At 38.2% G+C, this 139,079-nt stretch overlaps 1 protein-coding gene across 1 annotated transcript; it reads right to left on the reverse strand.

Annotated features, from left to right (window-relative positions):
• Positions 1-14,451: 14,451 nt before the first annotated feature.
• On the reverse strand, positions 14,452-109,348 carry LOC149157651 (uncharacterized). Its single transcript, XM_089433753.1, has 4 exons — positions 109,077-109,348; positions 106,390-108,995; positions 98,257-98,372; positions 14,452-14,703 (listed from the first exon to the last, which is right to left on the reverse strand). Exons 1-4 carry the CDS (start codon positions 109,346-109,348, stop codon positions 14,452-14,454), a joined length of 3,246 nt encoding a protein of 1,081 aa, XP_089289879.1.
• Between the last annotated feature and the right edge of the window lie 29,731 nt (positions 109,349-139,079).

Genomic DNA, 139,079 nt, shown 5'->3' on the forward strand with positions numbered 1-139,079 from the left:
GTTATTAACCAAAAAACACAATGAAAACTACAATACCCAATTTCAATTTCTGAAATCCATGTTGAAGTGCTCTGTACACCAACCTTGCTTCAAACATAAAATTTCCACATTCATTATAAAATTAAGAATTCTATGAAACTTACCTGAAATCCTGGGTGGTGGGAAAGACCTTAGTCTCGCGAGTCCTTCGTCGAGGATTGTTGGCTTTCGGAAAAGAGAGGCATATCACAGGGATGATTGTTGGCTTTCCGAAAAGAGAGGCATATCACAAGACCCAAGCCCAAATCTAACCTTATAGTACTGCCTCCCTCCTTGGATGTGCCTCTGCTCTTTTTCGGATCCAAAAGCAGAGCCACACCTAGCTTATAAAGACCCAGTACCTGGTTACCACTCCGTTAGCACTCAACGCAGGCAAGAGCATCAGTTGTCATATGATCGAGCTTAGGGAGGGGGCACATTATCTGATCTGAATCAGAGCCCATCGAAACCATGAGGTGTTGGCCCTCTATAGTATATACAAGTATATATGTATAGAATATGATTTAATTTTGAGTTCGGCAAGGTTGGGGTTTAAACATGGTTCTGTAGTTTGTGTTTATTAGGCACACATGTTCTTACCATGGCTGGAAATTTCCACATCAATCTTCACATCAGCGGCATGAAGATAAAAATCCATCAATTTAATTCACCTCTATGCTATGAAGAGAAAGTAAAACCTACTTATAAAGGCCTCAGAAACTTGATTAGGGGAAAAATTACTGCAAGATAACAACAAAATGAATTCTAAAGGTCCACCTGATAAAGAATTGGATTGAGGACCCACAATTCCCATCTTGAGGAGCATATAGAAAAGGCAGATCCTCCTGCTTCTACTTCTCCCTCCCTGTTTATACATGTAGATGCATTTTCCTGAATGTGTTATAACCAAAATAAGGGCACCCAATTGCAACAATGGTGCCGTTGATGCTTAAACTGGTGCTTTGAGCTCTCTACTTGGAACTGAGCGACGAGGTGATGGCTTTGGATATATCGGCTCCAGAACTGGATACAGAACTACAATTTCATTTGTTGTTTTGTGGAAATCAGTAAGAAACACTCCTAACACTAACATCAGTACTCACATACAATGAAAAAGGAGTCCATAGATTGGATCTATTTCTAAATATATGAAAATCAGTAATCGCGTATTATAATATAAGATCGCTACTCCAGTACTGGCAGAAAAGCGGTGTTACTGGCAGGAATGCAGTGTTTATACTGACCTGGTGTCAACCCACCCAGTAGGAGGAGGGAAGGAGGTTGCTCAATATGCCACTACCATATCTCAAAGCATGACATAGAAAAACTGTTTGATAATGATGAATTTGTTAGTTGTGCTCTATCTAGTGCAGTTGCATACCTGCCTACTTCGCCTATCTATCCACTTGTACTTAGTTTCTTCTTCTGCGGTAGCCTGCTCTTCGATATATCTTTTTCCGCAGGGTGGCGGAGCTGACTCACTTCATACACATAATAGTTAGTTGATTCGCCTCATAAAGAAGTCAATAGTTAGCAAGCCAGACTTGGTAGCGAAGTGGGAATGAAAGAAAAGGCGAGTTAACATGGTTTCTGTAGAACCGAGAAAGGAACCAGGAGAAACACATCAAGTCCATGTTATATTTTTATGAGAAACAAGTCAATTCACATGATTAACAACTTATATATGGCAAGAAGAAGACCCAACCTACATTTGAACTACAACCTTTTTCTATGCACTCTCGCTCTACTAGGATTTTATTAAAAATTTACCAGCTTGCATTCCATTGCATTGTTATGAATCTAAGCAATTCGGTTTCCACTGAGCTTTAGTGCGTGTATAATACTTAAGACAGAGTACTACGTTGAAAAGACCAGAGCAGAAACATGTGAATGTTCAAAGGTGACTAAGGCACTTACCTGTTGGGCCTCTACAAATTGTAGCCTTAAAATTGCATAGGTGTCTCGAATGTTTGCCTCCCGTCGTGATACGTGCCAGCCAAAAATATGCATGTAACCATTCACGTTGTGGCTTGGCCAAGTGGCGAAAATATGTTGAGCTGAATGCTAATATTAAAAAAATTAAAAACAAAACAAAAAGTGTGCAGGGACTTACGCTACGGTAGTTGCCCCTGTTAATATGGGAATACATTAATATCATTTTTTTTAATGAAGTAAGTGAAGAAATAAAGTTGAATAACATGGCATGCAAAAGTGCTTCGAGGATGACATATCTTACCCCTTCATTTTCAACATGCTTGGCCCCTTTTCAGTGGATTTCATGTTCTCCAAACTCGTTCATCACTTTTATGGGTCCTAAGACAATTAGACTGCTTTTCTTTTTATTCATAAATTTAAAACACTTCTTATCATTTTTTAATCTCCACATCCTCAAAATCAAACAAGTACATTAAATTTCCTTTTAAATGGTTACATCTAATGATCATGGTGCCACTCCGATCCTAGTAAGTTTTAAGACTTTGACTACTTCACATCATAAATAGAACTTCTTAATCCCTTTGTTCATTATATTCATTATGTTCTTATGTTAGAATAAGATTACTTAACCTTTAATTAAAATTTGAACTAGGTATACTATTTAGGATTTTCCATTTACAAAGATTATAAAATATAGAGAACAAGTTTTTTGACAATGTCTAAAAAGAGTACAGATAAATACGTTAAAATAGTAAAAAAATTTGAAAGCCACTGATAGACAATTTAAATTATCTTCTTAAATTTTTTTGGATAAATTATGTTTTAAAAAAATTCAAAAAATTATTTCTATTTCATTAATTAATAAAGAAGGAGAAATAAATAATGTATTTTCAATGTAGTATACAACGAAGATTTTCTATATTCAAGTTTTTAACAGAAACATTATATATATATATATTTTAAGTTTGGTGGGACTACATCTTCATCATGTCCAATATATCATCACATTATATATATATATATATTTTTAAGTTTGGTGGGACTACATTTTCATCATGTCCAATATATCATCCTGATTGGGGTGGGGAATTGAACCAGTGACTTCACATCAAAGAGTGCCTTAACAAAGCACTCGATCACCGTCTATTCAAGACCCCATGGACAATATATATTTAAATTTTTAATATAAATGCATCATCTTTAATAAATATTTTTCTATTATCATATCTATCCCTAAGTTGTTTGATTCTAAGGCATTAGTTTGGATTTTTTTTTTTAAACAAAGTGACTATTAATATTATTTTTATCCATTCACATTCATCAATTACATCAACAACTTCAAAATCCCAGTAGAGCCATAACTTAGTTTTCCCAGTCCTGTAGGCCTTCTTTTTTACAATATTACATTAAAAATGTCCATAAATTCTACAAAATTGCCCCAAAAATTGTTCATATCTACATAGCGTGCTATATTATTGCCTAATTTTCCCCAGAAGAGCCAAGTTCTAAATTGTTCTTAGGTGTCACCTGCTGATCAGGTGCTCAAAATTAGGCTAAAAAATAGGCTCAAAAATCAAAGTGTCACAATATTGATAAAATTAGCTTCAGATCTAAGATCTCTTCATTTTGATTCCAATGGTGTGAACGACACTCAAATTCGATCTTGTATGCAGAATTTATAGCAAGTCAAAGTTTAGGTGTAACTTGCTCACATGGTAGGATTGGATGATGTGGCAAGGTCCTTCAGCGAATGAGGAGGCGCCAAGTGGCAAGCTACCATTGACCCCCACATGTCGCAAATCACAATCGCAGGCAGGTCGGCGTTAGAAATCGGCCCTCAAGTAGGGAAGGGTGCAATGCAATAAGGTAGGCGGGAAGGTTTTCAAGAAATGGCTGGAGGCACAATGCGATGGATCACAATCGTAGATCGAAGAAGGGTGAGCATTACAGAATCGGCCCTCGATAGGTACTGAGTCGCGATGTGATCTGGCAATCGTGAATCACAGCACGCTGCAAAGTCCTACACATACAAGGCCTGAGGTTATCCGCCGATTGCGAAATTGGAAAGGATCCTGGATGCGAAACGACTTTAGGTGCTAGTTAATACTCTCGTCGGGTCCGCCACATCGCAATCGCACATTGCCCACCTTGTTCACAAACCATAAGCCCGCAAAACTCCGGTGATTGTGATTTGTGATAAGATAGTCGATGCCGACAGATTAAGGTCCACCGCGCGGCAAAATTATCACTCGGTTTGCAGATTTTTAGAGCGAAATTGTGGGTTCCTGTTGGATGTGGAGCAATTTGTGGAACAAATAGTGGGAAAACTAGGAGAAGTCATAACTTCTTCAGTTTTCCACCAAATTGGATGAAAAAGGAGGCTAGATAGCCATTTTTTAGTATTCTGAACTGATTGGAGCAGGTTTCAGAAGCATTTGAGCATTGTAAACACATATTTTTACACTTTTGAGCATAATAGAGAGGCCCAAGCCATTGGAAGTTGGACCAAGGAGACGTAACCCAGGAGGGGTGAACTCCTTTATCATGTGCTTGTTGTAATGTGTTTTTGATGATGTTCTATACATTTTTATGTCACTGTTCAATTTCTCGTTTATGTTAAATTGCTCATAAAATTAACATAAAACTTTTCATTTTACTTGTAAAAATTGATGAATCTTTAAGCACAATGAAAGCATTATTTTATAATCTGAGGAAGATCTTAGCACTACAAACTAATATTCTAAATCAGATCAATTTGGTACTAGAGTGACTAGGTTTTGCTTTGTGAAAGAAGGATTTAATTGTTTTCAAGTTTATGTCATGCTTACAAGGTTAAAACTCAAAAGAGGTGAAGGAAAGCTGGTTGGAAGCCTTGAAGTTGGGTCAAGGGGAAGAAGAGCAAGGTTGCCACAATCTCCAACACTAGTTTAGCCTCAAGTTGCAGTTGAGACTCTAGAGATCATGTCTCATGAAGGAGAACCTATGAACATGACAGAATATGAGAAGACCTTCTGAAAGGCTTTCTTTGATATGACGAAGATGGTGAAGGTCCTCTATGAAGAGAGGAATAGCAGGTTGCAAGCAGAAAGTTCCAAACCTCCCAAAGGAGAAAGCCCTTTAGGAGGAGGTAATGGGAATGGAGACAAACCTCCACCCTCTCCACCATCTTTTTCATCTTCTTCTTCACAAGCATATTCACACTCTTCCACTAATACAACCCTTACTCATACTCATCATCATTCTTCAAAAGGAACTGGTAAATCACCTTTTTTAAAACTTGATGTTAAATTCGAGTTGCCCATGTATAATGGTGAAGTGAATGCAAAGAAGCTTGATAATTGGATTCGTCAGTTGGAGGTCTATTGCAGGATTCAAAACCTTCAAGAGGATGACATAAAGATTCAATTAACTTCCTTGAGAATGGAGGGTGCAACACTATTATGGTGGGAATCAAAGACCTAAGAGGAGATTAAAAAACTCGGTAAGATATCTATTTCTTGGAATGATTTCATTGCTGCAATAAAAAGACAATTCTACCCTCTAACTTATATGAAAAAATGCATCATCAATTGGTAGAACTTTAGACAGCTTAAAGGTCAAAATGTGCAAGATTACACCCAATAATTCAGAAAAAGGTCTTTGATGTTAGGTGTAGATCTACAATCACAAGACACATTGTTGAAATACATAGGGGGTTTACACAGTTACCTTACTCATACTATCTTAATGTTTAATCCCAATACTCTAGGTGATGTGTGTTTGCAAGCCACTCATCTTAAGGCAAGAGGGAAAAACAACCCAGAAGAAGGTAGTAAAAAGTCGTTTAAGGTAAAGAGAAAGAAAAGGGTTTTAAGGGAAAGAAAAATGCATCCATTAAAAAGGAAGGAGAGAAAATAATCTGTAAACATTGTTCCAGAGAGGGTCACGATGAAGCTCACTGTTGGAAGCTTCATCCCGAAATGAAACCAAAGAAATTAAACAAAAAAAGGAAAAGAAAAGACAACTGCAATCACTCAAGAAGAAGATTTGGGATTCGAATCGGGTGATGAAACAAAAATCATAGCCATGGGGTTTCAAGGAAAGGAATCCATTTCCAGCACTAGTTCTTCAAACTCACATAATGAAACTCCAAATGAAAAGAGGAGAATAGAAATGCTTCACATAAGGGTGATATCGAAACATAACAAGATTTATACGCTGTTTGGTAGCGGCTCTCAAGCTAATCTTATCTCAAAAAACATTGTCAAGAGTTTAAATCTAGAAACTGTTCCACATCATAAATTGTATCTACTTGGATGGGTATGTGACAATGCACAATTGTAGGTTAAGAGAAAGTGTAAACTGAAATTCGCAATCACTGCAAAATTCAGAGATGAAGTGGAGCTTGACGTTGTGCCGTTAGATATCTGTGGCATGGTTTTGGGCAGCCCATACCTTTATGACAAAAAAAGTATTTTCCATCGACATGAAAATAAATACCATTTATTCAAAAATGGAGTAGAATATATTGTGAGATCTCACAACAAGAAAACAAATATTTTGCTTGTTAATGTGGGGCAGATGAAAAGACTAGTGAATTTGAGCAAGAATTTTATGCTTCTCATGATCAAACCCGAGAAGGATATTGATTATGAAGCATTTGATGGTTGTAATTCGAATTTGAAAACTGATTTGGTTGACGCTGTTAACCAATCTGATCAAATTTTTTAGGAATCAAAGGGATTACTTCCAAAGAGGGGAATCCAACTCGAGTTATAGTTGCAACAAAAGTGTATTCTTCCTAACATTGGCATGTACAGGATGTCAGTGATGGAAAGCACAAAAATTAAGATGCAAATCCAGGGATTGTTGAATAAAATGATCATTCAACCTACTCCTTTACCGTGTGGTGCACCTCTTGTTTTGGCACCCGAGAAGAATGGTAAGCATTTCCTTGAATGGGATTCAAGAAGTGGTTTTCATCAAAGTAGAGTTGTTGAAGGAGATATAGGGAAGACAACATTCAAAACCAGGCAAGGTTTGTTTGAATGGATTGTTATGCTTTTCGGTCTTTGCTATGCTCCTACTACTTTTACGCATATGAAGAAATATGTGTTAAAGCCATTTCAAGACATGATAGTCTACTCAGATGACATTTTCATTTTTAGAAAACTTCATTATGAACATGTCATGTATGAGTAAAAAAGACTTGATGTCGTAAGTCAAGAAAATTTGTTTATGAAGATGTCAAAGTATATGTTGGATAAAACTTCTTTGATGTAGTTGAGCTGTGAAATTGGTTCTTCCAAGCGTTTTCAGGTTCCCAAGGGCTTTTTGGCAGCCTACGTGGGATGTGGAGAAGGTGAGATGAAGCTAGACCTCTCCAAGATTGAAGCTGTAACAGTATCTGGTGATATTGACTCCCTTCCTGTAGACACAGGTGAAATAATCATACATCCCCGTTAAGCCGTAGATGCCTTTGCTCTGCTTGCAATTTACGAAGGCATGCTCAAGATAGTCATTTGGATAAGAGGTTTTTTGGGAGCAGCTCAATGTTGGAGGATAAATTTTGTTAATTTTTCTATTGTAGTTCATTTTCGTTCGTTGGCAGTTGTGCAAAAGGTCTTCCGATGAGGAGGCAAACAACGAGAGGCATTTGATGCTTTCAAACAAAAGATCAGTATAGCTCCAATACTTTTTTTTCCAGACTTGAGACAATCATTTAAGTTTCAGGTTGTTGCATGTGGCTATGCCATGGGCACAATATTTATACAATGTGGTAAGCCCATTTCTTTTCATTCGTAAATTTTCAATGATAAAGTGTTTAAGTTGCAATGACAAAGGCACTTCCATTGGATGGGTTTTCTTCTACTATTCCACTCAGTCAAAAGGTATAAGAAAGGTATAAGTGACAAGTTTGTTGATGTACTTTCTAAGCCTATAGTTTGTATAACTACTTTCCTCAAGCATCATTTTGTTTTACATGAAAGTTATGTTTAGAAAAATACATACTTTCAAGATGTATATTCAAGCTTGAGTCAAAGGAATCAAGTGGAGGAATTTGTTTACCATTTGCATCATAATGTATTGTATCATCTTGGTAAGAAGGATGTTGCTACTGATAGTAACATGGACAAGGCCAAAGAGTTCATTGAACGACTCCAAATGGTACATCAAACAGTGCAAGAACAACTTGAAAAGGCATGACAAGAATCGTGGAGATCACAAGTTCCAATTTAGTGATCAATGGATTGAGATTGGAAAGGTGAGGGAACTATACCCTCACCTGCTGGTCAATTGAAAGTGATCTTTTGGGGTCCAAAAGGCTTCCAGTGGGGAGGAGTGATCAGGTGCTCAAAATTAGGCTCAAAAATCAAAGTGTTAGAATCTTGATAAAATTAGCTTTAGATTGAAGAGCTCGTCACTCTGATTCCAATGGTGTGAACGAAACTCAAATCCGAGCTCATATGCAGAAGTGATAGCAAGTCAAAGTTTAGGTTTGACTTGCTCGCATGGTAGGATTGGATGATGTGGCAAGGTCCTTCAACGGATGAGGAGGCGCCAAGTGGCAAGCTGCCATTGGCCCCCGCATGTCGCAAATCTCAATTGTAGGCAGGTTGGCGTTAGAAATCAGCCCCTGAGCAAGGAAGGGTGCGATGAGATAAGGCAGGCGGGGAGGTTTCAAGAAACGACTGGAGGCGCGATGTGATGGGTTGCAATCGTAGATCGACGAAGGGTTAGCGTTACAGAATCGGCCCTCAGCAGGTACCGGGTTGTGATGCGATCTCGAAATCGTGAATCGCAACACGCTACAAAATCCCGCATATACAAGACCCAGGATATCTGCTGATTGCGAAATGCGAAAGGATCCTAGATGCGAAGTGACTTTAGGTGCCAGTTAATACTCCTGTCGGGTCTGCCACATCGCAATAACACATTTCTTGCCTTGTTCATAGACCATAAGCCCACAAAACTCCACCGATTACGATTTATGATAAGATAGTCGGTGCCAGCAGATTAAGGCACACCGCGCAGCAAAATTCTCCTTTGGTTAGCGGATTTTTGGAGCAAAATTGTGGGTTCCTGTCAGATGTGGAGCAATTTGTGGAATGAATAGTGGGAAAACTAGCAGAAGTCATAACTTCTTCAGTTTTCCACCAAATTGGATGCAAAAAGAGTCTAGATAGCCATTTTTGAGTATTCTGAACTGATTGGAGCAGGTTTCAGAAGCATTTGAGCATTGTAAACATAGATTTTTATACTTTTGAGCATAATAGAGAGACCCAAGCCATTGGAAGCTGGACCAAGGAGACATAGCCTAGGAGGGGTGAACTCCTTTATCATGTGCCTGTTGTAATGTGTTTTTGAGGATGTTTTGTACATCTTTATGCTGCTGTTTAGTTTCTGGTTTATGTTAAATTTCTCATAAAATGAACATAAAAACTTTTCATTTTACTTGCAAAAATTGATGAATCCTTAAGCACAATGAAAGATTTTGTTTATAATCCGAGGAAGATCTTAGCACTGTAAACTAATATTCTAAATCAGATCACCTTCTTACCTCGAGATGCTACATTATCTCCCTCCACATATGTGTCTGCCATATCCTACAAAGATAGAGTGGGTTCCAGGGAGCCTTGATTTTATTCATCCTATGAGCTCCAAGTTGTCTCCCTCTACCGAGTCCTTAGGCACAAAATTTAAGTCTCCATGTGAGTGAGCTTGCGTTCCATTCGAGCATGTCCCTCTCTTTCTCTAGGAAATCCAAACTCCTGCCCAATAGCTCATACATTCTAATTAAATTCTTGAAGAGATTCCCTATGACTTTCTTCCAATGTTTGAAATATATGGAGCATTGTGATTCTCCATCACCGTCAAAGGCCAATTATCTAGAGGAGGATTCCAACCAAGAAACAACCAAATATGCCCGTAATCTTCAACTCTTCCCTTATTTATCGGCTCCCACTCATCTCAGGATGTATTCTCTCCTGTTGCTAGTATTAAATTCTCCTGCAATTGAACCATCATAACGTAATCTCTGTTCCTGGAGTCAATCCTCGCGCATAGGGGACACATGGTGGAATTAAATAGACTCTCTTCAGATGCTACCAGTTCCCACATATTTTGCGGATAAGAAGACCTATGTGTATTTAAAACAGGCCGCCCTTCTTCACAATAACTCTAGGTGTGAAGCCCATCGTGCATGGAATGTAATGTGGGTTGTATATGTTAGGCTCCCATCTTTCCTTTCCCATCATCCATTCTGTGATGGTGTGATTCCAACCGTCGTATGTTATTTATTATCCTTAATTTCGCTTACATAAGGATAAATTCATTCGATCTCTAAGATATTTTCATTTAATACATTTGATTATGGGATTGGTGCGATTGGTTTCACTTCATCCTGGAGCATAATAACTCCTTGTTCTAATTGGGAACCCTGATTGGCTAGGGAATTCACTTCTTCATTGAGGGATCTGAGGATGTGATGAAGTATGAGTTCCTCAAATCTTAATGCCAACAATGCTATTCTACAAACGGTTGGAGGGAAACATGATGAATTTCTTGTTATCACCTTGGAGACTTGTCTTATTACCAACATTGAATCTCCTAGGATCCTGAATTTCTTGATTCCTTTGTCTTTGGCAAGGTCGAGACCTTTCCAAATCACCCATAAATCAACTTGATTATTTGTTTCCATTCATAGGCCCCAGGCGTAGATGTATTCATTTTTTCTTTGGGGAAATGGATAACCCCTCTCGCTCCTGCCGCCCCTATTAGTTTGTATGATTACTTATAAATTGTAGAAATTAGGTTGTAGATTTGCAACTGCTCATGAATTTTTAATCAAAATCACAAGACACAAACCTACTCTAATGCTCTGCGGACATTAATTCACAATTTAGAACAAAATTCTCAGACGTGTAATAAGAAATCACAGACATGAAATAGTATTTTTCTCGAGTAAAGAAAATTGCTAAAAACCCCAATGCCTGCTTGCATTAATTAAATGAATAGAGACGTATTAGAATTGCTTCGCTCAACTGAGCACACCTTGCAAGTGCGTAACCTATATCTTTTCTCACTAAAGGCCTTTGACCCAAAATTAGTCAAATTTTACTTCTTCTTAAACCCCTTATTTGCTTGTGCAATTCTTAAGGAAATAGGACCCTATTAATTAGGAATTTCCTCCAAAATTCTTGCGCAATTCCTTAGGGTTGATCACTTGACATCATGTAACACCTATACACTCAACTAGTTTACAACTGTTGGCTAACTGCCTTGGAAACTCCATCACAACTGGGAAACTCATATTCTTTGCATGCATAAGCTAATTATTAGCTAATTGATCAGTTAACTATATGAGCTTTGAGTTAAACTGATGTCCCAGTACTTAGCTGACCACCAAATAGTTCTATTAACAATTAGGACTAGTTTAACTGATTACAAATGAAATTAACTCAATCTAGGCTCCTGAAATTTAGGAATCACCACATACAACTGAACTTCATGCCCTTAACTTGAATCAACTGACTAAGCACCTATTTTTAGGAATCAAAAAAAGAAAAATAAACTTCAACTCATTAACTGGAATTGAGTGTTATTAACTGAGTGACAAGAGCCATGTCACCTTAGTTAACTCCTCCAAGTTGTCTGCTGATGTGGAATTTCAAATTTCCTCAATTTAATTAAGGCAAAATAAAAAATGAGAATTTCTTGCTGCATTTTCAACACAAATTATCTTATCTTTTTTTTGTAAGTCTAACAATTCTATTGATTCATAAAAAATGAATTACATCACATCACAATACATCAATCTTCCCTTAATCATGTAGTACAACATTACATTTTCCCTTCTTGGACTTAGGCTCCAGTATTATAATTTGGCTTGTCTTTCTTTCCTTTCCTCCTCCAAACATCTATCCAACCCAAGGGATTGTTTGAGACAACCACTTCCTTTCCTTGAGATGTTTCCATTTCCAAGTGCTCTGGCATATTTGTTGGCTCCTTGTCACTATCTAAATGGTCTAATTCATGGGTACATTTTTTCCCACTCTTTGCAGATGCCAAAATTATGGCTAAATTTTGTGTTGTACTAATTGATGGGTAAGCTTCTACCCATGATGGTTGAGATGGAATATTATGAGTCTGAGCTTGGTCTACAGGAGCAGTGTCGACATTAGGAGTCTTCTGATTTTGAGAATTACCTGAATTGTGAGCAAAAAATGGACTTAGAACCATTGGGTCCTTTTGGATCTTGCCATCCACGATTTTTCAACTTGGCTTTAGGGTGCAAAGAGGTGCCTTGTAAATTATATTATCATGATACGAGGTTATCTTCAAAGTTTTAAATAAAAGCATTTCATTTTAGTTTATATATATTTAACTTTTCAATATAAAAATATTATTTGTAATACATATTCTTTTAATATGAATATCTATTTAGAAGTTATTTGATTTTAGGACATTAGTTTAAATGATAACTTATAAATTTCCCCATTGGGGGTGGCTATCGTGAACAAGTGGATCAACTGACAAGCTTATAAAATGATGTGCCCTTTGTATTTCATGCTCCACATGTGGGCGGTGTGGTGTTGCATGGTTGAGTGTCCTCAGGAGGTATAACCGATGATAAGGGCTATTAAATTCCCCTTGTTGGGTGAGGAGGAATGTTGGATCATCCACTACATGGTGCAGGTCATTAAATTTGTAATCATGCGCGTGTTTTGTCTCAGATCTAAAGGGTGATGTTTCAATGAGGAGTTACCCTTCTCCATCTTTGTCTATTTTTAACCTCAACCCATTAGTGTGTCTTGTACTTTAGTCCTTCCATTTTAGGTTTGTATTGTGGCGTTTGAATGGTGATTTGGATGGTAATGATGTAGTTTCTGATCTTTTGTTCCTATTCTTATGCTTATCCAGGTGTCTGGGACTCATTGAGTCTTTGGATCCATGTTCTTCCTCCTATACATTCACAATAAACATTTGGGGTCGAAATTAGAATTGTTGGTCACCTTTTCAGATTCTTCATTGTTCTCAGGTCGTTATTGTGAATGTTCATTTGTCTTGGTTAGTGTTCTTGTTGTATACATGGTGTGTACCGGGGATCCTTCTGAGAAAACATGCCTAGTTCGCTAATTTTGGACAAGTGGAGGCCTATGATGTGACATTATGTTAGACACTTGGAGATCCTGATGTAATATTATTTTATATAGTAATATAATTGTTTCCAATGTACAAAAAAATGATTACTTATAAATTATATTATCATGATGCAAATTGTAGGATATCTGATGTTTAATAGATGTCATTCCGTATTATTATTTATTTATAAATTGTTTAATATTAAAGTATTATTTTAAATAGTCAAGTCCCACTAGCACACCTAGTTGAGGATGGACCTCGTTAGCAAGGCGACCCAGGATCAAACCTCATGGGGGGTGGTTGTACCTTGTGTTAGAAGGAGGAGACATGCTTAAAAATCTAGTCAATTAAGGGCTGGTGTGGCCCAAACTGAGTGCGATTCCCAAGTGACTTTGAAAACTTAGGTGCCCCCGGGTTACGGCTCCTCAAGCCATAAGTCAAGCCAGGAAGATCATATACAACTTGAAGTATTATTTTAAATAATACTTCAAGCCAAAAAAAAGAGTATTATTTTAAATAATTAGTTATAAATTACATTATCATAAAGTTAAATGGTATAATATTAAAGCATTATTTTTAATGATTAGCTATAAATTATATTATCATGATATGAGTTGAGTTATCAAATTGTACTCTATTTTTTATAGATTAAAAATCCCTTAACTTGAAAATTTTCTCATAAGCTTTTAAAATATTATTAATTTTTTATACGTATGATCATGGTATATTTTTATATTATTAATAATTTTTTAAAGAAATTTTAACTATTTAAATTAAAATAAATATAATAATAATGATATATTTTTAAGATTACACATTCAATGAAATAAATATAATAATAATGATATATTTTTAAAGAGATATGTTCAATTATTTAACTATTAAAGTTCACAAAAACATACATACGTTATCCATATGAATTTTTATTAAATATTTATAATTTTTCTTTTTTTCTTTTATTTTTAAGTAAGAGATAATTGTATTATATTATAGAAATCATAATATTACATTTTGCATCCAATGTGCATGGTTGATCAAATTGTAGGCCTCACCACTGGCAGTAAAGTGCTTTTCTAGGCTTTCTGTAGTGATTTACAATGTTATACATGCTAGTCTTAGATAGACTAACACTAACCGATTCCGAAACAAAATAAATGTCTACAAGCCCCACATCATAAACAACTTTAGTGACAAAATTGGTGACTATAAGCCTTTCCTCCAGGTTGTCATGACTATTACAAGTAGTTTGGCCTTTAACACCTTAGACAAAAATGAAAAAGTAACTAGTGCATAGGGTGTGAAGCCAATAATACATGCACACAAACCACATAAGACATAACAGGCATAAAGGTCCTCTTCCAGCATGATGGGCGTCTATGGAGTGCACCCTGCAAGAGCGCCCTCACTGGTCGGTTGGCTTGCCGAGGCACCACCCGATTCTCTTTTAATGCTTGGTGTGATCTCTCTCCCTGCCTGAGAAGTCACCATTTGACGCTTGAGCAGAGCAAAGTGCAGGGAGTTCTTGGTAACAAATCTCATATGGTGGAAAATTTCGACATAAACAATGAACTTGTCTTTCAGTTTATCCAACTTTTCCTCCATGCGTTTGTTGGCTTGGATGTTTTCCTGCAGAGCCAAGCCCATAATTGTCTTTAGATCCCATGAAAGCTCTATAATTATGTTGTACAAGTTTTCTCTGGATCTTATGAGCCCTGAGTCAAGGATCCACTCAAACTATGATTCAATTTCCTTAGTGTTGGTCCTTCTTTTAATGTTTCTGGATTGATTTCCCAGCTCGACGATTCGCTCTCTGGTCTCTTGGGGGACAATGTTGTGGTAGTTTAGGGCGACTTTCCTAGTAGTTGACTTAGCTCTAGTCCTAAGATGTAGGTTGGTGTGGCTCAAACTGTCCATGTTCCAACCTCTGCACTGGTTGGTGGATGGGATATTTCCAAAAAGAGGGGCATGGGCCATATTAAAAGCGGGGAGTGGTTCTGCTATTAATAAGATAATGTAGAGGGTGGTAGCCAGAGGTGCGAGAATGGCAGGGACAAAGAGCTTGAGAGCGGGGGGTGTAGGAATGATGGTGGAGAGCATCAGGAAAGGGGTATCCATAGGGCGATTGTGAGATGAGGTTGCTGAGGAGAATGATAGTGGTAATAAATCCATGAAATCTTTCTTGATCTATGTAATCAATTCCCGTGGAGGATTGAGATAGTTTATTAGTACTTGGGTTGAGAAGGCGGCGACTGCTACCCTGAAACATCATTGCGATCAAGGAATCTTATGAAAATTATGGGATTTGATGCTTGGAGTGGAGCACATCACATGGATTTAGGGGGTTTGTATGAGTTGAATAAGAGGAATCTGCAAGCCTGTGGAGGTCTCATTAATATTGCAACCCTCAATGTCTTTGGTGTTGATTGCAACATAATCATGGGAGAGGGTTCCTTCCCCAATATCCCTCCATGCATGGGAGTGTAACGTATCCCTGCTTGTTGTTCCTTCAATGGCGAGCTGATCTGCCACGATATTAGCTTTCCTTTGGACCGCTTGAAAGTGGATCCCACTTAAGTCATTTATGTGTTGTTGGATGCGGTGAAGTGCTTTGGTCTACCTCTAGTTGTCAGTTACTTTGCTGACTGTGGATCCATACTGGAGATTTCGGGGAGCTTGGGTAGCCATCATGGAGTCTCCTTCCACGATTAGTGGAATGAAATTTTGTTCTTTTTCTATAGCCAGTCCATGCTCCATGGCTTGGAGTTCAACTGCGTTATTTGTAGCTATTCCTAATTTTCCATGATAGATCCATAGAATTTCCCCTTTATGATTTATTAACACTCCACCAAAGTCTGTTGTGTATGGGTTTTATTTAGAGGCCCCGTCATAATTCAGTTTGAACACGTTGCTTTCCAGTGGAGGCCATGCATCTGGAATTTCAGGAGAGGGTGGCAGGGGAATGGGAATGATAGTGGAGATGTTTTCAAGGTCCAGAAGTTGCAAGATATGAAGGTCGAGAACATAGGGAGGGCCTTGCACAGTGGGGATCTATGAAATGGATACAATTTTTAGAATTATTTGCTTGATCATGTTAATAAGGTTGTCCCCAAAGTTCTTCACATTTTTTGAATATTCTTGCTTTTTCTCTTTCCATGTAACCCAAAAAATGGATCCTAATAGGAGGTTCTAGGCCCAATCGACAACCGGGTGAGGGGAAATGTTAGTTCACCAATTTTCCAAGGTAATATGAATCGAGGCCCTATCCTTGTTGATCATCCTAAATATTTCTGCTCCACATTCCCAGAGCTTGGTGGTGTAATCGCAGGTATTCAAAAGGTGATTGATAGACTATTCCTGCGTTTCACACAAACATCATTTGGATGGTCTTGTGAAACCTCTTCACTAGAGATTGTCCCACGTGAGGATTTTGCTGTGCAGAACGAGCTAAAGGAAGAGGGTGATTTTGGGCCATTGTTCTATTCCCCATAGAGTGTTCCATCTTATATTTTGTTGCATTTTTTCATGATTCACAATGTAGCCATAAGCCTCCTTGAGGTTGAAGAGACCTGCTGAGTTTTTCCCTACCTCAGTTTATCCTCCTTGTGATCCACTTGGATTTGATGCTCCTTAAGGAGATCATAAAAATAATTCCAGATCACATTTTTAGGAAAGGGCAACCATTCCTGCCTGCTCAGCCATTCTTTCCATCAACTTCCAAGAGTGATAGGTTTCTAGTATTGTGCTACATGAATTTTTCCTTTTTCTTGCATAGACCTTTGGAGATAAGCGTGATGTTCATCATCGAGGGTTGGAAGCTACTACCAAGCATCCTCCCAAAATAATGCATTTTTCCCATTGTGCATCTCCCAAAAGATGTGCTTTTGAATTACTTCTTTTTTTCTCCATGCATAGTTCCATATGACTCGGCCCAGGGCCTAGCTTGAGATCATGATGAGATATTTGTACCTGTGATTGGGAGCGTATTTCGATTTCGATGGTTGGGCCTAAGGGGTGTTGGGATTATCTAGTCATCTCCACCAAGTTTTCGCCCCCCAGGGCTTTCCCTACGAGATAAGGATCCCTAAGGCCAAGCCCACCTACATTTTTTGGCTTGCATATATGATACCATCCACTTAAGGCCCAATTTTTTTGAGCCCTTCCAGAGAAAGCTCCTTTGAATGCTGTGGATGACGTTTGTAAAAGATTTTGAGGTTGTAAGAGCAAAGAAAAGGTAGAGTGTCATGGCTTGTAGAACATACTTGACCCGAATGAGACGACCTACTAGGTTGAGAGATCAGAATGTGCAACTACTTAGTTTTTTGTGCAACCTATTGAGGAGGTCCTCCCAGGTAGATTTCCCTAAGGTTTTGTCTGTTAAGGGAACCCCCAAGTATTTCGAGGGTAGGGAGAAGATTTGAAATACCAAGATCCTTATGATGTTTCTTTGGATGGGTAGTAGGGTATTGAAGAATATTTTTTTGTTTGTTTTTTTTTAACGGTATTGAAGAAGATTTTTTTTGCTTTTGTTTTTTTGTTTTTTGTTTTGTTTTGTTTTGTTTTTCTGTTTGTTTGTTTTGTTTGTTTGTTTGTTTGTTTTTGTTTGTTTGTTTGTTTTTTCTTTTTCTGATGGTCAATCAAGGTTCCATCACTTCAAAGAATAGGTTTAGAATTCTTTTTAAGGCTTCAACTTCATCTGCCGTTGGAATGCCCATAAGAAGGGTGTCATCAATGAATTGCTGGTGGGTAGAGGCAGGGGATGAGGCATGTTACTTGAGACCAGTAAGGCTATGATTAACATTGGTAGCTTGAATAGATCATCCTAGTCCTTTCACGATAAAAACAAAGAGGAAGGGGAACAGAGGATCACCCTGCCAGATTCTTCTTGTGGGGACAAAGGGTTGGGTGGGGGATACATTGAGAAGAATGGAGCAGAAGGCGCCTGAAACTAGGGCCATAGTCCATTCAACACAATCCTAGTGAAATTCAAAGGCCTTGAGGACCTCCGGCATATATTCCCAACTTATTTTGTTGAAATCTTTTGACATGTGAAGTTGCATCAACATTCCCTAGTTTTTGAGGGATTGGAGTGAGTGTATAGTTTCATGAGAGAGAATGATGTTGTCAAGGATTTGCCTCCGCTCAACATACCCTACTTGATTGGTCAATATCAAGAGTGGTAGTAGTGACATGAGCCTGTTAGCTAACACCTTCGAGATGATTTTATGGATGACATTACAAAGGGCTATAGGTCTGAAGCGATCCGGAGAATCAATTCCTTCCTTACAAATTAGAGTGAGGAAGGTTGTATTAAAAGCTCCCAACATAGTTTTGTTTACCCTCGAGTCTTCCACTATTGCGTGGACCTCTTCTTTTATGAATGACCAACATATTTTAGAGAAGTTGATGGTAAATCCATCAGGACTGGGAGCTTTGCCCGATGGCATGGCTATCACTGCATATACAACTTCTTGCATAGAAAACTCTTTCAGAACATCGTATTATGATCCTGATTCAGTATGGCGGGGATGTTGCTGGTGATTTCTCTGATAGCCTGGGATCTATCTATATGGGGATACTCCAGGAGATTGTTGTAGAAGCTATTCAATTCCTCTGAAATATCCTCATGAGTGTTATCCATTCCCCCATCTACTTTCTCAAGATGATAATTCTGTTGGTTTTTCTATGTTGGATCATGGAGTGATGAAAGAAATTTGTGTTTCTTTCCCCACACTTGATCCATTGTACTTTGGATTTTTGCTGCCACAACTTTTCTTCCTACTTGGTTCTTTCCTCCCACCTATTTTTGCAAATATTTTTCCTCCTCCTTCATTTGATTAGTGATGCCTTGATGGATGATTTTTTGTTGTAGATCCTCCATTCTCTTCTCCAACTCCTTTTTGTCCTTAATGATGTTGTTGAAGACTTCCTGTTCCATTGTTTAATTTTGTTCTTTACATGCTTTAACTTTTGTTGGAATTGGTACATTTGGGTACCTTTCTAAGGAGGAGAGCTTGACCACCAGTTTTTCATGTTGTTATGGAATTCGGGATGATCCAACCAAAAATCTTCAAACCTAAAGGGTCAATTCCTAGGGGCTGCCGAGATATGAAGTTTTAGGGGTTGGGACAGTGGTTTGATCCCAATTGAGGGAGGATTCAACACTCTGTTTCCCAGGAGGAAAAGAAGGTAGATTCAGAGACAAGGAATTTGTCGAGTCGAGAGGCTATCTATCTATCCCCTCCTCGTCTGTTATACCATGTGTAAGTTCCATTAACCGCTTGCATATCCACAAGTCCCATCCTATCTATGGCTTCTTGAAAGGTCTCTGCATCCCTGTCTAATTTTCTAAGTCCCCCTTTCTTTTCCGAAAGGTTGAGGATCATATTAAAATATCCTCTAATGGTTTTGTAGGGATGAGGTATGTCCTTAATAATTCCCATTAAGTAATTCAACATCTGGATCCTTTCTTCAACTCTATGAGGTCCATAGATGTTGGTAACACATATTATTTTAGAGGTTCCTATGATTTTCAGGACTACTGTAATAGAGTTTTTTGTTGCTATTCAGGAGATTAATTCGTAAAGAAAATCCTTCCATAGGATCAAATTCTCTCTTACTGTGCCCTGTGCTGCATTGACTAAGTAAATGTAGCTTTTGTAAAAATGTTTTTGTAAAGCTAACAAATCTTCCATAGCGAGCTTTGTTTCCTAGAGGAGTACTATTTCTGGCTCGTTTGTCATTATCCTTGATTTTAGGAGTCTTTTTCTTTGCAGGACTGTTTAAGCCTCTGATGTTCCATGAGATGCAATTCATTGAGAAATATTTGGGGTTAGGGTGAGGGCTCTTACCTTTCCCTCATTGATTAATCTGGCGCCCAATTCCTATAGGAGTTGGCTTGTTGTTTTCTTTCCTCGCTTCTGTCCTAGTCCCTTGGGGTTGTACTGATAAGCTATAATGTTGGACAAGGTTACCTTGTTGACATGATCTTCTGATTATCTCCTCATTGTGGTCTATTTTATCTCTTCTTGAATTATATATGATCCTTTTATTTTTTGAATGTATTCTTCTAGGATTACTACTAGACCTCATTTTTCCCACACTTCTGCTATCGTGTTGAGATCTGCTCCTCCTAAAGCCTCTTATATAACTTGTTCCTCTTCCGAATCTTCTTTATTTTCCTTGTCCATATCCGCATCTTCTAAGTGCAACCCGATCTTGTTGAGGCTCTGACTAGGAGTGCTCTCCCAGTTCTGTTCTTGGAGATTGGGTTGCTGGTTCATCATTTCGCCTTCCTCCAGAGTGATTTCTTCTGTGTTTTTTTCTTCTTGTTCCTCTTGCATAACTTTGAACTTGTTTTTGATTGGAGGAGGCCCTTGACCATTTTTTCATTGATTTATTTTGTTATTCTAGCTTCTAGTTGCTGCCTTTGTGAAGCCTTGTTCATCAATTTTTTTTTGAGCGTGAGCATTTTCCATTTGGGAGACATTGTAGGGGCAACCTATGAAGAGGTGTCCATGCCCATGACACTTTCTACACCTGAATGGGATGTGTTCATAGTCTATATTTTGAAGCCATACCTCATCCCTGAACACCAAATTTATAGCCTCCAGAAGTGCACTCGAGACATCTAGATAGACGTAAATGCGAGCATATGAGACATAATGGTTGGCTCTCGTGCCCTATGAAATTTTGATATACTCTCCTATTTTGTCATTGTTTCCTTTAAAAACTAAGGTGCCTAGTAATCCATGGGCAAAGAGTGGAGCCTGACCTAAATAGGTACCCTGGTGAAGTCCTCTTTTTCTAGTGTGAAATTTTCTTTCCAATATCGCATGTATAGTCCTGCAGAGTTGAGGAAGTAAGGGCCTCCCTAAAAAATGTGATCTTGATCCTCTAGGAGATCAAAGATTACTGTAAATAATCCTTTAGATCCCAACTGAAGCCTAATCTCCCCCTTTGGGCGCCATTTGGTTTGTATCCACCAATTTAAGGTTTTTTTAAGGGACAAATGCCCATAAATTTGCAGATGATGGCATGTTCTTGCATGAAATCTCTGTATGCCACTACATCAGGGTCTTGTATTTCCAAAACTGGGATTTTCTTCGTTTTTGGCTTACAGTTGTTGCTCCACTAAGTCTAAGTCTGAGCTTTCTCTCTTGCGGTTGCTTGTTATGAGCCCCCAACGACTGTCTTTTGTGCACTGGTCTTTTGGTCCAAGTTATTTCCCGCCCCTCCCTCTCCAAGCTGATTGACAATTGACTTTTTGGAGGATTTGTATGCGTTGTAGGTCGTAATATTTGTGAAGAAAGAGGTTTCGGGTTCCTTACCCTTACCCGTGACTGCATCTCAGAAGGAGGGGGTCTTTAAGCCCCCTCGACTCTGCCATTATAGCGCGCAAAACAGAAAATTTTAGAAACCCTAGCAGAACACAACTTCACTCCAACAACCCCTCTTTATAATTATTCTTACAATCTATTACTTATATTTGATTATAAGTATGGTTTATAATATTCAAATTCTCTTAATATTACATATAATGTTACCTTTCTAAATAATGATTAATAAATATAAGTAGTATTTCTAATAGATATTAGAAAGGGTGAAATATTAGCTATATGATCATTTGACTTTATTAGATTTGTGAGGGAAAATTTGTTTTGTTTCCTCAAGTGAAAATATAAGTTATTCATACAATGTGACACGACTTTTTCAAAGAATTATTATCAAAAACTCCATTGAACGCCATATCATTTACGTATCAAACAAGGGCTACATAGTAGCTAATGCCCACCATTTAGTTTAAATGCAACTAAATTAAATTAAAAATTATTAAACTCAAGTTAATGTTAACCTTTAGAATTGGGTCAAGAATTTTCACAGTGGAAAATCCAATTGCAAATTGCTTTTAAAATCTATCCAAAAAAGGAAGTGAAGAAGAGTATGGCATGCCAAAAATAATGTAATCATAGAGTAGAAGACAATAGAAGAAATCATTCAAATGGAATGTCAATACATAAAGTACTATAAATTGAGTTAAGAGATTGAAAAATTCAATTTTATAAAGTGAGTTAAGAGATTGAAAAATTCAATTTTTTTCATTTTACCATAAGATATAGTTTTGCCTCAATTTATATTTTTTCAAAATTCCAATAATATTGGTTTTTGTTTTTCTACAAGATATAGTTGTTGCCTTGATTTATATTTTTTTGAAAATTCCAAAAATATTAGTTATTTTAAAGATAGGTCAAAACATTTTATAATAGTGTTATAATGAAAATTATGATAAATAAATGAAATTGTCCACTATTTAACTTGTATTTATAACATTAAAACTCCATTAAATTTTCTCATAAACCCAGAAGACACGGGTACTTAGAAAATTGGTAGAAACAAACACCTCTCTCCAAAGTATGGTTAATAGTTATAAAGTTTTGAAGAAATAATTAATAATTTAGTTAATAAACTTTAGTTTAGTTAATTAATAGATCCAACCTTTAAAGAAGCAACATCCCAAGAATAATGAGAAGAAACCTCCATCCAAAAGGTTAAAAGAGACCAACAAATTCAAAAAGTTATATAATGGTATCTCTACTAACACAGAAACATTAAATCATGGCATTAATAGCAGTAAAGGTTTAAACACCATTATAACTTTCTTGTAAACTAATATCCAAAAAACTTTTATTTTGCTTTAATGTTATAAATAATATTGAAATTGAAAAAATTATAAAACATGTTAAAAGTTATCGAACTTTGATGAGAGTTGCCGAGGATGCTCGCGCATAGCCCTAGCTGCTGCAACACTCAGAGCCGTAGCCCTTGCTGCTCCTTAGCGGCCTGCTGCTGCTGAGGTTCAAATCCAGATCACGGAAGGAGAGATTGTAAGCTAGCACCTTCTACTGCAAGCACGCAACCATATGTAGCTGCCCTCAATGGCCTACTGCTGCTGAGGTTAGAGAAATATGGATCCATTAGAGAACGAAGATCATCACACAGATCACCAGCAAGAATCGGAAGTAACAACCAAAGCCTTCGCCTCCCTCATTTCTGCAATGGGTCCGGCAAAGAATTGACCAGCAGTCTCAAAGTTTGTTAAAATAATGGAAGAAGTACCAGAGATATCACTTCCTCCTGCTCTCCTACGAAAAGCAGAAGTATCCCTGGCAGAATGAGGATTAGTAGGGTAGTTTACCAAGTTGTGGCTATCACCCAAGACTGTCCAAAAATGGGTAGAAAGAAACTGGTCGGCTTCAATAAATAGAAAAATTCCGATCAGGTTCTGCAGTAGAGGGTATTACACCTTTTGTTTCGAGACCAAGGAGAACTAAGACTTCATATTCAGGAATGGGCCGTATTTTATGGATACAAGGGGGTTGTATCTGAACAGATGGATGCTGAACTTTGATCCAGAAATGGATGTCCCAAGCGCTGTACCTGTATGGATTAGATTGCCGCATCTTCCTCTCCACTGCTGGGGAGACGAATCAGTTAAATCCATATGAAATGCAGTTGGGAAATACATAGACAGATGCGAGCCGAAGGAAAATATGCATGCATGCGCCCGAATATGTGTTGAAGTGGATTTAGGGAGAGGACTCCCAGAAGCTATCAAGATCAAAGTGGACCAGTGGACGCATATAAAACAACTGGACTACGAATAGATTCCCTTCAAATGCAAGGTATGTCATGAATATGGTAATTTTTCAAATAGATGTAAAAAAAGAAAAGAAAATGAAAGTGAAAAACCAGAGGAACTGGAAAATAAATGGGAGTAGGTCAATCGAAAGAAGACATTTAATAAAAAACCAATCTAGCCTTCTTCGCAGCCCACAACATCCAATGAAGCCCTACCATCCTCGCCAAATGCATACCTCGCCACTGCAAATCCTTTCGATCCATTGGATCCTTCTGCTCCCCCATCCCCTGGACCTAAATCTAGATCTAGAACCCCTCACTCTCCCAACCCATCTCAATTTCCTTACTCCCCCAGAGTCTCAAACTCCCACCTCTCTATGCCTCCCTCAGTAGATAGAATCTTAACTAGAAAGCAAGCAAAGGAAGCATTCCCAAACATTGAAAACCAAAAAAAAGTGGGAAGAAAGACAAATAAAGAACTAAGGGATGACGCTGCAGCAAAAGAAATGGCTTTAAGAATGCAACAACCTATGGATACTTTCCTAGGGAAAAGCACAGGGAACATTGAGAAAACCATCAAAAGGGGAAATGAACTATGTACCACCCAACAGGTAAATAATGATAATAGTCTCCTGGAATTGTAGAGGAATGGGGACATCTTTTAAAGAAAATGCAACAAGAGATATATTAGCAAATGAAAACCCAGATATTTTAATGATCCAGGAGACAAAAGCAAGCAACCAAGACACTGAAAATCTTAAAAAAAAATCCAGAAAATATGAAGGGGAAGCTATCCAGGCAACAGGAGCTTTAGGGGGTATATGCACAATTTGGAAAAAAGGAATATGGGAATTAATTCAAAAGAAAATAGATCAGCATTGGATAATAACGAACCTCAGGCAAATCAACACAAAAGAGAGATACAGGGTCATAAATATATATGCCCCCAACCACTATAAGGATAAAGAACAGTGTTGGGCCACATTGAAGGAAGTGTTAAAAGAAACACAAGCTAGGAAAGTGATTTTAGGAGGAGATTTAAATATGGTAAGAAGTATTGAAGATGAATTTGGATGAATTTATCAAGCGGATCCCTTCAGGAATTCTTTAGAAGAAATAATTGAGCAGTACAGCCTTTTGGACATTCCCCCAAATAATGGGAAATACACCTGGAACGATAAGAGAGTGGGTAAAAGCAATATCAAAGAAAGGTTGGATAGAATTTTAATCCAAGAAAGTATAGCAGCAGTATACAGCTCTATCAAATCAAAAATCATTCACACCACTGCATTGGATCATAAACCAGTAGTAATAATATTGGGCAAAATGGAAAAACAAGGCCCTCTCCCTTTCAGATACAGCTCAACTTGGGACAACAACACAAAAATCAGCGAGATAATCAAAAAAGTATGAGAACCAAGAATATCAGGCTCACCACATTACATTTGCGAGACAAAATTAAAAAATGTAAGAGCCAAGTTAAAGGAATGGGCAAGATTAAATGAAATAAAAAAACAAAAGAAAAGAAAAAAGAGCTACAACAGAAAATGGACAGCATGCAAGTGGAAAAAGAGGGCAAAGAAGAAAGCAAGCATGATTACTTGAAGAGAAAGAAATCTTTTGGGAAATATACAGGGAAAACAGGAAAGAAGAAGAAGAGGCCAGACTGAAATCCAGAAGCCCATGGCTCAAGGCAGGAGACAAGAACACTTCTTTTTTCCATAACACTATGAAAATCAAAAGAGCAAGAAACCAGATAGAAAAGATACAAGTGGAAAATCAAGAAGTTAAAGGAGCGGAAGAAATAAAAAAAGCAGCTTACAAGCACTTCAAAAATCTACTTTCAGCCACAAAAGAAATGGCTGAGTATGAAGAAATTTTGCAGCACACAAAAAGGAAAAGAAAAAAAGAAAAAAATGTAGATATGTGCAAAGATCCCATAGAGGAAGAGATAGTGGAGGCCATATGGAGCCTGCACCCGGATAAAGCACCAGGGCTAGACGGATTCACCATAGCTTTCTTCAGAAATCACTGGTATACAATCAGAAAGGACTTCCTAAGAATGGTGAAGAATGTTAAAAAAAGAAAGATGGGAAGCCACACAAAATCCTCCTATCTGGCCCTAGTCCCAAAAGAGACAAATCCCACCACCTTCAATAGGTTCAGGCCTATTTCTCTCTGCAATTCCTCTTATAAGATAATAACAAAAATAGTGGCAAATAGAATCAAGAAAGTGTTGCCCCTAATCATATCAAAAAACCAAGGAGGGTTTGTTCCAAACAGACAAATCATAGACAATGTCATAATTGTTCAGGAAGCTGTCCACTCCAGTATTCAAAAGCAAGAAAAAGGTATGATAATCAAATTAGACATGGAAAATGCTTTTGATAGAGTCAGCCACCCATATCTAATGGCTGTCCTTCAGAAACTTGGCTTCTCTAAAGAAATAACAGAAGTGATACAGGAATGCATCTCTACCCCATGGATAGCTCCACTCATAAATGGAAGACCCAGTGATTTCTTCCAAAGCACTAGAGGTCTTAGGCAAGGCTGCCCTCTCTCCCCTTTTCTCTACATAATAATGGCAGAAACCTTAAGCAGAGCATTGGAGGCCCAGAGAAAAGAAAGAACTATAACAGGGCTAAGAATAGCAAAAGGAATAAAAACCATAAACCATTCCTTGTTTGCAGATGATACTTTGTTGTTGGGAGAAGCATCAACAATAATAGCCAGAAGATTAAAAAAAACTCTTAATGAATTTCTACAGGTGTCAGGTGGGCTATTAAACAACACAAAATTCAAGATCTATGGGTGAAATATTCCGCCTAGAACTATGCAAAGGATCTCCCAAATCATGGAAATCCCAGCACAAGAAAATTGGAACCACTTCTTCTACTTGGGACTTCCAATCTCAAAAGGGAGCATGAAAGCAGAAATATGGACAAAACAGATTGAAAAAATGCAAACTAAGATAAAGAATTGGGGAATGATGTGGCTAAACATGGCTGGAAGGGTGATATTAATCAAAGCTCTCCTTGCTGCATTACCGATTTATCAATACGCTATAATCATGGCACCAGCAAGCGCCCACAAACAGATGGAATTAATCTTAAGAAGCTTTCTATGGCAAGGTGGGAAGCAAGAAAATAAAAAGTTTAGTTTGGTCAGGTGGGAACAAGTAGTGCTCCCTTATGAACAAGGAGGACTATCTGTTCGACTACTTGGGCTCATGAATGCAGCTCTGGGAATGAAAATAGTGTGGAGACTCATTACAGGTAAAGAGAGTTGGTGGAAAAAAATCCTCATTAACAAATACATGGATGGATACAAGGAGAAATTGCTAAATGGAAATATCCCAATCAGACAAAGTACCCAGGTATGGAAGCTAGTCAAAAAAGTAATCCCATTAATGAGCAGCCACATCTCAAAAATTCCAGGTAACGGAAAAACAATATCGATTTGGGAGGATAGAATCATGGGAAAAGACCAAATACAAAATTATTCGAAAATTGAAGGTATTCAAGAATGGATGAAAGGAAAAGATTCAACACTCTACATTCAATCTCGTTGTGGAATCAAAAGGAATGGCAGGAGTGGAAAATCCCAGCCATACCAGCAATCCTGGAAGGACAATGGACCAAAATCAGGCAACATTTAAAAGGGGCAGCTCCAATCCACTATGATGAGGAAGACACCTATCTTTGGGATCCAAGCAATGGGCAATACACAGTCAAATCTGGATATAAAATCCTTCAAGATCAGACTGATCAACAGGAATGGGACTCCTGGAAAATAGCTTGGAAATCCGAAAGTTTGCCAAAGATAAAAATTTTCATATGGACTCTTTTAAAAGGGAAGATTTTGACCAGTGAAAATTTAAAAAAAAGGGGCTTCCAAGGGCCATCACGATGTCCTTTATGTCAGCAGGTGGAAGAAAACATTCAACACTTATTCCAAGAGTGCAAATTCTCAAGAGAGTGCTGAGTAGCTTATGAAGCCACTAGAAATTAACATAAACTTTGAAAAACCATTGCCGGAATTTCTCAGAACACTTGAGAAAGCATACCCTTATGCAACAAAGAAGAAAGCCACAATTCTAAGAATATGGAAATGTATCCCAACAGTGCTATGTTGGCAAATTTGGCTGACTCGAAATAAGTGCATTTTCAAAAACCAAAATCCAAGAATTGGGAAAACATTATCAAAAACCTGGGGACTAACTTCTGAAATTCTCAACGAAAAAGGAACTGCACCAACGAACTACAATATTCTCCAACAAGAAGAAAGGGTTTGGCTCAGCAAAGCCATAATAAACAACAAGGGCCAAAAAGGACAGAGAAAAGAAAACTCAAAAAAAAAAATAGAAATTAAGAATGACTGAAGAGGAACTTGAAAGCTGGAAAAAACTTCAAAACAAACATTGAATGCATTTTGATGGAGCCTTGAAGAATAACTCGAGAAAGGTAGGAGCTGGTGGAATAATTCATGATCCAAAAGGGAAAGAAATAGTCACCTATGAATGGGGACTGGGACAAATGTCAAATAACAAGGCGAAAGCTTACAGTTTGCTGATGGGGACAAGAATGATTAAAAAAAGAGAAATCAAAAATCCAATAATTATAGGAGACTCAGCCATCATAATCGAGGCAATGTTTCGAAACAAGAACCCAAGCAATGAGTTTATGAGTAGAATCATCAAAAGAATCAGAAGGAACTTAGCAGGCTCTGGCAATGTAACCTTCAAACATGTATTGAGGATACATAATCAACAGGCTGACCACCATACAAATCAAGCTGTGGAAAAAGAGGAAGAGTTAGTGAGAATTAAGATGAATACTATCACACTGTGCCATAACTTTCAACTAAAAATGATAAGCCTAAAGTTCTGGAAAATCAAGGGACAAAGCAGGTGGAATAAAGGAAAAAATCAAAATTTGGAAAGCACAACACATCAAAGGAACCATAGCCAAAGCGAAAATAAAAAAAGCACGAGCAATCAATGGAAAAATCACGGTAACAGGGATCCTCACATGAATAATGTCAGAGAAGGCAACCCTGATCACAAGACTCACGAGATAAAAATCAAATGCACTGGAGAAAATCATGGCAGAAAATCCAGGAAGGACGATTGCACTCAAGTGGCAGCCTCCAATTGCAGATCCAGGGAAAATAGAATGGGCTATAAGAGAAATGGTAAGTTAACATCCAGTAAGCATGACTATGTTCACAGAGAGTCTATTGTCGAGCGCAGAGATAGTTCCCCCTATTTCAGTCCCCTCCCTCTTCTCATTACATCCATAGATTGTCGCTCTCAGAACCTTGCGAACTCCAGTTCTGAGCTCTCTGTCTTACCTCAGCTCGCCCAGCTTTCCTTCACCGCAGTAAATCCAGACTACTTCATTGATCTCCGTTTCTTATCCTCTCCTCCATTTTTGCAGACCCTCTCTCAGTCTCATAGTCATCTTAGGCACACCGCTTGTCTTTAGCCCCCTGTCTCCAATTTGTCATCATCCGAAGCAAGTCACCCGCTGTCGTTTACCAGCCTTGTTTCATTCGTAGGCTCCCACCCAGGCCCAAAGTCTCTTAGGCCGCTGCTAATACTCAAAAAAGCCAGGACATCGCTCAACAAAGCAGGGCTGCTCAGGCTCAAAGGACAACAATCAGCAGTAGAAAGAAAGCTATCATAGATAAAACAAGAATCAGGGAGACTAGTAAAACAAGAGGAATGAGCAATCAGATGGAGCTCAACCCCATTGAAAAGGCAGCTAGGAACGACTCATTCCCAGCATGCAAGGGAAACAAGATCATGATACAATGGCTGCAACCTCCAAAGTGAAATGCGAATGGAATACAGTTTTCAAAAGCGAAGTATGGCAGTTCAAAAAGAGGAGATTATGGCTCTAAAATCTAAGTGCAAGCACCTAGAGGAAGCAGTGGACTACTACAAAAGCAAAGCCACAAGCAGTGAAGGGGAGAACTCGGTCAATAACAACAACATGCATCAAGCAGGCCAGGGCTACTCAGTTTATAAACCATAAATCTCAGTGAATGCATGTTATGTAAATTTGCTTTCTTAGTTGGTCAATATGTTAGGCAGTGCCTTAGAATAGCTTAAAAAACCTCTGAAGTTTTGATACTAAGCACAGGAGAAATGTTTGCACGCCTATCTTATTGCTTAGTCTATTATCTTAGCATAGCGAAATGTAATAGAAGCTTGCTCCACGACTTATTTTGGTAATATATCAACTAACCAAACTTGTTAAAAAAAAAATTATAATATTGAAATCAATACATATATTAGAACCAAGAAAATCAAAAAATATGATTTTTATTATGAAAAACATTATATTAAAAAAAATCAAAATCAATTAAACTTTTTTAATGAAATGTATTGTGATAAACTTTCACAACATCGGGATTGTACGACGAATAAACCGACTAAACCATCTATGTGGTCTACGATGGCGGCTCTTTCTGGCAAACATGGAAAACAGATTTAATCAATCATATTATTTCATGGGAGGAAATTTAAGAGAAAAACCAAATCTAAAATCTCTGTTTTTTTTTTTTCCTTTTGATAAAATGCTGGCCAGGAAAGTCTGAAACTTGAAAAACTTGAAAATTGATTAAATTTAGTTGGTCTTGCTTCACTTTATTCTTTATATGTGCAGCTGGGGTGTCTCAGGATATTAAAGCTTAGAATACAAAATCTTTCTTAATTAAGTTGTACAATAAATTATTAAATATGGATATGACATGCCATATATATTTTATTTAGAAACACGAGGCATCCCGTTATAAAAACTTCCAAATCAGAACCAATAACATTACAAATAAATATTAATTAAAAAATTACAATAAATAAAAAAATCATAAAGCTTTATTATATAAAATTGAAAATTATTTAAAAGATCTGACTAAATAATACATGATCAGCAAAAAAACTCATTGCGTTATACCTGCTACGGCAGGCATAATAATAATTAAAGGAAGACATGCAAATATTCCTTAAAAATTAACATAATGGTATTGATAGATTTCATTTCTATTTTTACCTAAAGGAGCAATTCATTTTCAATGAAAAATCAAAATGTTGATTTTAATTTCATTTAAAAAAATATATATATATATATATATAATAATTCGATCCAAATAAATATTGAAATAAGTATTTAAATAATTAATATAATTGGGTTTGTAGCATTTTAAAAGTTGTTAAACATTTTATATCATACTACTTAAGATAACAAAGAAACTTAATGTATAATAATTATTTACTTTTAAATATTTTATTATGACTGATAAAATTTACAAAATTGCTCATAACATTAATTAATATTCATAATTTTATAATAAATCCAATAATTAATATTTATAATTTTATAATAAATCCAAAAAATTATCTTAAATGATCACAAAAATAAGTTGACATGGTACATGATGGTGATTTTACATGACTATTCCTTAGTTAACCTCTTAACAAAAGTAACTAAATGGACACAAAATAATTATGAAATGGACTCAAAGGAATTATAAAAAGAAACTTTAAACGATATTTACAAAAGCTTTTTGAATTTTCATACTTTTCTAATTATTTTTTTACAAAGTATAATAATTTATTTATCATATGTAGTAAATTTGCATTAAGTATTATTTTTGTTATATATTTATCTATCTATATATAAGTATAGTTTAATTTATAGGCGAAATGACAATTTTCAAGATTAATTTTATTCAAAATTTGTTAGAGATTTTTAAAAATTTGATTCTATGTTGTTTAATTTGTTGAATTCTAGTAGACATGGTTTTTCATGGTGCTGAGTCCATTTATGTATTAAAAAGTATATTTTAAGCATTAAAAAATCACATTCTTGCGTGAAATTGAATCACTAGATTCATGTGAAAAATGCTATTTCGTCTATAATTTAGACTAGGCCTATATATGTGTGTATGTGTGTATATATATAAAATGAGTAATGTTTAGATTAAATCCACGCTCGGTCGTGGCAAGAACCTGAGTGAATTATATTACAGAGTGATATCGAGGCATCACAGTGGCCATGAGAGAGCTTTCGAAGCCAACCCAAGCAAAGTAAAAATATATACTATAAGACAATACCCTTATTCCTCTAGTAATATATAGACGACACAATTGATGCAAAATAAAGATACATTGAAAACCAAACATCTAAACTGTTTAATCAGTGGGTGAAGCCAACTGATTTAGGTTTATGTCCCTGCAAAGCTTAGTGGGTGGATTGTCAACCTTGGAAACTTGCAATTGGAGGTCCACCACAATGTTCTAGAGTGCCTCCACTTCATCCTCAAGCTGAGAAATCTTTTGCCACTGGCTCCCTATGTTGCCAAGGTGGAACTATCAGCGAGGGTTTGCTGATGAAGCAAAATTTGGAGGTCATAAACATCATCTCTTAATTCTGCAAGTTATTTGTAGCATTGTTCACATGAGGGAGCCATGGCTTTGAGGCTGGAGAGATTACTTGTAGAGGCACTGTGCTTACCAAGCTTTCGAGCCACTCTCCTGGAGCATTGGTGCCGGCGGCCCCAAAATCCAAACTCCATAATTGAGTCAAAGAACCAACCATAAATGCACAGGATAAAGCAACAAGAGTCAGAGAAGTCACAAACATTCTGATGCTCGGAAAATTCCACAGAGAAGGAGGTGACACAACGAATTTTGAGAATGGAAATTGCTAAGTGCATAAACTGAGGACTTAGAATATAATAGGGAGGCTTACCCTTTCCTAGACGAAATTTCCTCCTGTAGAATTGCGCGGACCCTTGAACGAAGACTGCTAAGAGGAGCCAAGTAGCCCGACTCCAAACGTCCGATGGCTTGAGGCCAAAAACAAACTAAAGAACCAATGCATTGAGCGGCAAGCCGAGCACTAATTTATGCCCATCCAAATCCTTGGAGCTTGTACGAAATTCCAAAGCTGCAACTACTTTGCCTAGATCCCAAGGTTTCTCCATCATCAATCTATTGCGTGAGATGACTTCTTCCTCAAATGAACTATTAATATAGTGAATTCCCTATCTAATCCTTGGCATGGGAATTAAATACAACATACTGATTAATGGTTATCGAAGCATTTTCAGTCGATCCTACACTATTGTAACCTTAAACACCTTAATAGTATTTACTACCCACACACACTCCTTCATGCAATGTTGAACCATTGCCACATTCCACGAATTGCCGAGGTACGAACAAATGGAAGAAATGATGGGAAGGAGAGGGGAAAGGGGGATGGGGAAGAAGGGGGAGGGGCCAGGAAATAAGGACGAGGGGGGTGGCAAAAGGGGGGTTTAAATTTTTTTTTTTTTAATATTTAATAATTATGATTAAATTATTTATTATATATATATATATATATATATATATTTTTTTTTTTTTTGACATAAACTTAAAATTAAAATATTTATTTTTTATTTTTATTTTTTTTGAAAATGTATTTTATCTACATATTTTATTATTATTATATATAAATTTAAAGGGCTACACCATGCATAGTGAGTGGAAGTTTTAAGAATGACAATTCCTTTAAGACTTTTTAAAGAAATATGTTTAAACGATATTTTATGTTAAGTTTGAAATACTTATTTTTTTTTAATTATGTTTGAAAAAAATTATTAATATTAGTGCAATTATATGAATTAAATGGATACTAAATGTTGATAAACATCAATCCATAATAAATGTCAAAACATTTTATTTCATAGTACATCTCAGATTGTTAAAATTAAAAAAAATCATAAGAGTTAACTAAATTATAGTTCTATTTAAAATAATAATAATAATTATTAATGATAAAAAGAATTAATATGTAAGTTAAACAAATATACATTTTTAGAAAACATGTAACTATTATTAAGCATGAAAATTCACCCGTGGAGGTACTTAATCTATAAATAGGCTTTATTACAATACCAATGCTCAAAAAACCATAACTCACTTCATATGACACTTGTGCATTTTTTTTTAATTAATAAATTTAATTAAAAAGGAAAAAATGTATAATTACTTTGGAAATAAATCTCAGTATTTGATTTATATATACTGCTAAGAATATTTTATGAAGATTAAATCCTTATTATTCCTCTAATAATTATTAATAATTAAATTAAAATTTTGGAAAACTTATACCAAAATAAATATACCTACAAACATAATCATATTATTCTTTATTAATTATTATTACAATATAAATTATATAGAAACATCTAAATTGGTCTACTATACTTTTTACATAAGATTTTGCAACAATATACCTCTATAAACAGAATTATCTTATTCTTTATTAATTATTATTACAATATAAATTATATAGAAACATTGAAATTGGTCTACCATACTTTTTACATTATCTTATTCTTTATTAATTATTATTACAATATAAATGATATAGAAACATCTAAGTTGGTCTACCATACTTTTTACATAAGGTTTTGCAACAATATACCTAAAAGCACAAAGGATAGTATAGAAAGAAATCATATGAAGGATTAACCAATCCCAAAGTAGAGAACCTAATAGAAAATGAAAAATTTATTATTTAGAATGTGCAACATTTCTTACAAATACTAGCTAAAAGGTTAGTGCTAAAAGTAAACCAACCTAGATCCATCTTAAATTTGGATCTTCCAAGTGATGAGAGGGATCACGTATGGAGTTAAGATGCATCTAAGATAGTACTCTTGCATTCCATAATGGATTTCCTCAAGCCTTTAAATAGGCTTCATCATAACAAATACCATGGGAAAAAATATGGGTTGTCAAAACCCGGAGCCCAAAAACTGTCAACGGTAAGTTACTAAGTTTATTATTTTATTTCATTTTATTTTTATTTTACTGAGTTAAAATGTATAAATAACATAACATAAGATAACAAGACATTAAAACTTTTCTTTCATAATAGGCTAGAAATTACCTCTCAACGCAATAACATATTTCTTGCTATTATCATAATAGAGCTAATAAAATCCTATCGGGGTAGCTGAATTGGTGTTTTCCATGTTATAAAATATGTGAAAACAATGAGATTCAAGATTCAAATCACCCAAGGGTGAATCCAACAAATAAAAAATCGAGCTAATAAGATTAATGAGAGGTAGATACATTCTAGAAAAGTGTTATGGTTTCCTAGTATGAAAATAAATGGGGAAGATTCATTGGACAAGGAAATTCATTTATTAAAACAAGCTCCAACATTCATGCGGAATGCATAAAAGATAGAAAATACGTCTATGTGGAAGTGCTAGTCACTACACATGCTTACTGCTTGACATGCTATCTTTCACCTAATAGAGCATATGCCAAGGTTACACAATTGATTTGGAGCATATTATGACACAACATAAATGAAAAATGATTCAATATCGTGAATTGTAATATGAATTGCATCCCTAAATAGTAAGGAGGCTTATAGACTACATATATTAAAGAATAAAGTGTAATTCTTTATTCTCAATGGATCACTAATTCCATTGAGGATAATTAACATTGAGATCTTGTTTTCTCCAACTAAAACCTCATGGGAACTGCCTCCCTCCACCACTTCCCAAGGGTATCTAGATGGAGGGTGGCTCAACTACCAACCACAATAGTTGTTGGTAACTCCAGAGGACTCGATTGGAATTAAACTTATCACATATGGTATCCTCATCACAACATGCCTTGGTGGATGGTTCAATCAACTGAGCTAACCTTTGGGGATTATTTTCTAAGGAAAATTTCACAAGATATAGCCTCTTCCTTGAAATCTCTAAATGGAGGGTGGCTCAATACTTATATATCGAGGGACTCAACTATGTTTGAACCTAAATTATGTCCTCCCTATCACCAATATGCTTTGGATTTTGGAGATTCTTATTAAAACTACTAATGTAAAAGGAACCCCACATGGTAGTCCTAGATGTAAAGATAAATTCCTTAAACTGCTAATAATTTAGGTTGCTATCAGATGATGAATTATTTCATGTTTTAGAGTGCCATATGGAAGGCATGGATGAGTTGTGAATTTGAGAATGAATGGGGATGGATTTCGATCCAACTATGCCACTTAATGACTTATTGATTTGGTGAAAATTGCTTTTAATTTAAGAAGGCATCATGTTAGGATCCATCCATTAAGATAATTTCCCAAAACACTAAAGAAAAATGGATTTTAATATCTATAAATTTATTGGAGATATCTTGATATTAAGTTTCCACTAATAAATATAAACAAACAAAAACAAAATTAGTTTGAGATAATCTTAATTTCAAGTATGGATCCTCCTACAAATACAATGTTGGAAATATTTTTGGTAAAAATAGGACATTACTTTTAGGAAATACAACTCATAAACATCTTATTGCTAGATGATCAAGCTAGTTTGCAAATAAATTGAATTTTTTTTGACACAGTTTCCTACTCGCTTAAAAAGCTTTACTGTAATTTAATAGCATATGGAAGTAAAGAGTTAATTCTATAGAGGACTTCTTTGCTTGGTCTCTACTTTTTTAAGGGTTGGATTTAAGATATAGGCTAAATAAAATTTTCGTAATCCACTTAACATGGCCATTCCATGATATGAAGGAACCCATTATCTACCTATTGTCATGCCATTAAAAGTCCCAAACACTAAGGAATCCAAAAAATCCAACATTGAATCATTGGTTAGAGGCCATCCTAGGGGATGATCATTGTTTTTGTTATGATATAAGACATGCATTGAAATGTTTGAGAGTTGATATTGGTTATCGAAAGAATGTAATAGTGTCATACATAATTTTTATTTTTCCTCAAAACAATTCTTTTTCATTGGTTATTTTTTTTGTCTATAATTGTGTAACATAGATTCAAAGGTAGGTTGTGAAAGTAATAATGGAATTAAGTAACCCTACACTTTATCATCCATTAGGGAAACATGCCATGTATGAACAACATGACATCACATGAGGGGGTTAAACAAAAGTCCAAGTTTCCGTTATCCTTGACATAAATAATTTGAGATGATTGCACATTATGTTGTGTCCAAGAAATGTGATGAGTGAGTCAAGAAAACTACCCTACAAAGACAACCACCCCAAAATCCTTTCCATCTTGGTTTCAAGCTACCAAAACTAAAAGGTTGAGATGCATGTTAAAAACCCTTGATCGTCGAAGCACCCCTAAAGAGTCCATTGAGTTAAGAAGACCATGACTAGGATTGATTCAAAAGTGGTTTTAACTATAGTGGAGAATGAGCATTGATAATTGTTTCTTTCATAATACTTAGTGGTGATATGCATCCAATGCATGGAAATTAATCTACAATTCACTCTTTTATGTGGAAATTTTGGAAATTTATGTTAAGAAATCTATACATGAAGGGAATTTTATTAATTGAGCACAGTTGACCATGAAGTTAGTGTGGGCATTATCTATATGGTTCCATTTTTTGTTGTAAAAGTAGTCATCTACATGATATAAAATTCTTTTGATATCATTCAAAGTTACTTTGCAATTAAAAGGAAATTATAATGAGTAAATGATATTTTGACGTTCAAGCAATAAAAATTAAATGTTCAGTAGTTTCCATGAAAACAAAATAATGAAATCAAAACATGTATTTGTGTTGAAAATAGCAAAAAGAAAATCCTAATTTAATTTGTCCTTGAATTAAATTGGGAATTAATTTGTAATTCTATTCTCATAGCAGCTTGTAGCAGTTAACTAAGTTAAGTTGACTTACTTGTCTCAGTAAATTCGAGCTGGAAGTCTATCTAGAGTCATGTAGAGTGATCGCTAAATTTTAGGGGCCCAGGTTGAGTTCTTATTGAGTTGTAATTATTTAATTTAGTTTAACTGAGTTAAATTCAGTTAAACTAGTTCTAACTGTTGGAGGAACTAGTGAGTGGTTAAGTGAATTAATATAGATTTAATTCACATGCAATGATCAATCAAATAACTAATAATTCACTCAAAATAGCTCATGCATGTCAGTTCATAGGAAAACCTACTTGAGATTAGAGTTCATGGACAATGTGCTATTAGTTGTAAATTCATCTAAATTAAACAGGTGATGCATGAAATCAAAGGAAGACCTATGGATGGATTGTGCAATTATGAGTGAGGAATTTCCCATTTAAATATGGGCTAATTCCCTTGGAAACTGCACAATGAAGTAGCAGCTTGGTAGATAACAGATTTGGCTAAGTATTGGCTTGAGCTAGTTTGTGAAATATTGAGATAGTTTGTACTTGTGCAGAGATTGTTTGGGTTGAACAAGCATTGTATTTTCTTCTTAGATCTTCTAGTTAATGCAATATATAGATATCAGGTTTTTAGCTATTTCTTTCCCCAGAAAAATATTATGTTATGTGCGATTAAAATTCTTCCTTTTCTGCTTCATGATTTCAACAGTCAATTTTTGTTTCCGTTGATGAGTAGAGTAGATTCAAGTATTTTGTTTTAGAATATTACATAAGCAGTTTGAATCTACAGTTTGAATCTACATGGTATCAATGCTGAAATCACTATAGAAGAGGAGAATACAAGTTTGTTGTCAAGGTGAAATCAAATTTGCAGTTTCATACTTCAGAGTTAGCAGGATGTCGTTCTATAGTTTGAGACTTGAGTATGCCCTGGAGGGAAGCTCAAATTACATAGCTTGGAAGTACAGGATGGAGGCAGTGTTGGAAGACAACGAGTTGAAGGAATTCATAGATCGTGATATCTTGAAGCCTCAAGCATCTCATGCTAAAGATCTAGCTGAATGGATAAAGTGTGTGGCAAAGGCGAGAAGATTATACTATAAGGAGTTAGAGGTCATATTGTCTTGAATCTCCACTGTAAGGAAAATCCATTTGCAATGTGGCATGCATTGACAAACCTGTTTCAAAATATCAGTGGCCATAGGAAGCTGGAACTGAAGGAAAAGTTCAGAAAGATCAAGATGGAGAAGGGCGACTCAATTCTGAAGTACTTGACCAAGTTCACCCAATGTTTGGATGAGCTTGGAAGTGTCAGGGTTACTGTTGCAGAAGATGATCTGGTGAGACTAGAACTTTTACAATTTCCCAAGTGCTGGCACAACTACCAAGACTCAGTTAATGGGAGGGAGAAGCTACCAGAGTGGGAGCGATTGTGGTCCGACTTGATACATGAAGGGATTTAGAGGAACACCAGAGACGAATCCTCATCAAAGCATGATGATGAGGAGAAAGGTGCCTTAGATGGGAAGGTGAAGAAAGGGAAGGGGAAGTCATCCCATTCCAAATCAGATTCCAGTTAAGGTGACAAGAAGAAGGAAATGTTGAAAATCAGGTGTTTTCATTGACACAAGCTGGGACACTATGCCACAAAGTGTCCGCATAAGAAGGCCAGTAAGAATCCCTCAGGAGGAGCGACAGATGAAGCTCTTGCTTTGCAATTTGAACTAGATTTCACCCTCATTGCTTGCATGGTATCATCGGTGATGGGTAGTGTATGGTACCTAGACAGTGGAGCTTCATTCCACATGACCGACAACAAAGAACTCTTCGATGACTTGGAGGAGAAGGATCTCCAGATGCATATCGACATGGGTGATGATGGTAGGTATAGCACAACTGAAATTGGTACTGTTACCTTTTAGAGGGAGTGTGGTTCTCCCCTCACATTGAGAGATGTCATGTATGTTCCGGGTTTGACGATGAACTTGGTTTCTGTTGCCATGTTGGAGGATCGAGGCTATGATGTGATATTTAGTAAGGGAAAGGATTTCCTTCGTCACATAGCCACAGGATACATGAAGCAGATAGGGGTTCGAGTGAAAAAACTCTACAAATTGGAGGTAGAAGATCACATTTCTTTGAGTACTAAAGCATAGAAGGTGTAGAGCTGAGACATTGGTGAGTTGTGGCATAAAATATATGGTCACTTTCACCACGGGGCTTTAAAGTTCATGCAAAAAAATTCTACATGACTTCTCAAGGGTACACTAGAGTATAGAGACACATGCAAAGGGTGTACATTGGGGAAGTACACTAAAGCTTCCTTTCATGACAAAGACAATTGAGAGCAAGTGATTCTTGATCAAGTTCACTCAGATGTGTGTGGACCATTCTCGACAACATCCATGACCAAGCACATGTATTATGTAATATTTGTTTATGATTTTTCTCGTAAGTGTTGAATTTTCTTCATGCAGAAGAAATATCAGACGTTCACTAAGTTTTGTGAATTTAAAGCACTTGTCAAGAAAGATACTGGAAATAAAGTTAAAGCTCTAAGAAGCGATAATAATGGAGAATATGTGTCGAATGAATTCAAGAAATTTTGTGCTTCAAAAGGCATTCGACTGGAGTTGATAGCACCTCATAACCCATAGCAAAATGGGGTGGCTGAAAGGAAGAACAAAAGTATTGTGGCAGTAGCACAGGCGACGTTACATGATTAGGGCCTACCATTAAACTTGTGGGCTGAAGCATGCAACACAACTGTTTATTTGTAGAACAAAATCCCTCATCGAATTCTCGGGATGAGTACACTAGAAGAGGATTTTTCAAGGAAGAAACTAGATGTGGCACACTTTAGGATCTTTGGTCATTCTATTGCCATGATACCAAAGATGCACGGAAAAATCTAGAGCCAACAACTGAGTTGGGAATATTTGTGGGGTACGCTGATACACCTCACAACTATCGGGTGTACCTGCCAACCAATAGGATGAAAATAATTCACAGAGATGTGAAGTTCGATGAAGAGAAGGCCATGAGATGTTCCCTTGAGAGGGAGCTTCAACTACATGCGGTTGAGGAGATTTTAGCTCCAAAGGAGGAACCTCAGGATGATGTGGAGTGGCCAGATGCAGAAGAGCAGGGAGTGGAAACACGCACTCATGCAGAGACTTCGAGATATGGGAGAAAACACACCAGAGAGGTTGACAGGTTATTACATGATGCTAGAGAGAATGTGGGAGCACCCACATCACAACATAGGAAGAGGAGGTCATCAGAGAGGTATATTGGCTACATGGATCTGATGAGTGAGAGTGTAGAGATTGAGCCATCCTCATTTGAGGAAGAAGTGCAACAACCAATGTGGGTTGATGCCATGGTTGAGGAGTATGACTCCATTATCAGAAACAGTGTTTGGGAAGTTCTCCCAAGACTAGCAAACAAGTCAATGGTGAGTTCCATGTGGCTTTACAAGGTAAAGCAAGCAGTTGATGGGAGTGTGGAGAAACATAAGGCTAGATTTGTGGCTAGAGGGTTCTCTCAGGTGGAGGGAATTGATTATGATGAGACTTTTTCTCCTATAGCAAGGTACTCATCAATTAGATCCATCCTAGCACTTTAAGCACAAATGGTGTTAGGTCCCTATAATACTAGTGTAATCCCTTATTATTATTAGTACAATCCCCTTATTATATTGTTGTGCCCATGTAGTCCCCATATTGTTATTATTTTGCCCCATAGGAACCCACTATTGTTATTATTGTGCCCTTACATTATTATTGTTATGTCGGTTCAGATTATATTATGACCCCTTAGACTCCTATATATAGAAAGGAGGCCTTGTCATTTGTATCATCTAAGAATTTTTCATTTGCGTAATGTAAAGGAGGTTTCCCCCTCGAAGAGGCTTATTTCTACGGGGTTCATCTATCTTTTCTATATTTTTGTGAGCTAGTTTCATAACATTTGGTATCAGAGCTTTGGATTCTAGGGTTTTCGCTGATCTAAACAGGTCATCGTGGAATTTTCGCTATAACGTTTTTTCAGTGATGTTTCAAAAGCTAAAAAAAAAACCCATTTGAGTCAAAATCGCACTGAAGCTCGCGTCTGAATTTTAGATCTTGTCTCGCTATAGTTTTAGAGATATGTTCTGAGGAAGTTAGGTTTTTTGCAAGCGCCAGAATTCCATCTCAAACAGGTCATTGTGGAATTTTCAATATAATTATTTTTCTACAAATATTTAGACTCTGAAATTAAAACCCATTTGAGCCGAAAACTTGTTGAAGTTTGGGCCTGAATTTTAGGTCTTGTTTTCTATATTTGCGGAGATATAATTCAAGAAATTTAGGGTTTCTGCAGGCTCCCGAATTACATCCCAAACATGTGACCTTGGGAAAATCGTCATAACTTTCTGTCTGAGCATCAGATTGCAGTTTTGTAAGAAGTTATAGAAAGAGGACATCCTGTAGATTTCTGTGTATCAATTTTAGGTCCGTAGGTAGAAACAGTGACACGTGGCACTTTGTACAAGTTCTCTCTTTTGAAAAGGTATATAAACAGGTTATCTTGGGAGTTTGTACATAAATATTTCTTCGAGAATCCAATTTCGATCAAGCGGGTGGCATTGGAAAGAGGACGTAGAGGGCTACCGCAGGTTGTAATTTTAAAACTTAAAGATCCGAACGTATAGGGTTACAGTCGTTTCAAGATCGAGCTCCTAAAACCAAGAAAAGGCGAGATGATGAAGTTTGATGGCAAGGATTCGGTAAATTGGATACTACAGATGGAGAAATATTTTGATCTAGATGGTGTACACTATTACAAAAGGTACATATTGCATCTAATTATTTAGAACCGAATCAATTTTTATGGTATAAAGGGCTTTGTTCTCGTAAACCACTTGTCACGTGGTCAATTTTCACGGAGGAAATGATAGCACATTATGAGGATACAAAGAGCAACACCTTCTTTAGCCAATTGATAAATATCAAACAAAAGGGTTCAATGGCAGAGCACATTGAGGACTTCCAAAAATTGAATATAAGGGTAAATGATATTCCAGAGAAGAAAATGGTTGATGTCTTCATAGGGACTTTAAAGGATAACATTCAACACGAGGTTCGTCTTTGGGAACCTGATTCATTGGAGAACGCATTCAGGTTGGCAAGAAAAATTGAAAGCAAAATTATGGAAACAAGGAATCCAGCCACTCATGACTATAATTATGGAAGTGTTTTTTCTCCTAGTCTTCCATAGCCTACAAGGTTTATACCACAACAATTGGAAGAAAAAAGAGAAAAAGGGTTTTGTTACAATTGTGATAGCAAATACACTAAAGGTCATAAGTGTGCTAAGAAGAAATTATTTTACATAGATTATGAAGAGGAGGAAGAAAAGGATCAAGAAACATCAAAAGAAGAGGATATACACCAGGAACCAACCCCAGAGAAAGAAGAAATGAATCTGACCATATCTTGTAAAGCATTAGAAAGAACTACCACTCCTCAAACTCTCAAGATAGAAGGACATATCAAGAAGAAAAAGGTTCAAGAAGTGAAAGATAACATTGAGAAAGAGGAAATGAATCTGACCATATCTTGTAATGCATTGGATGGAATTACCACTCCTCAAACTATCAATATAGAAGGACATATCAAGAAGAAAAATGTTCAAGAAGTGAAAGATCAAATCGAGCATCAAGAAATGAATCCGACCATATCTTGTAATGCATTGGAAGAAATTACCACTCCTCAAACTATCAATATAGAAGGAAATATCAAGAAGAAAAAGGTAATAGTGTTGATTGATTCGGGTAGTGCCCATAATTTTATTCATTGTAAGATAGCCAAGGAATTGAATTGCTTCCTATATCTAGCACCAGAGTGTCAAGTGATGGTTGCAAGTGGAGGAACCATAAATTTCTTTGGAAAGTGCCATAATATCAAGCCATCCATGGGAGAATATGTATTGAATATCCCAGTACTTTCCATTCCAATGGTGGTGCTGATGTTTTACTAGGAGTCCAATGGATACAATCTTTGGGCACGATAGATTTTAATTTTCAAGAACTTTTCTTGAAATTTTTTTGGGAAGGAAAGGAAGTTGAAGTGAGGGGTATCAAAGGGAAACCGGGAAAGATAATCAACTCTAACAGCATGAAAAAGCTTCTAAATAAAGAACAACGGGGCATAATTGCACAATTATGTTCACTAGAGGATCCCACATCAAAACCATGTATTTCTCCAGATCTCCAAAACATTTTGGACAATCATTCCAAGGTATTTGAGACTCCCAAAGGCCTCCCACCTATTTGTGATCTTGATCATGCTATTCAATTGATTCTAGGAAGTTTTCCTCCAAACATCAGGCCTTACAGATATCCCTATGCCCAAAGGAGTGGGAACTCATTCAAAAGTTGCAGAAGATCCCAGTTCAAACAATATTGAGAGAACTTGACAAGGAAGGAAAAATCATATTGGAACATGAAGCAGTCACAGAACTGAGAAATCGACAGCTATGAAATAGATCAATTTCAAAGTATCTCATCAAGTGGAAGAACTTACCCATTGAAGATTCCACATGGGAGGACAAGAGTTTATACAGAAGCATCAAGAACTACTCAAGCGTTGAGGACTACACTTTTTGAAGGAGAGGGGCATGTTAGGTCCCTATAATACTAGTGTAATCCCTTATTGTTATTAGTACAACCCCTTTATTATATTGTTGTGCCCATGTGGTCCCCATATTGTTATTATTGTGCCCCATAGAAGTCCACTATTGTTATTATTGTGCCCTTACATTATTATTATTATGTCGGCTATGATTGTATTGTGACCCCTTAGACTCCTATATATAGAAAGGAGGTCTTGTCATTTGTATCTTCTAAGAATTGTTCATTTGTGTAATGTAAAGGAGGTTTCCCCCTTGAAGAGGCTTATTTCTAAGGCGTTCATCTATATTTTTTATCTTTTTGTGAGCTGGTTTCATAAAAAATGGGATGAAAAGATACATCATATGGATGTAAAGAAAAAAATCCTCAACGTCATGATTGAGAAAGAGGTGTATATTGAGCAACCAAAAGGATTTGAGACCTTCAATAGAGAGTCACATATGTGCAGACTCAAGCAGGCGTTGTATGGACTGAAGCAAGCACCCCGTGCTTGGTACACCAGGATTGACAACTATTTCACCGGGTTGGGCTTCACCAAAATTGAAGTAGATGAAAACATTTACCATATTGTGGTTGAAGGTAAATTGTTGATTATTGTATATATGTCGATGATTTGATTCTGACAGGTGATGAGAAGCTAGTCAAGTCTTTCAAAGAGGATCTTGCAAGAGAGTTTGAGATGAAGGACTTGGGGCTCATGCATTACTTTCTTGGTATGGAAGTATGGAAATGAGATGAGGAACTATTTGTCTCTCAGGGTAAGTATGCCAATGAGATATTGAATAAGTTCCACATGGAGAGAAGCAAACTCATGGAGACTCCTCTAGCTAGTAACTGGAGGAAGGAGGATGCTACTTCAGGTGAAGTAGTGGAGGCTACTATTTAAGGACATCTTGTAGGTTCACTTATGTATTTGGTGAACACACTACCAAACATGTGTTTTGTAGTCAACCAGCTTAGTCAAGCCATGGTTAAGCCGACCAAACTATATTGGAGGGTAGTTAAACATGTGTTTAGATACCTCAAAGGCACCACTCAGTTTGGTCTTTGGTGTAGACAAATAAAGGAAGTGAAGCTTCAAGGCTTCACAGAAGGATATTCGGCAGGGAGTCCATCCCACCAGAAGAGCACATCAGGGGGAATATTCAGTATTGGGTCAACGACATTTTCTTGGTACAATAGGAAGCAAAGATCAGTCGCACTCAATTCAGCATAAGCAGAGTATATGGCTGCTATTCAAGCATCTTGTGAGGCTATCTAGATGAGAAATATTCTTGTTGGTTTGTTTGTTCAGTAGATGGATCCAATAGTGATTTACTGTGATAATCAGAGTTGTATCAAACTCTACGAGAATCCAGTTTTTCATGATTGGTCCAAGCATATTGACATCTGGTATCACCTTCTACGAGATTGTGTACATAGGAGAATCATGTTGTTGGAGTACATTCCTACAGAGGAGCAGGATGCATATATTTTGACAAAGGCATTGTCAAGATGCAAATTCGAGTTTCACAGAGGCGGGATCAAGGTAGCAGATAATCCCTTTCTGGTCGAGAGGGAGTGTTAAAAATAACAACAAGAAAATCCTAATTTAATTTGTACTTGAAGTAAATTGTAATTCTATTCTCATAACATCTTGTAGCAGTTAACTAAGTTAAGTTGAATTAGTTGGCTCAATAAATTCGAGTTGGAAGTCTATATAGAGCCATGTAGAGTGATCCCTAAATTTTAGGGGCCCAGGTTGAGTTCTTATTGAGTTGTAATTATTTAATTCAGTTTAACTGAGTTAAATTATGTAAACTAGTTCTAACTGTTGAAGGAACTAGAGAGTGGTCAAGTGAATCAAATTGGATTTAATTCACATGAAGCGATCAATCAGATAACTAATAATTCACTCAAAATAGCTCATGCATGTAAGTTTAGTTGAAGACCTAGTTTAGATTAGAGTTCAGGGAAAATGTACTATCAGTTGTAAATTCATTTAAATTAAATAGTTGATGCATGCAATCAGAGGAAGGCCTATGGATGGATTGTGCAATTATGAGTGAGAAATTTCCCAATTAAATGCGGGCTAATTCCCTTGGAAACTACACAATGAAGTAGGAGCTTGGCAGGCAACAAACTTGGCTAAGGATTGGCTTGAGCTGGTTTGTGAAGCAATGAAATAGTTTTTACTTATGCAGAGATTGTTCGAGTTTAACAGGCATTATATTTTCTTCTTAGATATTCTAGTTAATGCAATATATAGATAGCAGGGTTTTTAGCTATTGCTTTCCGCAAAAAAATATTATGTTATGTGTGATTGAAATTATTCCTTTTTTGCTTCATGATTTCATCAATCAATTTTTATTTCCGCTAATGAGTAGAGTAGATTCAAGTCTTTTGTTTTAGCATATTACATAAGCAGTTTGAATCTACAGTAAAAATCTACAATCTGAAAAGTATTGCAAATTTATAGAAATGAAAGAAGAAAAACAATATAAATTCCAACAAAATGCATTTACAAAAACCATATAAAATCTCATTTTCCCTTTATTGAAACATACATAAAGGGTTTTTTTGTTGAAATAAAGGGATCTAACCCTATATCAAGTAAACCTAAATTGACAACCATAAGTTTAAATTGAATAGTTCAGAGCTTCAAAGATCAAAACATATATTTTGATGTTAGTTTAGTCTATTTGCCTTAGATTAAGGTTATGCTACTATACCTAACAAACAAATTTCATGTATTATCAAAATCCACCCACCAAAAATTGAGATTGTTACCATTCATGAAGTCTTGTACCTATATTGAATACTTTTTTCAACAAGTTGTTTGTTGGAGATGTGGATTTTAAAGGTGATTTTCAGATTTTTTATGCATATTCTCTTATTAAGGATCACACTTTGAGACACTACTAAATATTTTGATGCATTTTGGCACATGTGGCAAATTTCCACTTTTTGGATCCCTCTATGGCATATTTCCATGCATATTTGATTATTGAGAGTGCATTTCACACATCCAAGGGTACAATGGCATATTAGAGGAATTTCCACATCATGTAGAGAGATGGAGAGTTTGAGTTCACTTCATGGATTGATCACACTTCTCTTCTTTAGAAAGAGAAACCTAGGTTATGATGCAATTATTTATTGATTGCATATCTTGAAACTGGAGGATGCTCTGTCTCTTAGAAACAATTCAAGGGTGCACCACTTTTGAGGACTTCCTTTGGTGATAATTATTTAGTTATGATACACATGGATCTAGGTGGGAATCCTACCTTTGAATGGTATTTATCACAACCATTACCCACTTTTGTGAAAATATACCAAGAATGCAGTACTCTTGGACCATTTTGAAGGATGAGTTGGTCATATATATTCTTAAATCAAGGTCAAAGCACATATTTGATGAAGCACCCTATCGCTACGGGAAACATTTGACATTACTATTCCAAGGAGAAATAACTACATTCCTTGGAGAGCACTCCTTTTTGTTGGACCAAATATCACAATGAGAGAGGGGGGTGAATTAGTGAGAGATCAAGTTTACATTTTCACAACTTTTCTTAATCAACTGATCATGTAGTAATGAATCATAACCATAAGAATCATGTCATTAACTAGAACAATGCATCATCAAACTACTATTATATCAATAACACATCAACAAGCCATCACATCACAAAGAGGCACAAGCTTTTTATGTGGAAACCTATATGGGAGAAAACCACAAATTTTCTTCTTCATTATCCTCAATTTATTTTCATAGATTCGTAGGCTCTGACCTAATGGAGGAAACTACCCCAAAAATATGAAAGATTCCTCTTGTAGTAGGCTACAACCTAATTGAGGCACCAACCTCGAAAAAATGCAAACAACTGCTCATTGTAGGCTACAACTTGATTGAAACACTAACCTTGATGATGAGCCGGCTACAACTTGCTCTAGGCCCCAACCTCGGTGATGAGTGGTCTCCAACTACTCTAGGCTCTAATTGGATTGAGGCTCCAACCTCGATGGAGGAACCCACCTCCTTCTTCAACTCCTTGTGGACCTCTATTTCATACCATTTTTAAACTAGATCAAATATCATCATAAATATTTATTTGTTCATAAATATAGATAATCACAACATATAATCACTATTTCAACCATTGTAACCGGTTCATGCTGTCACCATCATCTCAACTTGCATACACAGTCATTGTTATCATTGCCACTGCAACTTGCAAATACTATCTCTGCAAAAATCACTGTGACATCTTGAAAATATTGCTATCACTGCAAATAAAATCATATCAATCTTTGTCACTGACTATCATGTTGAACTCCATATTATATTCCAACTCATTCATCAATATGGTCACTCAAACTTCTTCTTGGAACTAGTTTTACATTTATTTCCAAAAACAATACAATTGGCTCATAAACCCTTAAAACATATAAAAAGAGATTATGATCAGAAAATATATGTAGCCATGCTTTCCAAGCCTTTAAAACCATCCACCATTAATCCCTGATCATCATGCTTCTTCTGAAACTTAATTTAGACCAATATTGGTCCCAACAACTCATAAAACCACCCAAATTGGGCATACCCCAACATTGGTGCTACAAAATTCCAATCAGATAGTTGCTAATGATGTGACAAAATGCATACATATATAAAAATAAAATTACAATGACAGTCTGTTAACTTATAGAGGTTGAACTCAAGACTGCATCAATATCAAATCAACCCACTACCAATCATGCTATTCAATTCCACTTGTAATGGCATCCAACTGAGTTTCATATAATGTGAATAGTGTGGCTTTAATTTAATGTGGGGTAGGATCATAACCTATTCACATGTGATTTGATTTGACCATATACGTCATTTTTGTTACACCTCAACCATGGATTACTTCACCAAATTTGGTGATAGGATCCAGTTCAATGCTTTGGTTATTATATCTCCATGTATCACATGTTCGATCCATGCCATTCAACACTGGTCAATCCACGCCTCGCCCATGCTCTCATGATAATCAACTTAGCGGTTATAGAGCAACAATCCATACAAATCAACTATCCATATTACGAATTAAAACCCTGCATGAACGAACCATAACCATAATGAGAACTGTGCAAACAAGATCAATGTTTTGGATTTCGAGACTAGACCCTTTGTTTGACCAAATCAGAATGTATTTCACTGGAGATTTCAATGTGTGTTTCCTTTGATCAAAGGACATATTTATACTTATGTTGATGGCCTAGTGTTTTAATAGAGTCGACATCTAATGTGACTTTTCCAGAATTTATAAATGGTTTTACAAATGTTCGAACTAATCCATATGACCATAGCTAACAATTTCATATTACAATGCCCTATTGAGATTCATAAATTTGGCCCTATTCAACCACGTGACCACCCCATGTGACCTTGTCTTCAGGGTCACTGGTTGTTTTCTTGATGATATCATCATGATGTCATCGAGTGACATGGCAGTCTATGATGGGAACCATGTGCCACCCTTTTTTAGCTCTTTCATCAGTCATAATGTGATAAATAAGCTTACCACATGGTGACCTTTTGTTGTGCCATGCTATACTTTCCACCACATCAAACTTTTGATTGATTTCCATGTGTTTGGTGTTGGCCAAACTATTTTTCTTTTCAATAAGAATAAATTAACCATGCTCACACATAAATTGTCAACCAAGGTAGGTCTGTTATTTCAAGGCTATCGTGAAAAGTATATGCAAGACTAATGTATAACTAGATCTAGTGACATTAACCCTTAAAACATTGCTACAATAATCACTCTCAACACTCAAAAATCATCACTATCACACTCACACAAATCACTCAATCACTCAGTCACTCAGTCACTGCTTGCAAAGAAAATAACACTCTTCCACTCAAATCTCAATTTAATAAAAGATACACTCAATCAAGCTGAAAAACACTCTATAAAATTCACACAACAACACATTAATAAAATATCCAAACTGTAATAGTAAATAAATAGAAAGCACACATGAATACGAGTGGAATAGTCCATGACTTAAACTATTACACGATTAACTGAAACACTATCTTGTGATTCAATAAATCAGTAACTGTAACACTTCTAAAGATCAATAACAATGAGATAAATACATATCAAAGTTGAGAGAAATTACACATACACCTATATTACCTTGTTAACTGAGCAATCCTTTCCAAAGAAGAAGGTCCTTCCTCCTTAGCAGGGTGTTGGTACACACAACTCACAAGTTAATCAGTAAAGAAGGAAAATTCCAAAAATCATCAAAATTGCATTGATATATAGAAAGGACCGTGTTTACACAGTTATCCAAAAACACAGTTCTGACGCCACCCCCACGAGGCAAAGGGCATCCTATTTTATAAATTATGTACATCTATCTTTGAAATGTAATCAATCATGAAAATATCTCAATTCTATGATTATCCAAATTGAGAAACATATTACAATAATTTTCTATGAATGCAAGACATTGTAACAATCTTTCTAAAATACAAAAGACCAATAACTAGAAGTTGAAACTCTTTCGATCATCCTGAATATACTGGCAATAAATAAATCACTTTTCTGGCACAATGGGAAATACTAACTCTACTGAGTGACAACACCTTCCCTGTAACGACCCCTTGTCATTTTTGTTAATAAGATTGACTAAAAAGATCGATCTCGCATAAAAATAAAAGCAAAGCTAATAAAGTATGGTGACATAGAAAATAACCATACATTGGTTGGAGGATGATACATAAAATAGTAGGGTATATATTTTAAGGTAAAAAAGATAGGAAAATTTGGAAAAATAGGTACAAAAAGGTGCCAATTCCATGTCCCAACATCTCCCCCCAGCTAAAGCAATTTCATGTCCTTATGCAAACCTCCTTTAGTTGGATTTTGATGTGTGCTGTGAATGCAATTAGGATAAGTTACATTGCTACTATATCATCTATGGGGGCCTTATAACCATGAGAAAGAAACAAATCCAATCACCATCCTACATCTGATGAATCAAATTGATATGAATGCCGATACTGAGATAGAGGAAACCAAATCAATGGAAACTTGAATCTGAGTCCCAACCAACTAGACCCACATTTTCTAACACAGTCTAAGTATAGAGGGATCCTAGAAAGTGTATGCACAAAATTTTAAAAACAATATGGGTCTTACAAAAAATATTTTTCGGCGAAGGTCACATGAGACATCATTTGTCGACGCGTTTCGAGCCAACCAGTGTGGTTCATCGCCAGGACAAGTTGAAGAACCAGATCCAGCCTAGCAGTTTAAATAGGCAGAGCAAAGCCCCCAGCGGTTAAAAAGACTAACAGCTACTTTTGACTAGGAATCCTAAAAAATGCTACCCGGGGGGACCAGCCCTTTAAATAAATTAATAATGTGATAAAAATATTAAAAATAATAATTAAAAATATATAATAGTTAGTTCAATTATAACCAAAAAATAATTTATGTTAATAGTTAGTTAAAGACAAATAAATAAAATCATATCTAAGGGGAAAAATTACCCTAGAGGGGGACAGTCCCTCAAAAAAAATAAAAAATAAAAAATAAAAAATAAAAAATAAAAAATAAAAAATAAAAAATAAAAATAAATAAATAATTATGTTCAATTAGTAAAAATAATTTATAAAAATAGTTAGTTAGAGATAAATAATTAAAAAATTATATCTAAGGGAAAAAATATTTTTCATAGAGGGACCAATCCCTTAGAAAAATAAAAAAATTAAGTGAAAACTTTTTTATTAATGAAACTTATATGATAATAGTTTGTAGTGAAAAACTTTTTTATTAATGAAACTTAGCATTTTGTCATAGGATTCCCATCTTAACATGCTCCCTTCAAGTGCATCCTTCCTCATCAACTCAATACTTCTAGAAAAACGTTCCAGGACTTTGTTCCTTAATTCCATCATTTGGTTCCTCACCTCAGACGACTGCAAAATTTTATTGAATTCCCTCAATATCACATCAACAGATCCTAGTTCATTTCAAACATATAGTGAGGTGGTTTTAATATTTGTTGTTACAGTGTCCTGAGATGCCTTCCAACTAACCTTGTTCTGCATAAATGAAGTGAAAGCCCTCAATTGAATCTCCCATACATAAGGTGTGAAATTAAACTTCTTCTCCTCAAAACAAACATATTCATACATGTATAATTCACACAACAAATTTTGCTGCAAAAAAATAGCCTGCTGAAATGTTTCTAGGAAAGTTCGGGGGTCAGTCATTTTGTTTAGCCATTTCTCCTTAACGACTGTCAATTTGAAAAGAAAAAGTTTCTCATCTAGAAATAGAGGGTAAAAGGGAGAGGGGTTTTGAAACTTAATAAACTCAATGCCAGATCATACATCTATTCTTTATTCTTCTACAATGCTTGAAACTTATCCTCTATCTGCAATTTTCTTTCTTCCTTTTTCCTTCATCTTCTTTTCTTCTCGTCGTCTGGCATACTAAGTCCTCCGTCTAGGAATTATTAATATCAGAAACAATTTTCTTATGTTCATTCAGAGGGATTTCATCCTCCTATAATGAAACTACCAATCACCTCCTTTTACTTAATTCATCAAGCAAAAAGGCTGAATTTGTTGCCTCAGTTACTACCATAGTTTCTATTGTTGTTATAGTGGTGATTCCAGTAGATTCTTGCAAATATATTTTCTCCTCCATTTCTTCTCTTTTTTCTTCTGGCTATACTACCTCAACCACTGGTTCTTCTACAGTAGTAGTGTCATAAGTAGGTTCTTGTGTATCAACACTCTTATATTCATTGAGCTACTTTGTTTCAACTGTTGGTTCTTGTAAAAAGACAATGTCAACAATAGGTTCTTGTGATGCAACCAATTCATCCTCCTCTATCTGCTTTATTTCAATTGCTGGTTCTTGTGTAATAACAATACCAATAGGTTCTTGTGGTGCAACCAATTCATCCTCCTCCATTTGCTCTATTTTGACTACTAGTTCTTGTGTTGTAGTATCAATAGGTTCTTATGGTGCAGATGAGGATTCTACATCCTCCCTATCAATTTCAACTTGTATTCCAACTAAAACAGTCATCAGTTTTCCAACTTCCTCAAGAAGCTCCCTACATATTATACACATGGGTTTTTCATATGTACTGGTTTTAGAGACTTTGTCTGCCATTTCTACCACCTCAACTAGGGTTTATAACCCTATCTATTTCTTATATTGAATTTTCTATTCGAGAATTTCAAGCTGAATTTTTAACTCTTCATTCTCTTTTCTCATATAATCAAGTTGTTGAGACAAAGGATTAGTTTCAAACTTACCAGGTGGAAGAGTATCTTCTTGGTTTTACTCGATTTCTTCTTCTTTATTTTCACTTGCTTGTCTTTCTAACCACTTCACTTCTTTTGTAGCAGCATGAGTTTTAGATGATGGAGCATCTGGTAGTGGAACAATAACTCGTACCATCTTTGAGAATTTTCCACCTAGAGGTTTTTGCAACGACCTCTTCCTCAATCTTCTTCGCGGGGTTGCTCCTGTTCTTCCTCTATAGGACATCCTCTGTGAAATATTTTAGATTGCCCACTATCAATCTCCACTAATGTATCAGAATACACTCCTTTCTCAACATGGGATTCTTTGACCCTTGAATCGACAAGAGGTGTTCCCATAGGGGCTTCTTCCTAAAGTCTTTCTGCAGGTTTTTCAGCTAGAGAAACACTTCTTCTACTTGGTCTTGCTTCTTCTAGTTCAACTCCTTCTTACTCTTCAGGCTCACTTTATTATACTTCATCTTGGACTAGTACTCTTGCACCAACCAAACCCCATCCATGTTCCCCCTTGCATTTGCAATGGATCTATTATAATGAACTTGATTAAAGAATGATTAGTCAAACAAGTTTCAGGATGCTTGACATGATGAATAACATCAACCATATGCTATAGTGATGTTAAAAGAAAGTAAGGCATATTGATAAGTTTCTTATTTCGTAAAGGTGGGTAGTATATGAAATTGGTAGTTAAATACAACTCCAAAACAACCTTCATAAGTTACAAAATTCTAAATGAAATAGTCCACTTCTTCCAAAGGGTTTTGAAGAGAGGTCATGTCCATGCCTCTTCCTTTATACTTTATTTCTTACCCCTCCTACAAAATTGTGGCTTTAGCTGATGGAACTACAAACTTTCTACTGAACCAACGGAATCCCTCCCGAGGTAGGGTTGTCACCTTGGAAACCACTTCTTTTGTAACAATAATTTTCCATCCTCTTACCACCGAACCCTGCTCATTCAAATTCTAGGAAAATTTAAGGGCAATTTGGTCATAAAACCCTTGAAATATGTTAAAATATGCTAGCCATCCTACATTCTGAAATATCATGTAGGCTCTTGGATGGTTTCTCAAATCCTTGGTTGAATCTAGTTCAAATTCTAACTGTTTCTCCACCCATAGCTAAAAAAGTTGCAGACATAACACTTTCCGTTTCATAAAACTGTTGCAGGTTCAAAAATCCTTCATGCAAATGCTTATCGAGCAAAAAATTTAGGTTTGTTGGAATTGACAATGTTAATTATGGAGAGTTTTGATTAGTGCGAAGTGTTAGTCATTTCATGCCATAATTGGAAATCAATTCAAATAATTCGGGGGGAATTGTCAATAGTTATATCAAATTTTCACTGGGAAATAGTGGCGAGATAAGTAAATGCAAGTCTGATTAACAATATGCCAAATCAGAAGATGAATATATATTGTACAATAATTAGTACGATTCACAACCCCCTCCCCCCCCCCCCCCCTCAACACAACTTTAATATGATGGTCGTCCTCACCCTTTCTAACAGAATGATTATGTCACACTCAATATCAACAATGCAAGTAAATGATTAGAGGTTGTACCTGTGATAGAATTACTGGTAATGTTTACGTGGTGAATGTAATAGTGGTGTTGACTCATCTAAAGATGCGTAGAAAAAGTTTCATGGAAAAATGTCCTCAGATGAAGTATGATGCGACTATAGTGGTACAAATTAGGAGTCATGTGTCAACAAGAATTAGATGTATCAACATAAATCCATGAACGGAAAACACAATACAAGAGTAGTATGTACACGCAGTATATATTTAGTAACAACTTGTGATAACTAGCAGGTGCAAACACACGATCTGGAGTAGAAAAATATTGTGATGAGTAATAAGTATAGGTAAATTTGGTCTTTAGCAGAAAAATACTTGTAGTGGTCGGCATGTACGTTGAATCATATTAGTAGTAGTATTCTTTTCTCTGTATCAACAAAATTTAGCAACAATAAACCAATTATAGGTGAAACAAAAAAATACCAAATAATTGTAACTACAAAAGTAAGGATGTGTTTATGCCAGCGAGCTAGCTTTCAGCCACCACTTTTTGTCTAACCATGCCCCAAAATGGATTTTCATCATTAGACATTTTTATTTATTTATTATTTTACTTTTTTTTTTTAACTTTTTTTTTTTTGAAAGAAAAATAAAATCAAATAGTTGGTAGCATAGGGAGGTCTCCATTTTCTCCAACAATTTTGAGATCCAAATTTGAGACAATGTTAATGAATGAATCCTTAAAAGTTGGTTTGTGGTACAATTGAAGACGATGTCCATTGACAAGCAGAGATGTTTGCGACTCGTCAATGATTGTCAATCTTGTAGTCCCATTGTCAAAAAATACATCTACTTTGTAAGGACCTAGCCACTTTATACAAAGCTTCCCTTTGAAATCATTAAATCTTGAATCATACAACAAAGCCCAATTTCCTTTTTTAAACACTTTTTTCTTAATAAATTTATCATGCCACTTGGCACACTGTTATTGAATAATATCAGTGCATTGCACAACAACCAAACACATTTCTCCTAATTAATTCATTTGTTCGAATCAATGCTTCTATGTTGTCGTTCGATAAAAATTTACCTCTAAAGTAGTTATGAGATTATTTCAAATTCAATGGGAAAGACAATATTCTTACCATATACAAGTTCATAGGGAGAAAATCCTGTGGTATTTCACCAAGTGGTCCTATAATCTCATAACACATCTGAGAGTCTTTCATCCCAGTCTTGACAATGGCCCACCACAGTCTTTGTAAGAATTGACTCAAATAAGTTATTACTACTCTCCACTCTCCCATTGTCTTGTGGATGGTAAGGAGGAGTAACTTGGAGATGAATGTTGTATTTCTTGACAAGGTCCTATATCACATGGGAAGTAAATTGTTCTCCTCCATCTGTAACTATTTCCTTGTGTACACCATACTGAACAAATATACCCTCAAATAGAAAATATGGAACACTTCGTTTGGCGGCTCTGGTTAGTGCTTTGGCCTCGACCCATTTGGTGACATAATCTTTGGAGACCAAAATGTAGAACTTCTACTGAGATGTGGGATTAATTGGTCCCAAAAAATATAAAGCCCATCATTCAAGAGGTTATACCACTAACTGAGGTTGTAATGACATTTCATCTAATTGGATGGGTTGGACCATCCTCTCGCAGCTATCACATCCCTGTACATACTTCCTGACATCTTGGAATATAGTTGGACAAAAATATCCTATTTGAAACATTTTATGACATATCCTCCTATCTGCATAGTGGCCTCCACAAGGCTCATCATGGAAAGCCTTAAGGATGCCATGGATCTCATCTTCTCTTACACATCATCTAATTTGATGATCTGGACCAATGTGAAAGAGGTATACATCCACCCAAAAGTATTGATAACTTTATTGAATGATCTTTCATTTTTCCCTCTGAGAAAGACGTTTCAAAAGTTTTCCTACAACATGGTAATTGGAAATATGCATACCTAGGTGAGTAAGTAGAAACTACAAAGAGATATTCATCTATAAAGCAATATTCTATAGGCAAATCATCACTATTGTTAGGCAATCTTCTCTCACACGTCATCTAATTTGATGATCTGTACCAATGTGAAAGAGGTATACATCTACCCAAAAGTACTGAGAACTTTATTGAATGATATTTCACTTTTCCCTCCGAGAAAGATGGTTCAAAAGTTTTCCTACAACATGGTAATTAAAAATATGCATACCTAGGTGAGTAAGTAGAAACTACAAAGAGATATCCCTTCCAAGCTTATCTACAATAGCAATGTCAAACTCTTGTAGTAAAAACAACCATCTAGTGATCCTGGCATCAGTGACTGATTTATTCGTTAAAACCCTGATAGAAAAATGATCAATATGCAAAAAAGTTTGATAACCAGTAATATAGTGCCTAAACTTGTTGATGGCATGAATAAAATCAAGAAATTCCTTTTCGGTTACTATGTAATTTAATTACGCAGGGGTCAAATTCTTGTTGATATAATAGATGGCATAAGGTTTAATATCTTCTTGCTATCCCAACACAACTCTAATGGTTGTATCAGAAGCATCTATCATCCAATTGGGTCCTTTTAATATAGGAGCTATTGTTACACAACTTTTAAGCTTTGCAAACACATTCTTACACTTTTTGGTCCATATAAACTCTCTGTCTTCTACCAATAGGGAAAATAATGGAGAAGAAATTTCAATTTTTTTTTTTTTTTTTTTTTAAAATTTCTATAAAACATATATAGTAACCTACATGCCCTTGTGTCTTAGGAGTAGGGATATTTTGAATTACCCCAATCTTTACTAGATCTACTTATATACCTGTAGAAGAAAGATAGTGTCCAAGTATAATTCCTTCGTTTATCATCATGTGACACTTTTCACCGCAGAGAGAGATATGGGCATGTATACAAAGTTCAAGTAATTTTACAAGGTTGTTTCTTAATTTTTCATCAAACTCATCACCATAAGGTGTAAAATCATCCATAAAAATTTCCAAACAGTATTTAACCAAATCAATGGAAATTCCTATCACAACACGTTGAAAAGTTGAAGGTGCATTACATAGTCCAAAAGGAAGGACCCTACAAGCAAATGTACCTTAAGGGAATGTGAAGATAACATTATCTTGATCCTTAGGAGCAACCTAAATTTTCTTTATAGCCACCAAAGTTTTTGAGGAATAGGAATTTTTTTTTCTAGATTGGGTGTCAAGGACCTAGTCAATTAAAGGTAGTGGGAAATGGTTATTTTGGATGGATTTGTTAAGATCCCTGTAATCGACACAGATTATCCACTTACCATTATTTTTTAGAACAATAAAAAGTGGAGATACCCATTGACTATCAGAAATTGGATATATAAAATTTACATTTAAGAGTTTTTGAAGCTCCTCCTTGATAACATCCCTCATGGAAGGATTCATTCTTCAGTGGGGATGTCATAAAGGCTAGGATCCTTCCTTCAAATAAATGTGATGAGTACATAGACCTGGATGGACACCCTTCATGTCTTTATAGTCCCAAGAAAAGGCTTCTTTATACTTTCTCAACAATTATATTGGTTTTTCTGTTTGTGTAGGGGATACATTAAGATTATTGTTCAAGGTTTTTCCAGGTTCTATCTCAACTAGAATACTCTTAAGACTAGAGGTAGTAGGTATCTCTCGTAGAGTAGGATCATCAACTATGTCTTCCTCATCATATTTTTCTATTATAAAACTCAACAATTAAGACACTGGAGGTGTAATAATAGAGGGGCCATTAATAAAACTATTAATGGCATCATCCTCAGTCTCATTTTTTAAATATAAAGCTTTCCTAATAGTGAGAATTTGACGTGTGTCATTTTCCTCTGGTTTGTATTCAGGCCATAAAGGATTCTCACATTTTACACCTAGTTTAGCTGAGGGATAAAAAATGATATTCTTGGTGGTGTTCCCATTAGATGGGGTCATAAACCCAAATTTTCAACTAATAAAATCATGTGCAGTAGACATCCAGGGATGACCTCCCAAGCAATTTTTAGGTTGTAATACTACAAAATCTACTAGGTACTCCTAGGAATAAACCAAAATGACAATGTCTTCTAATATCCCTTTAGGAAAAAATTTAGATCTATCAGCCATTTATAATATAGTAAGGGTTAGCCTTAAGTTGGTGAACCCAAATAGTTCAAAAGTATCGCTGGTCATTATATTAATTGTAGCTCCTAAATCTACCAGGGTATTTGGGATAATCATTCTTTAGTGTGGATAATCACTATTGGTTTCCTAGTTCTTCATACTTAGTAGGTGGAACTTCCCCTAACATTAATGGTGACAATTTTCCTACCACATGTACAGTAGGAGGATCTCTAAGTCTTCTTCCAGGTTTCTTTACACATAACTTTCTAACCGTTTTTGCATAAATTGGAACATACTGGATGGTTTGGAGTAATGGGATATGAACATATATATTTTTCAATTATTTCAAAAATTCTAATTCTAGTTGAGGGTTAGTTTTATATGGTTAATCTTTTAGGATATGGAGGATGTACAATAGTCTCAATATTGATAATAGAATTGGCTATTACAATCCCTTCTACATTACTATCAATAATTTTTTACAAGGCTCAATTGTTATAGTAGTATCAACAGTGATAGAAGTATCAATTTTTTTATAAGATTCAACTGTTACAAGAACTAGGACATTAGTTTTTACAGTTGTTCCAGGTGTTACAGTGATGTCGGTGCTAGTTGATTCAGCATGTTGACTACCAAGTGACTCTTGAATCAGATTCCCCCTCCATAAATTATCTTCTTAATCTTTTATAATGAATTAGGGAAATATGAAGTTCACTATTCTCCTTGATCTTAATAATAATTCATTACATTATGTGGATGAGATACAATAAGTGAGGAGAACTAATGCTTCAATATATTGCACCGCCTTAATATTAGGGTTAAGGTTAGGCTACCCACTAGTACATTAGAGGGAAGTTGTATCTGTTGTTGTTACATTGGAAATGCAACATGTGGTTGATTAGCAAAGATAAATCCTTGCCATGCTTGGGGCCATGGAGGAGATTTATTTGGAATAGAAGGCCATGGAGGCCATCGAATTGGATACTGAAAAAGAGAGCAATTAAGGGGCTTCCATGGTGCTGGAGGGTATTGCATTTGCTAATGAATTTGATGAGAATCATACAAATTAGACCATGAATTAAAAGAGGAAAAATGATTCTGAATCATACCAAGTGGTCAAGGTTGCCATGGTTTCTTGGAACCAATGAAGTGTGTCATTTCAACTTCCTGCCTTGATTCCTTGTAGACTGATTTTAGTCCTGGAAATCATGGGCACTTCTCTGTAGAATGTTCCCATTCAAAAATGTTACTAGGACCTATATTGTTAAGTGGGCACTCCCTAAGAGAGTGATTCTTTCTGCACTTTGGGAAAAATATAGATAATGATTGTTCTACTTCATTGTGATTTTTTCTTGCTTGCAACATATCAAACTGAGAAGTCAGAAAACTCATAATATCAGTTTTAAAATACTCCAACAGGTTCCCAATCTCTGCCCTTGTTACTCCACCATTAGCTTCCTCTGTACTTTGGCAGAGGCATATCTTTCCAAGGCCTTACTTTTTGTTGTTCCTCTAGAACTTCTCAAGCAAAAATCAACAATTTCATTATAGGATTCTTTAGAGATATCTCCTTTTCCCATAATATTAAGAAGATCTAGGTAGTCCTCCATTCCTCTGATTAAAATGCTCTTTAGAATTTCCTTATGTTCTTATTATGCTTGGACCTTCGCAAATTATAATGGAGATGTTCTATAAAATCTTCCACACTTTCATCGTCTTATTGGGACATTCTAAATAATTCTTCTCTTTAATCCCTTGTTCTATAATAATCTTGATACTTATCCAAGAAAAAAATTCTTCATATCATCCCATGAAGAAATAGATGAACCTCCCAATACCATGAACCACCTCAATGCTTCTCCTTTTAGGATAGCAGGGAATAATTTTAAATTTTGGGCATTGGAGGTATAATCGTAACTTCTCCATAGGACATCAAGTTCAAAAAGGAATGTATTTGGATATTCATTAACGGTACCTTGGAAAAATTGAAGGGGCGATAAAGGAACATTTTTCATTGGATACTACCCCTGTACATCTCCAATGGGAAGCTCAAATTTAGTAATTATTTCCTCTGCCATCTTCTCCTCCCTCAAGGTTTTAAATTCAAGGACAATAAGTAGTTACCTTCTCAATTGAAAATAATCCCCCACCGGATTCTCAGTTTGCTTAGGTTGTTTAAACTGTATAGGTTGTTCATATTGTTTAAGCTATCTCACAATACCTCTTGCAACAAAATGTTCAGTGGGTTGTTTCACAACACTCCCTGCAAGGTTGTTTCACAACATTCCCTGCAATAGGTTGTTTCACAACATTCCCTGCAATAGGTTGTTTCACAAAAATACCTAAAACATAATGATCAACCGGTTGTTTCACAACACTTCCTGATTTGGATTGGATCATTATATTGTTTTTCATCCATCTCGATGCATTCAGAGCGGAAAAAGTGGAGGAATAATCTCATGGGACCATTTTTATTGGAGGGATCCAGTTTGGTGAAACAAGGTCTGAAACCTTCTACGAGCGTTTTGAGGCATCAAACGACATTTTTGGGGGGGGGGGGGGAGGTAAAATTTTTATACTTTAGCGTAGGAAATTTTCATGTAATTCTACACACAAATATATTTCTAGTGGCGCAAGAGGTGCATCAATCAAATTCCATATGCAAAAGTTATGCCACTTAGAAGTTGACTTTCTTGTTTTCACACCTATAATTTTGGAGGATGTCACATCAACCCACATTATTCATGGAAAATGGGCTAGCCACATGTTTTTTTATGTAAAAGACTCTAGAAGAGTCTATATTGTAACTCTAGTTAAAAGTTGGTGTAGTCAAACTTAACCACTAGTAGGCTATCAAGTTGTGTTATAATCGGGCTACTAGGAGGAAGAGGCATTCCATTCTTTGGAGAGCATTTTGTTCCATAGTTGAGAAAATATAGCCAGGAGAGATAGGAGGTAGAGTACACAGAGAGGATATATGCATTATAGTAGCCCATAGGCCACAAACATTACTTTTTTGTATCTATAACCTTATTTTCCAAATAGAGAGAGAGCGAAGCGACCTCACCTTCTAGTTGGGTTTTCTCCCGAAAGGGTTTGCCATAGCATATATTTTGTCTTATGTGTGTGTGTGATCTTATTTTATCGTTCTCTACTTTTCTACATAATTTCCATTCGCATGCATGCACTAATTACAATTAAATTTATAGATCTTGAAGTTTAATAAAATTGTAATAATGTAAGATTTCAGAATTTAAATATATTTTATATCAGATTTGTTGTGATGAACTGTCCAGTGGAATATCCATGAAAATTTACGGATAATTTGGTATCAAAGTAGGTTTCTTTGGGTATTTTGTTGAGATTGCAGGGATCTAGATAAGCGGGGTCGAAAATCGCAATGTAAACCTCCACATGCCAACCCTGAATATCAAGCTAGGGATATTTGGAGAAGATGGGGGTTTGAATGCAGAGGAAAAATCAGAACAAGGATCAAAAGATCAGGGAAAAATGACCCTTCACATATTGGCCCTCCTCCAATTTTAGATTCTGTTGCTGTGACCGATCCTGTCAATCTCTGATCTCCAAACCCCAACGATCCTCCTCAAATGGCCCTCCAAGTGATCTCCTACTTCTCCTGACCAGATCTAGCTCTACAATTCCTTCCTCTGACTCCCACATGAGCCTAGTGATGGCTCTCTACGTAGGCCCAGGTGACTGTAAATCGGTCTGCTCCAATGCAACAACTCCTGCTCCAAAACTCTCCCGGAAGGTTGATCGTCCACTGTAGCTTCAATGCCCAAACTCCCCTGGTAGTTGCTGCCCGGATGATTCCATAAGAAACACTTGCGTGTTCCCCTTGTGCATCCTCTAGAAACACGCACTGGCTGGAACAAATGTTGAATGATATGATTCTGAAACTTCATTGACTCTCCTCCAAGGTAGTATGAGTTTCCTTCCTACGGTGGCACTCAAAGTCCATCGAAGCAAGGGTTGATATCTCCACTCGGAGACACTTGTGTGCTAAACAACACAGTAACCTAGCTAAGCAGCTCGAGCAACTAAGGTTGAGCTAAATATGTCAAAAGATAAGATGCTAAAATGAGGAGATTTTCCTTCCTTATATAGATTCTGGAGCACTTTTCCCTCCATTTTCCCTCCATCGTGGATCCCTCACTTAACCATCAATTTCCCCTCCATGCAAATAGAACTAGGGAATGCGTATTCTCCTAGTGTGGGTGGCCCCCACGTAAAAATTAACCACATCGAAATAACTTCTACTAAGTCTAGCCTCCTAATAAAATCGAATGGGCCCCATCACCTCCAAAATTGGCCCCAAAATGTAGAAATTAATCCTATTCCAAAATAATTTAGGAAGGGACATTACAGTCCTCCCCTCCCAAATTTTTCTTGTCCCCAAGCAAATTCAGTGCTAGATGCTCAAGTATGCGCTCGCCCTCCCAAGTAAAATCCTCATCCGGCAAGCTCCTCCAATGCACCAAAAATCGCTTGTCCTCAAGCAATGCCTAGGCAAGCATCCTCTCTAGCCGCTGCTCCCCACTATCACTGCAAAATGTGCCAGGGTCCCAGATGTGCCACTGGATCATGCCTAACCTCTGCACTGTCCTAATATGAAAGAATCCTTCAATACCAGGATCCCAGGCCATCCTGTCCAACATGAAGCTCCCCTCGCTCCACTCATTATCCTTCTCGATGCAAGTACCAGAAGTCCCCTACTCCATCAGTGACTCGCTAAAGCCCAATGGAAGATCTGTATGATATCTCTTTGTAGTATCCAATGCATCCCTAAAGGTTATTGAGCTGTGACGAGCTGTGATGCCCCAGTTCCCTACTAGTCAGTAGTCCCAGAGTGGTTCCACAATGCTGATGTTGCGCCTACTCTGACTATGACATACTCCCCATCGTGCGTAGACAATATCCTCCCCTCCTGAGTGTTAGTTGCGAAAAATATATGAGAATCAAGCTCATCCTACCTAGGCATCTACATGATGCCAATATCTACCCCTCCACTACTAATCTCAACTCTGAGCCATAACAAGACAAGTCTGCCTCGCAATGCAGTGGAGCTTTCACTGATCCCCCATGTGTCAAACCCAAATTGAACTGGATCATCCTCTTCCATGACTCCGCTCATCACAAAGTGGAGTGATCTACCCACTAACTAGATCCTCAGATTCCCCAAACATATAGGGAGCTCATAACTCCCACTCCTCACAGGATGTCGCTGCATAACATCGTTACCAGCTAGAACCCACCTGGTCCTCATCTTCGATCCCTGTATGTATTCCCTGGGTGGACCCCAAGTATAAGGAGTAGGTATCATGCCTGTGAACCTGCCCTGCTCCTGCCAGACCACATAGTGAAATCCGCTATCCCAACTCCTGATGATACACCTCCACACTGCTCAGAGTCTAGGTATCCTTCTGTAGACAAAGTCTACCATCCAACGTCCCTCAAGTGTGAGCTCAGGGGTGGAATATATGCTACCTCAACAATCAACCACACCATCCCTAAGCCTGTATCCGATAGCTCATGCACCTAAGAGTCTCCTCCCGGCTGATGGCGCGCGATGTCTCATCCAACTATCTTGGGTGAGCCTCCCATACCCTGCTTCCTGAATGGAGAGTGTAAAGGGGAAAAAACCAAAAATTACATGACTGTAAGCAATAACGGAGGATGATGGGCGGGTATGTCCCAAATGATATGATCAAAATTCTGCCGGAATGCCCAAGAGTGATCCTACAGATGACACCCTCTCCGCCTTGGATCTATTGATAACTCCCTCAAAGCCCTGTCTCCACTAAGCATGGTGTCCCTAGATGCTCAACAATGTCCTCATTGATTCTAGGTGAGATGCATCCAACGGTACACTTAATGCACCTATCCATATGCCTCCTTCGAGGTAACGCTCCAAGAGCCGGATGTGCCACACCATGCATCACTGCACACGACCAAGCAACACCGCATTCCTCGACATGCCACTGTATGCCGCAACATGTCCATGTACACCACTGGATACCCCCGCTATGCCTATGCCATCTTGTACCGTCTTATGTCCCACCTGTGTCACTGCACTAGTCACTCCTCGCATGTACTCAATGCGATGTGAGGCACTCACCCATTGTTTCTGGAAAAACTAGTGTCTTGTCGAACGACTAGCCCTCTAGGTTTGGTAGCTACCCTAGAAACAACAGTTTAAAGCAATTCAACGATTTCTTCTATGTGCAACAGATAAGAGAAAGATGATGGAACCAACCTGGAACTTCCGCTTAATCCCTTGCTTGATATCTCTCCCCCTTGACAGAGCTTGTAACTCATCCCCGTACTTAACCCGCTTGGAGAGTACCTGCAGAAACACAGTAACAAATAACCATCAAAGAATCTTGATCTATTACAACATAAACATTATAGAATTAGATATATAATGAACAAATGATAACATTCACAATTGCACAATCATATGGAATAAAACGTGAAGAACTTTATTAAATAGAAGGGAAAATTACAACCTAGTTTTCTGATCCAGCATCATCCTCCCAACTTCAATCCCTCTTCACCTCATGAAATAGAAAGATCACACCAACAATACAATGCTCTTTTCCTTAAATACAAACTATCAGCACTTCCTTGCAATTCACAATATTCTAGCCTCTAGATCTCTTAGATGAGGGATCCATTTATAGATGTGTGCAAGGGTGTGAGTCATCTTTGGGGTTTTGATTAGTGTCATTCTACTTGTTACAATTGGTTCCAATTGGAGGTTTCTTGGATCTCTTACTCATCCCTGGGCGAATTCAAAGAGGCAAGTGTCATAGGAGAAGTTTCTAGAAGATTCCATGAGCAACCACCTAGAAAACTGTCTCGGACATTTGTCCATCCTCACCCATCGCACCCTATAGAAGGCCTAATCAATATGCATCACACCTGAGCAGTGTACCACTCAATATGCATGGCACCTGGCCAGTGTAGCAGTCAGTATGGTTCAGTGTAGGCCATTTCTGGATGGTTTCTCAGGTGGAAATTTTGGGGAATGATGTAATCAGATGACTATGTTCTTTTAGGGTATAAAACAAATCTTTTAGGGGTTGATGAGACCTAGTTTATTGACATATAAGTTTGGGGTTGATGTGCCCAAATATTTCTATAACAGTTGCCCCCTAAAGCATGAAGTCGTAAATCTTGATGTCGGGTGAAATGCTTTATCATGAGGATCCGAGGTTTCGAACTGGAAGGTGACCTACATAAGTTACAATACAATACATCATCATAATATAATTTTCATGATCTAGCTGAGGTAGGCATTCCCATGCTCAGCTTTATAAATTCATTTCATGTACATAGATCAGATAGTCGTTTGTAGATGTAGACTAGTGATTCTTCAGATTTAGAGTCATCATCCGTGGTTTGGATGACCATCTGTGCAGCGCCTTTGTAATTTGATATTATCGCAGCCCAGATGGATGAAACTAGATCTGGGGTCTTCAAACTTGTTCAATCTTTGCCCGATGTACATGTCAGTCCATGTGAAGAGATGTTCTGAAGTCGAACATGGAAAGACATCGCCTGATTACCAGCCAATAATGTGAGCTGTTAACAGGCGCAAGAGGAATCAACGATAATGATAATGACCCTCAAGGTACTACAGTACAATTCATGTGGTGTGAATATATGATCTGATGTCGAACACCATGCAAAATGTTTCAGTCGAAGGCCATTGATGTCAGCCTGTCGCCGGAAGTGAGAAACTTTCCATTGAGGCATGCAAGCTTCAAAGCACTGAAAGGGGTGTTTCTAAGTCAACTTCTTGGATAATGAGTTGATGTCGATAAGAAGTTACTCATCATAGAAGGGCCTTGTTGTATCCCACATCTACGGCATGAAACGAAGAAAATGATTTCTGGAGGTGAAAACGATCTGACGACACAAGGTTCAGGAATGGCGGTCATGAAAAAATGAAGGTTGGAGGTATTGTAGTGGATGAGACATTAACTGGATGGTGGTTTCTCAACTAAATGACTTCTCTTGAACATGTCAGCGAAACTGAGATGGATTGGTAGTGTTAACCCCAAAAGATGGATGGTGTGAAAGATTAATGGTGAGATGACCAGTGAATGGAATAACCCAACCCGACTCAATAATGGTGGTGGAGTGAAAGTGTCATGTTCAAGAGCGACCTGCTACCATAAGTTCTTCAAGTTTTTCCCTTTTTCCCTAGTCATTGCTAACCAGTACCTCTTTATTTTTGTCAAGCTTGAGGAGGATAGCATATGCTTGTTCTATAATTTGCCTTTCGGGCAACCCTGTCGCTATGTTTTAACGAGTCTAGCGATAGTGAAACTCGGTCTTGTCTAGAATGGACAAGTTTGTCGCTATTGTTTTAACGAGTTTAATGAAAAGGATAACTCGGTCCTTTTCATGTTTAGAGAGTTTGAAAAGGGGCGAAAAGAAAACTCTAGAAGTTCTTTTTCGTAAAATAATCCCTTAGTTCCGAAAAAGGATAAAATAATACAAAAGGGATGACTTTTCTGATCACTTTAACGAGCCGAAAAAAACAAGTGCTCGAACTTTTTCGTAAGATAATCCCTCAGGTTTGAAAAAGGATAAAATCATATAGGAGGGATGACATTTCCAAGCACTTTAACGAGTTGGAAAGGCCAATTGCTCGACAATATTTTCATATTTAACGAGTCTGAAAAGGGTTTAAAGGAGACTCGATTTTTGAGGAACGAGTGGTGTCTAAGATAGCAACTGGTTCCGGTGAATTTGGAACTTCTCAAAACATGGTGAATTCTGTGAAGAGGCTGGCTAATAAGACCACTCATCGCAACTGTTCCTCAAAATGGGTAAAACAACCAAGTGAGAGCGAATGATTGGCCAAAGGGATGGAGGTGATGAGAGGAACACGACCAAGGCTCAAAAGGCTGATAGAATGGCAATCACAAAGGTTATTTAGTTATAGGTGGGTTCATTTTTTGACAAGCTTGAACCATGGGGGAATTGTGCTTGGATTCGGTTTCATTTTTAGACATGCTTGAAACGAACGAACTATGCTTGCAGTCAATTTCATTTTTACACAAGCTCGAAATGACAAAATTATGCTTGAAGTCAATTTATTTTTACACAAGCTCGAAATGACAAAATTATGCTTGAAGTCAATTTCATTTTTACACAAGCTCGAAATGACAAAATTATGCTTGAAAGCAGTTTTTTATTTTTTATATAAGCTCGAAATGACAAAACTAAAAATTGAAAAAAATGGCAAAACTAAAAATTGAAAATGGTTTGCATGCCCCCAGCATGATGAAAAGGAGAGTCTCCTGTAACCAGATGGAATCACTGTGGTGAAGCAGGACGGCTTTGTCCAGAATAGAAAAAGGTGAGTGGTGCAGCAGACCAATCACATAACCTACAAGGAAACTTATCTTTACAGCTAGGTGCGTCCAGAATAGACAAGGGTGCATGCCCCTAAGCTTCATTACATCCATTATACTACTCATGGCAATTAGGTGGATGGAATGAAGGTTCAAGTGATACCATTGATGCAAAAGGACCATTTAGGTATGATGATTGACTTGAAGCTATGCTTGGACCGGGAAATGAAAGCTGGTCAATGGTGACAATTTTGCTTTCATGTGGGAAACACATCACTCGGAAGAGTGTTGAAACAATAGCTTCCATGTTATAAACATAGTCACGTCCAAGGAGTAAATTGTAATCTAATAGTCCTGGGACTACCATCACGTTCAAATGAACGATTTTCCTTCCCAAAGTGATCGGTAACTTAGGAAGGGTCCCTAACGATTGACTGGTTCTTTTGTTAAAGCCTAATAGATTCTGTGTAACAGGCATAAGCGATCGCGAACCAAGCGCTTTTCAAGAAGTTAAGGAAAGGATACTTACTGATGCACCTTCATCTATGATAGTGCCAGACACGGTCATTTTATAAATTTGTACTATGATCTGGAAAGGTACATAAGAAGTAAGGCGAGGTCTTTCTAGTCGATTCCAATCAAAGGAAGTGACTAGACTACTTGGAGGGGGTACCGAATAAACGGGTGAATTAACCCCTTGAGTTACAAGAACTGGGGGGTTTTCCTTCTGTTGTGAAGGAACTGGCGGATTGCCCCAAAGTTCGTTAGAATCCGAAGTAACATAAAGAATTTGAACGGTATCATTCCCACTCTCTTCGGGAAGGGTACGATCATCTGAAGGTAAAATTGGGTCAACTGTCATCTCGACCTATTGACTTTGGTCGGGTATAGACTCCTAAGATTCACTTTCAGAGAGAGTGGTTTCGACCGACGGTTGATTTAAGTCAGTCAGTTTTTCAACTACTAAAGGATTTGGGGAGAGTTTCCTGTAGCCAGATGGAAGTTGCTGTGGTGAAGCAGGACGGTTATCCAACACTCTTTTGGCTTCATCCAAAAAGGGACAAAGGTGAAGGGCATGGTTCTCTTCACATAACCTACATGGAAACCTAACCTTTCTCGTCTATCCATGAACTTTACTATCACTAATTGAAGGTATGTTGTCAACATGATCTCCAGAAGTTGATGAGACATGATGTTGTGAATGGGGAGACCATTCTTTAAAGATCCGAGGAAAGCAAGGACAGTCTCGAGAAAAATGGTCACCTGCACAAATTATGCATGGAAATTTGGCTTTGGGAAGTTTAATGTGTGGATTTTCACTAGATGATGCATTTAGAGCAATGGTTGCTTGGTTGCCCTCTTGCTGAATTGGCTTCTTCTTCTTCTCCTTCCCTTTCTTCTTCTTCTCAGCCACCTGGTTATTAGCATCACTACTTTCACCAAGTGAAGAGGAAGAAGGGGAGGGAGAAACAAACGAACAAGAAGGCGAAGGGTCAACTTTAGTGTCAACTGGAGGTTTATTTGATTATGGAGGAATCACGGCATTTTGAACCACAGAGGTTGAAAACAGCCATATCGGCAGGCCAATGGTAATTCCCGGAAGGGACAATGTAGCCATATACGGAGCACCAATATTTCCCCAAGAAGAAAAAGGACTAGGATTCCCTTCGAAAGGGATTCCTTGATTAGTGGACTCCGGATTTGTCTCCATATATCTCAACCTAAGATCAACTACGAAATAGGGATGTTATTCCAAATTCAATTAATTTTAATGACGCTTTGACACAACTTTTCTTTTTCAGTTTTTAAGAGTCGATAAAAAGCTAAAGATGACTCTAGTCTCCTTCGATTTTTAATGAGCCTTAAGCGAGAAGTGCTTAGATGTACCTTTTCTTTTAAAGAGTCGAAAAGGAATGAAAGTGACTACTCTAGAAAATCTAGACAGAGGGATTACCAAACCAATCGCAAAACTGCAAAATACACCTTGGTGATAAATTAAAGAGAAATTACCAAGGACTTATGTATGGCAGTCAATCTTCCCGAATGATGTGTTCAGTGCATTGTGATCAATAAGGTGAAAGACTCAGCTTCCTATGGTTAAATGATATAAGCCTATTGTGGTCTCCCAATATATACGCAATGGTACAGGGAGCACAAGTTCGTGCTAGCACTTGTCGTATCAAGGAGAAGGAATCACCCAACCTTCAATGAAAACGATAGTTACTAGTTTTAGTGATGCCGAAACATGTCTCTAGCCTAGACCTCTATATGTGTTGTGTTAAGTTCCAAAGCATTGTTAGGTTCATTGAAATTTATTTTAAAGTTGATCTTGTTTAAAGTTTGCCTTTCAATGGTTCACCGTGTGATGAAGATTTTGAAATTCCTAAAATGCAATCTACAATGATAAACAATCTTTATTTATTTTGAGCAATGAAAATCATAGCTACTAGGGAAAGAAGATTACAATGATAAAATGCAATCTACAATGATAAACAATCTTTATTTATTTTGAGCAATGAAAATCCTAGCTACTAGGGAAAGAAGATTACAATTCTTTCAAACAAAGAGCAAAGAGCACACACTAGTGCATTTTCCTAAATCATTTTTTTCACACAAACTAAATGTAAATGCAAATGCATGTATTTGTTTTTCGTTCTCCTTAATGTAAAAAATGCCAAAAATGAAAACTAAATGTAGCAAAGATTTGAAATATTTCTTTCAAAATGACATTTTCGACAATTTCTTCTTCATAAGAGAAAGGAAGACTAAATGAAACTTTTCAATTTTAAATAAAAAATGCTTTTGAAACTTCGAATATAAACAAATCAAACCAAATACATGACGAAAAGTTCAATCGACTATCCAGGGAAGGAAGAATCCACGACACTTCTCTTTTCGACACAAAACGACAATTACGACACTTTTTGTACCAAAGCGACAAATCGATTTAATTAAATTTTCGACAAAGGATTGTAAATGATGAACAAATACATAAACATTCACTAATCCTAAACTAATGGAGGCTGATCTATGTGATGCAAGTAGGCTTCAGTAAGGAGGCACTATTCATAAGCAGCAAAACAACTAAACAAAACTGAAAACAAGGTAAAAAACCCCCAATTTCTAGAATGGAAATAGGTTTAGTTAGTCATCGCACCTAGTCTTCACAAAAACAGGGATGCATCGCACTTTACACACTCAGGAGGTGCGATGCATGCTGGGTTACAGTGACAGACAGTGCGATGGGCCAGGGAGCGCAACTGAAATGGGTTTTGGCTCAAATGTGCAATTGTTTTCAGTGGGTTAAGATGAGCTTTGATGGAAAGTAAAGAGCAAAGTATTAAGGAATGTCTTGAGAGGTTACTGAGCTACCAAAAGGGAATCTAGAATGCTTGTAAGTCAAATGTTTAATTCATAAACTAAACCAGAAATTGACTGAAGCAGCATTCATCTACTATGCAATTGCAGAGCAAGAGAAGTTCGAAGGATACCTAACTAACTTCAGGCTTTGTCTATAGTTTATAAAACAAACAATAACAACAAACAAACATCTATTCGTTCCCCAACGGAGTCGCCAATTTGTTTATGGGAAAACTAGTGTCTTGTCGAATGACTAGCCCTCTAGGTTTGGTAGCTGCCCTAGAAACAACAGTTTAAAGAAATTCAACGATTTCTTCTATGTGTAACAGAAAAGAGAAAGACGATGGAACCAACCTGGAACTTCCGCTTAATCCCTTGCTTGATCTCTCTCCTCCTTGATAGAGCTTGTAACTCCTCCCCGTACTTAACCCGCTTGGAGAGTACCTACAGAAATATAGTAACAAAGAACCATCAAAGCATCTTGATCTATTACAACATAAACATTACAGAATCAAATATATAATGAACAAATGATAACATTCACAAATGATAACATTCACAATTGCACAATCATATGGAAGAAAACTTGAAGAACTTTATTAAATAGAAGGGAGAATTACAACCTAGTTGCCTGATCCAGCATCATCCTCCCAGCTTCAATCCCTCTTCACCTCATGAAATAGAAATATCACACCAACAATACAATGCTTTTTTCCTTAAATACAAACTATCAACACTTCCTTGCAATTCACAATATTCCAGCCTCTAGATCTCTTAGATGAGGGATCCATTTATAGATGTGTGCAAGGGTGTGAGTCATCTCTAGGGTTTTGATTAGTGTCATTCCACTTGTTACAATTGGTTCCACTTGGATATTTCTTGGATCTCTTACTCATCCTTGGGCGAATTCAGAGAGGCAAGTGTCATAGGAGAAGTTTCTAGAAGATTCCATGAGCAACCACCTAGCAAACTGTCTCGGACATTTGTCCATCCTCGCCCATCACACCCTATAGAAGGCCTAATCAGTATGCATCACACCTGAGCAATGTACCACTCAGTATGCATCACAACTGGCCAGTGTAGTAGTCACTATGGTTCAGTTTAGGCCATTTTTGGATGGTTTCTTAGGTGGAACTTTTGAGGAATGATGTAATCAGATGACTATATTCTTTTAGGGTATAAAACAACTCTTTTAGGGGTTGATGAGCCCTAGTTTATCGACATATAAGTTTGGGGTTGATGTGCCCAAATATGTCTATAACACCCATGTGTCTCCATGCCCATCTACAAACCAATGCTCCACGCTTGATGCTCCTACCCATCCCCGAATGATATGGCCTAAATATGTGTCCCTATGTGTCGTCCCACACTTGACTGATATCATCACCTTCATTGTCGCATCAAAATACCCTCCGGTGAATGGATCTTCACTCTAAATCCTCCCGTAGTGATCCGAGAAGTGAATATCCCTATGTTTCAGCAGTGATGCTATCCCTGCGTCCTCTGTTCCACACACAAAAGTTAAGAATCCCCAACTCCATACAAGGTGCCATTTGGTGGCCTACCAATGCCACCTCCTCAGACAAACTCCTGCCAGAGTGTGTTGATCACCCCCTGATCCTGTGTACAGACGTCGTACCAAGTCAGCCCAAGAATCCTGTCCATAAACTAGTTGGCCACTGGTGCTGACTGAAACTATCCTAGCAGAGGTGCACACTCGACTGCTAGGTCAACTATACCCTCTAGGTCATATTCAACCAATATACATGGGAAATGATAGGTGGTCCCTCTTGAATCCTAATGCGAATAAGGGCTTCCAACATCCCCAGTGCCTGGAAACTCATACTGAGCTCCACTTAGGTCCATTACCATCTCCATAGCTCACTCCATCGGGTACCAACTTAGAATCTTTCACCACCCAACCACAAGAGAGGGATCGAATGCACAAAATCCCACACATAGAACAACCCTAGCATGTAGGTGTTTCACCCTGTGAAACTCAGGTCATCTCATCTCACTATCTTGATCAAAACATAAAATATGACTAGGTATTTTTGTCTCTCTCTATCCAATGGGCCAAGGTAAGCTAACTGTGATGTCGGACCCGTCTATGTATGCCAGAAGAGGGATGCTCTCACGCTCCAATGTTAAATCTAGCTGCATTAATAGGGAATCCAATCGCTCCCAAACGTGAGTCAATTTAGCCATGGACTCAGCACAAACCACTCTCATGCCCTCCAACTCCTCGTTCTGCTGCATAATACCCTCATACACTAATGTGACCTTCCTTTTTAATGCTAGAAGGTCAACCTGAAACTGGTGGAACTGTCGTGGGCATCTATCACCTGTAACTCGGTCACAACTCCAAATACCTCAGCAATTGTTGGCATCTTGTCCATGGGTTTCTCCTCCTCAACAGATGGCTCTATGTGTGTAGGTTCTATCTTCTCCACCAAGGTGTCAACTAGGGCTATCAAAGTGGTCTCCAATAAAGGTGACTGATGTGCCACACCTGGTATATCAATATGCTCCTCACCATCCTGTGGACTCTCAGCATCATACTCAACCTCCTCCTTCGGCTACTGATATCTAAAGCTAGGTCTCCACCAACAAAAGTGCCCCTTGGTCTCATCCTCTAACTGTCTATGTCCTGCCTGCTCATTTTCAAGAGATCTAGTGCCTTGATCTGGTTGAATTTCCCCACATGATGTAGATGGGTGAACCCCCATGACCTACTCACCTCTAACATCTCTGTTGTAGGTGTGAGTATGGGCTTTGTCTGTCAACCTCCTCAACTGGGCCAACCACTCATCATCCCAATGAATTCTACCCCGTAATTTCTGCATACTGGATTTCCCTTGAGCCATGGGTTTGTCTCCAGTTTCACCCGTCACTATGCACTCATACCCAAAGCTTCCATGATCTTCTGGTTAGTTTCCCGTAGCTGGGCCAAGATCATTCTCTGATTCCACTATAATGTCCCAAACTAAGGAAAATAGTGTTTTGCAAAAAAAATAATAAAAAAACACCATAAAATCGAAACATTCAATGCACACCCATAAAAATTCCAGGAATATCCAATAGCTGAGCCATTTTATTATAATCTGGGAGAAAAGTACAATAATGTGGAAGTGGTGCACCTTGGCTTGCCTCAATGGAGTGTGATCAAACCCAGGTGGTAATATGTCAAGCCTAGAGGGCACAATCATTGCTGCAATGATGCCCTGGGCTACCCCTGTGAAACTATGCTATTTTTACAAGGATGTTGCTAGAAACCCCACCTCTGGTGCTAAGAAAATTACAAAAATTATCCCCGACCTCTCCACCAAATACCCATAATAACTTACAAAGAAATTTTCCAAATGTTGACCTCGGAATTTTGGCCCAAATTCCCCTTAGCTCCTCTAGTTGCTGGCTAAGTTGGGACCCTTGTTTTAATCCTTAGATATGCCCAGAAAATTCTATAAAATGAGGAGTGTAATCCTTACCAAAAACCTATAAAAACCCAGAAAGGGTTTCCCTTGGTCCCAACCTTCAAAAATTAACCCTTCACATCTTGACCCTCCTCTAATTTCGAATTCTGTTGTTGTGACTGATCCTATCAATCTCTACTCTTCCAACTTAGTAATCCTCCTCAAATGGCCCTCCAAGTGATATCCTACTTCTCCCATCCAGCTGCAGCTCTACAATTCCTTCCTCTAACTCCCACGTAAGCCTAGTGATGGCTCTCTGCGTAGGCCCAAGTGACTGTAAATTGAAATGCTCCAATGCAACAACCTCTTGCTCCAAAACTCTCCCGAAAGGTTAATCCTCCACTGTAGCTTCAATGCCCAAACTCCCCCGATAATTGTTGCCCGGATGGACCCACAACAACGCCTGAGTGTTCCCCTTCTGCGTACTCCAGAAACACGCACTAGCTGAGACAAATGCTGAATGATATGATTGTGAAACTCCACTAGCTCTCCTCCAAGGTAGTAAAAATTTCCTTCCTAGGGTGGCACTCGAAGTCCACTAAATCAAGGGTTGAGATCTCCGCTCAGAGACACTCGTGTGCTAAATAACACAATAACCCGGCTAGGCAACTCGAGCAACTAAGGTTGAGTTCAATATGTCAAAAGATAAGATGCTGAAATGAGGAGAGTTGCCTTCCTTATATAGATTTCATGGAGCACTTTTCCGTCCATTTTACCTCTATTGTGGGTCCCTCACTTAACCATCGATTTCCCCTACATGCAAATCGAACTAGGGAATGCGTATTCTCGTAGTGTGGGTGGCACCCACGTACAAATTAACCACATCGAAATAACTTCTACTAAGTATAGCCTCCTAATAAAATCAAATGGGCACCATCACCTCCAAAATCAGCCCCACAATGTAGATATTAATCCTGTTCCAAAATAATTTAGGAAGGGAAATTATAGCTAGTCAAGAAGTTTGGGTTGGAAGTTCGTGATCATCCAAGCCCATATCCATTGGGATAGGTAAATAAGGATGAAGAGCTGAAGGTAACAAAATAGTGTAAAATTAGATTTGCTATCAGTGCTGATTTTATTGATGAAGTAGATCTAGATGTGGTTCTCCTTGATGTATGTGGAGTCGTGTTTGGGAGTCCATACATGTGTATGTGTGATGCAATATTCATGAGGAGATCCAACCAGTATCAACTTGTCAAGGATGGAAAATCGTTCATCATCAACGCACACAAAGGAAATTCGAAAATTTCATTGGTAAGTTCCAACCAAGCCAAGAAATTGATTAGTTCCAACAAGAAGTATGTTTTATTGCTTTTAAAAGAAATTTAGTCTGAAGAGGAGTAAATAATAGGCAAGGCATCCCTGAAGGGATGTACTTATAGGTATACAAGGATGTGTTCTAAGATCCTAAAGGGTTACCACCTAAGAGAGAAGTGGAGCACAAGACCCAGCTATTGCCAGACTCCCCATTGCCAAATATTGGATTGTACAAGCAGTCTGTTATAGAAGAAGGTGAGGTGAAGAAACAACTGCAACAACTGTTGGAACATGGTGTCATTCGACCAAGTACATCACCATATGGGTCACCCTTCATCGTTGTGCCAAATAAGGATAGGACTTGGCAGATGTGTATAGATTACAGGGCTTTGAATAAAATCACACTCAAGAACAGATACCCCTTGCCCAGGATAGATGATCTGTTGGATTAGTTGTAATAAGAAAAGTACTTCACCAAACTGGACTTGAAGTTTAGATATCACCAGGTTCGAGTCAAAGAATAAGATACCTAGAAGACCACCTTCAAAACTAGGAAAGGTTTGTATGAGTGATTAGTCATGCCATTTGGCCTACGTAATGCAATAACTAAATTTATGAGATTAATGAATGATGTACTGCACCCTTTTATAGATTCATTTGTTATTGTCTATTTGGATGATATACTGGTATATAGTGCTATCTGGGAGGAGAATATTTCACATATGGTGCAGGTGTTGGAAACATTTAAGAAGCACCAATTGCTAGCAAATCTCAAGAAGTGCGAGTTTGTGTAGCAGTCCTTGGTGTATTTGGGGTATGTGATCGGTGGAGGAGAGTTGAAGATAGATCCTTCCAAGATGGAGGTTATTATGAAATGTCCAGTGCCTACTAATGTTTCTGAGGTCAAGGGTTTCATTGGGGCAACATAGTACCTAAGGAAATTCATAGCCCTTTTTCAGTGGTAGCAGCACTGCTCCATGCCATAACAACACGTGGAAATATTTTCTAGTGGGAAAATGTGAGTAGAGGGCTTTCGAGTTAAAGAAGAAGATCAGTTAAGCACCAGTTTTTCCATTACCAAACTTGCAACGACCATTTGAAGTGGAGACAGATGTGAGTGGGTATTCTATGGGAGTTATATTGATGTAGGGAGGAAGGCCTATATGCTACCATTTTGAAGTATTTCATGGGGCAGTCCTTAACTACCCTACATATGACAAGGAGATCTATGCCATGGTGCAAGATATGAAGAAGTGAAAGCACTATTTGATGGTAAAGGAGACAATAATCCACATAGATCACCAACTGTTATAGTACTCGCAGGCCGAGAGTAATCTATAGTAGACCAGGCATTACAAGTGGATGGGGTTTTTACAACAGTTTCATCTGGTGATCAAGTATAAGAAGGGTAGCAAAAAAAAGTCGGCTGACATGCTTTCAAGGCCACCTACATCAAATATTATAACTTTGGGGACTCTTACGCACATGGAGCCATTCATACATGATGCATACAAAGAGGTATATTCAAAGGATGAGGACTTGAAGGAGGTGTATCAACAATGTGAAGTCAGAGTCATGTGCATGATGGCGACAACACCGTTGACTACCATCTCCAAGATTGGTTACTCTACATGTTGGATAAACTATGTGTTCCAAAATAAAGGATCTGAGATATGGTCCCTTTGAGATACTGGAAAAGTTGGGTGATAATGCTTATCGACTCAGTTTACCACCATATATGTGCATTTACTTAGTTGTGAACGTAGATAATTTGAAACTCTATGAGCCTTTAATGCTAGATTAGGAAGAGGAACATGTCCTACCTTCTATGGAGGATTTGGCACCAGATGCTTGGGCAGAGTTGATGGAAGATACAATTTTGTAGAAGAGGTATAGAACTGCAAGATGGGGAAACATGACCTTTGGCAGATTGGGTTGAAGGGACAACTTCCAGGCAAAGCTAAATGGTACATGAGAGAAGGTGAGGGAAAAATTTCCTCACCTCATTGAGTAAAAGCTTTTGGGGACCAAAAGCATCCCAAAATGGGGAGGTGTGATCCGTATTGGATCATTATATTGTTTGTCATCCATCTCGATGCATTCAGAGTGGAAAAAGTGGAGGAATTGTCTCATGGTACTATTTTTTCCAGCGGGACCCAGTTTGGAGAAACGGGGTCTGAAACCTTCCAGGAGTGTTTTGAGGCATCAAACTATGTTTTTGGGGGTAAAAATTTCCCACTTTAGCATAACACCTTTTAATGCTATTCTACACAAATAAAATTTTCCAATGACGCAAGAAGAACGTCAATCAGAGTCTATATGCGAAAGTTATACCACTCAGAAGTTTACCTTCCTTTTTTCACACCTATAATTTGGGAGGATGCCGTGTCAGGCCACATTCTTCATGGAAAAGGGGCTAGCCACTTTTTTTATTTATGTAAATGACTCTAGAAGAGTCTATACTGTAACTTTAGTTAAGAGTTGATGTAGTCAAACTTAACCACTAGTAGGCTATCAGCCGGTGTTATAACCGAGCCACTAGGAGGAAGAGGCATTCCATTCTTTCAAGAGCATTTTGTTCCATAGTTGAGCAAAGATAGCCAGGAGAGATAGGAGGTACAACACACAAAGAGGATCTACCCACTATAGCAGCCCACGGGCCATAGCAATTACTTGTTTGTATCTCTAGCCTTATTTTCTAGATAGAGAGAGAGAGAGCGAAGCAACCTCACCTTCTAGCTAGAATTTCTCTCGAAAGGGTTTCCTATAGCATATATTGTGTCTTATGTGTGTGTAAGCTTATTTTGTATTTCTCTACTTTTTTGTATAATTTCTATTCACATGAATGCACTAACTACAGTTCAATTTACATGTTTATAACTTTAATAAAACTGTAATGGTGTAAAATTTCAGAATTTAAATATATTATTATCAGATCTATTGTGACGAACTGTCCAGTGGAATATCCATGGTAGTTTACAGATCACTTCCTAAATCTGGGATCCAATAATTAGATGGTTGTTATTTTGGACTCGACTCTAAGTTGTGTTCATCAATGTCCCCTTGGCCTTCTAGCAAGCCTTGATATTCCTCTTCTGCTAATACATAGGGACTATAAACTCTTGGGCTTGCCTTCGAGTATAAGGGTTCACAAAATTCCACCTCCTTAATATGTTCACCCAACACAAATGATTTCGGACATGCTACCCTATGTGGAGCAACTCTTTTTTAATCCTCTCTTATTAGATATTATCCTCTGAATGGATGATTCTGCTTTAGCATTTGAAATCAACTCATGTATGTACACTACTCTTCCCAAATATTGATTCCTTTTCTTTCTCCCACATCCTCTTCTACCTGCATCGTTAGTTTCTTTGGGGAACCATGTTTTTCTTCTTCTCTATTCATGCAATATAATCCTATGTGCCTTGACTCCTTACATGTACGAGTCCACTTCGGTGTGTCAAAGCGATGTGAAAGTTCTTAGTTCTTGTCTTACCACCTTGAAACCTGTGAGCCAGGAACACATCTAACACACTCTCAATCAATGCATGCAAACAATGCTAGTCACACATATGCACCTATAATAGTCTTTCCGACAGTGATGCCAAAATGTTGGATTAATTATCTTTTGAATAAGAATCAATTAACCATGCTTACACATAAATTTTCCACCAGGGTAGCTTTGTTATTTCAAGACTATCATGCAAAGTATATGCAAGAACAATGTATAATTGTCTCTAGTGACATCAGCCATTAAAACTTCAATGCAAGTATCACTCTCAACACTCAGAAATCATCATTGTTACACTCACATGAATCACTCAATCACTTAGTCATTTCTTGCAAAGGAAAATAACACTCTTCCACTCGGATCTCAATTCAATAAAAGATATACTCAATCAAGTTGAAAAGCACTCTATAACAGTCACGCAATAACACATCAATAAAATCTCCAAACTATAATAGTAAATAAATATAGATAAAACATGAATACAAGTGGAATGGTACATGAATTAAACTATTACATGATTAGTTGAAACACTACCCTGCAATTCATTAAATCAGTAACTACAATGCTTCTAAAGATCAATAACAATAACAAATAGATAAACACATATCAAAGCTGAGAGAAATTACACATACACCTATAGTACCTTATTAACTCAACAATCCCTATCAAAGAGGAGGGCCCTTCCTCAACAACTAAAGAAGAAAAATGCCACAAATCATTACAGTTGCATTTATATTTAAAAAGGATTGTGTTTACACAGTTTTCCAAAATCACAATGTTGATGCCGCCCCCACGAGGCAAAGAACATCCCTTTTTACAAATTACATACATCTATCTTTGAAATGTAATCAATAACGATAATCTCTAGATTCTCTAATTATCCAAAGCGAGAAACATATTACAACAATTTTCTACGAATACAAGATATTGTAACATTCCAAAATATTAAAGACCAATAACTGGAAGTCATAATGGTTTCAATCATCCTGGATGTACTATCAATAAATAAATTGTTTTTCTAGCCCAAAGGTCAATAATGACTCGACCAAGTGGCAACCCAGGTTAACTGATACATTATTGGAAAATAGAGGATTCAAAAAACAAAGTATTAGCACAACATTGGTATCATCACATCTTTGACTCTAGAATTGGTAAAACAAAATATGGAACATAACATCCCTGCAACAACACCTTCAACGAGCTAAGCTTCCTCTGAAATAGTCCCTTGTCATTTTTGTTAATAAGATTGCCTAAAACAATCAACCTCACATCAAAATAAAGGAAAAACTAATAAAGTAAGATGACATAGAAAATAAACATACATTGGTTAAAGAATGATAAATAAGGTAGCAAGGTAGATCTTTTAAGGCTAAAAGGATACGAAAAGTAAGCAAAATAGGTACAAAAAGGTATGAATTCCATGTCCCAACATTTGGGTAGAAGGATGATGTGCCTCCTACATCACCATATTTGGCCATTTGATACTGTGCCAAGTGTTACAGAGTAATTGTTCCATTTGTTCCATGTGATGTTTTCCATGTGTCATGATTCTATTGGGTTGGAAAGATGCATTAAGTGTCGTGCAACTCTTTCCAATTATCCATCTTCCATTTAATCCATACTGATCCCGAGTTATCTAATCAGTGAAGAGGTGCACATTCTTTACATTATTAACGGTCATACCTGTATCACTATGATCCATTGTTGACTTGGTCAATGACGCATAAATGTTCTGGAAATTTAACACAATTATAATTTGGGTTTTGTTCTATATTTTGATCCTTCAACTAATGATGATTTTCAAATGGCCATAACTTCTCATTAGGGAGGAGTTTTTTCAGAGAAGGATATACAATTGGAAGGGTATCCATGAGGTGTACACAACCATGTAGTTTATAGGATCATTTGGAAATCATAACTATATCAAAAACTTAAATGCCTTTAAGCACCTTCAACTTCACTTGATTAGAACCTATACGAGATCTAGCTATCATATTGATTCATAAAGAGTCATGCTACTTCCTTAGGCATCATGAATGATATTTTTTTTCTCTCATACGTCCCCTTTGACATCAATGGCATCTTTTTTTCATCAATGACAACAATATCTGCAACAATATTCTCTTTTTTCATTGATGGCAACACCATTAGACATTGATGGTCATTAATGTCAACAAATCAAAAACCACCCCCACATAAATGCCTTCCTTGCCCAATGTCAATGTCTACAATCTCTCCCTGTATAAATTCCTTCCTTAGTCAATGTCAATTTCTACATTATCTCCCTGCCTAAATGTATTCCTTGGTCAATGTCAATGTTCGTATCAATGTTTGCAATCTATCCCCCTTCAACATCAATGGAAAAGGGTCTTAAAGATCTATTGAAATTACCATGCTTGATGATCGTGTTTAAGTGTCTGTCAAAGCTCCCTAACCTATTCCTAAATGATCATGTGGACCTGACTGAACCATGCTACCTTCCAACTACTATGCTAATAAATTATCCCCCTAAAACCATGCTTCCGTTGCTACTCATAGTTGTTCCTGTACTTTTTAGAGTCTCCCCCTTAAACCATGTTTCCAATGTTTTACTTTTAAAGTCTCATCCTAATACCATACTCCTTTAACAATAAGTATTTTTCATCTTTGATTCATGTTCCTTTCCTTACATCTGAGATATCATCATTAAATGATGCTAATCAATATCATAGTCTGCATACAACCCTCATACATGGAGTTGCTTCTTCAAGTTTTGATTCAACAAATTATGGTCTTGAAGAAGCCCTTCACCAAGGGATTAGATCCAAGGAGTTATACCTAGTAGAGGTCCTCCTTGACCTCTTCTCCAACTACTAAAATTTATACGAAGTCCCTCTATGTTGTACCGTCTTAAGTTGAATCTACAATCTTGTGCTATATGACCTTCATTGTGACATATGTGGCATTCAACATTGGGCTCCAAAACTTGAGAAAATGGTTGAGGCATTCTCTTTATTTGGTCCACATGCCTCCATATAGGTGCCTGATCATATCCTCTATACTTAACCACATCACAAGTTCTGCAATCCTACACCTTGTGCCCAAAATTTGTGCATGAGAAACAATAGCCAAACAACTTATTTTGATCCTTGGATATAAAAGGATATCTTGAAATTTTGAAGTTACTTCTTGGAGGAGCCATGTTCCTTGCTAATCAACACTTGCTTGATTCTTTCTTATGGATGCTTTGTGAGGGTCCATATTCATTTGTTGATCTTCAATGCCTAATTCATTTTTTTCTTATTGATGCTTTATAAGGAACCATATTCATTTGCCGATTTTCAATTCCTGCATTAGTTTTTCTTATGTATCCTTTCTCTTCATTCTAGTTCCTTGCATTCTTCCCATTCTTGGAATTGTTTTGAGTGTCATTGAAATGAACATGTTTGACCTGGTGCACCAATTTATTTGGATATTCAAGAGACCTATTGCTAGATGTTATGAATGTATGATCAAGCCTCTTGGAGTGATCTTCATTAGATGTGCTTGGGGGGCCATTTTTCTTGGGTGCCTCACAATTTTCTTGGTAACAACGACATGTCTTAATAAGTGGGGACCTCTGCATGTTGAGTATGTGATCTAGCGATTCAATCCCTTGTGGAAATTTGAATTGAGTTATTCCAATTATTCTCTTAAGAGACAACCTCCTCTTCTAGTCTTTCCCAAATTTGCTCCTTTTCATTTAGTTGTTTGGACATAAATTCCTTTAAAATTTTTGCTTCTTCTGGTTCAAATTTGAGAGCAAGAATGATGTCTTCATTTATAATTTTGTCTTGAAGTTGTTACATCAATTGGTTGTTTTTTCTGAGGATCTTTATCTCCTTCAATGAACTTTTAAGTTCTCCATCATAATCAAATTTTGCTTCAGGTTCTTCAGCCTCAACAAAGAATAATATTTCACCCTGTTATTCATTGGTCACACTTTCATTGTTTTCATTGTCACTTTGTTCCTTTGAGTAAAAAACAATTCTTGCTTGCTTTTTCTACTGATGCTTAGAATATTTGAAATTTAAATCATCATCACTATCATTCATCTTAGCATAAGGACATTTAGATGCATAATGACCAATTCTTCCACATTCAAAGAATTTGAAAGTAATCTTAGCTTTGAACTTGCTGGTTCTTCTCTTGATTTTTTGGACAAACTTGGCTTCATCTTCATAGGAGTCTTCTTCATCTTTTTCCCTTTTCTTTTCTTTTATTTCCTTGAAATCTACTTCCTTGACTCCTAATTTGTCTTCCTTGATTCTTAAGATCATATGCAAAGAGAGTTTCATGAAGTTTTTCTATGGAAATCTTGTATACTTTTGACAATTCCTCAAGGGCCGACACTTTGGGATTGAATCTTGATGGAAGCGATCTTTGATGAGCCTCAATATTGCAACAAGAGTGTTGCAACTCCCAAGGATAACAACTTTAATTATCAATCCAAGGTTCATATAAAAATTAAGAGGCGACATTCCTATATGCACAGTAAGCTAAGATCTACTCATGTCACTTTCAAGCAATGGACCAGACCAAGGCACATAAATACCACTCTATCAACTGATTCTAGATTGGAAAGGAAAGAAATTACATGAAAGTAAAGTTCTATTATAAATGGAAATATTACTCTGTTTGCAAAGGAATGGAAATGCTACTTTCTTAAAGGTAAATGCTAACCCTATTTGAAAAAGTGTAAAGGGTACGCTACTTGTAGAAATGTAAGCATTAATCTATTTCCAAAAAGTAAATGTTGCATATAAAGGAAACCTAGTTTATGCAATGGGATAAAAATGCTTGAAATTGAAATCCTAGAATAAGAAACATAAATTAAAGCAAGCAATCCTCTACTTTGTGTAATAAAAAAACATGTAATCAACATTTAATCATTGTGTTCAAGGAAAGTAGACTTAGTGACAAAATTCATTAGATTATCTATGAGACAATCAAGAAAATCATCATTGTAGTACCAAATTAGTAAATATGTCCACTAACCCTAATTGTATAGATGTATTATAGTGGATGAAAGGAAATTCCTAGGTGGTCGCTGGTCTATCTCAATCATGGTTTCAAATCCTAGGGAACATTATTCAAGGCTAGGAGGAAAAAAATCAAGCTTTAGGAGTAATTTTGGCCAAGTTTACATAGTGCTATAGGAAGCTACAACATTGGATTCACTAGGTGGTAAAGGTGGTTTGAAGGTAGGGAAAGGTAGTGGAGGGTTGATGAAGGTTATGTGAGGCCTTTGCCAAGCCTAATAGCCTTCAGGGACCCATATTGTACAAAAGCCAATGCACATGGTGGCCTTCAATAACCAAGAGATGTGTTCTCAGTGGACAGTGTTTTGGGAGAGTTGTGAGGTGAGAAGAAAGAGAATGATGGTGGGGAGAGGAGTGTGAATGACAATACCAACCTGAAAAATAATAGTACTAACTACACACCAGACAATTGATTCTTTTGCAACTTGAAAATAGTGCCAAAATAATAATTGAATTGTAGAAAATGGAAATAACCAAGAAAGGATAAGTTAATTTTTATTTGAAATCTATCTACTACGTTAAAAAACAATCTAACTTGTAGCGTGCACAATACCTACATCCATAAGATATGATGTTTTTTAGACTCAAAGAAGACTGTTAGACCAATCACCACATGTTCATAAAATAGAGTATATAAAAGGAGGAAAATCAAAGACCTAACTACTCCAAAAGAAATCACCTATATGTTTTTTTGTCTTGCCAATACTATATCCCCAACCATGCATCCCACAGGAGAAGTGATTGGAAGACCTACACAAGAATTTTTCATAAATGAGGTTGCTAGTAAAAGAAGGGAAATATTTCTTGGAAAAAAAATGCATGAAAGAAATATAAAAATAAGAGGTATTAGAGCCTTTGGGTTAGGTCCTAACACAAGGGGACCTAGCCCTCTAAAACAAACTCACTTGTGGATCAAAAACAAGCTTTTCATTAATACAAAATAGTGCTCAAGTACATCATAAATGGAAACAACAAGTTCTTAGCTCCTAATGGTCTCTATCCTCCTACAACAATTCAAATCCTATTGAGCCCTTAGGCTTGCTTATTTATACAAAAGTGACTGAGAGGCAACTTCATTGGAAAGAGGACTGGTTCCCTCCAAAAGCCCTAAAAAGATGGATCTTTCTCCCTATAGTCCTTGATTTCATCAGCTTCCAATGGATCTTCAAACTGGAAGTGAGTAAATGTAGGGAGTAGGTCGAGATTTGGGTGAGTAAATGTAGGAGACCATCCTCCTACATCTTCTCCAATTGCCTTCCAACGTATCTCTGCATAGTAAATGCATTCTAATGCACTCTTTTCCTACACATTAATCACATTAGGCCACGAGATATGATAATCATCCTCTAGTCTTCCTTATAACCACATGATAGTAAAAAATATGCCATTAAATGTGATGAAAGACATAAATTTAGGCTCAATGAAGGATATATGGGCCTTATGATTTACCTATAAATGAGGCCCATCACCACCCCCCTATTGAAGGTGTTGCTCAGCCTCTGAGCAACTTACCCACTGATCTATAGCTCATGCATGGCCCCGGTGGCCTCTCTGACATCTCAAGGCACTTCGGATGGTGTGCCCTCTTGTGGATAAAAAATTGCATTAGCCTTTATTACTACCCTCTCCCTCTGTTCCTCTACCCGATCTCTTCATTCTTGTAAACTCGATAACAAATGAGGACTGAGTTTTAGCCCTATCCAGTTGATCTTAAATCTCTGAATAATCCTCTTGTATAATGAGGTTTTCTATAATGCATTCCTCAACCTCTTAGGGGAGTGGTATTCCCTGATCTTCAAACTGTATAGTAGAGCATGCCATCTCCTTTGATAGGCCTACAAACTTTCAATCACAACAACCTAAAAATGTATTCAAAATGTAGGATGGCCAACTTTTTTTTTTTGAAGTAGCGAGGGGCTAATTAGGGGTCTGTAGAGATGATGTTATGATTTCTTAGGACAACCCTGGGACTTGTTAACTTTGCTATAATATATAGAGGTTCATTTGATTCCTTAGCCATAAGCTTATACTTCCTCAGCCCTTTCTTCCTCATGGGAAAGCCAAGAGGCTAGGGCCATTAGTTGTGCATCACCCAATCTCGAATTGGGGTCCCAAAAGTTCATATTTGTGAGGATCATATTGTGCATGTAAAATTCAGCTAATTTGGCCCTATCCTCAATGTTGACTTGCTAAAAAAATCAATAAACTTTCTATAATTTTAAAATGGGAGAGAGCCATACTATGCCAAAGTTTTTGGAACATTGTTCTTTGAGGAAGATTGCACATGACTTGGATGGTTGTCTGCATTGAATGGCCTCCATAACCAAGCTTTCCATGGTGGCAAGTTTCCCTTCTCTCTCCTGCACTTGCCCTCTTAATTTTTGATTTTCAATTTTCAATTTCTCCCTCATGATTAACTCTCTTAATCTTAAATCAACCATTTCTTCATCCATGTTCTTCATCTATTCTTCCCTGAGGCCCACATCCTCAACTTTATTTGATTTAGCAATTTTCATCGATCGATCAGTTTAACTTCTCTCTCTGTCTAGCTCAAGTAGGATGGGGATTGCAAATTTTTCAAGTATGATTCGTCCTTCCTCATAGAACTTGTGGTCCTACATCACCTTCGTGTAGAAAATATGCCCTTTCTTGTAGCATTCTTGTCTCTTCCTGTAGTTGGGTAGTTTCTTCTTGTACTTGCTTGGCCTTAGCTACCTTGGTGTTTGACCTTCTTTGGGAGTTTTGAGGCTGGTTTCCTTTGGACTTGAGGGAGGTGATTTCTTCAATTTTCTTCTTGCCTTGTCTCAACTCCCCTTCTTGGTGGTTGAAAAATTCTTCAATTGTGAATAGGACTATTAAAGGAGGTTGAGGCTTCCCTTATTTAATTCTATTACTCCTTCTTCTCTTGAAATATAAGGGGCCTTGCTTGGGATTCCTCCTTTTTTAACAGGTGTGTTAAGGGCTTCCAGGGTGGTAGCCACCTCTTGTTCAATGTTTCCTTCTGAGAATCTTACTTGCTGATCTTGTTTTCTCTTTTATGAGGCCTAGAATTATCCCCAAGGGTCCCTTTTGCTACCTCTGGTTTCTCTTCTTCTTCCCACCCTTCAACATCTTCTCTCTTTCCTTCCTCCTTCTCTTCTTTAGCCTTTTCTTTAGAAACACTATGTTTTATGGTCTCTTCATGTTCTAGCAGAGGTTGGGCTTAATTCTTAATGATGGCCTCCCTGTACATGTCTATAAAGTTTGACCATGGTACAAGGTTCTTTAGGTGACTCAAGGAATCGATGATAATGAACCTTATGAGCCCATTATGAGCCCATGATGAGAAATGTACTGGTGTTTCCCTTCTCTCATCATCTGGCTCATTTCTGTCATAGTCTGAAGAAGAAAGTGGGCAATATTGTGCCTGCTTGGGATAGGCAATTCTTTCTGGAACCTCAGCTGATAAAGTAGCCTAAAATGATAAGCATATAAAACACTTAGCCCCCCTCATAGGATATGTATTTTGAGATGTCATAGGCTACTTCATCCCATGGGTGAGGAAAACTTTCCCTTCTGACTCCATTTTTCCCCTCAATTGGATTTTCTTTAGGGAGGAAGAGATTATTTTTAGTTGTGATGACTTATGTCCTATCCTCCTTGCCACACCTAACTCCTAAATCGAATGTGGTCACCCTAATAATGAGTTCTGCATTGAGATGGGTGACAAGCCCCATTACTATTACAATGGTGGTGGCATTATTCCCGCCCTAATATTGAAGGGCCATGGAAAATTCATGGGTTATTTCATCATCATATCCTTTAATTTTCTCAAAGGACCACATCCATTTGTGACTTATGAAGATGTATCTGAAAGGAAGATGTTGGTGGTTTATTTTTTATTATGTGGGTCCCTTCTATTAAAGCCTCCTCTTATGTTCACTATTGTGGCTCCTTTAAGTTTCTTTCAAAGGATTTTAATTCAATTATCAATTTATAGGCAAACTGGGTTTCAAAATAAAGATGAGAGGAATGTTATTCTTCTGACCAGATGTACGAAAATTATATGCCACACTAAAAAATAAATTCATTCTTCTGTTATCATGCTTTCCACACATAAAAAAAACACAGGGTTTGAAAAATCTCAATTTCAAGGGTTTGCTACAAGATGCAAAAATTGACCTAGTTTTTCAATTTTCTTGCATGGAAGGTGAGGGAAATGCATGACTTACCCCTCCCTTGGAGACTCCTTCATGGAATTTTTGGTTTTGGAGGAGAATTCACACCAAATCGAGCCCTTTTCACCCCTCAGTCCAATCCTGTAGCAACTAGTTATGATCTTGTAACAGTTGTGTGCAATCCCGTAACACTAAACTCTGATCTTGTAACATCTATTGTTCGACCTTGTAGCACCTTTGTAGTAGCCTAGGGGACCCCTGGTGGTAGCTAGCTTGAATCTCAATGATGTAGTGGACCTCTCTTACTATTTTTGGGAATGAAATCTTGGTACAATGAAGTTCGGGCTTGTTCTTTATTCCTTTTATGGTTTGGTGGCGGGCTCAGCGTGTTGTATGAGCTAGCCCCCACCTACCACCTTCGTAACTTCTCAAACATGTTGGCCCGCTCCTCGAAATGATCACCCTTCCCTTTTTTTTCATTTTCCCCATGTTGTATGAGAGATACAATTCACTTCACTTAACTGTTTGAGGGTGGACGAGATTGTTGGCCACCTTGAACCAAAAAAAACCTCGCTCCTCATACATTTTAGAAATTTTTTTGAACTATCATGCACTAGAAGGAAGAGGTGAGGAGCTTCATATCTTTGCCTACCTGATGGTCTCTGACTGCTTTGATGTTTGCATGTTGCTTCATAAATGGTAGTTGATTTGTTGATTGTTTGAGGTGCCATTCCCCATACTAGTTTCTCCATGCTTTGACTCTACTTTGGGAGATTTTTTTTTTTTTTGTATATATTTTTTATACGTGCCTAACTAAGCACTGTCATTATAGGTTCTACTGGTGGTGGATCAAGTTGTTGTTGTTAGAGATGAACAATGACCCTGTAACAACCTTGTAGAAGTTTTGTGGCTGCCGAAGGTCAAGAAGATGATCCCTTAATGCTTCATGATGGTTAATTCTTCATTCTGCTGCTTCCAAGTGCTTTTGATTATGGTCTTGTAGGGTTTGTGCAGATTTCTATATGATTGGGTTCGTTCCTATAGCAGTTACACAACCCCCCCCATGATCACAATAATCTTCATACAATACATCCAAAATCTCTGCTAATTCATGTTAAGCTCATGGACAAGGATCAAAAGTCTTGGTTGTGGTGAAAATAATGATTATTTATTATTATTATTTATTTATTTATTTTAATTAATTAATTTTATTTATATTTATATTTATTTATTATATTCCTTTATTTTATTTTTTTTTATTTATTTATTTATTATTATTTTTATTTTTTTCAGACAAAGATGGTCATTTGGGTGGAGAAGTGGATAAATGGTGTGGAGCATGGGTGATGGTGGTGTTGTGGACCTTTCCTTTCGTTCCCCCATGGACAACATATAATTAGAACACTTTCTCTATGTTGATCACAATCCTGTAGCAAATCTGGACAATCGTGTAGCATTTCAGGACAATCTGTAGCACTTCAGGACTGGAGCAGAATTGAGTGAGATAGGTTGCTTGGTGATGGAGGGACTTGGGGAAGTTTATGGAATGATGAAGGATATGTAGATAGCTAGTCTTGGTGGGTGGAAAAGTGGAGTGTGGAGGCTGCTTACTTTGATTGTTGTCCTTCTTTGTCATGGCTAGAACCCTGCAAAAACATGTTAGCAATATTGATGTAAGGGTTCCCTTGCTTTCCCTTTATTCTTTGTCTTTTTTCATTTTTTCTTTTCTTTCTTGAAACCTGAAGGCTGCTTCAAAAAAGGTTTTCAACCTACAAGAATGCCTAGGAAACTTAAAGGAGCTTTTAACCTAGGGATCTTTTCATTTATTATTTTTTGACTCTTGGACTGCCTCATAGAGGTTTTCAACCCTAAAGCTAGCCTCAGGTGCCTCATGGATGTTTTCACCTAGGCTCTTTTATTTTTCTTCCTTTTTTTTTTCTTTTTATTGATTAGAGGCTAGATGAGATGAGATTTGTGAAAATATAAATTAAATTTAACTCCTTACTTATTGAGTTGGTAAACTCTTCCTTTGACAGAGGCCTTTTATACAACTTCAACCGATAACCATTAACTAACAATGGAATTCCTTCTTCATTAATTGTTCTTATTTGGACAGATCCATTCTCATGAAACTTTTCTACTAGATAAGGACCTAACCATCTCGTCATCAATTTTCCTTTTGTTGGTACCCTAGGGACAACCTATGGATGAAAGGAGGCTAGTGCCTAGGAAATCTATGCAGGATAGGTGAGAAGTCCTTGTTTAATCATTTTACACATGATTTCCTAGAGATATTTCTTAGGAATGTAATGTATTTATACCTCTCAGAGAAAATACAAAACCCTTCCAAGATGGCTAAGCTATCTATAAAATAAGTTACGGAAGTTATAGTATGATTAGATAGAAGATAAAGAAGAATATTTAATGTACAAGGTTGCAGAAGCAAAATATTTTACACCAAATCTTAGTAGAAAACATGGTAGACTGCAGAAATGAAATGATAGAAAAGGTCAAGCACAATTTAAGGTTACTTTTAATGAAGATATACAGGTACTGTCAACTATTTAAAGCAGAAGTAAATCTATTGAATTAAAAAGAACTAACAACTTCATTACACATTTTCCAAAGAAGAATCACACATAGACGACTTACAAAAAGATAGATGAAAACATGTCATAAACACATACAATTGGAATCATCCTAAAATTTCATTACTTCTCCAAGAAAATCTTGTACATTAGACAACAAATTTTATTTTTTCTCTCTTAGGCCAAAATTTGGAACCAAAAAACTAATTCCTTGATGTCTTTTTAAAAAAATTATTACTTTGAAAACAATTACAAAACTGTTAACTATCAAAGCTACTTCTTAACCATTCGGTCCTTAAGAAAATTAAAAGACTAAACTATTTCTAATTCTTGAAATTACAAAAATGAGACTTTTTCATGAAATTGAAAATAAGTAAATATAATCATTCGATGACTTGGGACTCTTGTGCAGGCTCGCTTGATGAAACTCTAGGTTCCACAACTCGAACTTTTGTTGGGGAAATTAAATTCTCACATTTCTTCCATATTGCCAAGTTAGGAACTAGACATTGTACCATCCGGTTGTAGGCCATCCTTAAATTGGTTACCTTGTTGTATGTTGGCTTCTCAATGATTTTTTTTTTGATTAACCATAATAATTGAAAATCCCTCTGCAAGTAATTTACAATTGTTGTTCCTTTTATAATTGTTTTTCTCTCATGAGAAGCATTGATCTTACTCTTAGCCTCCACTAGCAATGTTTCATATTGTTCCAAAGGGAGGAGATTTCCCTACTAGTCCTAACATGAAGATAACCCTGCTCGAACTCTTTTGTCAAAATTAGAGTTAAAGGTTTCCATTGATTCTCTAATCTCCAAGAGCCTGCTCTCTGCATGCTTCCTGTACATATTTTTCTGCACCATCTCACTTATTTCTGACACCATAGATGTTCTTTCTACAATGTCCATTGCCCTCAATTCCAGGGAATATTTGGCATTCAAATAATCAATTATATTTTTGTCCAGTTGTGCACTTTCCTGTGACTAAGCCTTATTGGTGTAAATAATGGATTTAGTAGCCTTAATCATTGTCTTATCATTAGCCATGAACACCGTATGATCCTATACTACTTTGACCTATAGAATAATGTTATTCTATATGATCTCTCTTGCTTGAATAAGAAACATATTCCATTTTAGCTTTTCCTTCAACTCCTTAATTTCATCACATGATGATTGGTAATTCTTATGATGATGAGTTGCATTCTCTCTAGCCATATTTAATTGTCTCTCCTTGTGCTTCAATTTTTCTTTCGTATCATCTAGAATTTTTTGTAGTTTCTTCAACTCATCCTCCGAAATATTCAATTTTTTCATGACTTTAGTGAATTTTTCAACAGGGTCTTCTGAGTTTGGCTGCACCACAATTATGCAGACATGTTTGTCTATTTTATTTTGTAAGTCTGCATTAAGCTCCTTGAGGGCTACTACCTCCTTATTTCTTTCCACTAGCTCATGAGTTAAGATCTCCTTTTCTTTCTCAATTTGAGCCAACTTTGGAGCCTGAACGTGTTTTGTGGTAGGCAATTTTTTTTCTTAAAGACAAAATTTCAGACTCTACACTCTGGATCAAGGCTTGAACAACTTCTTTATCCTATGGATTCACCCCATTCTTAATTATCAACTTTTCAAATTCTTCATTTTCAGTATGAAGAGCTCGAGAATTAGCCCTCTCCAACTTCAACTAATCCATTACTTTTCCCAATAAGGCCTCTATTTTGTTTTCTCCCAGTGATGATTTGCTGAGATCATTGTATATTAATTCCATTGTCTACCCATGCAAGTTTATCTTGTCTAGCAATGGAATATATTGTGAGTTCATAGAAAAATTGACTGTCTTAAAATTAGCTCCAGAAGAAATTGATTAAGAAACATGACGAGTAAAGGAAAATCTCATTTGGTTCATTTCCAGATCCATTGCTGAAAGAAGTCTGGTTTGATAACTATAGATGGATTGAGCTTCCAATTGGGTGATAACATTTGCCTTTATATTCTTGTTTCTTTCTTCAATCTGTTCATAAGTATCCTTTAAAAAATTCAAGGAATTATGCTCTTCTTCCCCTGGAATTGGAGATGATGGTGCACATTTCATTCCTCCTAGCTGTATTTGAAAACCAACTTCATTAGAAGGTCTTTCCATGAGTTGTTTAAATTCTATTTCACCTCCTCTTATTCTTTCCTTTTTACTACTCTAAGCAATTTCTCCCTCAAGATCAATGACATCAACAACACTTCTTTTCAATCTTTTTTAGTGGGGAGAGGAGTTTCTACTTCCATGCTTTCTTGTGTCTCAACCAAGCCACCATTTGTTAACTTCTCAAGTTCAGGATTTGGTTCATGGATATAAGGGGCACAAATATCTCTAATCTCCTCTTTGAAATTATTTGATGTGGATCATAACGCCATATTTCTCACTGTAGAAAATTCATTACTTGCAACATCTTTTCACCCTCCTCAGCTGCTTGTCTATTATTTACAATAAATGGGATAACAATCCTGGGTAATTTGAATAAGAAGCCTTTCCTAGCTAGGACAAAGTGTATCTAATCCACATTCAGGATTTTTCTAATGAATTCTAATTCAAATATCCTCATAGGCACAAAATAAGGAAGTCTATATGGAAGAATTTTGGCTACATACAATCTGATTTCCACATATTCCTCAAATAAAAACTTGTCTCCAACCTTCAGATCTTTGCTCATTTGTAGAAGAGATTGATCCTTTGGTAAAATTCTGGGAGGGGGAAAATTATTGATAATTCTACACATAGTTGACATGAAGGAGGAAATGTAATAAGAAAATCCGTCATTATTTTGTTTTCTCATGACTAGATCATTCCAATTAACCAATGTTTGCTTCTATCTATTAACATCCATAACATTTAGACCCAGATCCATAAATTGATTAACATGAACATACATGAAGAGGTATACTAATAAGGAAGGAAACATAAAACACCCAAAAATACTGAAGTTGAGGAGATGTGAGTTAATTGAATGTTCCCAAAAGGTAGAATATTCAATACAACATTAGGTTGTATCATTAAATAAAACAACCCTAAAGCTTGACAATCTATTATTGAGGTTTCATCTCTTCCCAAAAGTATCACAATTATTTTCAAAACAAACCTTACACTCTTAGAAAAGCAAGCTATGGGAAATTGTGTTGACTCTAAAGGCAAGACTTCATTTGGAGTCAAAATATGATTGTACAATTTATTTCTATCCTCTGCTTGCATATTTTAATAAGCAGACATGAGGGTTTCATCAGAAAATGCAACAATTGTTTGATTGAGGAAAATCAAGGGTTTGGCGAAATAATCATGAGGAGACTTAGAGAATGTTTTCTCTCAGAGAATTCATTACATAACATCTCTATGGGTATAAGGACGAAGTCAACTAGCTAATAAATTCTAGGAAAAATATGTTTGAGGAATAATTGCAAAGACTAAACTTGAATTTACCATTCTCAATGATATTTCTGACTCAACCTGGCTGACAAGGATACTATGATGAATTTCCATTAGATTAATTCAACAGAAAGGGTAAAATATATCATGCTCCATGTCCATGAGAGGTATATGGGTTGAGGAACCAAATAAAACAACCCTTTTAGTCATTTTAGATTTTCGTTTAAAATATAGACACAAAGTGGTTTAAATACCTGGTAATTTTGAGGCAATTAGTGACGCAGTTACAACTGTTGAAGACGATAGTAGTCGGCATGAAAATAATAGATAAAATGAGTGATTTGGGAAAAAATAAGGTTTTTATAGATGGGAGAGTGGGAAAAAATGGAATTATGACAATGAGGACAAAGGAGTACATATGAATGATGTGGCAGCCAGCGTGGCGGGTGACATGGAAAAGGTTGGGTGAGGTGGAGCGAAGAGGGGTGATATGGTGCTGACGTGGAATTGTTTAGATGGAATCTCATTCACATGATCCTGTTCAGTTGTCGTGGAGTTGTGGTATGGACAAAAACCACTTACTGCCCCCAGGGGCACCCTAGCAAGTAAATCATTTCACAGGGGAGTAACATCAGGGTTAATCACAACTATTGATCACCCCAATGACGAATTTCACAAATCTACCCTCGGGGTCACCCTACCACATAAATATCAAGCCGTTTGTGATGTCGAGTGCGTTGTATGCAAGGCCCAAATTTGCGCAACAACATTGTGCCACAAAAATTGCGCGCCTTTTAACTCTTGCTCCGACACCAAGGTTGGCCCACTTGTAAATAAAATATACTTTATATATCTTTGAAATCTGAGCTTTGGGCCTGCACCACTTCTTATAGCCAGACATTATATTTTTCAAAATATATATACAATGAGTGCCCTTGACTACATTTTTATCCTTTTTTATCTTTTCAATTATTTTTATTTTTATTTTTACCATTTTTCTTTTTTAAGAATAAAAGGAAACTGGCTATAACACTAGCTCCACTTGAGGATAGTGTCTTGGAATAAAATATTAAGAACCACAAATTAGTGCCTTTGCCTTAGGAATGGAGTCATATTGTAGTTGTGACAATGCAATGAATAAGCACACCAGATACTTAAAGTAGGAAAACCAATATTTACGATGAGGAAGTAAATGATCAATGCTGGAAGTAATGTTTCAGATACTTCCCATTAACAAGAAACTGCAACAATTCACCATCAAGATTTTCTAAAACGAAGGTGTTATTACCTCGAAATTCTACTATTTTAAAAAGTCCAAACCATAAGGGATCGAACTTGCCATTTTTACCCTTATCCTCCCTTCTGACATCCCACCTTAGAACACTGTCTCTTGGCTAAAAAAGTATATCTTTAGCCTTCTTATAAAAATAAACTTTCATCTTTTCTTGATAATAGTTCAAATTTTGAGTCACCTGTTCTCTGCATTCGTTCAACTCCACCAGCTGATTTATTCTCCTAGTTAATGAATTAGGCTCCTCTTCAACATCTTGAATTAATGCAGCTACTGGCTTAGCTAATTGATTGGGAAATAAGGTTTCCATTCCATACACTAGTTCAAAAAGTGACTTCCCAGTGGACCTTTTGGTCGTCACCCTGTTTTCCCATAAAGCAAACTTAATTTTGGAATCCCAGTTCTTTTTGTTTTCTACAACAATATTCTTCAAAAATCTTACTAGAGTTTTATTAGAAGATTTTTCCAACCCATTCCATTATGGATAATAGGTGGTAGAGAGACTGAGGATTACATTATATTTCTGGAAAAAATTAATAAGCTTTGCAGATTTAAACACTTGAGCATTATCTTCCACTAATTTTTTTGGACAACCATATCTACCAAATATATTTTCTTCCATAAATTTGATAACCACTGAATTCATTGTATTCTGGGTTGGAATAGCTTCCACTCACTTTGTAAAATAATCAGTGGTTGTTGAATTCCACTTATGTTGTCCACTGGAAGGTGGGTTAATTTCCCCTATGAAATTCAACCCCTACTGCCTAAAAGGCTCTTCTACAAATATTGGAATTAATGTTAATCGTGCCAACTTCTTATTTTCAACAAAAACTGACATTCTTTACAGCATTTGACTAACTGATACACATCAGAAAACATGGCAAGCTAGTAAAAACCTTCCTTCATGATTTTATATGTTGTAACTCTCCAACTATAATGAACCCCACAAGCATATTCATGATATTCATTGATGATTTCAATAATTTCTTCCTTTGTTAAACACAACAACAAAAAACCAACTGGATCCCTCCAATATAGCTGACTATTTACAATAACATACTTTTGAGATTTCATCCTTAGAGCCTTGTATTTTGTTCTATCAAGATTTGATGGACAATTGAGAAATAAAAAATAATGCACAATAGTTTTATACCAATAAAAAAATAGATACTTATAATAAATTATATTATCACGTTCATTGGATTTATCTTCTCCACCAACTATATTCGGTTTAGAAATCTCAGCCAACAACTTTATTCCAATTGCTTGGTAATTGGCTTCCGTCAAGATCTTGGCTAATCCATATCCCTTAATTAACTTAGTTGGCCTAATATCCATATTGTACTCTTGTATCTTTGCTATCCATTTTCCTCTTCTTCCTTCATCGTCCCACTGTGTTAGTACATCTTTGACTATTGTATTAGGTACATATGATGCGATATTTGATTGTAATATATATGTCCTAAATGCCTTCAAATACTTAACAAGGGCATATGCTTGCTTTTCTAAAATATTATATTTTAGCTCTACATCCCTCAACTCCTCACTAAAGAATATCACAAGTTACTCTTTATTTTCTCCATTCTTTTGCAAAAGAACTGCTGCAATTGTAGTAGAAGATGCAAAATAAAAAATCTGAAAAGGATTTTCATAATCAAGACTTACCAAATTAAGAGCTGCTCCAAAAGCTTTCTTAATCCTTGAAAAACATTCTTTGGCTGTTGGAGTCCACCTTACTTTTGCATCTTTCTTCAACATATCAATAATTTCCTTTATAATTTCTGCATAGTTTGGAATAAATATCTTGAGAAAATTTATTCTGCCCATGAAAATATGTACTTCCTTCTTGTTTCTGGGTAAAGGTATATCACTGATTGCTTCTACACGTTTTGGATAAATTTTAACTCCTTATTTTGATACGATATGTCCTAATAATTTCCCTTCTCTTAAGAGTAAAATTTGATTTTTTTTGGATTCAGGGATAACCCATATTTTCTGCACTTCTTGAAAGTCTACTGCAAATGTCCCAAATGCTCATCATTTGATTTAGAAAAAAAATGTTATATCATCCAAATAAATAACCACAAACTTATTTTTTCCCCAACAAAGGCTATATCCCTAGCTCTTTGGAATGTGGCTCCAATATTCATCAAACCAAAAGGCATATTAACATACATAAAAGTGAAGAATGTCTTCTTTTGATCATCTGGATGAGCAACTATTTGGTTATATCAGGAAAACCCATCAATCATTGATATCCTCAAAGAGCCTACAACTTCCTGCAGAATGTAATCCATCTTGGGAAGAGGGTGGTTATCTTTTTAAGATTCCTTGTTTACATTTCGAAAATATGTACATAGTTTGATTTCCCCATTCTTATTCCTCACAAACACTAGATTTGCTACCCAATTTGAATATCTCAATGGCACAATATTTTTCTCCTGAAGCAACTTCTTAACTTATTTCTTAATTGAAGGAAGCATCGAAGGGTTAATCTATCTAAGATTTTGTTTGTATGGTTTTACTCTTGATTTTAAAGGAATTTTATGTTGTATAATATCTTTGTTATATTTTTTTAAGTATTTCTATGTCCAAGCAAAGATATCATAATATTTATTAAATAGATTAACATACCTTTGTTTGTAATGTTTTCAAATTCCCTTTTCCATTTTTACCAACTTAGGTTGCTGCTAAATGCAAATATTTCAATCCTCCACGCTATCTTTCCAATTCTGCTTAGTAAAATTAACAAGAACACCATTTTCATTGAACAATCTTTCTAAAGGAACAAAACTTTTTGGAATCACGTTTCCTTTGAGCTGGACAATTTTATGGTCGGAAATAGAATCCTTCCAAGGTAAATCTTCTTCAACTTCTATTTCTTCTTCTTTAGCATCCTCACCCACTTCTTCTTGATAAGTTTTTGAAGAAGAAAACTCTCCATCTACCTCCAATTTGTTTTAATCTACTCCTTATCCTCAATACCTTCCAATATTTTATATTGTTAGGTATAGAAGGCCTACATCTAATCTCAACTTCATACCTCAATTTTGGATTTTGTGGAGGTTTAAAGGTACTGGCTTCCACTGCAAGTGAATTAACCAACTTATTGTTTTCTCTTGGGAAGAATTGAATATTAAATTCTGAGAAGAATTTTTCCACTAAGTCACACACTTCAATCTGGTAAGCTCGGAGCCTTGGGTGTTTTTTTGCATTTACCTCTTATCTGCTTTACCATCAATTCTTAATCTCCAAACACAAACAAACAATCAATCTTCATATTCCTGGCAACCTGTAAACCAAGAATCAGAGCTTCATGTTTTGTGATTATTGACTCTGGAATCAAATTCCAATTTGTGGGAAAGAGGGATCATTTCACGCTTTGGGGGATGCAACAAAACCCTTGCACGATTTCCCTCCTTTGAATATGCACCATCAAAATATAACTTCCAAATAGAATTTTGCACTGCTTCTTGCTTTTGAAAATTTTGAGGAACTTGCACCTAAGTCTCCTCAACAATTTCATCATTCACTTCCAACATAAAAAATGAAAAATCCTTATCATGTCTATATACGGTGAAATTACTTGAACTTCCCTCTTCGGTGCTTGTCTTAACAAATATGGATTCCCGATATACCTCCTTTCCTCTCCACCAAATATTTGGATTATAATATAAGTGAAATCCAATTTCAGAACTCCTCCTAGCTTCATGCCCCAAGATCTAGAAAGAAACATTCCAAATCTTACTGGGATGTCTGGAACCACCACATACATCACAATGCTCCTGACTGGGATTTGTGCTAGAGAGACCACCAAATATTTTACCAATCCAACAGACTTTACTCTCTTTGAGTCAAAGGAATATAGATATTCATACGACTTAGTGATCTGTAAATTCAACTACTTCATAACAGAAAGAGGCATTAAATTATGAGAGGCCCCTGAGTCAAGCATATAGTTGTGCAACATGAGATCATGAATTAAAAGGGTGATATAAAATGGAGGTGTGGTTGAGTCTTGTTCCTCCACATGAGGACCAAACATCACCACCGACCTTTCTTCTTGCAAATTTATTATATTTGGAGTAACATAGACTTGAGATAAGTTAATGAAATATGTAATCTGCTTTCTATAAGCATGTTGTTTTGCTAGCTCAGCCAATTGGATTGGAATCTTCACTTTCTCCAATTCTTTCTCAAAATTGAAAGAGTGCACATTTTTCTTTGTTATTTCTTATTCTTCTTCTACTGTTTTATATTTTTGAATTTTCTGTTGACCTTGAGTAGTCTTATTTGTTTGCTTTTCCTAATTGACTTTGACTTTATGGATTTTGGAGGACTCGCCTTTCTGGACTGGAATAGTTTGAAATGGTTATTTTCCCTTATCATTAGATTTTTTAACATGTTGTTGGGACTACTATTCATTCTAGTCCTGAGTTATGAATCTCTACCTTGATCTTAAATCATACATTTTATGAAATTAAGCCCACATCATATCAACAAACTTTCTACAGTAATTATCAATTTCTTCCTCATCTAGAGTAACCTGGGGGTCCAAATCAACATTATCCTCACACGTTTCTTCTCCTTCTTCCTTCTCTGATAAAGTGAAATACTGATTTTCCTGAAACTTCAGAGTCTCTTCTTGTGCTTCCTCTGGTTCATCTTCAAGGTATAAAGGAGGTTGCACCTGATCTTGTTGATCCTTCCTCTCCCTTTGCAAAATTTTCAGAGGAGATATTCTGAACTGAGTATTAATGTTTTTGTTAAGTTCTTGCTAAATATACCTAGGATGATTTTTATTCTTCGACTCCATTTTCACCAATTTATTTGATAAATTTCTGATGACCTTAGTCATCTCATCTAGTTTATGCTCCTGTGAATCTTTCTGCTGACTTGAAGACCCTGCATCTTTGGTGCAAGAGCATTTTACCTCCTAGTCAAAATTCATTTTGACTAGGATAAGGGTCTTCTCATTTACCAAGGGAGTTGGTTCCTAAGTGTGTGAAATTATTTAATTTATTAGAATAATTGTACATAAATAAATGAATGTGAGGATTAATGTATTCAGATCTTCACCAAAAAGAGAGATCGTGAGATTATTTTGGAGAGTTGAGAGTTAGTTAGATTAATTTAGGATTTTTTGGATTTAGGAATCCTCGATTAGGGGTTTAGGTGAGGATTCTTTGGATCTGAACCTGAATTGGTTTCAATATCCTATTTTGTATAAATTATGAAATCATAGAATGGGAAAGCGTGTGTGAGAGTAAGCATGAGGAGACAAGCGAGAGGCTTGTAAGAAGCCAAGATCTGGTTTGAGGAAAAAAAAATGGGCCTGTTATTATAAATCTGGCCAAATTGGGCCTTTGTAATTATATGTATATAATCTGGAATATCTCTATTTAGAGTATGTTGTATGCAGATTTTTGGATGCTGTGTATTTCCTTATAAAATCCTTTCCTGTGAACGGATTTACAAATATTTCAAGTGCAATGAAGCTTAGGAGAGATATACCTTTCCCGTGCACTACAAGCACAAGATAATGTTATTAGAGTTTAGAGAGAGATTAGGTGAGAGACTAAGACTGAGTTAGAGGAACAAGGGACCTTGAATCCGGAGGAGAAAAAGGAGTAAGAACAGAGGAGAAATGTAACACTTAGCCTTTTAAAAAATTTACAGAAGCCCATCATTCAACAACGCAGTGAAAATAAACGTGTCGAGAGATCATTAATTGACAGGAGTAGGAGATAGAAAACATTCTCTGTTAGCCGAAGACTGTCATCCCAGAGATAATACCCTAGTGGGTTTGTTGAAGTCCCAAGTCTACGTGACTTGGAAGGAAGTGCCAGGACATGTCATCCCAGAGAGGATAGCCTAGAATATTTGCCAGTAACCCCAAGTCTAAGAGACGGGAAGAGGGAGCGTTGGGTAAACTCAGTGTCGGCAGATGTGGTAAGTGGGGACTACCCAAAGGTTTTATGTCGGAAGGACCAATTTCTTGGGAGACTAAGTGTCAGGGACGTGGGATTAGACCCCACCCGGAGGTTCTACCTCGATGGTAATTGTAAGGGCACATCCTTGATATGTTGGGATTATGTGGCAAGGTGGACCCTACCCGGAAGGAATATCTCGGAAGAATATGCCAGATCCCCAAGTCGAACCGACCGAGTAGAGAGGAGAAATACTCCGTCATCCTAGAGGTTCAGAGGAGCGAGATTTCATCACCCTAGAGGTGTTAGCCCAGAGAAGTTAACCCGACAATAAAAGTTAGAGCACCCATGTCTATGCACCGAGCTTCCAATGTCGGGACACATCGGTTAGCAATTAAAAGACCGTGCTTAGTGGTTAGCGCTTGTTGCATAGCGTTAGGATATAACGCTTGCACAATAAGGGAGATTGGCTTCAGGGGCTATGTATGAGAGATTTAATAACTTGGGTGTTATATATATATATATATATATATATATATATATATATATATATATATATATATATATATATATATAGATATATATACCACCAAATCGTGTAGAGTTTGGACACAAACTCACGTAGAGTTTGGTTGTCCCTTCTAGGTCCTCCCACTGTAATTTGGTTTTACAAGCGATTTAGATCCCGATAGAGATATTTCACAGGGTTGAAGGAAACACCTTTTTGGATAGAGGATTGGGCCATGTGGGCTAGAGCGAACCTGCTCCTAGATACGAGATTGGGTTTGCATCACTCTTCTTTTCCCTTTCTCTTATTAGCATGATCAATTTTTTATTTTAGATTTCTAGTAGCATATAAATTAGCCTCAATCTCCGAGGCATCTCTTTGAATCTGGTCTAAAGTGGGAGACCCCTTTCCCTCAAAGTAAAACCGAATTTTGATTCAAATCTCCTGCAAAAACCACCTTAGTTGATGCAAGAGGGGGCATAATTTCCACTGGGAGACTGTTGTAAAGTTTTTTAAACCTCTTAATAAATTTTGCAACTTCTTTCCTTGGCTTCCTTTTAATGGCATTAAATTATGTTAGGAAATAGCCATGATCTTTTTTCTCTCCCCATATTTATATAAAAATATTCTCTAATTCTTCCCAAGTATTAATTGAATTTGTTGGGAGAGTTTTGAACCATTTTCTGGCCTCTCCATCCAAAGACTATATAAACAACCTCATCACCACATCCAAATATTCAACATTTAAGTTCTCTGCAAAGGCATAGAAAGTAGCCACATGTTTTTCTGTTGTAATTTCATCCTCTCTTGTGAATATTTGCAACAACTTCAGGCAATCTTGAGGCATCACATTCATAGGCTAAGGTAAATTCAAAGGAGCATATCTATTGAGTAAAAATCATGGAATCACCATATTTTGATCTGGAAGAGGGAAAATATCCCCTGTTTGAGATGTAGAGGAGGGTGGAGGGACTACAAAGATTGGAACATGCTGATAAATTCCAGAAATGGTCTGATATGAGGGTAAAGTATCTAAAATTTTTATTTCTTCGACTTCTGACAAAGCAAGGAACGAGAAAGAAACATATTTAAAATATCTTTCTTCAAGAGTAGGTTTTGGAAAAGGAAAATGAAGGGGAGGAAAATTCCCTTTTGAAGAGTTCAAATTTCATGAAACTGCTTCTGGGTGATTAGTTTTAATACTCTGAGAAAAATAACTAGAACCAAGGGTAGATAAAGTAGGACTTGGGGTCTTGGGAGACTTTTTTTCTCTCCAAACCCTTCTAGAAAAAGTTCTTTTCGGGTTAGACAAGGATGGAGTTGTTTGTTGGGAAGTGTCTGAGCAAGTATGTGGTCTTATAAGAGTGATGATTGTTGTTAATAATTTTCCATTTGGTAAGAAAAATAAGCCAACACACTTTCTTTGGTTACTAGACAAAAAAATGGTTTCAAAGAAAAACCCAGGAAAAAATAACTTTGTTATTCGTTCCTTGATAACAAAACCAAAAGATGTGGTACCCTAGGGACAACATCTGGCTGAAAGGAAGCCAGTGCCTAGGACATCTATGCAGGATAGGTGAAAAGTCCTTGTTCCATCATTTTACACATGATTGCCCAAAGATATTTCTTAGGAATGTAATGTATTTATAGCTCTTGGAGAAAATAAAAAACCCTTCCAATATGGCCAAGCTATCTGTGAAATAAATTACTAAAATTATAGTATGATTAGATAGAAGATAAAGAAGAAGATTTAATGTACAAGGTTGAAACAACATAATCTTTTACACCAAATCTTAGTAGAAAACATGGCAGATTGCAGAAATAAAATGATGGAAAAGGTGGAGCACAATTTAAGGTTACTTTTAATGAAGATATACATGTACTGTCAAATATTTAAACGTAAATCAACAACTTCATTACACATTTTCCAAAGAAGAATCACACGTAGATGACTTACAAAAAGATGGATGAAAACATGATGGATGAAAACATGTCAAAAATACAGACAGTTTGAATCATCTTGAAATTTCATTACTTCTCCAAGAAAATATTGTACATTACATAACCATTTTTTTCTCTGAGGCCAAAATTCGAAACCCCAAAACTGGTCCCTTGATGTCTTTTTAAAGAAATTATTACATTGAAAACAATTACAAAATTGTTAACTATCAAAGCTACTTCTTAAGCGTTCGGTCCTTATGAAAATTAAAAGACTAAACTATTTATAATTCTTGAATATACAAAAAAGAGGCTTTTTCTATAAATTGAAAATAAGTAAAGATAACCATTCGATGACTTGGGACCTTGTGTAGGCTTGGTTGATGAAACTCCAGGTTCCACAAATCAAACCTTTACTGGAAAAATTAAATTCTAACATTTATTCCATATTTCCATGTCAGGAATTGGACACTGCACCATCCTATTTTAGGCCATCCTTAAATTGGTTACCTTGTTGTATGTTGGCTTCTCAGTGAACATAGTTTTGACTAACCATAATAACTGAAAACCCCTCTACAAGTAATTTACAATTTTTGTTCCTTTTAAAATTTTTGTTCTTTCATGAGAAGCATTGATCTTACTCTTAGCCTCCATCAATAATGTTTCACATTTTTTCCGGGGAAAATAGAGTTCGTAATTTCTATTAAGGAGTAAATAATAGAGATTACATGTTGTTGATGCCAAGGCATATGCGTAAGTGTGGCATTGACCACAGTTCTGAGATGTTACAAAAATTCTAACCAGTAGGTGTCTCTTTGGATACGATGGGGCTGTATCCATACAGTATAAACAGAAAAAAACTTAGAGTTCAGTAAAGATGTAAATAGTGAGGTGTATAACCTCCGGTCATGTACTAAAACAAAAATAATAGTAACGGTCAGGCAGTGCCGATTATGTACAAAAAATTCCTGTATATCAAAAATCTTCAGATGGGGAGGCTGCCCCCCTGTTGGAGACCATCAATGTATGGACGATGATAAAACCTGTGCATCCCATCTGGACTGCATTCTTCGATCATCCAATCACCTAAAGGCCGATCCGCCGCTTCTTTCGAGAGCCGGTCAGCAGTTGAATTTCTTTCCCTGTAGATATGAGAAACAATGATCCGGTCAAAATGTGTTTTAAAAAAAACAATTTCTTCCAAGATATGTTTCAAAGAATAAGTATGACAGACGGATTTATTATTTGCCCAGTCAATCACTATCTTTGAGTCCCCAAATATTTGTATTTGTCGATAATTTTTAGATAGTGCAAAAAATAGGAGATGTCTCAGTGTAATAAGCTCAGCATGATTATTGGTACCCCGCCCGAGTCCCAGTCTCAGGTGGAAATAATGTGTATCAGTGACATGAAAAAGTATACCCCCTCCACAACCAAGATCCGATGCGGCCCCATCAAAGTAGGCCCAAGGCATGTCCCTGTTGATGATTTCGGGCGTGATATGTCTAGGTGGATTTGGTTTTGAAACAAAAGGGATTTCTGAGTAGGTTGCGCAGATAGTAGGTGGAAGGAGCTGCCAGTTGACCCTGCCCTGCTCGAAGATGATATTGTTGCGGTTGATCCAAATATACCAGGACACAACTAGAGGTAGATTTCTAGCCTTTTCCGCGGACACGGCGGTCCACCAATGCGTCCAGGCAGCTTGTATATCATTAGCATGCCAGGCAGTGGGGATGTTGAGGGTCTGAGTGACCTGCTGCCAGATCGCAATAGTGGTCTCGCATGTGAGAAAGAGATGAGATGTAGATTCCTCCACCTTTCTGCAAAGAACACACCAGTTCGAACCAGCAAAAGCTATTTTTTTAAGATTGTCCCCAGTAGGTATTTTATTTGCCAAAATATTCCACATTAAGAGTCTGGTCCTAGGCTGAGCTTGAAGCTGCCAAATATCCGACCACCAGTTTATGAAAGTTTCAGGCTCTCTGTCTTCAATGAGCTTTATGTAGCCCAACTTAGGTGCATAAGAACCAGATTTGGCCGGTGCCCATATAAGTTCGTCATCCAGCTCATGTAGCTTAATATGAGATTCCGTGAGTGCTTGTATGTATCTTTGCCAGATATCAGTCCATTCGTCAGTCAGATGCCACTGTTGATCCGTTACCCATGCCTGAGTGAAAATGGTGGATCTGTGTGGATCACCAACCTGTGCCAGATGTTTGATGCCCCTATTGTTGAGGTGATGGATAAGGTCGTCCGGCAAGAGATGAGCGTTCCCAGACCCAGGCCAAGGGTCAAGCCCAATACGAACTTGTGTACCATTACCTATTTTCCATAATAGATTATCCTTGATGAGAGGCATTGCTTTTAGGGTAGCTCTCCATATAGCAGAAACACTCTGATGGTTCCATGAGGGTCTGCGGAGCCAATCAATGATGTTGGATGGCCAGATGTATTTATAATGTATAACTTCAGCCCATAAACTATCCATCTTAAGGAGAGACCAGCCCTGTTTTGCTGTTAAGGCTTGAGCAAATTCAGAGAGGGATTTTAGTCCACATCCACCCCATTTCTTAGGCATGGATACAAGGGACCATCTTGTCCAAGCAAATACCTTACCCTTTTTATTTCCATTCCACAGGAATCTGTAGCAGAGATGTTGTATTTTTTGTAAGATGCCCTTAGGAATCCATGTGAGGGACATCCAATAAACAGGTGTGGCCTCCAGTACAGATTTGATCAACTGTAATCTGCCTGCTTTTGATAGAAAACGGTGGTGCCAGCATGTAATCCTTTTTTCAATTTTGTTAACCAGCCATGCCCAGTGGTCAGTTTTATATCCATCCGGCCTTAATCTGAAACCAAGATATTTAATACCTTCCAGTAGGTTATTTTCCAGATATGGGAAGAATTGTTCAGCCAATTGAGTTTCCTGTTGTGTACATCTCGTCAAAGATCTGGTGGACTTGTCCCTGTTAATCTCCATGCCCGTAGCTTTACAGAAGAGAAGGAGAATGTGATATAGAGCAGTGCTATCTCTGATGCTGCCATTGAGGAAGATAAGAATGTCATCAACGAATAATAAGTGTGTTTTGGAGAATTGATCAGTAATCTTGAGGCCGCACAACTCCCCATTCCGTTTTGCATCCGCAATAAGCCTACTCAGGCCCTCCATAACAATAAGAAAGAGAAGTGGGGAGAGAGGGCATCCTTGCCGGATACCTCTGTTGATGTAGAAGCGATCAGAGGCTGCTCCATTTATGAGAATGGCAAACGAGACAGAGGATACACATCCCATGATCCAATTAATAAACATATGAGGAAAGCCCAGATGGGTAAGAACCATTTTCAGATATAGCCAGTTAACCTTATCAAATGCCTTTGAGAGGTCAATTTTTAAGGAAACACCTTTTAGGTTCTTCAACTTAATGGAATGTAATGTTTCCTGGGCAGTACCAATAGCTTCTTGAATATGGCGATTTTGAAGAAATGCAAATTGTTCTGCAGATATATGGGAGGAGAGAATCGGCTTAATGCGATTAGCAATGATTTTGGCAATGATTTTGTAGAGGCAGTTACAGAGGGATATAGGGCGAAAATCATTGAAGGATGTGGGGTCATCGGATTTGGGTATCAAGGCAATGAAGGTCTGGTTCATAGGAGGGTGGATGTGCCCCGAGATCCGGCTCTCCTCAACAACTGCTAAAAGATCCTCTCCCAGAAGTTCATAGAAGGCCAGGTAGAATTCGACAGGCCAGCCATCCGGTCCCGGGCTCTTGTCTCTCTTGAACCATTTAAGTGTACTTTCAAGTTCCTGTGCAGAGACAGGATTGGTAAGGTCTTCAATATCATCCTGTCCAACGAACCGAGGGAACTTTTCTGCAACTCTAATGATGTCTGGAAGGTTAATATCATTCGGAGCCATGAAGAGCCTCTTGAAATGTGAAACCCCTAAGCCTGCCAGCTGCTGGTGTGTGGAAGCCCAACCGCCTGATTCCTTTGGAAGCCTCCAAATGGTATTTGAAGCCTTTCTGCCATTAGCCATGTTATGAAAGAATTTAGTATTACAGTCCCCTTCTTTGAGCCAAATGGCTCTGCTTTTAAGTCTCCACTGCTCCTCCTTTTCTTGTAGTATTTTTGCTTTTTGCTCAAGCATTTGTTTTAGAAGAGTTTTGGAGGCTTCCGAGAGATAACCCGTCCCCTTCTCATTAGTCAAAGAGGCTATCTGTGCTTCGGTATCTTGCAGTGTCTGCTCATCTCTGTGCCTCTTTGATTTCGCCCAGTGCTCGGTTAAGCCTTTGAGATTTCTGAGTCTCTCACAAAAATCAGAAGCTTTTCTCTGTTCCCGCAGAGGGGGCTGAGCTGCCCAGAAGTCCGAGACCATCTTGATATAATCCGGTTCTTTGAGATACCCGGCAAAAAATTTAAAGGGGGACCGCGGCTTCGAGTTATGCTGACTGATCTGTAGAAGAATCAGATGGTGGTCAGATAGCCCCCCTGAGCCCACTCATTGTCTGTAAAGGGGGCATATCTGAATGAATTCCTGATGCATCGTAAACCTGTCCAGACGCCGCCCCAGAGCAGCCTCACCAGTGCGCTGATTGTGCCAGGTAGGTAGCTTCTTGTTCATGGGGATGTCCACAATATGGTTTGAGTCTAAGAGCAATTGCATTTGTTCCGCAATGGGGTCACATTGGGCGTTATAACCCCAGGACTCTCCAGCTCCTAATGAGAAATTGAAATCCCCCCCCATTACAGTATTCTGAGTAATATGGCCCCCATTGAGAAAATCTTGCCAGAAGGGGAGACGATTCTGGTTTGGCCCATAAATATTGATAATTCTGATCGGTATACCCAGATCACCTAGGATAATATCCATACCAAGAAAACCTCTGCCCCCCCAGGCCGAGAGGGGCCTACAAATCCGTGGGTTGATACCAATAAGAAGTCCACCAGATCGCCCACACGCATCCAGTCCATGCAGAGTCCATCCAGGGAGCAGGGATTGCATACAACGCACCGCCACCTCAGCCGAGCATAGAGTTTCTTGTAGGAAAATGATATCACATTTAGAAACATGAAGAAGTCTTTTCAGAGCCACACGCTTTTTGGGGTTGGCTAATCCCCTGCAGTTGAAGGAGAGCCAGATCATGGATCACCACAAGACAAGGGCTCAATAGCTCTAAGTGCCCGTTCAATAGTAACCTGTCGCCCCATGGCGACATCAGCAACGACATTAAGCTTTGCCGAAGATAATTGAGAGGGTCTACCACGCTTCTGTTTGAGATGGCGACCAGGGGATGATCCCAGACCCAAGGGGCGGAGTCGAGCTCGAGGTCTAAGGTGGTAGTGGTGTGAGCCGGATGCACCCGGAGAGGATGGGGTGTCCAAACCACCCATGATCAGATCGTGCGAGGGAGGGGTGGTAGAGAAAGTGGGTGGAGGAGGGGCAATGGTACAGAGAATGGAGGGGAGAGACACATTAGCAGATTGTGGAGCTTGTACAGATGAATGAACGAAAGAATGCATGTTCATAGAAAAAGACTGAGAGAATGTGGGAATGGATTCATTACCCGGACGAGAGAGTGCAATCTCCATAGGTTGAGTAGCATTTAACGCAGTCTTTGAGCGAGTCCTCGGCGGTCCCGATGCAGCCAAGTCCTTCCTGCGAGCAGCTTTTGTAGCACTGTCCCCTTTCTTCATGGAAGGGGTCTCCTGTTGGTTCTGTGCCTGCTCCATAGGAGTGTTGTCTCCATCATGATGAATTTCAGTGGCCGGTTGACGAAATCCCTTGGCTTCCTCAGTAGTCACCCTCGAAATCAGTGGGCAGTCCTTGTAGAGGTGGCCGACTTTGTGGCACCTACGACAACGGTAAGGAACTCCTTCGTAATCCAGAGGCTGCTTGCGTGATACATGATTGTGATGCAGAGTAATTTTTTCCACCAATCCGGGCCTGATATCCATATGGACTAGGATTCGAGCCATAGTCCTATTTCCAGTCTGCTCAAATGACCTGTCATGCTCTAGATAAGTGCCAAGAGTGTCCCCAATTAATTTGAAGGTGTACTGGTTCCAGAATTGCCATGGTAGCCCAGGTAGGCGCACCCAGATGGGCCCTTCCCCCAATTTTTCACGTTCAGGGTCAAAGAGGGGATCCCATCGCTTGAGTAAAACCGGGGCGAGCTCAATGTGCCAAAATTGGGAGAGAACCCATTGTGTGTATGCGGGCCGCTGAAAATGGAGGGCGAACCAGCCTCTAGTGAGCACCATTACCTCTGGAAGTTCCTTGAAGTAGGGTCCCCAAATCTCTTCCACCCAAAGTTTGAGTCACGCCGCAGAGTATGTTCGGCCCCTAACTCTGCCAACCAGAACCTTTTGGGCGGCTTCCATAACGTCTGGAAGAGGAGCTTCAGGCCCGATGTTGATGATGAAGTCCGGGTCAATAGAGCGGTGGCAGCAGCCATGCGTCACCTTTTCAGAGCGTCTGCTGAAAGGAAAGCCCTTCAGTGAATTGCGGCACGGGTCCGAGGTGCTGTGATGGGCGGATGCAGCGGAGCGCACCGGCAGAGGCGGAGTGGTGAAGGCCCCGGAGAGAATCGGAGTGCAGGGGGAAGTGTAACTGGTTCCAGGAATGAGCGATGCGGAGGGATGGATGGAGTGATGTTGAGCCAGCGGCATAAATGATACGGATGGAGAGTGAGAGCTCGATGGAGGAGGAGGCGGAGGGAGCGGAGGCGGAGGGGGCAGAGATGAAGCAGGTCGAGAGTGATACTGCAGTGGGGCGTCGGGGAGAGGAGAGTTGAGAAAGCAGGAGCCCAAGAGTTGTGCCGTCGCAGGGGAGAGGGGGGGGCAGTCGAGGGGCGAGGATTCCACGGGAGGTAGAGCCGGTGCTTTGTTTTTCTCAGATGCGGACAAGTGAGGCAGTTGAGACGGAACACCCGTCGATAATCCAAGTGCAACGCTCCGCGGCAGCAATAGCGGCCTCCTTGTATGTGCCCAGATGGCTTGATGCGGCATGGGGTCCGCTTCATAATCGACAAGCTCCTCGTCTCCCATCATAAACTGTCGGTAGGGAGGCGGAGACGGGGTTCGATTAGGGGTCCGTCAGCGGGTAGATAGGGAAAGTCAGAGCGACAGAGAGCGCTCAGGGGGGACCGCAGAAAGAAACAAAAAACCCGTGAAAACCGAGAGGGATGCCGCGACTATGCCGACCGATCACACCAAAACCGGAATCCATACCTGTTAACCGCCATGGATCGAAGTTCAGCAGAAAACCCTAGCTAGGGTTCCACCATATTCGCCGCTCCCGGGTATAACTCTCTTCCTAATGTTTCACATTATTCCCAAAGGAGGTGATTTACATGCTGGTACCAACATGAAGGTAACCCTGCTCGAACTCTTTTGTCAAAATTATAATTAAAAGATGCCACTGATTCTATGACCTCCAATAACCTTCTCTCTGCATGCTTTTTGTACATATTTTTTTGCACCATCTTACTTATTTCTGACACCATAGATTTTCTATCTACAATTTCCATTGCCCTTAATTCCAGGGAAGATTTGGCATTCAAATAATCAATCATTTTTTTGGCAAGCTATGTGCTTTCTTATGAATAAGCCTTATTGGTGTAAATAATGGATTAGGTAGCCTTAATCATTGTCTTCTCTTTAGCCATGACCACCATATGATCTCAAACTACTTTGATCTACTGAATAATGTCATTCCAGATGATCTCTCTTGCTTGAGTAAGAGACATATTCCCTTTTAGATTTTCCTTTAACTCCTTAACATCATCAAATGTTGACTGATAATTCTTGTGATGTTGAGTTGCATTCTTTCTGGCCATATTTAATTATCTCTCCTTGTGCTTCAATTGCTCCTTCGTATCATCTAGACTTTTCTATAGTTTCTTCAACTCATCCCTTGAAATCTTCAATTCTGTCATGAATCTGGTGAGTTTTTCAGTAGAGTCTTCTGAGTCTGGCTGCACCATAATTGTGGAGATATGTTTGTTTATTTTATGTTGTAAGTCCGCATTAAGCTCCTCGAGGGTTTCTACCTCCTTATTTCTTTCCACTAGCTCATGAGTTAAGATCTCCTTTTCTTTCTCAACTTGAGTCACTCTGGAGCTTGAACGTGTTTTGTGACGGGCAAATTTAATTTTATTCTTAAAGACTAAATCTCAGAATCTACACTCCAGATCTAGGCTTGAACAACTTCTTTATCCCCTATATTCACCCCAAGATTAATTATCAACTTTTTAAATTATTCATTTCGAGTATGAATAGCTTGAGAATTAGCCCTCTCCAACATCAACCAATCTACTACTTTTCCCAAAAAGGCCTCTATTTTGCTTGTTGCCAATGATGATTTGTTGAGATCATTGTATATTAATTCCCTTGTCTGCTTGTGGAGTTTATCTTGTATGGAAATGGAATATATTTTGTGTTCATAGACAAACTAACTATCCTAAAATCAGCTCCAAAAGAAATTTATTGAGAAAAATGATAAGTAAAGGAAAATCTCAATTGGTTCCTTTCCAAATCCATTACTGAAAGAAGTTTGGTTTGATAACTAGAGATGGATTGAGCTTTCGATTGGGTGATAATAATAGCCTTTTTCTTTTTTCTTTCTTCAATCGGTTCATAAGTTCCCTTTAAAACATTCAAGGAAGTATGCTCTTCTTCACCTGGAATTGGAGATGATGGTGCACATTTCATTCTCCTAGTTGTATTTGAAAACAAACTTCATTGGAAGGTATTTCCATAAGTTGTTCAAACTTTGTTTCACCTCCTCTTATTCTTTCCTTTTTATCACTCTGATAAATTTCTCCCTCAAGATCAATGACATCAATAAAACTTCTTTTCAATCCTTTTTTAGTGGATGTGTTGTATGCGAGGCCTAGATTTGCGCGATGACATCATGCCACAAAAGTTGCATGCCTTTTAACTCTTGCTTCGACACCAAGGCTGATCCACTTGTGAATAAAATATACTTTATATATGTTTGCAATCCGAACTTTGGGACTGTGCCACTTCATATTAGATTTTTCAAAATATATATACAAAGAGTGCCCTTGACTACATATTTCTCCTTTTTTTATTCTTCCATTTTTTATTTTTATTTTGCATATATATTTTTTACCATTTTTCTTTTTTAGAATAAAAGGAAACTGAATACAACACCTTTGAAATCCTTGAACCTAGAATCATACAACAGGGCCCAATCACCCTCTCGAAAGGTCCTTTCCCTGATGTTTTTATCATGGAAAATATTCCTCTACAGTTGGAACACCTCAATGTGCATGAGAGCGTGGAATATGAACTCATCCAAACCATTGAGTTGGAGAAACCTTTCTTGTTTTGCTGCATTGATGTCTAAATCCAATTGTGCTGCCATTCTTAAGGTGTTGTACTCAAATTCAATGTAATCAAATCCTTCTTGCCATAAACCAACTCAAAGGGGGTGAATCCAGTGGTTGTTTTCCAAGTGGTATTGTAGGCCCAAGTGGCCTCTACAAGTCAGTCTACCCTTTTTGCTATTGTTGAAAAGTTTAGTCAAGATGTTCTCCAAAGCTCTATTTGTGACCTCCACTTGCCCATTTTCTTGAGGATGATAAGAAGTGGATTGTTTTTGTTTTATATGATGTTGCTCCATGATGCCCTTGTTGAGATTGCAACAAGATGATGGAGCTTAGTGAAAAGAGTCGCCTTCACTAAGTGGGCCCGTAGGCTATTTTTGGCGCAAGTCTATTTTTTAGACTATGTCTATTTTTAAACATATGGATCATGTCTATGGATTGCAGGTTGCTGTTTATGGATGATTGATCAAGTTGGGAAAAAATAGATGGACTTCTATTTTTGATGAAAGTGTGAGTGATCACAGTGTGAGTGATCAAAGTCTATTTTTAGACTGGCTGTCAAAAATAGAAAAGTCAAATATTATTATCTCACAATAATATTTGGACTATAAACTTAATCTTATTCTCTTGGAGCACTTCAGTTTGAGCTACAGAGGTGGCACATGCAGCTGTCATAAGGAAATACGCTTTTCTTATGAGTCAGTTGAGTTGTTGCATGCATGACTTCAGTTAGAACTCAATCAGTTGTGTTTGGTGGAGTTGATTGTGGAGTTGATGGAGTTGTGTTCAGTTTAGCTTTGTTAAACTGGTTGTATTTAGTCTAACTGGCAAATAGACTAGAGATGAGTTGGGTGAATTAGTTATTAATTAATTCACAAGTTATTAACTCATAATACAACTAATGAATACATCAGTTAACTCAGTTGCATGTCAGTGCATGTTCAGTTCAACAGGGACAGGTGGTAGAGAATCAGATTGCTATCAGTTGTGACTATAGTTGTGCACCAGATCTTGCACAACCAAGGGATTGAGTATGCCAATGAGTTTGCTCACGTATTTTCCCACATTGTAGCTTGTGCTCACGTCCAACAAAGTGTGAGTGACTATTTTGCAGGTGAAAAACGAGTTTGGTGAGCCATTCTCATCAGTTCTTGAGCAGGTATTGAGCAGTGGAGGCAGGCAAGCAGTGGAAGAGATTTGGAGATCAGATCTGAGCTGTATTGTGTGTAACAGAGGTGGAGATACTTGTGAGAAGTATTATGCTGTGTAATGTTACATGACTCAATCATTAATATACAGATAGTTGGGGTTCTTAGCGAGATGCTTTCCCCGGGATACATACTGTGTTAATGTGTGAATGCTCTTGATGTTTTATTGTTATTGATGCTGCTATATTGATGATCAACGTAGAGGAACTTATGTATTGTGTATGTATTCCGCAATAGTACATGATCAAGATAATCTCCATTGAATATGTGTTAAATTATTCAAAATTTCTACATGGTATCAAGCGAGCTAGATAATTGTAGAAAAAATTTCTACATGGTATCAGAGCTGCTTGATTTGTAGAAGAGATTTTTACAGGATATCAAGCGAGGATTGATCATCAGATCTACTATTCAAGAAGTGTTTACATTCTATTTCTTCAGGCATAGTTTGTAATCGGGCCAGGTAGCCTCTGGATTCATCCTTCCTTTGGAAGGTGAAATATCCGGTAAAATCCCATACAGTCAATCTCTGTACGAGAAATATTTTGTTCTCACGAATTCTAGATCGGAAGCAGTTGAGTTGGTTGCTGGTGGAATTTGAATTTGAAGCAATGTTTTCTTGGTGACAACGCAGCAATGTCTTTCAACGGATTGCGATTGGAGTATGCTCTTGAGGGCAGCTCAAACTATATTGCATGGAAGGACAGGATGGAGGAAGTATTGGATGATAACGGGCTGAAGGAGTTCATAGATACAGATATCCCAAAGCCTACTGATGCTGTTGAGGCGGAAGTTTGGCAAAAGAAGACCGCAAAATGTCGAAGGATTCTGTTGGAGGGCGTGAAGGATCACATTGTGTCCAGCCTCCATGGAAAGGCTACTCCATATTTGATGTGGAAATCATTAATAGAATTATTCCAAAGCAAGAGCGATCAGAGGAAGCTGGCGCTCAAAGATAAACTCAGAAACATCAAATGCGAGAAGGGTGACAGTATTCCCAAGTATCTCACGAAGTTCACTCAGTGTCGAGATGAGCTGGGAAGTGTGGGGGTTACTGTTGATGATGAGGACTTGGTGAGCTTGGCTCTCCTTGGTCTTCCGAAGAGTTGGCATTCCTATCAGGACTCTGTCAATGGTCGGGAGAAGTTGCCAGGATGGGAAAGACTATGGTCAGATCTTGTGCAGGAGGAGATCAGGCGAAGTACCAGGGACGGATCTTCGTCAAAGGGAGCTGATGAAGAGAATTGTGCTTTGGCTGCCAAAGCAAAGAAAGGGAAGAGCAAGAAAGCTTCTCAGTCTGGTGCGAAAGGCAAGAAGCAGGATATGTCCAAGGTGAAGTCTTTTCACTGTCACCAGCACGGACACTATGCCACAAATTGTCCGCAGAAGAAGAAGAACAAGCAAGCTGCTGGATCTACAGGGGGAGAGGCCTTAGCTTCTCAGTTTGAGCTTGATTTTTCATTGATCGCATGCTTGGTTTCAAGTGTGATGGGATCAGTGTGGTTCTTGGACAGTGGTGTGTCTTTTCACATGACGGGAGATAAAGATTTGTTCTCTGATCTGGAGGACAAAGATCTTGGAGTGCACATCGAGATGGGCAATGATGGTAGATACAGTGCGACCGGTATCGGTACCATTTCCTTTGAGAGGGAGTCTGGTAAACCCTTCGTATTGAAGGAAGTCATGCATGTTCCAGGATTGAAGAAGAATCTTATCTCAGTGGCAATGTTAGAAGACAAGGGGTATGATGTTGTTTTCAGCGAGGGAAAGGCTTTCCTGCGCAACAAGACAACTGGTGAGACCCGGAAGATAGGGGTTCGAGTGAGGAACCTTTATCAGTTGCATGTAGATGGATGCATAACAATGGCGGGCAAGGCAGAAGGATTGGTGAGCCGGGATGATGGCGAGTTGTGGCACAGGAGATTGGGTCACCTTCACCATGGAGCCTTGAAGATACTGCAGCAGATCACTACAGGGCTTCCTAAAGGCACACTTGCGCAGTCAGATCAGTGCAAGGGGTGTACTTTGGGGAAGTTTGTGAAAGCCACCTTTCACGAGAAGGATAGTCGCGCCACGACGATCCTTGAGAGAATTCACACAGACGTGTGTGGACCTTTCTCAGTTGCTTCGACAGCAAAACACAGGTATTATGTGATTTTTGTTGATGATTTCTCTCGTAAGTGCTGGATCTTCTTCATGTAGAAGAAGAGAGAGACATATTCAAAGTTCTGTGAATTCAAAGCACTGGTCGAGAAGGAGTCGGGAAAGAAGGTGAAGGCTCTTAGGAGCGATAATGGTGGTGAATACATCTCGGACGAGTTCAAGGATTTCTGCAAGACAGAAGGGATTCGTAGAGAGCTCATAGCTCCCCATAACCCACAGCAGAACGGGGTAGCTGAGAGGAAGAATAGAATGATTGTGGGTGCTGCACGGGCAATGTTGCATGATTAGGGCCTACCCCTTCACTTGTGGGCGGAAGCATGCAATACAACAGTTTATGTGCAGAACCGTTTTCCTCATAGGATACTTGGCATGAGTACACCCGAGGAGGCTTATTCTGGTAAGAAGCCTGATCTTTCTCATTTGAGGATTTTTGGTGCTAACATTTACATGCATGTGACGAAGGATGCCAGGAAGAAGTTGGAGCCGACCGCAGAGGTTGGGATATTTGTGGGGTACACTGATACGCCCCACAACTATCGTGTGTATTTGCCAGACAGTGGTAAAACTGTTGTGCGACGGGATATAAAATTTCAGGAGGAGAAATCCATGAAGTGTTCGCTTGAGAGGGAGCTACACTTGCATCCAGATGAGGAGCTATTAGTTCCTAAGGATGACCTTCAGGACGTGGATCAGCCACAGGACGAGGTTCATGGAGTGGAAGAGACCACTCATGCAGCACCAACCATCAGAGGGCGAAAGCGCTTGACAAAAGCTGAGTGACTGGCTCAAGATGCAGAGAAAGTTGTAGGACCACCTACAGCCCAATGCAGGCAGAGACAGTCACCTGATCGGTACACTGGATACATGGCTTTTATGAGCAAGTGTGTTGTGACTGAGCCATCCTCTTTCGAGGAAGCTGTGGAGGATCCCGCATGGGTAGACGCCATGGTGGAAGAGTATGATTCTATTGTCAGAAACAGTGCATGGGAGATTGTTCCTAGACCGGAAGGGAAATCAGTGGTGGGTTCGAGATGGATCTACAAAGTTAAGCAGGCAGCTGACAGGAGTGTGGAGAAGTACAAGGCAAGATTTGTTGCCCAAGGCTTTTCACAGATTGAGGGGATCGATTATGAGGAGACCTTTGCACCTATCGCAAGGTATTCTTCCATACGGATGATTCTTGCTCTCTCAGCGCAAATGGGATGGCACATTCATCAGATGGATGTGAAGACTGCGTTCCTCAACGGAGTCATTGAGGAGGAGGTGTACATTGAGCAACCCGAAGGCTTTGAAGTCTTCAGCAACGAGTCGCATGTGTGCAGGCTCAAGAGAGCGCTGTATGGGTTGAAGCAAGCACCACGTGCTTGGTACACACGGATAGACAACTATTTCACAGGACTTGGATTCTCCAAGAGCGAGGTGGATCCGAACCTATACCAGATTGTGGTGGAGGGTAAGTTGCTTATCATTGTACTGTATGTTGATGATTTGATTCTAACGGGTGATGAGCTATTGATACTGTCATGCAAGAAGGATCTTGCTACAGAGTTTGAGATGAAGGATTTGGGCCTCCATCACTATTTCCTGGGATTGGAAATATGGCAGCGCAGTGGTGGACTGTTTGTTTCTCAGGGCAAGTATGCTCGGGAGATACTGGAGAAGTTCAAAATGCATGGCTGCAAGCCTGTTGATACTCCTCTTCCTGGAGGTTGGAGGAAGGAGGATGCCACTTCGGGAGAAGAAGTGGATGCCACTGTTTATCGACAGTTGGTGGGGTCACTGATGTATTTGGTCAATACACGACCTGATATATGCTATGCAGTTAACCAGCTTTCACAAGCTATGGTTAAACCTACCAAGCTCTTCTGGAAGGCGGGCAAGCATGTATTGTGCTACTTGAGAGGCACATCGGGATATGGTTTGTGGTACAGACAGGAGGATGAGGTGAAGCTATTTGGCTTCACGGATGCAGATTGGGCAGGGAGCCCAACAAACAGAAAGAGCACATCAGGAGGGGTCTTCAGTATTGGATCGACAGCAGTTTCTTGGTACAGCAGGAAACAGAGATCCGTGGCACTCAGTTCAGCGGAGGCCGAGTATATGGCAGCAAGTTTGGCTGCATGCGAGGCTATATGGATGAGGAAGATCCTAGTTGGTTTGTTCGGTTCTCATTTGGATCCTACTGTGATAACCAGAGTTGCATTAAACTCTCGGCTAATCCTGTATTTCATGATAGATCTAAGCATATTGACATCAGGTACCATCATATCAGAGATTGTGTGCAACAGAGGATCATGTTACTTTTGTACATTCCAACGGAGGATCAAGATGTTGATATTCTGACGAAGTCTCTCACCAGGAGCAAATTCGAGTACCACCGAGGCAGGATAGGGGTTGCTGATAATCCATATCTTGTCGAGAGGGAGTGTTGAGATTGCAACAAGATGATGGAGCTTAGTGAAAAGAGTCGCCTTCACTAAGTGGGCCCGCAGGCTATTTTTGGCGCAAGTCTATTTTTTAGACTATGTCTATTTTTAGACATATGGATCATGTCTATGGATTGCAGGTTGCTGTTTATGGATGATTGATCAAGTTGGGAAAAAATAGATGGACTTCTATTTTTGATGAAAGTGTGAGTGATCACAGTGTGAGTGATCAAAGTCTATTTTTAGACTGGCTGTCAAAAATAGAAAATTCAAATATTATTATCTCACAATAATATTTGGACTATAAACTTAATCTTATTCTCTTGGAGCACTTTAGTTTGAGCTACAGAGGTGGCACATGCAGTTGTCAGAAGGAAATACACTTTTCTTATGAGTCAGTTGAGTTGTTGCATGCATGACTTTAGTTAGAACTCAATCAGTTGAGTTTGGTGGAGTTGATTGTGGAGTTGATGGAGTTGTGTTCAGTTTAGCTTTGTTAAACTGGTTGTATTTAGTCTAACTGGAAAATAGACTAGAGATGAGTTGGGTGAATTAGTTATTAATTAATTCACAAGTTATTAACTCATAATACAACTAATGAATACATCAGTTAACTCAGTTGCATGTCAGTGCATGTTCAGTTCAACAGGGACAGGTGGTAGAGAATCAGATTGCTATCAGTTGTGACTATAGTTGTGCACCAGATCTTGCACAATCAAGGGATTGAGTATGCCAATGAGTTTGCTCACGTATTTGCCCACATTATAGCTTGTGCTCACGTCCAACAAAGTGTGAGTGACTACTTTGCAGGTGAAAAACGAGTTTGGTGAGCCATTCTCATCAGTTCTTGAGCAGGTATTGAGCAGTGGAGGAAGGCAAGCAGTGGAAGAGATTTGGAGATCAGATCTGAGCTGTATTGTGTGTAACAGAGGTGGAGATACTTGTGAGAAGTATTATGCTGTGTAATGTTACATGACTCAATCATTAATATACAGATAGTTGGGGTTTTTAGCGAGATGCTTTCCTCGGGATACATACTGTGTTAATGTGTGAATGCTCTTGATGTTTTATTGTTATTGATGCTGCTATATTGATGATCAACGTAGAGGAGCTTATGTATTGTGTATGTATTCCACAATAGTACATGATCAGGATAATCTCCATTGAATGTGTGTTAAATTATTCAAAATTTCTACAGCCCTCAATCAGATTTGAAGCGAATTGATCTCCTTGATCAGTGACCAGCTCCCTTGAAAATCCAAACTTATAAAATATATTTTCCCTTAGAAATTATGCCACCTTATGCTTGATTGTTTCCTTCACTGCTTTTTCTTCAACCTACTTTGTCAATCAATTAGTGCATACAATGATGTATCTATTTTGTTCGGATGGGGGATCAATTGGCCCAATGAAATCCATGCCCCATTTCTCAAATGGCTCAAGAGTCACTTGAGGTTGCAGGGGCATCTCATCCTTGGGTGTAGGCTTTCCCATCCTTTGGCACTCATCATATATAACAATGTATCTTCTAGCATCTTGGTGTAGAGTAGGCCAATAGTAGCTAGCTTGGAGGATTTTGAAGGTTGTCCTCTTAGCAAAAAAATGGCCCCCACAAGGTACATCATCGCATGCTGAGAGGATGTCAAATAAATAATTCTCTCTCACACATCTCCTCAAGATGTGATCTAATCTCAATTTGAAGAGATTCCCCCCAGTCCAAGTGAAAGGGTCACTTTTTCTAACAATCTTGCTCTTCTCCTTGGAGGATAGATTAGGAGGGAACCTCCTAGATACCAAGAATATTCTATATCAAAAACCAAGGAGACAATAGTGAAATAGAAAAAGGTGCTCATCCAGAAGTTGGTCATCTATCATCTCCTCATTTCCTGTAGGCAATGTTAGTCTAGAAAAAAAATCTGCAACCACATTTTCCTTCCCTGGCTTGTCAACAATGGTTAGATCAAATTGCTGCAACAATAACAATCATCTAATGATCCTAGCATTGACATCGGGTTTATTCACTATGTATTTGATGGTTTCATGATCAGTATGAACAAAGACTTGGTATCAAATGATATAATTCCTAAACTTGTTCAAGGAGTGCACAATCGCTAAGATTTCTTTTTGAGTAACCATTTAGTTAAGTTCAACTTTGGAGAGATTCCTACTAATGAAATATACGGCATAAGGAAATTTCTCTTCCACTTGTCCTAGTGCTTCTCCTACAACTTTGTTTAATTCATCTGTGTGGATGTGGAAAGACAATGCCCAATTAGGACCTCCAAGAATTGGTGCAATGGTTAATCTCTCTTTCAACTCTTTAAATGCCTCTTAACATTTATCTGTCCAACAAAAATCTGAATCCTTTGTCATCAATCCAAGAAAAGGTGAAGATAACTTGCTAAAGTCCTTAATGAATCTTTTATAATATCTAGCTAGCCCAAGGAAACTTCTAGCATCCATTTGTTTTTTAGGGACAGGTACCATTTTGATAATGGAAACCTTGTTAGGGTCAACTTGGATCCCTTCCTTAGAAAGGAAGTGACTTACGACAATCCCCGCATTCATAAAAAAATCACACTTTTTAGGACTCAATGAAAGATTCATTGTAATTAATTTCTTTTGAAATTTTCACAGTCTGGAAAGAGCTTCCTGGAAATCATTTCCATAAGGGGTGAAGTCATCCATTTAGATTTCAACTATGTCATGAACAAGATCAACAAAAATACTCAAAACTTCCCTCTAGAAAGTAGCAGGGGCATTGCACAAACCAAATGGAAGGACTCTATAGGCAAAGGTCCCTCATGGACATGTGAAGGTGGTCTTGTCCTGATCCTCGGGGCTAATATGGATCTGATTAGATCCACTAAATCCATCCATGAATGAGAAGAACTTCTTCGTCGCAAGGCCATCCAGGAATTGATCAATGAAAGGAAAAGGGAAATGATATTTCTTTGTAGCCTTGTTGAGTTCCCTATAGTCAACACAAATCCTCCACTTCCCATTTTTCTTGGGTACAATGATAAGATAGGTTACCCACTCACTATCTGAAATGGGTAGATGAATCTTTCATCTTTTTGCAGTTCATCTTTCACAATATCCTTAAGGGAATGGTTCATTCTTCTCTAGGGTTAGCTCACAAGTTTACATCCCTCCTTAATGTAGATATGATGGGTACAAACCGAGGGGTTCACACCTTTAATTTCCTTATAGTCCCAAGAAATATCATCAAGGTGTTGACTCAATATAGTGCATAATTGCTCCTCCTTCTCTACTGAGAGGGAAGGGTTGATTTTTAAAGTTTTGGATGGACTGATTTCCAAAATCTTAGCATGATCTAGGTTAGAATTTGAAGTTAATAGTCCATACCATGGATTGTCCTCAGATTTCCTTAAGGATTCTTCCACTAGCTCATCAATTGACATGGCAACAAGCGGTTGATTCTACAAGATGTGATCAATAATGTCATCCTCATCTAGCTACCTACTTCCTACAACAATTTCTAATGTACAAACTAGGTAGAGGGATGACTGATAAAAATATTCATCGTCCTCTTCCTCTACGCATAGGTAAATCATGCTCAACAAATAGATGAGTGGGGGGATATAATTCAAGTTGTTTTGTGAGATGCCCATTTCTAATGGCCATGTTTGCAACTAATGTAAGCATCAACAACGGCTAACCAAGCTATCCTTAGAATGATCAGGTACCCATTAAACTTGGTTTTGGGTTGGAGGACAAGAAAATTTGTGGGATATTCCCAGGAGTCGATGGACACCATCACATCCTCAATAACTCCCTAGGTGGCTACTATGAATCTATTTGCAAGATGCATTACTATAGTGGTCTTTCTCAAGGCCCCTTGGAGGTTGAGCTTCAACATGGTTTCCTTGGTCATGACATTGATTGCAGCCCCCAGGTTGATCAATGTGTTAAGGAATAAAATAATATTAATGTGCACATCCACTACTGGGCTAATGGTACTTTGGGGAGATAGCTCTCCCAAGCATTAGATAAGAGAGCTGCCAACTGTTATCGGGAAATCTAGTTTCCACTCGGATCTGCTAGTCCCACTAAGACTGGTATCTATCTTAGAAACAAACAAACTAAAACCACTTTCGTTTTCCTTTATGAAAAGTAGATAAGAGTGGAATGAAGGACACCAAACTCAGTCTTGCGCTTGGTTCCTTGCTTGATTCCTCTCCTTTCTGACAGATCCTTGCCGCTTCTCCTTCGTCTACCCAGCTTCAAAGAGCACCTATGGAATCAAAGCGGCATAATACTATCGAAGAACAGAGATCTACAATCATAAACAATATAGGACCAGATATATATTGACCACACAAATGCATATATCATCAAACATACAAGAATGTGGAGGAAAACTTGAATAGCTTTATTAATAATCAAGAATAGCAAAGAGGATTACAACTAATTGTTCTGACCCATCGTCATCCTCCAACATGAAAGCCCTTCTTTCACCTCATGAAAAGCTTAGACCACCCAACACTATGATATTCCAACAAGAAACCAACACCACTTCCTTACAAGATACAAAATTCCAGCCTCTGGATCTCTGGGATGAGGGATCCATATATAGATGATTGCAGGGGGGTGAGTCAGCTTCTGGGATTTGATTAGTGTCCTCTCTCTGATAGTTCTTGATTCCACTTGGAGATTGATGATCTCTTACTCATCCCTGGGCGAATTCAGAGAGGCAAGTGTCACAGGAGAAGTTTCTGGAAGATGATCATCCACCTTGCAAACTGTCTCTACCATTTGTCCACTCTCACCCATCGCACCCCATAGAAGGGCTTTTCAGTATGCATTGCACCGCCCGTGTGCATTTAGGTGGGATGCATCGCACTTTGACCATGGAGCAGGTGAGATGGTCCAGTTTTGACCAGTTTTGAGTAATTTTTCATGGAGAACTTCTTGGAGATGATGTAATCAGCTGACCTTGTTCTCTTAGGGGATGGAACAATACTTTTAGGGACATAGGAGCCCTTGGTTTATGGACATGTTTTATTGGGGTTGCAGTGCCCAAAAATGTCTATAACAGTTGCCCCCTAAAGCATGAGGTCGTTAATCTTTTGATGTCAGGTGAAATGCTTTATCATGAGGATCCGAAGTTTTTCTGAGCTGGAAGGCGGCCTGTAATAAGATACAATACAATACATTATCTTCATAATATTTTTCATGATCTAGCTGAGGCGGGCATTCCCATGCTCAACTTTATAAATTCATTTGCATGTACATAAGACAGACAACCGTCTGCGCGGGAGACTGATGATTCTGATAGAGTCATCATCCTTTGATTCAGATGATTATCTGTGCAGCAACAATGTACATTTGATGTCTTTATTTTCCTGAATATATCACAGCCTGGATGGATGAAACTAGATCCAGGGTCTTCAAACTCGTTCAATCCTCACTCAGAGTACAAGTCGATCCATGTGAAATATGTTCTGGAGTCGAACATGGAAAGACATCGCCTGATTACCAGCCAATGATGTAAGCTGTTAATAGGCGCGAGAGGAATCACTGATAATGATGATGACCCTCAAGGTACTACAGTACAATTCGCGGGGTGTGAATAAGGAACTTGGCATCGAACACCACGCAAAATCTTTCGGTCGAAGGTCATTGATGTAAACCTGTCGGCAGAAGTGAGAAACTTGCCATTGAGGCATGCAAGCTTCAAAGTACTGAAAGGGTTGTTCCTAAGTCGACTTCTTGGATAATGAGCTGATGTCAACAAGAAGTGACTTGCCATAGGAGGGCCTTAATGAATCCCACATCTATGACACGGAACAGAGTAAATGATTTTGGAGGTGAAAATGATCTGATGATACAGGGTTCAAGGTGGCGGTCATGAAAGAATGGAGTGTGAATGTATTGCAACGGATAAGACACAGGTGAATTCTCTGAGCGACTTCTCTTGAACATACCGACGACACTGACATGATGGATTGGTAGCGTTAACCCCAAATATGGATGGTGTGATGGAATAATGGTGATATGAACAGTGAACGGAACAACCCAACCCGACTCGGATGCAGAGTGAAAGTGTCATGTTCAAGAGCGACTTGCTACCAATAAAGTTTCTTCAAGTTTTCTTCCCAATTTTTCCCCAGTCATTGCTGACTAGTACCTCTTTATTTTTGTCAAGCTTGAGGAGGATAACATATGCTTGTTCTATAATTTTCCCTTCGTGCAAACTCGTCGCTATATTTTAACGAGCCTAGCGACAATGAAACTTGTTCTTGTCTGTACGGACAAGTTTGTCGCTATTCGGTTTTAACAAGTTTAACGACAAAGATAACTCATTATTTTTCAATTTTAGAGAGTCTGAAAAGGGACGTAAAGGAAAATCCAATGATCTTTTCATCATATAATCCCTTAAGCCCGAAAAAGTATCAAATAATACAAAAGGGATGAATTTTCGATAATTTTAACGAGCCGAACAAGACAAGCGCTCGATCTTTTTGTGTAATAATCCCTCAGGTCCAAAAAGATTAAAATCTAGAGGAGGGATAACACTTACAGTCGCTTTAACGAGCTGGAGAGGCCAATTTCTCGGAAATATTTTCATATTTTACGAGTCAGTTGAAAAGAGCTTAAAGGAGACTCGTTTTTGAGGAACAAGTGATAACTTCGGGTAGTAGCTGATTCCAGGTAAGGTTTGGAATTTTCTAGTCACGACAGTGTCACAAGGATGGCTAACAGGATCACTCTTTGCAGCTGTTCCTCAAAAGGGGTAAACAATCAAATGGAGGTGAATGATCGGCTAAAACAGAGTGGAGGTGATGATGAGAACACGACCAAGGCTCAAAAGTTGATGATAATGCATTCACAATGGTTATTTCCCGGAAATTGGTTCATTTTTTAATGAGATTAAACTCTAGGGAAGGTTTGCTCATTTCTTATGTTTAATTTTTAACGAGCTTGAATTCCGCGTTAAAACTGCTCGTGATAATGGTCATTGATTTAATTTCACCGTTAATCACTTTGTTCCTTCAAAGGTTGTACCGCCTGTTCAATTGCTTCATCAAACCGATTAGAAATGAACAATATATGTTTCAAAATGAGTTTAAAACACTAATATTTTACTCGAATTACGTGAAAATTAATTTAAAAATGGTTTTTTACCCCTCACTTTACCATTTCATTTGAACTTTGGTTTGTTGGAGCTTTGGAGGTGCTTTTCCCCCTTGATTTTCACCAGTTGATTTCGAGAGATTCTGCGGACGATTCTTGGCGCCGTCTGGACCAGGTAGGAGGTAAACCTAAGCTCTTCAGTTGCATTCCTTCCTTTTCGAATTTTGTGCATGTTTCCCTATTTTTCTAAGCCTCTGGGGTTTGAAAAATTCACCCTAGCTCCATCGCACCCTTTCTATATCGAAAAGTGCGATGCATCCCGACTTGGCCATTGGCCAGTAGGGATGGATCCCACCCAGTACACTACTAGGGGTGCGATGGGCGCAAGAAGGGAAGTTTTGCACTGTTTTCTCATGGAATTTTTTCCTGTTTTTTCCAGATCAAGATCCTGACTCTTCTCTTGCTTGTTTTGCAAATATTTATCGAAGAAAAATGGTTGTTACATGGCGAGAACGCGAGCATGAAGAAGAGGACATGCTTGCTCTACATGATCCGGTTACAGTAACTGCGCTGCGAAACTGCGGTCTGTTCAGGTTTTTCCGCATTTCTAGCATGAGGCAACAAATCAACTTGTTGCAATATCTTCTTGATGCATGGGATCCTACCAACCAGGTGTTTTAGATCAGAGGCAAATCTATCCCCTTGACGGTCGTGGACATCGATTTTTTGACTGGTTTATCGAGGCATGGTGCCCCTCTTTCATTATCAGGTTCCGCCCGTGGGGGCGAATCCGTGAGAGATTATATTCGCCGGTATTGCAGAGAGGGATCTCAGCCGAGTAGGGACGGCAAGATCAACATCCGAGATTTCAATGATCGGTCCTTGAGGACCATTCTGTTCACTTTTACTAGACTGGTTGGTAGTGCAGCTCCTCACGTAGCTAACAGGTCCTTTATGCAGTACGCCTTGGAATGCCTTTAACCAAAGGTGTTCAACTGGTGTGATGCAGTACTCCCTATAATGAAGGAAAAATGACCAAGGTAAAGAACGGGAAATTGAAGAACTTTGGTTATGGTTCTATTTTGACTGCTTTTGCCTTGGAAAAGATCCCACTGATGCATCCGCAACACATCTCACTTGGCTTACCTCCACCGACTGAGCCACGGATGCAGAGATGTGTCGAAATTATGGCCCGACATGTTGTTCAGTCCTAGGTTTCCTTTTCTGATACCTTTTTCGAGTGGTTCAACCGTCAGGAGATGGTTTTTTCCGAGTATCCATATGCTGGTATGGATTTCCGGGGTGACCCGGATTTGGTGTTGCCGGCTGGTGAGCAGTGGGGTGTTATTGGTAAATTCTCTGACCATATCTCTGTTCATCGTTTCTTTTTATAATGTTCTTGTACTTTCTTCTATCAGGACTAATCAAAACTCATGTGCTCATGCAGATGTTGGACCAATTTGGCCAGTAGTATGTCTGAGAGTACCAGCTGCCGCTCCAGCAGGAGAGGCTGTGGGGAGGGCTATCCTTCGTGACCTTGATGTGGCCGAGACTCTTTCAGCATTGCAGGATTAGGTCGAGGGCCTCACTCTTGGTATTCCGGATGTGAGGACCGACGAGCTGCCCCTGAGGTTGTAGCGACATACTACTGGCGTGCCGAGTTCATGGACTAGGCTGTTACGCATGATTGCACAGGCAGTGACTTGTTATCACCAGCATCATTAGACTAGGGTGCCCCCTAGAATTTTGAGTTTTGGGTCATTTGACCGATTTTGTCCTGGTTACAAAACATTATGTATGAACCATAAACAGTTATATATATTTTTGATTTTCAGAGCTTTATTTTGGTTGAGTTACGTGATATTGATGCAAATATTTGATGAAATGCTTCTTTTATAAATGTTACAAATGTCTATCTAACACATAATTTTCCAATGAGTCCGTTAATGTGTTTAAGTTTATGGAAATATGCTGATATTGAATAGAATCAAACTGCCTTTCCAAAATCCTGACCCTTAGGAACATGCAATAGATAGCTGGATTCCGTACGGAGTAGGTACCAATGAGCTGTAGGATGACGAGTTGTGAGTCTAGCCTGACGACTAGTCGGCGTATGCCACGCGTAATGGCATCAGAGAGGAGCTCTATCAACGCGTTGTATTCAATAATATTGTTCATTGATCGAACAATACATGCCCCCCTGAAACTCACTAACTCGCCGCTTGGATTGAAGATGGCCCAGGCCGCAGAAGATAGGTTCCGCGAACTACGGCTCGCTCGTCAGCATATCCAACAAATGATTCCAATAGGTCCGACATCTAAAACAAATGTAAAAGTGGATCACTTAACCAAAACAATTACCCTTAGCGAAAACAAAAATGTAACAAAAGCATAGGGGTTACTATCTTGAGTCAAGCATAGTAACGCTTAAGGTACAACCCGTTGCGAGGTTGCGCCAGTGGAATCCCATCATAATCTACTAACTCGCAGGCTCCTTTTGCTAATACACGTTTAACAATATAGGGGCCCATCCATAAGGAATTGAACTTACCTGCTCCCAATTTGTCGGATCCCTAGTCGTAAAGTAAGACCAGGTCACCTTCTAAGAAGACACAAGGTTTGACATTCTTGTCGAACTGTGCCTTGACTCGTTTCTTATGGGCTTTGTTAGCCAAAGCAGCATCATGACGGGTTTCATCCAATTGGATTAGTTCCAAGAAACGAGCCTCTTCTTTAGAAGTTCCGGGGAGAAGGTCGACTGCGAGTTTAAGGGACGAGATTTCACATTGACTTGGTAAGATTGCTTCCAGGCCATACACCAATTGAAAAGGTGTAAACCCAGTTGCATTTCTCACCGATGTCTAGTATGCCCACAAGGCTGAGTACAGGATCAGATGCCAACTCCTTTTGTGGACCCCAATCATCCTTTGCAACATCCGCTTCAGGACCTTGTTGATCGCCTCAACTTGTCCGTTAGCCTGCGGATAATACAGAGTAGAGCTGTCGTGGGACAACCCTAACTTGGAAGCCAACTCAACCATCATGTGATTGCGAAAATGTGATCCATGATCTGTGACTATGGCCTGTGGAACACTGAATCTGAAGACTACATGATTGAAAAAGAAGAGGGCAGCGTTTCGCCGCTATTGTTTAATGTAGGCATTGCCTTGGCCCATTTGGTAAAATAGTCTACTGCAACTATGATATACCCATGCCCCTCGGCTGAGGTGGGGTTACATGTCATGAAATCTATGCCCCATTTTGCAAATGGCCCAACAGCAACTACTGGTTGCAGCGGTGCGAGTGGTATTCTGGTTATCCGATCAAAGATTTGACATGCATCGTAACTTCTGACTACGGTTATGCAATCTTTAAACATTGTTGGCCAGAAGTATCCTGCTCGTAAAATCTTTTGGGCCATGGCATAACCAGATTGATGCCCCCACACGCGCTTGAATGGCAGTCATTCAGGACTTTTTCAGCCTCCTCGTGGGTGAGGCACCTCCTCAGAACTGTATCGACACCACGATGGTAAAGTGTATCACCGACGATCATGTAGTCTTTTGCTTGGTATCGAATGCATCGTTGTTCCGAGTGTGAGGTATTAGACCTATATTTTTGGGTTTGGAGATAGATTATTATGTCTCCATACCACAGATTGCTTGAAGATATTAGAAACAAAGTTTCGTCCACGATTGTTTCTTCTGATGTCACATCGTTGGACGACGATGGGAAATCGCATAGTAGCTCCGCGAAAACCAGGGATTTCTTCGATTTGGATTTTATAAAGTCCAGATCAAAATCTTGTAGAATTTCTATCCATTTTGAATATTTTCCCCCCAGCAACTGTTGCGACAATATATAAGTCATGGGGTTGCAATCTGACAGAATGGTAGTTTTTCGAAAGAGGATATAGTGTCGAAATATTTGTATCACTTGAACAGTTGCGAGAGCCAGCTTTTCAACATAGGAGTACTTTCTTTCTGTATCATTTAAGTTTCTACTTAAATAATATATAGGATGTTCAATTCCATTGTCTTCTTGAACTAAAACCACTGCGATGGTTGTATCTGCTGTAGCTAGATACAGGTTAAAGTATTTTTGATAATCAGGAGCATACATTAATGATGCTTTTATTAGGGATTCCTTTAAAGCATCAAAGGAATCTTGCACGACCTGGTCCCAGACAAAGGGTACTTCTTTTTTCAATAGACGAGTATAACCTTTAGCAAGTTCGGCATAATTTGGGATGAACTTCCTCAGAAATTTTTCTTTCCCTTGGAGTTTCTGAATTTGAAGCAAATTTGAAGGTGGAGGCAAATTAATGATTGACTAAACCTTACATGGGTCGAGACGAATCCCGTCCTTTGAGACCACAAAGCCAAGTAAATGACCAGAACTAACACAAAATACACATTTGTGTGGATTGAGTCGTATCTTGTAGCGTCAACAACGTAGAAATATTGCTCTCAAATGCTGCGGATGATCGGTCCGGTTTTGCGAATGAGCCAAAAGATCGTCTAGATTTGGTTGAACGATGTTTTTAATGTCATGGAAGGCATAATTGATTGCCCTCTGAAATTTTGCCCCTGTGTTCTTTAAACCAAAGGGTAGCTTGCGGTATGCAAATGTGCTCCATGGACAAATAAATGCAGTCTTTGATTGGTCCTGTGGGCGGATATTTACTTGATTATACCCGAAAAATCCATCCATAAATGAGAAGATTTCACATCCGGCGCATTCATCAATTATCTGGTCAATGAAGGGTGTAGGGTAGTTGTCTTTCAGACAAGCTTGATTTACATCCCTATAATTGACGCACACTCTAATCATTCCTTGTTTTTTCATTAAAGGAACAATATTCGATACCCAATCGGTTAGAGGAACCGGGTAAATAAAACTAGCATGGAGAAGTTTTTCAACTTCTGCCTTGATGGCAGCGGCTTTCTTGGGGTGCACCTGCCGTATCCGTTGTCGTACCGGTTTGACATCTAGATACATCTTAATTTCATGTTCAACTATACTCGAGTCAATGCCTGGCATTTCATCATATGACCAAGCAAAGACATCTCTGAATTCACGAAAAAGAGCGCTATATATTTCCAGTTCTGAAGGAGAACAAGATTTGCCGACATGAATATTCTCTACAACATCTGTTTTGGTCGAGATATTTATGGCGATAGTCTCTTCAATATTGGACAAGTTTCGCTCGGAATCCACCGTGTTTACAATATTTGATAGAAAATCAAAAACTGAGGGATGATGAAGGTCACTAGGAGTATCTTCTTTGTAATCCAGAAGATGGGAACGATGGTGGTAATCTTCCCATGCTTCCCCATCAATCATCATTGAATGAACAATTCCTTCGTTTGTATTATGTACTTGTGACCAAGGATCTGAAGGGGTACCATATTCCTTAGACCTATCCATCCAAACGCTTGATGAGCTTTGATTTGGGTTTGCCTCCCATGCTAGGAACATTGATTGCTACAAGATTTCTATTGGGCTTGGAGGAAATACCTGCAGATGATCCATGTTAATATCATTTTTAGAGATATTTTGAATAGAAGATATCATATTGCAGGTTCCCACCGTTTCCACTTCCGCCAGACTTATTGGAGGTGGTAGGGCAAAAGTTCCCATTAATATAGGGTCTTTTAGTAGGCCTACTATGATATTTTGAAGCGAATGAGGGCTTCCATGGATCATCGGAATGCTTCCCGTAACTTGTGAATTGTTGGGGAGAAAATTTTGTTGGTCGACAATTGTAATTCCTCCTTGAAAGGGAAATGCAATCTGAATTAGGTCGACACAACGGCTGCCATAACATATATCTAGGGCCTTCCCAGTAGGATGTTGTAATCGAGGTTTCCTTCAATTACCTCAACATCTATTTCTACTGTTTTGCCCCCCAGTTCGACTTGCAAGTTACTTAATATCCCGTAAGGGGTGTATGTTTTTCCATCAAATGCTTTTAATGTCGTCGAAGATTGCGACAAGGTTGGAGATCCTAAATTTTTCCAGCAACTCATCGACATAATACATGTAGATGCCCTCTCATAAATAATTGTTCGATGAATAGTTTTGTTGAGGGCTTTCACTTGAATGAGGAAAGCTAGTTGAGCTGGTAACTGAGGGTCATATCCTTTGTGATTAAAGGATACAAGATTGGAATTCGTTGGGTCAATCCCACCTATTGCTGATAACAAAGCCTGCTTTTGGGAGGGGCAATTTTGCAGTACCTCAAGTGTCTACATAGCGGATGGCGATTGGGCCAGATCCTCCACTATATTATAATGTTGTGTTGCTCTGGCACGAGGATTAAATGTCGATTTGTGTACTACTCCCTTTGGTGGCTTTATCGTTAGTTCAGGAATGATGGGTGGCACAACTTCGATCGAAGTTGTTGTCGAACTACTAGGTTGATCACTGGCCTTGTTGTCCGACAACTGTGGATTCCCGTAATCTTTATTCCTTGTCGATATCAAAGCATCATTTTGTTGCTTCGAAACCGAAAACATTAGCACTTGGGACGGGGAAGCATTGTCACTAGCAACCAGATTTGTTCCTGGATTTGGAAACGGACCAGTTAATACTGCCGAGGTTTTTGAATTCTTGAAGAATTTTCTAAGCTTAGCTTTATACTGACACTCTCTTGTCCAATGATCCTCATCACATATTAGGCATGGACTTTTTAGTTTCCTGTCTCCAGAAGGCTTTGCAGAAGATTTTTCAGGGGACGACTCTCCCTGTTTATTCTTCTTCCGTTTCTTTTTCTTCTTGCCTCCTGGTTGCTTGGTTTCTTTGCCTTTGTCAGTCGATACGGCATTTACTTCCGAGGCGAGAAGTTCTTCATTTGCATTTTGACCTGAAACTGTACGAGCCTTTTTCGACTTAGCCTTTGCGGTTTTCGTGTTGGTCGTTCCTATCACGCCGTCCCCGACATGAGAGTCTTTGTTTGATTTAGGAGATGAAGGAACGGAAAATTCCGGTCAAGGAGCATCAGGGATTTTATCGTAGAGCGTGTCAGACTGAGTATAGATCAAGTCTAGATATTGCGCACCAGCAATTACTTGCTCTTCAGTGACGACTCCTCCCTTTGCCACATCTTTCGTAATAGAAGGTAACAATGACTTAATAAACCATTCAGCCAATAGCTGATCAGGAACATACGTTTTTACCATTCTACGACGACGTCGCCACTCATGAATATGATCGGATATGTGAGTGGCTGTCGTTTGCTTGAAATTGGTAAGAAGTTTTGTTCCCATTTCGTACCTTATGGGTAACTGAAAATGGGTTAAAAAGATTGTGGCTAGGGCGCTGAAGTTATCAAATGAAGCTCTAGGCAATTCGATATACCATTTTGCCGCCGGACCAGTTAAAGTTCACTGAAAGAGGCGAAGCCTGATCGACTCATCATTTACAGTGTTAGACGAACACCACAAGTGAAAGGTCATCACATGATTCGACGGGTCTTCACCCGGATTTCCATTAAATTTAGGAATATCCGACGGAAGTTTGTGAGGAATCGCTGGCCACCAAGGGGTGTAAGCGATTGGATCATTTGTTAGCTGATTTAGATCTGGTAACTCTAAAGTCGCCATGAAGGGAAACTGTTGATTCAGGTTTGGCGAAGCATACCCAGGATAAGATGGGATTGCCTGAGCAGTGGGTCTTTGCATACCAGCATAGTGCATTTGATGCTGATAACTTTGATAAGGTTGATGGGCATAACCATTATGAAATGGTTGATGTTGACCGTTTTGAATATACGGCTACCCATTACTTGCAAAGACTTGGTGCTCAGATCCTTGGTAAACTTGTTGGAATTGTGGTTGTTGGTATTGCACCAGCCATGGTTGTAAGACCATGTGCTATTGTCCAATACTGGTTGTTTGACCAATATGAGAGGTAATGGTACCCGTTTGAGCTTGGGTTATTCCAGTTAAGGAGCCACTAACCGATGATTGTGGTGGCGTCGTAGGGACAAGGGGCTGTTGGATTGCGACCTGAGAGACTTGAGGTTGGCATACAACAGGTAACACTTGTACTTGCGACATTGTCACAATAGTCGGTGTAGTGGGGATATTTGACATAGGCAAACTTTGTTGCATTGAGTATACAACTCCTGGTTGTTGAGGCAATATTGGCATCCAACCACTGGATGTAATTCCAATGTAACCTGAATTTTGTTGGGAACTCACGTATGTTTGACCTCCTGGAGGAGACAACGAAAGGGCATATTCCCCCCATACAGCGGTAATCCGGTGCTTAAGGGAATTATTTGCCTTTGAGGACTAGACTACCCAAATTGACATTGTGAAGGATCAATTTGCTGAGACTCAACATAAGAGATTACAGATATTATTCTGGACGAACAAACGGGAACATACCATACTGTCGAAACAACCCCTGGATGGATCCCATCCAGTTATTGTGAGCTAGTTGCGACAGAAGGTACGCCGACGAACATTGTCGGAGTAGTGGCAGGGAGTTCTGCCGCTGCTGTGTCAGATGACACAGTCCTAGATGTCGATGGTTGTTCAGACATATCTAGTCTATCCAAAAGGTCTCCTAGCAATTCTACAGGAACTTTCGATAATGGTAGACTAATTTCTGATGAAGAAGGATATAGAGTGACCCCTACTCCAAATTGCGATGGAGTACTAGATGGTGGATCCTCCACAATCTCTTCTATAGCAATCAAACCGGGTGGAAGAGGAAGACTGTTAGGTCCATAAAATATTTCTGGTGCCGAAGAAGGTATAGATTCTGCAGCGACTGATGTTTGGGGAACAACACCTTCCGAATCAGCTATGGATGGAGCTGGTTCAGATATAGAAGTGTTTATCCCCACACTAGGATCAATTCTACTATCCTCTTGTGGTTTTGGAACTTCTTCTGTAAAGGCAGGGGTACCATAAATGTTTGGAGTAACCGGAGTCTCCGAGGGTGTCGGAACACTTGTTCCAACCGGACTAGGGGACTTTGGGCCGGTTAAATGAGTTCGTTTTGTCTGGAATAGTTTTGATCCTAGGGACAAAGACGGTTGACTCGTAAGCCTCCGCGAATGACGGGGTTTCAATTGAATTTCTTCCACGATTGTGGATTACTCGATCAACTAAAAATAAAGGGGAAAATGTTTCCGAATTAAATGAATTTTAGACGCTTTGACACAACTTGTTTTTTCAATTTTTAAGAGTCGAGAAAAAACAAAAGATGACTCTAATCGCCTTCGATTTTTAATGAGCCTAAAGTGACAAGTGCTCAGATGGACCTTTTCCTTTAAGGAGTCTGAAAAGGAACGAAAGAGACTACTCTAGGAATCTAGACAGAGGGATTACCAAACCAATCACAAAACTGCAGAATACTTTTTACGGTACAACAATCAATCTTCCCGAATGTTGTGTGTTAGTACTTGAAATTTCACCTCAGGCTGAGAAAGGTAAACCTCAAGGAAACATCAAACCATTTAGCCTCGTAGCTAGCCCTACGGGGCAGGAGAAGGCTCTCTCCGGTCTATCTCGTAAAATCTTCAATAGATGAGATGACCAATAAGGTAACACTGATATTAGGCTAGTAAACTGATCAAAAGTTTGATTTGGGGTTTTTTAGGGTTTTTGGTGGCAAATTGAGGGGATGGCAATTTTGGGTGCGGGGATTGGACACAGTTTCTGCAGGGGGTTCCTTGGGGCGAGGTAGGAGACAACGTTGATGCCTTTAACTGAGGTGGATGGTCAGGAATAAAAGATGAAGAGATAAAGATAGCAAACAATAACTTTGAATTCTCTTTAGACAGAAGAAAACATTGAAATTAAACAAACTTAAAAGCAGAGCATGGCAAGCATGAATTCTTACTTTAACACTTCATTTGTTTAATGTGCAGAAGTAAAAGAAAGGAAATGAATCACATAAAAGCTTACAAGTACATTGAGAAACACACCATCAACACATGAGTCCACAAGAATCCCAAAGAGGATTGCAAAACCCTGGTCTTCCTTAGCCAAAAATTGCAGAGATACAGTGAATAATACAATGAAAGCTTATCCCTCAAGAGTCCAACCATGAAAATGAGCAAGAAAGTACATAATATAGATGATCTAACCTCTTTCCCTGCCTCCATGGGCCGAGCTCACTATCCTAGGAGCTGTTTCAACCACTTCTAAACTAAGCACTACAAACTAGGCAGTCAAAACAACTTGCCTCTATAAACTTGGAAACCAATTCATTCATTTAATATTTACCCTTTTCATGAATGAATCTTCTAGAAGTGTTACATAAGAGTAAAAGTGTCTAAAAATTACCATAATTACATCAAAGAGAATCATCATTCACCCCAAAAAGTCAAACTGAGTCAAATCTGCGTTTTCTGGGCTGTACAGTGCATTTTTTTAAAAAACTGCCTGACGGGTCGCGCGCCTTTGGAGCCATCTTTGGGGCACTTTCAGGTGGCCAAATTGAGCAAAAGTGGGCTTGTTGGAAAGGTCTGTGAGTCTAATTTCCAACCCAATTGGAATTTTTGGATTTGGAGTTCATTTGCCCTGTCAAAACTCAAATCTCCCAAGACTGCTTTCTGCAATTCAAAAAAGTGGAAGAAAGTCATTTTTTGCTAGTTTTTTGACTTTCTGGAGGCCCAAAACTTCACCAAATCTCAAGTCCATCCATGAGCATATGTAACTTTGCATAAAAAATCTGGAAATGCTAAGTTTTGGTCAAAAGGAGTTTCCCTGATGAAGGGTCGCGTGGGGGGGTGAGACCCGTTAATGGGAAAAACCTACAAATTGCCAAAAAATGCCAAAATTCACCCAAAATTCTCAAAATTTCTTGGGATTTATGCTGTGGCTAGGCTATTTAGTGCCTTGATCCTTGAGTGAGGCCTCAGCCAAGATACGGAGGGGATTGGGCCTCTTTCTCCGTTTTAGTGCCTCAGTCAACCGCCTTTGAAACATCTTCATCTTTGCCTTGCACACATGCATTCTTGCCCAGTAATGGTTCTTCATGTTCCTTAGCAATTTCTTCTCTTGGTTGGCCTTAGCCAATAGCCTCTCCAAGTGTGCATTTACCCGGATGAGCATGGACTCTCGGTCAGCGGGCAATGGGTCACCGGGTCTTCTTCGGTTCAAGATTCGGTCACTATGAATCCTCCATAGCTCATCAAGTGCTTTCTCCTCCTCCAAATGTTTGTTGCGCTGCTCCAGGTATGTGATGGTCCATTGTGCACCCTCTAATCTCCTCTGCAAGGCATCATTTTCAGCTCTGAGATGCTGAATGATCTCCTTTGCCTCTTGGCTAGGAGAACTGGCCTCAAGATCAACAAGCTCAATATCTGGAACTCCTGATGGCCACTCATCAATCTTGGGCTGCTTGCCCCTCTGTGCTGCCTGTGCTGCTGAAGAGAGCGAGGCCCCTTCCACCTGATGTGGAGATAACACTCGCTGAGCTGATGATGAAGGCGAGACCCCTTCCACCTGCTGTGGAGATAGTACTCGCCTAGTTGCTGCAAATAAGGCCCTCGGGCCTTTCTGATAGGTAACCAGAGGTGAGGAGCTGACATGTCTAGTGACAGGGATGTCATGCTGCTGTGATGGTCCTCCCTCCTCATGAATAATCTCAGGATGTGGCGAGGGTGGTGCTGTGAAAAACTCACGAGAGATGAACTCCTCCCATGAGATGCCCTGCTGAGCCAACTGATGCAATACTACAAGCTGAATCAAACCATAATGGTACAGGCTCCTAAACTGCTGTGCCGGGCTCTTCCTCTGCAACATGGGCACCATCCTCTGAATGTTCTGATAGAAGAAAACAGGGATGTTCATCATCCTTACTCGGGTGAAGTGCATCAAGAGGCGAAT

The sequence above is a fragment of the Pinus tabuliformis genome, chromosome 5_2, assembly GCF_031772625.1.
Source record: "Pinus tabuliformis cultivar Carrire ecotype Pingquan chromosome 5_2, CPIR1, whole genome shotgun sequence".
In the NCBI taxonomy this organism is placed as follows: domain Eukaryota; kingdom Viridiplantae; phylum Streptophyta; class Pinopsida; order Pinales; family Pinaceae; genus Pinus; species Pinus tabuliformis.

Excerpts from the sequence above, each read along its gene's own strand:
- LOC149157651 (XM_089433753.1), bottom strand. The coding sequence starts at position 109,348 with ATGGTCTCGGACTTCTGGGCAGCTCAGCCCCCTCTGCGGGAACAGAGA. Across the intron at positions 98,373-106,389 it reads GGATCTTGGTTGTGGAGGGG|AAATTATAAAGGAAATTATT; the intron begins GTATACTTTTTC and ends CAAACTATGCAG. Across the intron at positions 14,704-98,256 it reads TTGGAGCAGCTCTTAATTTG|GAAAACATCCAAGCCAACAA; the intron begins GTAAGTCTTGAT and ends TTGGCTCTGCAG.